General features: G+C 43.6%; 1 protein-coding gene across 11 annotated transcripts; it reads left to right on the top strand.

Moving 5' to 3' along the window:
- Positions 1-23,849: 23,849 nt before the first annotated feature.
- Positions 23,850-142,589, top strand: BCAS1 (brain enriched myelin associated protein 1). 11 transcript variants are annotated; one of them, XM_073607228.1, is made up of 21 exons: positions 23,850-23,985; positions 39,151-39,231; positions 47,971-48,049; positions 59,467-60,017; positions 71,365-71,511; positions 79,102-79,158; positions 85,340-85,492; positions 96,364-96,399; positions 112,239-112,310; positions 114,626-114,667; positions 116,823-116,975; positions 118,957-118,998; positions 121,035-121,226; positions 124,825-124,866; positions 126,692-126,856; positions 128,486-128,527; positions 129,608-129,649; positions 132,718-132,864; positions 133,356-133,415; positions 136,870-137,169; positions 138,495-142,589. In XM_073607228.1, exons 2-21 carry the CDS (start codon positions 39,160-39,162, stop codon positions 138,567-138,569), a joined length of 2,469 nt encoding a protein of 822 aa, XP_073463329.1. In that variant the 5' UTR covers positions 23,850-23,985; positions 39,151-39,159; the 3' UTR covers positions 138,570-142,589. The 11 variants fall into 11 exon arrangements, with proteins under 11 accessions (XP_073463329.1, XP_073463325.1, XP_073463333.1 ...); XM_073607224.1 differs by having other exon boundaries at positions 112,134-112,310; XM_073607232.1 differs by lacking the exon at positions 85,340-85,492.
- The last annotated feature ends 1,590 nt before the right edge of the window (positions 142,590-144,179 follow it).

Genomic DNA, 144,179 nt, shown 5'->3' with positions numbered 1-144,179 from the left:
GGTGTCTGTAGAGCAGTGGACGGTGTTAGTAGGGCAGTGGACGGTGTCAGTAGAGCAGTGGACGGTGTCAGTAGGGCAGTGGACGGTGTCAGTAGAGCAGTGCATGGTGTCAGTAGGGCAGTGGACGGTGTCAGTAGCGCAGTGGACGGTGTCAGTAGAGCAGTGGACGGTGTCAGTAGGGCAGTGGACGGTGTCAGTAGGGCAGTGGACGGTGTCAGTAGAGCAGTGGATGGTGTCAGTAGAGCAGTGGATGGTGTCAGTAGAGCAGTGGATGGTGTCAGTAGGGCAGTGGATGGTGTCGGTAGAGCAGTGGACGGTGTCGGTATAGCAGTGGACGGTGTCAGTAGGGCAGTGGACGGTGTCGGTAGAGCAGTGGATGGTGTCGGTAGAGCAGTGGACGGTGTCAGTAGAGCAGTGGACGGTGTCAGTAGAGCAGTGGACGGTGTCAGTAAGGCAGTGGACTGTGTCAGTAGAGCAGAGGACGGTGTCAGTAGGGCAGTGGACTGTGTCAGTAGAGCAGTGGACGGTGTCAGTAGAGCAGTGGACGGTGTCAGTAGGGCAGTAGACGGTGTCAGTAGAGCAGTGGACGGTGTCAGTAGGGCAGTGGACGGTGTCAGTAGAACAGTGGATGGTGTCAGTAGAGCAGTGGATGGTGTCTGTAGAACAGTGGACGGTGTCAGTAGAGCAGTGGACGGTGTCAGTAGGGCAGTGGATGGTGTCAGTAGGGCAGTTGGCGGTGTCAGTAGAGCAGAGGACGGTGTCAGTAGAACAGTGGATGGTGTCAGTAGGCCAGAGGACGGTGTCAGTAGAACAGTGGACGGTGTCAGTAGAGCAGTGGATGGTGTCTGTAGAGCAGTGGACGGTGTCAGTAGGGCAGTGGACGGTGTCAGTAGAGCAGTGCATGGTGTCAGTAGGGCAGTGGACGGTGTCAGTAGGGCAGTGGACGGTGTCAGTAGCGCAGTGGACGGTGTCAGTAGCGCAGTGGACGGTGTCAGTAGAGCAGTGGACGGTGTCAGTAGGGCAGTGGATGGTGTCAGTAGGGCAGTGGATGGTGTCAGTAGAGCAGTGGATGGTGTCAGTAGAGCAGTGGATGGTGTCAGTAGGGCAGTGGATGGTGTCGGTAGAGCAGTGGATGGTGTCAGTAGGGCAGAGGACGGTGTCAGTAGAACAGTGGACGGTGTCAGTAGGGCAGTGGACGGTGTCAGTAGAGCAGAGGACGGTGTCAGTAGAGCAGTGGACGGTGTCAGTAGGGCAGTGGACGGTGTCAGTAGGGCAGTGGACGGTGTCAGTAGAGCAGAGGACGGTGTCAGTAGGGCAGTGGACGGTGTCAGTAGAGCAGTGGACGGTGTCAGTAGAGCAGTGGACGGTGTCAGTAGAGCAGTGGACGGTGTCTGTAGGGCAGTGGACGGTGTCAGTAGGGCAGTGGACGGTGTCAATAGGGCAGTGGACGGTGTCAGTAGAGCAGTGGACGGTGTCAGTAGAGCAGTGGACGGTGTCAGTAGAGCAGTGGACGGTGTCAGTAGGGCAGTGGATGGTGTCAGTAGGACAGAGGACGGTGTCAGTAGGGCAGAGGACGGTGTCAGTAGGGCAGTGGACGGTGTCAGTAGAGCAGTGGATGGTGTCAGTAGGGCAGTGGATGGTGTCAGTAGGGCAGAGGATGGTGTCAGTAGGGCAGAGGATGGTGTCAGTAGGGCAGTGGACGGTGTCAGTAGAGAAGTTGATGGTGTCAGTAGGGCAGTGGATGGTGTCAGTAGAGCAGAGGACGGTGTCAGTAGGGCAGAGGACGGTGTCAGTAGGGCAGAGGACGGTGTCAGTAGAGCAGTGGACGGTGTCAGTAGGGCAGTGGATGGTGTCAGTAGGGCAGTGGATGGTGTCAGTAGAGCAGAGGACGGTGTCAGTAGGGCAGAGGACGGTGTCAGTAGGGCAGAGGACGGTGTCAGTAGAGCAGTGGACGGTGTCAGTAGGGCAGTGGATGGTGTCAGTAGAGCAGTGGACGGTGTCAGTAGAGCAGTGGATGGTGTCAGTAGAGCAGTGGATGGTGTCAGTAGGGCAGTGGACGGTGTCAGTAGAGCAGTGGACGGTGTCAGTAAGGCAGTGGACAGTGTCAGTAGGGCAGAAGTTGGTCTCACTAGGGCATTGGACGGTGTCAGTAGGGCAGTGGATGGTGTATGTATTTTTTTTCTTTATTATTTTATTTTTTACATTTTTTATACCATTTCATTATTTTATTATTTTATTGCAGTTTGGTTTTTTTAGCAGGCCTTTGGTGAAATATGGGGTGGTCTAGACCTCTGATGTCTCACTTTTGAGACACAGTCCTCAATCCCCATCTCTGCAGCCTCAGCTGCACAGAACAAATGGATCAGGAAGAGCCCTGCACAGTCTCCTTTGCTCCCACGGGGTTTGGGCCCCAGAAGGAATCGATTCCCTGTATTTTCCTTCTGTGGGGCTTCAATTACATTTCCCGTTAGATTACACTACAAGCCAAGGAAGCTGTGGGGATCCTCTGTGGAGGCCACTTGCCCAGGAACCAGATCAATTTCACCATCAGTACCTTAAGATAACAATACCAGCAGGATAACCCTACGGGTCCAGCGCTATCTTTCCACTTACCTTAATAAGTCATGCTATGGCAGAGGGTGCCAAGGGGAAATCCAGGAGGGGTGAATGGATCTAGCCAGTGGGGATATTGTCTAAAATTTGGACCGGGGGCCCTTACCCCTGTAGTTACACCACCGTTTGAGAGTTATCCCCATCAGGGATCTTGTACGGTGCACAGAGACATGTTTTGGTCATTTTGGACACATTATTATAGACGTTGTATTATTGCGTTGTTGTTGCCAAGGAGAGCCATACACAGTATATAAAGGATCCCATGCCCTGACCCTATTCGCTAGCATTTTCCTCTCTGTTCTTATTCTCTTAGTCTTGTATGTGACCCCATTGGGGAGATTTTCCCTCACTTCCCGTCTTTGTGACACCCGAACAAATAAAAGGATGGTGCTGTTGTAACCATGAAAGAAAGGCATAGATAGAAATAAAAACACTGGCAGAGGTTCTAATCCTTCCCCACACCACTGTGTCCTCCTCAGGGACGGGTCCTACCAATGACACCCACTACGGGGCCCAATGATACCAATAATGGGGCACAATTCCTACCAATGACACCAACTACAGGGCCCAGTGATACCAATAATGGGGCACAATTCCTACCAATTACACCAACTACGGGGCACAATCATACCAATGATGGGGCACAATTCCTACCAATGATTCCAGCTATGGGGCCCAATGATACCAATAATGGGGCACAATTCCTACCAATGATTCCAGCTATGGGGCCCAATGATACCAATAATGGGGCACAATTCCTACCAATGACACCAACTACCGGGCCCAATGATACCAATAATGGGGCACAATTCCTACCAATAACACCAGCTATGGGGCCCAATGATACCAATCATTGGGCCCAGTTCCTACTATTGACACCAACTACGGGGCCCAATGATACCAATAATGGGGCACAATTCCTACCAATGACACCAGCTACAGAGCCAATTGATACCAATAATTGGGCACAATTCCTACCAATGACACCAACTACGGGGCCCAATGATACCAATAATTGGGCACAATTCCTACCAATGACACCAGCTATGGGGCCCAATGATACCAATAATGGGGGACAATTCTTACCAATGACACCAACTACGGGGCCCAATGATACCAATGATGGGGCACAATTCCTACCAATGACACCAGCTATGGGGCCCAATGATACCAATAATGGGGGACAATTCTTACCAATGACACCAGCTACGGGGCCCAATGATACCAATAATGGGGCACAATTCCTAGCAATGACACCAGCTACGGGGCCCAATGATACCAATAATGGGGCACAATTCCTAGCAATAACACCAACTACGGGGCCCAATGATACCAATAATGGGGCACAATTCCTGGCAATAACACCAACTATGGGGCCCAATGATACCAATAATGGGGCACAATTCCTAGCAATGACACCAACTACGGGGCCCAATGATACCAATGATGGGGCACAATTCCTACCAATGACACCAGCTATGGGGCCCAATGATACCAATAATGGGGGACAATTCTTACCAATGACACCAACTACGAGGCCCAATGATACCAATGATGGGGCACAATTCCTACCAATGACACCAGCTATGGGGCCCAATTATACCAATAATGGGGGACAATTCTTACCAATGACACCAACTACGAGGCCCAATGATACCAATGATGGGGCACAATTCCTACCAATGACACCAGCTATGGGGCCCAATGATACCAATGATGGGGCACAATTCCTACCAATGACACCAGCTATGGGGCCCAATGATACCAATAATGGGGGACAATTCTTACCAATGACACCAGCTACGGGGCCCAATGATACCAATAATGGGGCACAATTCCTAGCAATGACACCAGCTACGGGGCCCAATGATACCAATAATGGGGCACAATTCCTAGCAATAACACCAACTACGGGGCCCAATGATACCAATAATGGGGCACAATTCCTGGCAATAACACCAGCTACGGGGCCCAATGATACCAATAATGGGGCACAATTCCTAGCAATAACACCAACTACGGGGCCCAATGATACCAATAATGGGGCACAATTCCTGGCAATAACACCAACTATTGGGCTCAATGATACCAATAATGGGGCACAATTCCTAGCAATGACACCAACTACGGGGCCCAATGATACCAATGATGGGGCACAATTCCTACCAATGACACCAACTAGAGGGCCCAATGATACCAATGATGGGGCACAATTCCTAGCAATAACACCAACTACGGGGCCCAATGATACCAATGATGGGGCATTGTTTACTCCACCTGATGCTGGGACATTTTCTATTCCCGATGGCCATACTCTGGCCCCCCTAAAGTCTAAAGGACAGTAAACTGGCCCTTTGTATAGAAAGTTTGGAGACCCCTGGCTTAGTGCATTAGGGTACCATTCAAAATGAATAGCAATGCATGTAAAATGCACCTCTGTGTTGTAATAATGCTTAATAGAATCCTCTAAGATTCATCCTCCGCAGTGATGTCCATCATTTACAATATTTATTTTTTTGCTGTTTGTCTTTTGCATCCGTTGTGTTTAAACATCTGCTTTGCTCTGGCGAAGTCGAGCGATAACGAGCACGTCACATGACGGTTTATGGAGCGTGAAAAGCAGAAGCTGCCATAACCTGACCGCTAATTACAGCCGAGCCAGATCACCTGAAACAATATTTATGATCTGGAGGTAAGGACGGCATTGTAAAACCTGATTTTACAACCTTTATTTATAAACACGAGGCAGGACCGACGACAAGCAATGTCACCGCCGCGGTGGAAGTGTGTGCTGTGCATTGTGTAGGATCATTAATTATGGAACAAAGAAAAACATGGCTGAGCAGATATAATTAGAAAATTATTAGAGGCCCGACCATCCTGAGCACAGAATGGAAAACACCCTCAAAGTATCCGAGGATTTCCAGAACGAAAAAGTAAATCTGAAACAAAAATGCTACTTTTAGTGAAAACACAGAAAATCAGATATTTGTCTTTTTAGTGGTGTGGCCACCATTCTCCGTTAGCTGCCATTTTAGACTAAAGGACTGTTATTGGGTCAGTCCATGCTAAGGAAATACCAGTGTTTGGTGGGTGGTCCAGAGGTAAACAATTCAACAAGTATTGTACGTCATAGGAGGTGCAATAGCTTGATGATCAGTGAGCAGGAAAACCCAACATTCCAAGGTAGGGGGATCACCCAACATTCCAAAGGAGAGGAGATCCCTCAACACTCCAAAAAAACATCCAACACTGTCTGCAAGATGGGCGGTAACCCCCAGTACTCCAAGGTGTGTGGAAATCCCAAGCACTCAAAGGTGGGCATTATAAAGCAACACTCACCACTTCAAGGTGGGCAGCAACACTCCATGCTCCAAGTTGGACAGGAACACCCTATCCTCCAAAATGGGCAGGAACATCCAACACATCAGGGTGGGCCGCAGCAGCCAACACAAGCAGGTTCAACATGGGCAGGTCCACCCAGTACTCCAAGGTAGGCAGGAACACCTAACATTCCAAAGTGGGGGGGGGGGCACTCAGCACTCCAAAAAAAGTGGGAACACCCAACATTTTAAGGTGGGGGGGCCACTCCACACTTCAAAGTGGGCAGGAACACCCAATACCCCAAGGTGTGTGGCAACACCCAACACTTCAAGGTGGGGCGCAACACCTGACACTTCAAGGTAGGTGGCAACACCCAACACTTTAATGTGGGCAGCATCACCAAACTCTTTATGGGGGGGGGGGCTCAACATTCCAAGGGGAGCAGCAGCGTCTAGTACTTCAAAGTGGGCAGCAACTCCCAACACTTCACAGTGTGTAGGGGGTACTCAGCATTTAAAAATGGGCAAGAACACCCAACACCCTATACTCCAAAGTGGACAGGAACATCCAACATGGGTGGCAGCACTCATGTTGCACCTACAAGGTGGGCAGAAACACCTAACACTTTAAGATGGACAGGAACACCCAACACTCAAAAGGTGGGCAAGAACACAAAACATTTTAAGGTGGGAGGAACACTTAGCACTCCAAGGTGGGCGGGTAACACCCAACATTGTAAGGTGAGTGGGAATGCTCAAGACTAAAAGGTGGGCCGAAACACCCAATATTCCACGATGGGCAGCAACATCCAACACTACAAGGTGCGTGGCAATCCACAGCATTCCAAGGTAGGGGGCAACACCCAACACTTTAAGGTAGGCGGCAACACTCAACACTTCAAGGTGAGGAGCAACACCCAACACTTGAAAGTGGGTAGTGGTCAACATTCCAAGGTGGGCAGCAATACCTAACGCTTCAAATTTGCAGCAACTCCCAACACTTCACGGTGTGTGAGGGAGGTGGGGGGGGGGGGTACTCAACTCCCAAAGTGGGCAATGACACCCAACACTCTATGTGTTGGAATGTGCAATACTAAAAGGTGGGCAGGAATGCCCAGCACTTCAAGGTGGGTGACAACACTCAGCACTCCAAGGTGGGTGGGAACACCCAATACTCTGAAGCCAACAGATGACTCCATACTTTACAATATCACTTTTGAGTGGACTGGCCCTTTAAGATATAACAGCAGCATTGAATATGAAATTAAGAGAGTATCTCCACATCTACTTTGCATACTTTGCATCTCAATCCAGCCTATTTAGTATTTATATACACTTTATTGTGAAAAGTATTGGGACACCTGCCTTTACACACACATGAACTTTAATGACATCCCAGTCTTAGTCCGTAGGGTTCAATATTGAGTTGGCCCACCCTTTGCAGCTATAACAGCTTCAACTCTTCTGGGAAGGCTGTCCACAAGGTTTAGGAGTGTGTCTATGGGAATGTTTGACCATTCTTCTTGAAGAGCATTTGTGAGGTCAGGCTCTGACGAGAACGCCTGGGTCGCAGTCTCCTCTCTAATTCATCCCAAAGGTGTTCTATCGGGTTGAGTTCAGTCAAGTTCTTCCACCTCAAACTCGCTCAACCATTTCTTTATGGATCTTGCTTTGTGCACTGGTGAGCAGTCATGTTGGAACAGGAAGGGGCCGTCCCCAAACTGTTCCCATAAAGATGCGAGCATGAAATTGTCCAAAATGTCTTGGTATTGCTGACACCTTAAGAGTTCCCTTCACTGGAACTAAGGGACCAAGCCCAACCCCTGAAAGACAACCCCCACACCATAATCCCCCCTCAAATGATTTGGACCAAGACACAAAGCAAGGTCCATAAAGACATGGATGAGCGAGTTTGGGGTGGAGGAACTTGACTGGCCTGCACAGAGTCCTGACCTCAACCCCATAGAACAGTGGTTCTCAACACCTGTCCTCAGGACCCACTAACAGGCCAGCTTTTAAGTATTGCCTTGGGGAGATGCAGACTAGAATACTGCAATTACTAAGCAGCAAATAATATCACCCGTGATGTATTTCAGTTATCTTGCAAACCTGGCCTGTTAGTGGACAGGGGTTGAGAACCACTTCGATAGAACACCTTTGGGATGAATTAGAGCGGAGACTGCGAGCCAGGCCTTCTCGTCCAACATCAGTGCCCGACCTCACAAATGCTCTTCTGGAAGAATGGTCAAACATTCCCATAGACACACTCCTAAACCTTGTGGACGGCCTTCCCAGAAGAGATGAAGCTGTTATAGCTGCAAAGGGTGGGCCAACTCAATATTGAACCCTACGGACTAAGACTGGGATGCCATTAAAGTTCATGTGCGTGTAAAGGCAGGCGTCCCGATACTTTTGAGAATATAGTGTATGTGATTATAATAAAAGAAGGGGGGGGGGCCTCCCACTCAGCTCTCATTTTGAAAGATTGCAACATGTGCATGAGCTAGTTTAGCTCTACAGGTAATGTCTGCAAAAAATCCTGGCAATGAACGTAACTGACCTTCAGTGGATTATTTTTGCACCTCCCAAAATCTTTATTCATTCAAATTATTTTTTTGGTGGGTTATTTTTGAAACAGATTGGGCATTACATTGTGTCCACCACCAGAGGGCGACACGTCCTCACCGTCCTGAAATCTCGATCTGCCTGCAGAGAAGAGATAGACGGTGGAAGAAGGGAGCACAGGCTGCACACTGGAATTATTATCTCTGCGCTGGACAGGAATTTTATGTGCAACACAAAATGTTATGGCGTCTGGGAGCTCTGTGTTGTTAGGTTTAGTGGTCGCCGAACGAACGCCGTCGTAAAACGGCTCGCAAAGCACGATGACCGCCGAAGATAACGCACTAGTCCAAATCATAACCACAATCCCAACAAACTCCGGAATCATTATTTTTACCTTCTTTACGTGGGAATTCGGACGAGTTTCGTCCAGTTATAAATCTGCTCTGATTATTCCTATAATTTATTAAAAACTTTCTCTGCTCCTGCATGAGGCATACAATTAGGGGAGTGGCCAAAGACACATCCGTTTTAAGGGTGCCTGCATATAATGGAAAGTGTCCCCAAGGCGAAACATGTTTTGGTTCTGAATGAAGCGGGGAAGTGTTAGAACTTCTCAGGTTTTTGGGGTTTTTTTTCTGCCATCTATGTCCCCGAATGGGAGATTTCCCCTCACTTCCTGTTTTGGTGACAACTGCCAGATTTTGATCTTCCCTCTTTTTTAGTGCTCAGATGTCAGAATGGCAGGAGGTGAAGGGAAATTTCCCTTTGCAAATAAATTTCCATGGATTGCACTAACCAGCTGTTTTTCCAGCTGAGCAGCCAATGATGCTGCTGCTACCGGTAGTGAGTGGAGCTGTGTGGCCTTCTTCTGTTTGTCGTTGGGTTTCCAAGGCTGGATTGTGCCCAAGCGACCCAGCCAGCACTGAAACTCACCGGCTTGTGACACCAGAGCTGGTAAAACAGCCAATCAATTGAGCCCTTGAATAAGAAACTCCTGCCAAACAGCAGCACGAGGAGGAGCATTTACAGTGCATCTGGAAAATTCACAGTGCTTCACTTTTTCCACAGTCTTATTCCAAAATGGATTAAATTCATTATTTTCCTCAAAATTCTACAAACATTACCCCATAATGACAACGTGAAAGAAGTTTGAAACCTTTGCAAATTTATTAACAATAAAAAACGAAAAATATCCCATGTACAAGTATCACAGGCTCCTCCCATGTACATAAGTATCACAGGCTCCTCCCATGTACATAAGTATCACAGGCTCCTCCCATGTACATAAGTATCACAGGCTCCTCCCATGTACATAAGTATCACAGGCTCCTCCCATGTACATAAGTATCACAGGCTCCACCCATGTACATAAGTATCACAGGCTCCTCCCATGTACATAAGTATCACAGACTCCTCCCAAGTACATAAATATCACAGACTCCTCCCATGTACATAAGTATCACAGACTCCTCCCATGTACATAAGTATCACAGACTCCTCCCATGTACATAAGTATCACAGACTCCTCCCAAGTACATAAATATCACAGACTCCTCCCATGTACATAAGTATCACAGGCTCCTCCCATGTACATAAGTATCACAGGCTCCACCCATGTACAAAAGTATCACAGGCTCCTCCCATGTACATAAGTATCACAGGCTCCTCCCATGTACATAAGTATCACAGGCTCCTCCCATGTACATGAGTATCACAGGCTCCTCCCATGTACATAAGTATCACAGACTCCTCCCATGTACATAAGTATCACAGCCTTTGCCATGACACTCAGAATTGAGCTCAGGTGCATCCTGTTTCCACTGATCATCCTTGACATGTTCTACAGCTTGATTGGAGTCCACCTGTGGTAAATTCAGTTGATTGGACATGATTTGGAAAGGCACACACCTGTCTATAGAAGGTCCCACAGGTAACAGTACATGTCAGAGCACAAACCAAGCCATGAAGTCCAAGGAATTGTCTGTAGACCTCCGAGACAGGATTGTATGGAAGCACAGATCTGGTGAAGGGTACAGAAACATTTCTGCAACATTGAAGGTCCCAATGAGCACAGTGATCTCCATCATCCGTAAATGGAAGAAGTTTGGAACCACCAGGACTCTTTCTAGAGCGGGCCGCCCGGCCAAACTAAGCGATCGGAGGAGAAGGACCTTAGTCAAGGAGGTGACCAAGAACCCGATGGTCACTCTGACAGAGATCCAGCGTTTCTCTGTGGAGAGAAGAGAACCTTCCAGAAGAACAACCATCTCTGCAGCACTCCACCAACCAGGCCTGTATGGTAGAGTGGCCAGACGGAAGCCACTCCTCAGTAAAAGGCACGTGACAGCCCACCTGGAGTTTACCAAAAGGCACCTGAAGGACTCTGACCATGAGAAACAAAATTCTCTGGTCTGATGAAACAAAGATTGAACTCTTTGGCCTGAATGACAAGCGTCATGTCTGGAGGAAACCAGGCACCGCACACACCATACCCAATACCATCCCTACAGTGAAGCATGGTGGTGGCAGCATCATGCTGTGGGGATGTTTTTCAGCGGCAGGAACTGGGAGACTAGTCAGGATCGAGGGAAAGATGAATGCAGCAATGTACAGAGACATCCTTGATGAAAACCTGCTCCAGAGCGCTCTGAACCTCAGACTGGGGAGAAGGTTTATCTTCCAACAGGACAAGGATCCTAAGCACACAGCCAAGATAACAAAGGAGTGGCTACGGGACGACTCTGAGAATGTCCTTGAGTGGCCCAGTCAGAGCCCAGACTTGAACCCGATTGATTCCAGGGCAGGCACATCCAGGTGAATGATACTGCAGAGGGGTGCTGCGCCCCAAAACGGACACCGCCTCCAGAGCTGGGTGAGAGGCTTAGCTGTGCTAGGAAACAGCTGTAATGACAAGTCGGATGGTTTATGGATGGTGACTCACAAATGAGATTTGAACTCAAGTTCCTAGATGTGGTGGCTGCATTAGTTTTCTTTTTTTTCAGGCTCAGACAGTTTCTGCAAGTACAGAAAAATCCTGCCAGAAATCCAGTATACCTATAACTTTTAGGGATGAGCTCAAAGTTCGATTTGAACCTATGTTCATACCAAAATTCGGCTGTTTGGGTCTTTGGGTGTTTGTCTGATTGGCTTATATATATGGCTGGGAATCCTGGGCCATGTGAACAAAGAGGTGGGGATAATGCTGATATCCCTGACCAAATATGGCCATGACCACATTTGGTCAATCAAATCAGCCAGGAGACCCCGCCCCAATTGTTTACATTTAGCGACGGTGCCCAGGAGAGTGAGTGGAGGGAAATTGACAGGATTGGACTGCGACAGCTGGATTTTTGTCTCTTTTGGTGGGTCAACCATTGTGATTGGCGTGGATCTGCATTGTTGGATGGGTGATTGACAATGGATTTGCATCATGTTATTTATTTTGTATGGGGGGGGCAGTATCTGGGTGCCCCCTTATTGTTAAAGGGGCCTTCCAAATTCTGAGAAGCCCCCCAGCTGCAGAGTGCAGACCCCCACAGCCACCAGGCCAGGGTTGTGGGGCAGAGGCTGTTGTCCTCATCAACATGGGGAGAAGGTGCTTTGCCAGGATTAAGGGCTGATAAGTATTTTTAGAGGGAACTCCACACTTTATTTATACGGAGGACGCCTATTGGCATCTATACCTGATCATCATGTAGGATAGGGGTTTGGAATATTTGAGGGTAATCCTTGGCCGTTTGTTTACACACATAGGTAAAGCAGCTGGGAGCTGTCATTTCTTTACAAACATAAGTAAAAGCAGCTGGGAGCTGTCATTGGTTTACAAACATAAGTAAAGCAGTTGGGAGCTGTCATTGGTTTACAAACATAAGTAAAGCAGTTGGGAGCTGTCATTGGTTTACAAACATAACTAAAGCAGGGAGAAAATGTCATTTGTTTACAAATATAAGTAAAGCAGCAGGGAGCTGTCATTTGTTTACAAACATAAGTAACGCAGCTAAGAGCTGTCATTTGTTTACAAACATAAGTAAAGCAGCTGGGAGTTGTCATTTGCTTACAAACATAAATGAAGCAGCTGGGAGCCGTAATTTGTTTGCAAACATAAGTAAAGCAGCTGGGAGCTGTCATTTGCTTAGAAATATAAGTAAAGCAGCTGGGAGCCGTAATTTGTTTGCAAACATAAGTAAAGCAGCTGGGAGCTGTCATTTGTTTACAAACATAAGTAAAGCATCTTGGAGTTGAATTTGCTTACAAACATAAATAAAGCAGCTGGGAGCTGTCATTTGTTTACAAACATAAGTAAAGCAGCTGGGAGCTTTCATTTCTTTACAAACATAAGTAAAGCAGCTGGGAGTTGTCATTTGCTTACAAACATAAAAAAAAGCAGCTGGGAGCTGTCATTTGTTTACAAACATAAGTAAAGCAGCTGGGAGCTGTCATTTGCTGGCAGTTTAAACTCCTTTTTTTTCATTGCTTTGGTACATGTCCCCCAGAGCAAAATCAGGTTGTCTCCTATTCCAAAACTGCAGAAAAAATTATATTTGTGTGCATAGAAGCATATGTAAATGAAATGTTTCATTTAAAAAAAAAAGATCCTTTGTCCCAAGGTTTATGTGTGTCTGTGAGGCTGTCAGTTGTGGAATAGTAATTAGGAATATTTTGTGGGTACAAAGACTGTTATATGTGAGCAGTGTTTAAAGCAACTAGGCAGAGATTGTGTTTAATAAACCTCCTTTAAGCCCCTGACAGGGGTAGGAAAAATCTGGCCATGCATACTGTTTAATACACAGTGCCCCAGGTCTTTCATAATCCTAGTCATGCTCACTTGTTGTTTTAAGTTTTTAAGTGTAAAGTCAGGCAGTATGAGTATTGTTAATGTTTACATATTGTTTATACTTTTTAAGTATCGATTGTCTTAGTTTATAATAAGAGTGTCAGCCAGATTTCAGGATGTCAGTAAAAAAATGTGATCAGTAAATGTTCCATGTTTTGTCAGGAAAAAAAATGAAATGTCACCAAATACGTATCTTTTCTCTGTGTCACCCCAAATGTATCTCTTCTTGGTGTCACACAAATGTATCTCTTCTTGGTGTCACACAAATGTATCTCTTCTCGGGGTCACCACAAAAGTAATTCTTCTTGGTGTCACCATAATTGTATCTCTTCTTGGTGTCAGCACAACTGTACCTCTTCTTGGTGTCACCACAAACAGGGCCGGACTGGCCTACCGGGATAGCGGGAAATTTCCCGGTAGGCCGCCTGCCCTGGGGCCGCTTAGAGCTGTGACTGCAACCGCCCAGCCATCGGCAGCCGACCGGCCATTTTTAGTGCTGCCCATAAATGCTCGTTACGGGCAGCGGCGTCCGTAAAAAATATGGCTGCGGGCCGACACGTCAACTGCACGTGCGCTGTTCCGAAACTAGCCTAGCTCGGGAAAGCCCTGCACGCTCTGACATTTTTGGGCAAGAGGGCGCATGCGCAGTGACTTAATGGCACCGGGCGGCACTCGTCTCGGTCTCGGTGGTGGCGCGCGCCTCTCCACATCACAGCCGGGACAGCCGCAGCCTCTGATTACCTCCTGTTACTCTCCTGTACCATGTCTGCACAGCCTATGACCACCTTCTGTACCATGTCCGCACAGCCTCCGACGTCTATTGTACCATGTCTGCACAGCCTCTAACATCTCCTCCTGTACCATATCCGCACAGCCTATGACCACCTCCTGTACCATGTCCGCACAGCCTATGACCACCTCCTGTACCATGTTCGCACAGCCTATGACCATCTCCTGTACCATGTCCGCACAGCCTATGACCACCTCCTGTACCATGTCCGCACAGCCTATGACCACCTCCTGTACCATGTCCGCACAGCCTATGACCACCTCCTGTACCATGTCCGCACAGCCTATGACCACCTCCTGTACCATGTTCGCACAGCCTATGGCCACCTCCTGTACCATGTCCGCACAGCCTATGACCACTTCCTGTACCATGTCTGCACAGCCTCTGACGTCTCCTGTACCATGTCCACACAGCCTATGACCACCTCCTGTACTATGTCCGCACAGCCTCTGACGTCTCCTGTACCATGTCCGCACAGCCTCTGACGTCTCCTGTACCATGTCCGCACAGCCTCTAACATCTCCTCCTGTACCACGTCCGCACAGCCTATGACCACCTCCTGTACCATGTCCACACAGCCTATGACCACCTCCTGTACCATGTTCACACAACCTATGACCACCTCCTGTTCCGTGTCCACACAGCCTATGACCATCTCCTGTACCATGTCCACACAACCTATGACCACCTCCTGTTCCGTGTCCACATAGCCTATGACCACCTGCTGTACCATTTCCGCACAACCTATGACCACCTCCTGTACCATGTCTGCACAGCCTATGACCACTTCCTGTACCATGTCCACACAACCTATGACCACCTCCTGTTCCGTGTCCACACAGCCTATGACCATCTCCTGTACCATGTCCACACAACCTATGACCACCTCCTGTTCCGTGTCCACATAGCCTATAACCACCTGCTGTACCATGTCCGCACAACCTATGACCACCTCCTGTACCATGTCCGCACAGCCTATGACCACCTCCTGTACCGTGTTCGCACAGCCTATGACCACCTCCTGTACCACGTCCACACAACCTATGACCAACTCCTGTGCCATGTTTGCACAGCCTATGACCACCTCCTGTACCATGTCCACACAGCCTATGACTACTTCCTGTACCATGTCTGCACAGCCTCTGACGTCTCCTGTACCATGTCCACACAGCCTATGACCACCTCCTGTACCATGTCCACACAGCCTCTGACGTCTCCTGTACCATGTCCACACAGCCTATGACCACCTCCTGTACCATGTCCACACAGCCTATGACCACCTCCTGTGCCATGTTCACACAGCCTATGACCACCTCCTGTACCATGTCCGTACAGCCTATGACCACCTCCTGTACCATGTCCACACAACCTATGACCACCTCCTGTGCCATGTCCACACAACCTATGACCACCTCCTGTTCCGTGTCCACACAGCCTATGACCACCTCCTGTACCATGTCCGTAGAGCCTCTGTGACGTTATGCTGTTGGGCTGGTATAATAATGCTATGGGGATATTATGAAATTATTTCCAGGCCTGGTTTTTATTTCCAGTCCAGGCCTGACCACAAATGTATCTATTCTGAGTGTCACACAAATGTATCTCTTCTTGTTGTCACACAAATGTATCTCTTGTGGTTTCACACAAATGTATCTCTTGTGGTGTCACACAAATCTACTTCTTGGTGTCACATAAATGTATCTCTTGTGGCATCACACAAATGTAACTTTTCTTGGTGTCACATACTGTAAATGTATCTCTTCTCAGTGTCACCACAAATGTTTCTGTTCTCGGTGACACATAAATCTATATCTTCTTGGTGTGACCACAAATATACCCTTTCTTGGTGTCACACAAATAAATCTCTTGTGAGGTCACACAAATGTACCTCTTCTTGGTGTCACACAAATGTTTCTCTTCTTGGTGTCACACAAATTTATCTCTTCTCGGTGTCACCACAAGTGCACCTCTTTTTGGTGTCACACAAATGTATCTCTTATGGTGTCACCATAAATGTACCTCTTCTTTGTGTCACACAAATCTATCTCTTCTTGGGGTCATCACAAATGTGTCTCATCTTGGCATCACCATAATTGTATCTCTTCTCTGTGTCACCATAAATGTATCTCTGTGTCGATAAGCTGCGTACATTTCCTGCATGAACCGTCTCTTGTCCGCGGATAGCGACACAAAGGTTCACTGATGCTACAAATGTTTTTTCCTCCCACCAATTAGCCAAGGAGACAATACGCCATCCTGTTCTCGCTGACCTTCGCTGGGACCTTGAACCTCCTCCAAAACTGAGCCTGTTTGTTTATATGGAGTCTCTCCATATCGAGGGGAGGGCGTTATTCATGTAACATTCTGTTTTCCAAACTCAGGCGGCTCACTTTGCATTCGACCCCATCTACGAACACAGCGCGTTTGTGATCTCACTGCGTCCCCATTGTTGTTGGCCGCTGTTACAGCCACGTCTGTGGGTTTACATGTCAAGATGGTGCAAATTGTGGTGCTGAGCAAGGCAAAGTGTAAAAACCCCAAACAGAATATATAAAACATACACTATATTACCAAAAGTATTGGGACGCCTGCCTTTACACACACTTGAACTTTAATGGCATCCCAGTCTTAGTCCGTAGGGTTCAATATTGAGTTGGCCCACCCTTTTGCAGCTCTAATTCATCCCAAAGGTGTTCCCACACCTAGTCCCCCCTACACCAAATGATTTGGACCAGTGCACAAAGCAAGGTCCATGAAGACATGGATGAGCGAGTTTGGGGTGGAGGAACTTAACTGGCCTGCACCTCAACCCGATAGAACACCTTTGGGATGAATTAGAGTGGAGATGGCGAGCTAGGCCTTCTCGTCCAACATCAGTGCCTGACCTAAAAAATGCGCTTCTGGAAGAATGGTCAAACATTCCCATAGACACACTCCTAAACCTTGTGGACGGCCTTCCCAGAAGAGTTGAAGCTGTTATGGCTGCAAAGGGTGGGCTAACTCAATATTGAACCCTAAGGACTAAGACTGGGATGTCATTAAAGTTCATGTGCGTGTAAAGGCAGGTGTCCCAATACTGTCGACAATATTGTGTATTAAAGGAGTTGTCTATTCAAAACTTTTATTGGATTGAGTTGGGAAGGTTGAAAATGATTGATCCTGTCCCGATGACAACTACTTTCCCCAGGTGTCACATGGACAGGAAGTGAAGGAAAATCTCCCTAATGGGGTCACAGACAGAAAAAAACTCTACCTTATCCAAAACCCCCCCAAAAAAAGTTTTGGTTACATGGACCCATTATTTGGCATGCTGTGGGAAACTGCCATCACCTGGTAAACACATTCCCCTGTGCGGAGATGACAGGACAAATGAATGGAAAGTGCTCTGAGATGGCAAACACACTGGTGACACAGAGGCTATCCCGGTCTGCAATCGCCATGTGACAGCCCTTAGGACCACCTCCTCCTGGTTTAAAATGTGACAAAGTGTTCCCCATGCAAACCAACAAGATTCCATCTACTGGTTTCCAGGCTGAGCTTGATTTAATACACAAAAAACCCATACAGGGATAAAAAGGTTAAAAAGTTAGGCACAGGCGTCTCAGGACTTCTATCCTTGATATCTTTTCCTTTAAGTGAAACTCTATCCAAAACATGTTTTTACTTTTGGTTGGAATGATGTAGTCCACACCCCACCAGGGTAATCTTACTCCCACCTCGTCCCCTGCCAGGATTCTGCTGTAATCTGAACTCTCTGCTCTATATATTCCTATAGAGTAGCCAATAGGGGGCCGCTGACACCATAACGCTGGCACCGCGATACTGGATCACTGCGCCACCTAGTGGCTGCTTCATATTAATATGCAGAAAAGGCTCCACATGGAGATGAAGAGATGGGGGGAAGTGGACAGGACTAAATGGGCGGGGGGGGGGGGGTTATACCTTCACTTCACCTAAAACTAAACAAAGTTAGGCATAGGCGTCTCAGGACTTCTATTCTTGATATCTTTTCTTGTAAAGTGAAACTCTATCCAAAACGTGTTTTCACTTTTGGTTGGGGTGTGAAATGATGTAGTTCCCACCCCACCAGGGAAATCCTACTCCCAATTCGCCCCCTGATGCCAGGATTCTGCTGTAATATGAATTCTCTGCTCTATATATTCCTATAGAGTGGCCAAAAGAGGGGCGCTGACACCATACGCTGGCACCACGATACTGGATCGCTGCTCCACCTACTGGCTACTCCATAGGAATATGTAGAAAGGGCTCTGCAGAGGGGGGAGAGATGGGGGAGGGGACATCGACATGACTTTTGGGGGGGAGTTAAACCTTCACTCCACCCAAAACTAAACAAAGTTAGGCACAGGCATCTCAGGACTTCTATCCTTGATATCTTTTCCTTTACGTGAAACTCTATCCAAAACGAGTTTTCACTTTTGGTTAGGGTATGGGAATGACTTAGCCTACATATTGCTGTCTGCCATCCCGCAAGTAAAATCTTACTCCTAACCCACCCCCTGATGCCAGGATTCTGCTGTAATCTGAACGCTCTGCTCTATATATTCCTATAGAGTGGCCACTAGGGGGTCGCTGTCACCAAAATACTGGCACCACATTACTGGATTACTGCTCCAGCAAGTGGCTGCTCCATAGGAATATGTAGAAAAGGCTCCACATAGAGGTGGAGAGATAGGGGCACATGGACAAAACTCAATGGGGGGTCTCAGAATGAAACAAAGTTGGGATTAAAGTGGAACTGTACACATTTACTAGTTTTGGTTAATAAATGTAAGCAGTAATCACACCCATTTAGATTCTAACATGATGTCTAATGCCCTTTTACACTGTTGCGTTTTAATGCATGGATTGCAATGCACTAATATGCACATTTTTGTGTGTTGGGTAGGGTTGCCACCTCATCCCTTTAAGCCCAAACACATATGAATTACACGGTTTCTGAGGCAAATTTAATGCAGGTAAGGCACCAAGTGAGTTTAATTACAACCTTAATAGACCACAGAACCCGTGTAACTCATATGTGTTCGGTTTTAGAAGGATGAGGTGGCAACCCTAGTGTTGGGAGGTCCACAGAAGTCAAGGACAATGCCTCTAACATGCGTTTTCATGTGTTTAGTTGAGTAGGCAACAGGTATTAACAACCCTTGGCCAATATCTGTTAACTCTGTCCACTCCTAAATTCCGAAACACATTAAAAATGTGCGTCGATGTGCCTCAGTAATGCATGTGAGCGCACAAAGAAAAAGCATATTGAGGCATGTTAGTTTGACAGTAACAAACAGCACTGAGGTTTGGACTGATTGTGCCCCCCCCAATCCGTTCCAGGAGCTGCAATGGACACCTGAGCCAATGGCCACCATCTTGGCGCACATTGGCGTTTCGTGTTAAAATTGGCGTGTGTTCACAGGTAAACATGGCAACCTGTTGACATCATATTGTCTTGTTTTGTATATTCAATTACTGTGGGGTAGCAGTCAACCTGACCGATTGTGGGAGGTGTATCTGTGCCGGAGGTTTGGTTGCGGTTTTAGTGCCCGGAGACGTGGTTCTGCCATACTTGGCTCTCCTAATTGGTTGATGGATGGCAGTGAGCGGTGAAATTTCCCTTTACTCTGTAAAACAGGTGCAATCGAATCAACCCAAACAAGGAAAGATAATATTACTTTGCTGGCGCCAATCCATGACATCATATATGGTTCCACGTTGGTGCCAGGGAAATGGAAAACTATCGAATACTTACCATCATTTTCCTTTCCTGGCGCCAATCCATGACATCATACATGTGGTAGTTTGCTGCCATGTTGACGCTAAGGAAAATGGAAAATTGTTTTAAATACTTATGTAATTTTCCTTTCCTGGCGCAAATCCATGGCAGCATACATGTGGCAGTTTGCTGCCATGTTGACGCCATGAAAATGGTATCAAATGCTTAGCGTAATTTTACTTTTTTGGTGCCAATCCATGAGATCATACATGTGGTACTATGCTGCCATGTTGGCGTAAGGTAAAATGGAAAATTGTATCAAATATTTACCAAAATTTTCCTTTCCTGGTGCCAATCCATGTCAACATACTACCACGTGTATGCTGCCATGTTGGCGCCAGGAAAGCAACTATGAGTGCCTCTTTCCAGAGGTACTTACAGCAGCCTATTACAGGAAGCGTAAATTGACCCCGCGCCAGCAAGACTATGTTTATAAGAACGTTTACTGGTCACCAATTAAAAAACATTCTGCATCCAAATAAAAATTCAGGCCGTGTGATTGGTCAACCTGTTCTTCAGTGCCTATTCCAGTGTGATCCTCATCTAGTGGCGGCAGTGTTGCTTGTGCGCCAGTCCTAATAATTTTCTTCCTTTTGTAGTTCAGGAATGGGCAGCCATGCTTGCGTTTATCAAAATGTCAGTAGCTGGGGAGATTATGACTCACCCTAATGCCCCGTACACACAATCGGATTTTCCGACAACAAATGTTGGATGTGAGCTTGTTGGCCGAAAGTCCGACCGAGTGTATGCTCCATCGGACATTTGTTGGCGGACTTTCCGCCAACAAATGTTGGCTAGCAGGTTCTCAAATTTTCCGCCAACAAAACTTTGTTGTTGGAATTTGCGATCGTGCGTACACAAAAGTTCACACATGCTCGGAATCAAGCAGAAGGAGCCGCACTGGCTATTGAACTTCCTTTTTATCGTCTCGTCGTACGTCTTGTACGTCACCGCGTTCCCACGTTCGTAATTGTTGGCCAACATTTGTGTGACCGTGTGTATGCAAGACAAGTTGGAGCCAACATCCTTCAAACAAAAATCCACGTTTTTGTTGTCGGAAAGTCCGATCGTGTGTACAGGGCATTAGACCGTGATCCCCAAGGGTAGCCATTGAGAATATACATTCATCTGCCACCCAATACTGTACCCTGAGTCTACAAATGTTAACAACATGACCCCCCGCACAATGGGTTGATCATGGCACACGCCTGCGAGTTTTCAACTGATGGTCCTGTGTCTATGGGGGATGCTCTGCGAGTGTCCCCAGTGCAAACCCTAAATAAAAATCTGATTCATGCCAATAAAATTTCCCCCTAAAAGAAGCTCAGGGGTGGATATTGCCTGCGGGGGATCGGATGGGGCCTACAGATAGACAATGAACCCTGATTGGGGGAATGCTGCCTGATTTCTGTAGGTGTCTCTAAAAGTGTTATTCATCTCCACCAGAAACCTTATGGGGTAAGAGAGATCTTTTCCCACCATGCATTCACCCTACAAACCGATCTCCCAGAAGCCTCCTCCAAAATAAAGCACAATCTTCTATCTGAGTACTTGCGACAGTAGATAGGTAGGGCTGGACCTCTAGGGTTGTCCTATTAGTACTGCTATCCAATAGTATTGCAGTGGTGTTTGTACAGGTTACCTCCACACACCAGAGGATTCCCACAACTTCCTTAGTTTGTAGTGTAAACCAATGGGATAGAGGAGCCACCCCACAAGTTATTCATTCAAATACAATGTTATTCCAATGTAAGGTCAGATAGAAGATCAAAAGAGAAATCCAAAACGTTTCATGGCCCATCGTTGCCTCCTTCATCAGGGCTTATAGAGAGAGACAATGTATATCAGGGCTATGCAACTTTGGCACTCCAACTATGGGGAAACTACAAATCACATCATGCCTCTTCCTCTGGGGGTCATGCCTGTGGCTGTCAGTCTTGCAAAGCCTCATGGGACTTGTAGTTCCACAACAACTGGAGTGCCAGAGTGGCCTACCCCTGATGTATAGGGACTAAGCTGAGAGTGCACAGTGGCTTTTTTTGACTAATGGAGTGTCAGGCACAGTTGGTTAGGTAGCCAAACCAGCTGCTGACAAGCTCTGTGCCTAACACTCCACTGATGAAGGGGGTGAGTTTGGGTCCCCAAAACGTGTTGGCTTCCCTATTTGCTCTAAATGTATATTGTATCTGAATCTGGGTGTCCTCCTCAGTCACAGTATTTCTCAGATGTTGCAGTTTAGACCCCGATGTGATCATTTTCTAGCCTGAGTGCTCACACTTCACTGATGAAGGAATGGTGTTGGGCCCCAAAACACGTTGGCTTCCCTATTTGATCTAACCTTACATTGGAATAAAATTGGATCTGGTTCTCAGTGTTATCAGTTACAACATTTCTCTGCTGTTGCAGTGTCTACCTCGGTGGGATCATTTCCCAGTCTGAGTGCTGACACTGCACTGATGAAGGGGTGGTGTTGGGCCCCCAAACGTGTTGGTTTCCTCATATAATCTTCTGTCTGACCTAACATTGGAATAAAATTGCATCTGGATCTAGGTGTCATCAGTTCGAGTATTTCTCTGCAGTTGGAGTTTAGACCTCGACATGATTATTTCCCAGCCTGGGTGCTGAAGATCCACTGATGAAGGAGTAATGTTGGAACCCGAAATGTGTTGACTTTCCCATTTGGTCTTCTATCTGACCTGACATTGAAATAAAATTGTATCTAGATCTAGGTGTGATTGGTCACAGTATTCCTCTGCTGTTGCAGTTTAGACCCCCAATGTGATTATTTTCTAGTGCTGAGTGATGACACTCCACTGATGAAGGGGTGAGGTTGGGTCCCCAAAACATGTTGGCTTCCCCATTTCATCTTCTGTCTGATCTTACATCGGTATAAAATTGAATCTGGATCTGCATGTCATCAGTCACAGTATTTCTCTGCTGTCTCAGTTCAGGCCTTGACTTGATCATTTCCAAGCCTGGGTGCTGACACTACACTGATGAAGGGTGTTGTTGGGCTCTGAAACATGTTGACTTCCTCATTTGATCTTCTATCTGTCCTTACATTGGAAAAAATTGTATCTGGATCTTGGTGTGATCGGTCACAGTATTTCTCTGCTGTTCCATTTGAGACCCCCGACCTGATCATTTCCCAGTGCTGAGTGCCGACACTCCACTGATGAAGGGGTGAGGTTGGGTCCCCAAAACATGTTGACTTCCCCAATTCATCTTCTGTCTGATCTTACATCAGAATAAAATTGTATCTGGATCTGTGTGTCATCAGTCACAGTATTTCTCTGCTGTTGCAGTTCAGACCCCGACGTGATCATTTCCTAGCCTGATGAAGGGTGTTGTTGGACCCTGAAATGTGTTGGCTTTCTCATTTGATCTCCTATCTGACCTTACATTGGAAAAAAATTCTATACAATGTCTGACACAGAACATTCTATGCTACAGCCTCTCACCTTGTGACTTGCTACAAAGTTACAATGTCTAAATTCTGGGGGAGAGGAGACTGAGGAAATGCTTCCTCCTGCCTGCAGCAGACTGATCACACCATCTCAGCTTAGGTAGAGGCACTGGACTGGAGCTTATTAATAATAAAAAGTGAAGCTTTTCTTAAAACGGTACTGTACATTGTGACAGGTCAGGAATGTATTCATGGACTGATGAACTTTAAAAGTACTTGTTACTTTATGGCTGAATATCAGATTCATTTTAATGCAGCTTCTCTCCCAGTCCACCTGCCACTCTCCAGTTGCTGCAGCACCTTACAATACAGTGCTCCCTCATCCCTCATCCATTCTGGGACTTGTAGTTCCACCACAGCAGGAGAGTGACATGAAATACGACATGAAGAACGGCAAAAGGATATAATGTCAGGTGTGTACAGGATGGGCTTGTACTGTGTTTATAAGTGTGAGTGAGCATGCCGAGCCTGTAACAAAACAAATACATTGTCACCGAGTGCTCCACCCCGATTGTGCGACAGGCACTCCACCTGCAACGTGACTGCAGGTAGAGGTGATACAGCCAGTCCAGGACTGAACATCTGCAGAAAGGAGCCTAAGGAGTATAGAGGGTAAGTACATGGCTCTGTGCCTGTCCCTCTATCCCTCCACCACTATTCATCTTCCCTCCACCGCTATCCCTCTATCCCTCCACCACTATTCATCTCCCCTCCACCACTGTCCCTCTATCCCTCCACCACTATTCATCTTCCCTCCACCGCTATCCCTCTATCCCTCCACCACTATTCATCTCCCCTCCACCACTGTCCCTCTATCCCTCCACCACTATTCATCTTCCCTCCACCGCTATCCCTCTATCCCTCCACCACTATTCATCTCCCCTCCACCACTGTCCCTCTATCCCTCCACCACTATTCATCTTCCCTCCACCGCTATCCCTCTATCCCTCCACCACTATTCATCTTCCCTCCACCGCTATCCCTCTATCCCTCCAACACTATTCATCTCCCCTCCACCACTGTCCCTCTATCCCTCCACCACTATTCATCTTTCCTCCACCGCTATCCCTCTATCCCTCCAACACTATTCATCTCCCCTCCACCACTGTCCCTCTATCCCTCCACCACTATTCATCTTCCCTCCACCGCTATCCCTCTATCCCTCCAACACTATTCATCTCCCCTCCACCACTGTCCCTCTATCCCTCCACCACTATTCATCTTCCCTCCACCGCTATCCCTCTATCCCTCCAACACTATTCATCTCCCCTCCACCACTGTCCCTCTATCCCTCCACCACTATTCATCTTCCCTCCACCACTGTCCCCCTCTCCCTCCACCACTATTCATCTCCCCTCCACCACTGTCCCTCTATCCCTCTCTTCCTTCTCCCTCTCCTCCTTCTCCCTATCCCTCTCCTTCTTTCTCCCTATCCCTCTCTTCCTTCTCCCTGTCCCTCTCCTTCTTCTCCCTGTCCCTCTCCTTCTCCCTATCCCTCTCCTCCTTCTCCCTATTCCTCTCCTCCTCCTCCTCCCTATCCCACTCCTCCTTCTCCCTATCCCTCTCATCCTTCTCCCTGTCCCACTTCTCCTTCTTATTATCCCTCTCTTTCTTCTCCCTATCCCTCTCCTCCTTCTCCCTGTCCCTCTCCTCCTTCTCCCTATCCCTCTCCCCCTTCTCCCTATCCCTCTCCCCCTTCTCCCTATCCCTCTCCTCCTTCTTCCTATCCCTCTCCTCCTCCTCCCTATCCCTCTCCCCCATCTCCCTATCCCTCTCCTCCTTCTCCCTGTCCCTCTCCTCCTTCTCCCTGTCCCTCTCCTCCTTCTTCATGTCCCTCTCCTCCTCCTCCCTATCCCTCTCCTCCTCCTCCCTGTCCCTCTGCTCCTTCTCCCTGTCCCTCTCCTCCTTCTCCCTGTCCCTCTCCTCCTCCTCCCTATCCCTCTCCTCCTTCTCCCTGTCCCTCTCATCCTCCTCCCTATCCATCTCTTCCTTCTCCCTATCCCTCTCCTCCTCCTCCCTGTCCCTCTCCTCCTCCTCCCTATCCCTCTCCTCCTTCTCTTTATCCCTCTCCTTCTCCGTATCCCTCTCCTCCTCCTCCCTATCCCTCTCCTCCTTCTCCTTATCCCTCTCCTCCTTCCTATCCCTCCCCTCCTTCTCCCTGTCCCTCTCTTCCTTCTCCCTATCCCTCTCTTCCTTCTCCCTATCCCTCTCTTCCTTCTCCCTATCCCTCTCCTCCTCCTCCCTGTCCCTCTTCTCCTTCTCACTATCCCTCTCCTCCTCCTCCCTATTCCTTTCCTTCTACCTATCCCTCTCCTCCTCCTCCTCCTCCTCCCTGTCCCTCTCTTCCTCCTCCCTATCCCTCTCCTTCTCCCTATCCCTCTCCCCCTTCTTCCTATCCCTCTCCCCCTTCTTCCTATCCCTCTCCTCCTCCTCCCTGTACCTCCCCTTCTTCTCTCTAGCCCTCTCCTCCTTTCCTCTGTCACTATACACTGTCTTTTTTTCCTCCTCTACTATTTATCTTCCCTCCCTCACTGTCCCTCTGTCGATGTCCCTTCCTCCACTGCTGTCCCTGCCCTGTCCTTTTTCTCTCCACCATTGTCCCTCTGTTATTCTTATGGCCACTATTGTCTCCCTTTTTCTGCCCCTCTTCCATCCTCCACGGTCCCTAACCTTCCCCCTTCCATCTCTGCCCCTCTATCCCTGTCCTTCTTCTCTCTGCCGCTGTCCCTTTATCCCTGTCCTTGTTCCCTCTGTCACTGTCCCTCCATTCCTGACCGTCTTCCCTTTGCCACTGTCCCTCTATCCCTGTCCTTCTTCCTGATGTTACCAAGTTCACTTTTCTGAGGGGAGGAGAGTTCTTATCATGGGCTAATGGCCAGTCCACCATGAACTGATATTTCAGTGGTTCCCGGAGAGACATCCTGACACTCCTCAGTCTCTCAGGGACTCTATTATTGAGATCTCTGCGGTAAATCCTCAGAAGATGGACAGGAAACCCTCCTTCCAGGTCCTGCACAATATATACAGATGATGTATATTACTATATGGTTGTCCCATCTGTTACTACTCAGCCATTAAGTTTTCATCGCTGCGAGCAAACATTGTGGTAATGGGCGGAGCTTCACCCTGCGGAGAGGACATAGAGGGTCATCGCCGTCTCACGGGTTTCCACCCCATAGACACTATTAGATTGTCTGCAGATTTTTGTCTTCAGATTTACCAAAACCATGTAGTGCGAGGCCCTGACTGATTGCATACAAATTTAAATTCTTAATCTTTGACCTCATATTATATGGTTTTGGTAAATTTGAAGGCACAAATCTGCAGAAAATCTAATAGTGTGTATGGGGTTTTAGAATGAGGATGACACCCAACAAGGTTTAACAACAGGTCATCGGTGATAGGTCCCATTCCCTTTAAGGATGGTTTTTGGCAGACATGGACCCTCTCCTACCAAAAGCCGAGGGAAGATGGAGGAGAGGACATTTCTACGTAATTTATCTCACAAAAGGGCGTAACCCCCTCACATTCTTTCATGTGACAACACTGAAGAAATGACACTTGTCTACAATGTAAAGTAGTGAGTGTACAGCTTGTATAACAGTGTAAATTTGCTGTCCCCTCAAAATAACTCAACACACAGCCATTAATGTCTAAACCGCTGGCAACAAAAGTCAGTACACCCCTAAGTGAAAATGTCCAAATTGGGCCCAAAGTGCCAATATTTTGTGTGGCCACCATTATTTTCCAGCACTGCCTTAAACCTCTTGGGCATGGAGGTCACCAGAGCTTCACAGGTCACCACTGGAGTCCTTTTCTACTCCTCCATGACCACATCACGGAGCTGGTGAATGTTAGAGACCTTGCGCTCCTCCACCTTCCGTTTGAGGATGTCCCACAGATGATCAATAGGGTTTAGGTCTGGAGACAGGCTTGGCCAGTCCATCAACTTTACCCTCAGCTTCTTTAGCAAGGCAGTGGTCGTCTTGGAGGTGTGTTTGGGGTCGTTATCATGTTGGAATACTGCCCTGCGGCCCAGTCTCTGAAGGGAGGGGATCATGCTCTGCTTCAGTATGTCACAGTACATGTTGGCATTCATGGTTCCCTCAATGATCTGTAGCCCCCCAGTACCGGCAGCACTCATGCAGCCCCAGACCATGACACTCCCACCACCATGCTTGACTGTAGGCAAGACACACTTGTCTTTGTCCTCCTCACCTGGTTGTCGCCACACACGCTTGTCACCATCTGAACCAAATAAGTTTATCTTGGTCTCATCAGACCACAGGACATGGTTCCAGTAATCCATGTCCTTAGTCTGCTTGTCTTCCGCAAACTGTTTGCAGACTTTCTTGTGCATCATCTTTAGAAGAGGCTTTCTTCTGGGACGACAGCCATGCAGACCAATTTGATGCAGTGTGCGGCGTATGGTCTGAGCACTGACAGGCTCCCAAAGACAACCTCTGGATATGACGCTGATCACGTGACCTCAACTTCTTTGGTGGACCATGGCGAGGCCTGTTCTGAGTGGAACCTGTCCTGTTATACCGCTGTATGGTCTTGGCCACCGTGCTGCAGCTCAGTTTCAGGGTCTTGGCAATCTTCTTATAGCCTAGGTCATGGAGGTTTATGTAGAGCAAAAATTCTTTTTATCAGATCCTCAGAGAGTTCTTTGCCATGAAGTGCCATGTTGAACTTCCAGTGACCAGTATGAGAGAGTGAGAGCGATAACACCAAATTTAACACACCTGCTCCCCATTCACACCTGAGACCTTGTAACACTAACGAGTCACATGATACCGGGGAGGGAAAATGGCTAATTGGGTCCCAATTTGGACATTTTCACTTAGGGGTGTACTGACTTTTGTTGCCAGTGGTTAAGCTATTTATGGCTGTGTGTTGAGTTATTTTGAGGGGGACAGGAAATTTACACTGTTATACAAGCTGTACACTCACTACTTTACATTGTAGCAAAGTGACATTTCTTCAGTGTTGTCACATGAGAAGATAGAATAAAATATTTACAAAAATGTGTCACTGACTGAGGGGTGTACTCACTTTTGTGAGATACTGTATGTTACAGTTAAGGGTGGAGGCCCCTTGCAGCCTGAGTCACACCCATCTAAGGCGTCTAGGAATCTGGTTGTCTACCAGGTGTATCGGCTGATGTTGTTTTCAGACAGATGCCTGATCATTTGCTAGATGCAGTTGACATAGAGGGCGTATGTTTGTCCTGAGCCAGTCACTGCTCAGCACTGCAGTACATGGAGACCAGATAACATCTGCTATTGCCATCAAGAGTCAGTTCCTTCACCCGAACAGACTTTGACGTTGGCACCCAGAATCTTGAAGGTGTTCGGGAATTTCACAAAAGATGGAAGGACCTTCACCAAACAGCAGCCCTCTAACATCCTCCCTCAACTGCCACTTTGCATCAGTTGGGGGATGTAGAGGTGCAAAGCAATGGTTATTAACTGCCTAAGTCCTGGGTCTCCAAACTGCGGCCCTTTGCTTGCCTTTATCCTGCCCTTGGAGCACTATTCCGTCCACTGACACCAACAACGGGGCATAATTCCTGTTGCTGACACCAAAAATGGGTCACTCTTCCTCTCATTGACACCATCAAAAGGGCACAGTTCCTTCCATTGACACCAAGAATGGGGCACAATTCCTTCCATTGACTCCAACAATGGTGCACTATTCCTCTCATTGACACCAACAATGGGGCACAATTCCTTCCATTGACACCAACAATGGGGAACAAATCCTTCCATTGACACCAATGATAGGGCACAATTCCTTCCATTGACACCAACAATGGGGAACAAATCCTTCCATTGACACCAATGATAGGGCACAATTCCTTCCATTGACACCAACAATGGGGCGCAATTTCTTCCATTGACACCAACGATGGGACAAGAGTCAGTTCCTTCACCTGAACAAACTTTGACGTTGGCACCCAGAATCTTGAAGGTGTTTGGTAATTTCACAAAGATGGAAGGACCTTCAACAAAGAGCAGCCCTCTAACATTCTCCATCAACTGCCACTTTTCAGCAGTTGGAGGATGTAGAGGTGCAAAGCAATGGTTATTAACTGCCTAAGATACCGGGTCTCCAAACTGTGGCCCTTTGCTTGCCTTTATCCTGCCCTTGGAGCACTATTCCATCCACTGACACCAACAACAGGGCATAGTTCCTGTTGCTGACACAAAAAATGGGTCACTCTTCCTCTCATTGACATCATCAAAAGGGCACAGTTCCTTCCATTGACACCAGCAATGGGGCACAATTCCTTCCATTCACACCAACGATGGGACAAGAGTCAGTTCCTTCACCCGAACAGACTTTGACGTTGGCACCCAGAATCCTGAAGGTGTTCGGAAATTTCACAAAGATGGTAGGACCTTCACCAAACAGCAGCCCTTTAACATTCTCCATCAACTGCCATTTTGCAGTGGTCTAAGATACTGGGGTCTCCAAACTGCGGCCCTTTGTTGCCTTTATCTGGCCCTTGGGGCACTATTCCATCCACTGGCACCAACAAGGGGGCATAATTCCTGTCGCTGATACCAACAATGGGACACTATTCCTTCCATTAACACCATCAAAAGGGCACAGTTTCTTCTATTGACACCAACAATGGGGCACAATTCCTTCCATTGACACCAATGGGACACTAGTCCTCCCACTGCATGCCGGGACATTTTCTAATCCCATTGGCCCTAGTTCAGCCCCCTTAAAGTCTGAAAGACAGTAAACTGGTCCTTTGTTTAGAAAGTTTGGATATCCCTGGTCCTAAGTCATGAGTGCCCAACCTGTGGCCCATTAGCTGTTGCTGAACTACGAGCCCCATCACTCCTTTGCGTTTGGAAATCAGGCTTGTAACTGTAGGCCTTGCAATGCCTCATGGGACTTGCAACAGCTGGAGGTTGAGCACCCGTGGCCTAAATAATCGATCAGATGCCGTTTCATTGACTATTACCCTAAACATTTTTGAAACATGTCTGACTTTTGATGCTTCCGGTTACCCGCCCAACTTTTTTACACATATGATAACCAAAGGCATCCAATCAGAATGCATTTTGTATCTGAGTGAATTCTGATTGGTTGATCTGGGTTAATGCACATAGAAACTCTTGTAGGTCACTAATGCAGAAAGTGCTGAAGCCGGTAGATAGGATTTTTGGAAGGACAGGATGCAGGGATCACTATGTGGTCACATGACATTACACAGTGTGCAGCCAAAGCTCATCCTCCGGCTTTTATATACAGTGCATCCGGAAAGTATTCACAGCGCTTCACTTTTTCCACATTTTGTTATGTTACAGCCAAAATGGATTAAATTCATTATTTTCCTCCAAATCCTACAAACAATCCCCCATAATGACAGCGTGAAAGACGTTTGTTTGAAATCTTTGCAAATTTATAAAAAATATAAAACGTAACAAATCCCATGTACTTAAGTATCAAAGGCTCCTCCCATGTACATAAGTATCACAGGCTCCTCCCATGTACATAAGTATCACAGGCTCCTCCCATGTACATAAGTATCACAGACTCCTCCCATGTACATAAGTATCACAGACTCCTCCCATGTACATAAGTATCACAGACTCCTCCCATGTACATAAGTATCACAGACTCCTCCCATGTACATAAGTATCACAGGCTCCTCCCATGTACATAAGTATCACAGGCTCCTCCCATGTACACAAGTATCACAGACTCCTCCCATGTACATAAGTATCACAGACTCCTCCCATGTACAGAAGTATCACAGGCTCCTCCCATGTACATAAGTATCACAGGCTCCTCCCATGTACATAAGTATCACAGACTCCTCCCATGTACATAAGTATCACAGACTCCTCCCACGTACATAAGTATCACAGACTCCTCCCATGTACATAAGTATCACAGACTCCTCCCATGTACATAAGTATCACAGGCTTTGCTCAGTACTTTGGTGAAGCTCCTTTGGCACCAATTACAGCCTCAAGTCTTTTTGAGTATGATGCTACAAGCTTGGCACACCGATTTTTGGGCAGTTTCTCCCATTCTTCTTTGCAGGACCTCTCAAGCTCCATCAGGTTGGATGGGGAGTGTCGGTGCACAGCCATTTTCAGATCTCTCCAGAAATGTTCAATCGGGTTCAAGTCTGGGCTCTGGCTGGGCCACTAAAGGACATTCACAGAGTTGTCCCGTAGCCACTCCTTTGTTATCTTGGCTGTGTGCTTAGGGTCGTTGTCCTGTTGGAAGATGAACCTTCGCCCCAATCTGAGGTCGAGTGCTCTGGAGAAGATTTTCATCAAGGATGTCTCTGTACATTGCTGTATTCATCTTTCCCTCGATCCAGACTAGTCTCCCAGTTCCTGCCGCTGAAAAACATCCCCACAGCATGATGCTGCCACCATAATGCTTCACTGTAGGGATGGTTTTGGCCAGGTGATGAGCAGTACAAAACAAAAAGCTGCGCTGCTAGTACATGAACGTGATCATAGTGATTATAACCCACATAAAAAAAAAAAAAACAATCAACAAAATGAATTGGCACAAAAATAGCTGAGAAACTGGAATCTCACAAACAACAAATAAATTAGCACTCAAGAATGATTGAGAAACTGGAATCTCACAAATAAAACTGATATAGTAGGAGATGATAATTGAGTATTCAATATCCCGAAAAATTATAATAGGTCCATATAATCAGAAAAAAAGAGAGTCCTTATGAGTATAGAAATTTTGCTGGTAAAGGGAGAAAAGAACACCTTTCTTCAAATAATGTGAGGCATGCAAAGATGGTCTCCCTAGGGAGAGTGATGTTACAGGGAGATCCTCCACCTCAGATCAATCAGCCCCTTACCGAATCTATAGATCTCCTGTCACAGAGATCATGCACGCAGGTGGCTGTATCCCCCAGCCACTGGGTCTCTGCTGGGATGTAATTCACAGGTCACCGCTCCAGGGGATCAACTTAATAAGATACCGCTCCAAATCCACAGATAAACATGAAAGGAAAATACTCCATAGCGTAATACGGTTAAAATGTATTTATTAAAAAAATTTTAAAATTGCACTTACATTGTGTACAGAAAAAAGATCGTGATAAAATCAATATGCGCCGGCCGGCTCTCAGCTGCTACCCGTCTAATTCCGGGATCAGCGTGGTGTGGTGGTGACGTCACTTTTTTTCTGATTATATGGACCTATTATAATTTTTCGGGATATTGAATACTCAATTATCATCTCCTACTATATCAGTTTTATTTGTGAGATTCCAGTTTCTCAATCATTCTTGAGTGCTAATTTATTTGTTGTTTGTGAGATTCCAGTTTCTCAGCTATTTTTGTGCCAATTCATTTTGTTGATTGTTTTTTTTTTTTTTTAATGTGGGTTATAATCACTATGATCACGTTCATGTACTAGCAGCGCAGCTTTTTGTTTTGTATAGTTATTGAGGTGGGGGATGTCTCACATTTCTGGCTGCAGCAGCACTTTAGGTTTTTAGTTTTTCACTTAAAACATTCTTGATTTTTTCTAAATCAAGGGATAGCGCAGTATTTTTCTTTTTGATTTTAGGTGATGAGCAGTGCCTGGTTTCCTCCAGACATGACGCTTGCCATTCAGGCCAAAGAGTTCAATCTTTGTTTCATCAGACCAGAGAATTTTGTTTCACATGGTCTGAGAGTCCTTCAGGTGCCTTTTGGCAAACTCCAGGCGGGCTGTCATGTGCCTATTACTAAGGATTGTCTTTCCTCTGGCGACTCTACCATACAGGCCTGATTAGTGAAGTACTGCAGAGATGGTTGTTCTGCTGGAAGGTTCTCCTCTCTCCACAGAGAAAAGCTGGGTCTCTGTCAGAGTGACTATCGGGTTCTTGGTCACCTCCTTGACTATTGGGTTCTTCTTAGTCACTTCCTTGACTATCGGGTTCTTGGTCACCTCCTTGACCATCGGTTCTTAGTCTCCTCCTTGACTATCGGGTTCTTGGTCACCTCCTTGACCATCGGGTTCTTGGTCACCTCCTTGACCATCGGGTTCTTGGTCACCTCCTTGACAATCGGGTTCTTGGTCACCTCCTTGACTATTGGGTTCTTCTTAGTCACCTCCTTGACTATCGGGTTCTTGGTCACCTCCTTGACCATCGGGTTCTTGGTCACCTCCTTGACCATCGGGTTCTTGGTCACCTCCTTGACTTCTCACCCGATCGCTCAGTTTAGCCAGGTGGCCCGCTCTAGGAAGAGTCCTGGTGGTTCCAAACTTCTTCCATTTACGGATGATGGAGGCTTCAATGCTGCAGAAATGTTTCTGTACCCTTCCCCAGATCTGTGCCTCCATACAATCCTGTCTTGGAGGTCTACAGGCAATTCCATGGACTTCATGGCTTGGTTTGTGCTCTGACATGCACTGATACCTGTGGGACCTTCTATAGACAGGTGTGTACCTTTCTAAATCATGTCCAATCAGCTGAGTTTACCACAGGTGGACTCCAATCAAGTTGTAGAAACATCTCAAGGATGATCAGTGGAAACAGGGATGTACCTGAGCTCAATTGTGAGTGTCATGGCAAAGGATGTGAATACTTATGTACATGGGAGGAGCCTGTGATACTTATGTACATGGGAGGAGCCTGTGATACTTTTGTATGTGGGATTATTTTATTTTTATTTTTTTTCATAAATTTGCAAAGATTTCAGACTTCTATATAACATGTCCTGCCATCTTTGTGCCATAACAAAGCAGAGGTGGGGGAGGGGAATTCCTGCTTCGGAGGATCCTTCCAGTCATATGAAATGTTATTCTTCCCGAAACAATGGAGCCCCAGAGGTGTGTCCGAGATGAAGAAAAGGTTCTCTAATGAAAGGTTGGGGCTTCTCTCATTTCCTGCGATCCTCAAATCCAACCTCCCCTTCAGTCTTGAACAGTTGTAGCGGCTCCTCTTCTGGACTGAAACGGCTTCCTCTGATTTCACCGCACACTGCGAGCTTCTCACAATGTTCATCAGAAGCTGCAGCAAGTCAGATAGAGAGACCTCCTCATTTCCTGTCTGGAGGACACATTACTTGGTGGGTCTATTTCGGGCCGCATCAGAATTATGGTTTCCCTCAAAGGGCAGGTTGTATCTGTTACGTGAGATGTCAAGAGCCCCCCCCCCCCCCACTATCAGAAGACAAGAGTCCCCCATCATCCCTTACACCACAGTGTGCCCCCCTTAACTCGTGCTGCTGCTGGGAAGAAGCTGGGGGCAGAGCTGGGAAACAGTGCAGTTTCTGGAGGAGGACCAGTGGAGGACTGAAGTCAGCTGCCAGAGTCTGCTGAGACCAGGGGAGGCAGAGATGAGGGGATGCTGCAGTTGCATGGAGAAGCGCAGAATCTGGAGGAGGAGTTATGTCCTCCTCTCTGCTGCTGACTGCTGGGCAAAGAGCTGGGAAGCAGAGAGTGCAGAGTCTGGAAGAGGACCAGAGTAGAGCTGGAGTCAGCTACCAGAGTCTGCTGAGACCAGGTGGGGGTGGAGACGAGGGGGTGCTGCAGTCGCATGGCGAAGCACAGGATCTGGTGGAGGAGTTCTGTCCTCCTCTCTGCTGCCGACTGCTTGGCACAGAGCTGGCAAGCAGAAAATGCAGAGTCTGGAGGAGGACCAGAGGAGGACTGGAGTGTGCTGAATGCTGAGACCAGGTGGGGGGCAGAGACGAGCCTCTCTCCACAGTTGCATGGAGAAGCGCAGGATCTGGGGGAGGAGTTCTGTCCTCCCCTCTGCTGCCGACTGCTGAGACCAGGTGGGGCAGAGACGAGGGTGCAGGAGAGGTGCGAGGGCCACATGAAATGGCCCGGTGGTTGCAATTTGGCCTGTGGGTCTTGTGTTTGTATATCTGATAACAGGTGCAATGTAGAGCAAACCTGTGCTAAGAGAGACAGCCAGGCAGCTAGCATTTTCTAATGGAGAAGTCAGCAGCTGCACCCCAGTATTTCCATCAATGGGGGTCCTTTAACCCTTCTGTGACTGGGAAGGTTTTGTGTTTTGGAAAAGGCCGTATAATGCGTCTTTTCATACAGACGGCCGGAAATTGCTGCGGCTGGTTTGTGTAAAAGTGAAAGTGACACCGCTCTCCCCTCAGGCTCCATCTCTGCCAAAGAATAACCTTTGATTTTCCCACATTCACATAGAATCAATGTACATGCAGCTGCACCGGACAAATAACTCTTCCAAAATATTTTATTAATACAGCCTTATGTGACTGCCAAAAGTATTAGAGCGACCTAAACCCCTTCTACAGCCCCCCGAGGCCCCAATCACACCGAGCGAACGATTATCTGCTCGAAGATCAAAAACGCTGGAGGAGAAAAAAATCTTTTATTCTCTATGGAGACGGATCTCATCTCCACTACATGTCACCTGAAGATCAAACAAGTTCTGCAGCTTTTTTTGTCGCTCGAATCAGGCAGATATGGGCAATTTTGGCGCGCCTGTATTCCCATAGAAACGAATGGAAATGCGCCATTCTGCTCAAATGAAAGAAAAGTAAAAAAATAAAATAGTAATAATATATGAGGGAATAAATGTAAAATAAATACACAAATAACTAAAAACCATCAAAAATAAGTAAAATAAATGAATAATATGTAATAATACATTAATAAATAATAATTACCTTCAACCCTTAAAAAATATGAAATACATTCTTCTTCTTCTTCTTCTTCTTATTATTATTATTATTATTATTAATAATAATAAAAATAAAATAACAACATCCAAACTCGAACAAAAAAATACATTATTATTATTATTATTATTATTAATAATAATAATAATAATAATAATAATAATAATAATACTATATTTGTGGGGGGGGGTTAGGGTGTTTAGTTATTTATTATTATTTTATTTTTTAAGGGTAAGTAAAGTGTTAATCATTTATTTATTGTTACTGAGTATTTACTGAATTTATTTATTTTTTATTTATGTTTTTTTTTTTTTTTGTATGTATTTAGTTTACATTTATTAAGGGGGGGTACTAATGCGCAACACAACCGGGTAATAAAATCTAAACCTAATGCAAGTAGCTACCAACATAAATTAAATTAAATTACTCACCCTATATGGGTGTACTTTACATAAATTATAACCTAAATATGTAAACGAATTCTTTGCATTTATAACCAAACTAAAATGTCCATATTCATGTGCAAAGTGCAATGTGCAATGGTTGCCAAGATCTCTGCACTATATATATATCCGTGACTCTCCGTGACCCCTTCACCACTTTAGCGCCAAGAATACCACCACCTGGATTGGCCACTCACCAGATGCCGGTTAAACTCTGCCTTTGGTTCATTTATATGGGATAACCACTCCTCATGCTCTGTAAAAATGATGACCCCCAATGCGTTATATATAGCCCGTATCCTCCTCATAAGAAACAGGCAGCGATCAGGTAGCGCAATAGGTAAAAACTTTTTTTATTAGTACTCAATTTAAAAAGAAAGTATTGCACTCACACTTCCAGGTGCCCATAAGCCGGCACCAAGCTATTCCAGCAGTTGGTAATGGGTGCAGGGATGGCGCCGTGTGGATCCCGCGCCGGCATGCGGTGCAAGCCTCGCTTACAGCCGGCTTGCGCTTGAGCCCTCGCTTTCGCCCAGCAAGGAAGTGACGTGTAGGCGTGAGGAAAATCTCCCAGCAGCCTCTACGCGTTTCGCATCATAGTATGCGTCATCAGGAAGCCTAGCTTGATGCCGGCTTATGGGCACCTGGAAATGTGAGTGTAATACTTTCTTTTTAGATTGAGTACTAATAAAAAAAAGTTTTTACCTATTGAGCTATGATCGCTGCCTGTTTCTCATGAGGAGGATATGGGCTATATATAACGCATTGGGGGGTCAGCATTTTTACGGAGCATGAGGAGTGGTTATCCCATATAAATGAACCAAAGGCAGAGTTTAACCGGCATCTGGTGAGTGGCCAATCCAGGTGGTGGTATTCTTGGCACCAAAGTGGTGAAGGGGTCACGAAGAGTCACGGATATATATACTGCAGAGATCTTCACAACCATTGCACATTGCACTTTGCACATGAATATGGACATTTTAGTTTGGTTATAAATGTTATGCAAAAAAATTTGTTTACATATTTAGCTTATAATTTATGTAAAGATGACGACTGACTGGTCAGTCAACATTATCAGGAGCAATTAGTAAGACTAAGTGAATATCCCACTAACGTGAGTGGAACATAAATAAATGAACAAAACTTCCAACCAATAAGGTGATATCCAGTGTTCAATGACGTTCAATACCTAAAATACTTCAAAGTCTAATCCAATCACATGGGTAAATCCCAGATGACTTGATGTGCATATAAAGTGCATAAATTGTGTAAAAAAAAACAATCAATATATGACATGGATCATCATAAAAAATCCAAATGGACATATATAAACAAATATATTGTGCAAAAAAATCAATAGTGACAAAAGGACAGATATTGAATAATAAGTATCTATTGGTGCTTAAGAACAAAAGTCCGTGTAAAGTGCAGCAGTGGCCTGAACGTCTTTAGAAAACGCGTCCAAACGTGCGACAAAACATTCATTAAAGCGCAAGTTCCGATATGTTTCCACCTTCCAAAGTGCCACACACTATTTGCCCCACCCTCTCACCTCATATACCGCTAAATTGGGCCTCTTTGATGTTTTTTCCCACTGTGCGATCGATCTCCTCACGAAACATTCCCAGTAGTATCACAATCAAGGGTTAACAGTACTCATTGGCATGGAAAAGAAGAAGGGGGGGGGGGGGGCTTCCATAGTGTAGATTTATTAAACACACGTTGTAACTTACAGGTAAACAGCATAGTATTTACATAGACTTCCGGTCCCGGCCGCAACTGGAAGTGACGACACCCGACTCTCTCTCCCTGGCGCGTTGCGTCACTGTTCGCGTGACTTTTTTCATGAAAATGTATTTGTGTATATTTAGTTTACATTTATTTATTCATTTATTATTATTCGTATAATAATAACAAAAAAATAAATAAAATAATAGTAAATATCCCTAACCCTGAACTCCTAACCCTAATCTAAACTGAACTCGAACCCCCTTACCCTAACGAAAAAACATTATAATAAATAATAATAAAAGAAGAAGTAAAAGCTTAATGGAAAAGCTAAAAAAAGCTGAAATACCTAAGCAACAAATGATGCAACAGATAATAGTTTTCTCTAATGGCTAATAAAAAAAATGCCAAAGCCCAAAGAAACGTTGCATACAAATCCCCCCCCCCCCAAAAAAAACCGCCAATAAAGTGCGCAAAGACGCTACGCTCAGGTGTGAATGCAGCCTAAATGAAGGGGTGTGGTTATTATGGGTAAGTATGTGTGGGTTGGACCGTTTATTTTCTGTGCATTCATGCTCCATGTTTCTGGGGGGCGTGGCAGGGGGTGTGTCCCTTTTCTACATGCTGTGTGCTTAAGGGGGAGTCCCTCTGTCATCTCAGAAAGTTGGGGGGGGGGGGTATGTTCAGGTGTTTTATGGAATGTAATTTATGATCATATTGAAATCTGCACTCCTTTATAGTGAAACTCCACCCAAAACTTAGTTTTTAGTTTTGGAGGAAGTGAAGGCACTGGTGAGCCCCTCTACTGTCCGTGTCCCCATTGGGGAGATTTCCTCTCACTTCCTGTCTCATGTCTCAGTGATGTTTTATGTCGTCTCACATTAATGTTGGATCTCCAGTCTTTTATATTATAATAATGGATCTGATGATCTCTCACACAGACACTCACTATGGGAAATGAACTCAGCACCTCCGAAGTGGAGGAGGACCAGGAGGAGAGCACTGCTGACATCGAACCCCAGGTGAGACACAGACACCCGGACACAGGATACTATTTATATCATTATTGTTATTATTGTTATTATTTATTATTACAACAACAGCAAAAATAAAACCAATATTAAAAATAATAATACTTCACTGCCTTGAAAAAGTATTCATACCCCTTGAAATTTTCCACATTTTGTCATGTTACAACCAAAAACGTAAATGTACTTTATTTGGATTTTATGTGATAGACCAACACAAAGTGGTACATAATTGTTGATTGGAAGGAAAATGAGAAATGGTTTTCAGATTTTTTTTACAAATAAATCTGTGAAAAGTGTGGGGGGGCATTTGAATTCAGCCCCCTATACTCCGAAACCCCTAACTAAAATCTAGTGGAACCAATTGCCTTCAGAAATCACCTAATTGTTAAATAGAGTCCACCTGTGTGTCATTTAATCTCAGTATAAATACAGCTGTTCTGTGAAGCCCTCAGAGGTTTGTTAGAGAACCTTAGTGAACAAACAGCATCATGAAGGCCAAGAAACACACCAGATCAGGTCAGGGATAAAGTTGTGGAGAAATATAAAGATGGGTTAGGTTATAAAAAAAATCTCCCAAGCTTTGAGCATCTCATGGAGCTCTGTTCAATCCATCATCCGAAAATGGAAAGAGTATGGGACAACTGCAAATCTACCAAGACATGGCCGTCCACCTAAATTGACCGGCCGGGCAAGGAGAGCATTCATCAGAGAAGAGCCAAGAGGTCCATGGTAACTCTGGAGGAGCTGCAGAGATCCACAGCTCAGGTGGGAGAATCTGTCCACAGGACAACTATTAGTCGTGTTCTCCACAAATCTGCCCTTTATGGAAGAGTGACAAGAAGAAAGACATTGGTGAAAGAAAGTCATAAGAAGTCCTGTTTGTAGTTTGTGAGAAGCCATGTGGAGGACACAGCAAACATGTGGAAGAAGGTGATCTGGTCAGATGAGACCAAAATTTTACTTTTTGGCCTAAAAGTAAAACGCTATGTGTGGAGGAAAACTAACACTGCACATCACCCTGAACACACCATCCCCACCGTGAAACATGGTGGTGGCAGCATCATGTGGTGGGGATGCTTTTCTTCAGCAGGGACAGGGAAGCTGGTCAGAGTTGATGGGAAGATGGATGGAGCCAAATACAGGACAATCTTAGAAGAAAACCTGTTAGAGTCTGCAAAAGACTTGAGACTGGGGCGGAGGTTCACCTTCCAGCAGGACAACGACCCGAAACATGCAGCCAGAGCTACAATGGAATGGTTTACATCAAAACATATTCATGTGTTAGAATGGCCCAGTCACAGTCCAGACCGAAATCCCATTGAGAATCTGTGGCAAGACTTGAAAATTGCTGTTCACAGACGCTCTCCATCCAATCTGACAGAGCTTGAGAGATTTTGCAAAGAAGAATGGGCAAAAATTTTCCTCTCTAGATGTGCAAAGCAGGTAGAGACATCCCAAAAAGACTTCCTGTTGTAATTGCAGAGAAAGGGAGTTCTGCAAAGTACAAATGCCCCTCCCCCACACTTTTCACATATTTATTTGTAAAACATTTTGAAAATCATTTATCATTTTCCTTCCACTTCACAATTATGTGCCACTTTGTGTTGGTCTATCACATAAAATCCCAATAAAATACATTTACGTTTTTGGATGACAAAATGTGGAAAATGTCAAGGGGTACAGATACTTTTTCAAAGAATATTATTACAGAAAGAATAGTATGATGATGATTATTATCATCATCAACACCGTCACCAAAAATAAAAGCAAAGTTTAAAATGAAAATAGTAATAATTACACCATTTCATTATCATTATTATTATTACAAAAAGAAGAGCAATATTAAAGATTATGATGATTATTTTTGTTGTGATTATTTTTACATTTTTTATACCGTAACAATTATTATCATTGTTGTTGTTACACTAATATTAATGTTATTATTACAACAAAAATAAAATCAATCTGTAAAACAATAACACTAATAATTACAGTATTTCACAATTCTTATTTGTAACAAGCCCCTTGCTCGCTCGGTTCCACTCTCCCGACACTCCTCTGCGGCTATAGAATCAGATTGCAGATCGCAACATCTGATGGTTCGGTCATCCAATGCTCCGGGATTCGAACTACAGCTGATGTGCCGATCGAATCCAGTTGTGTAGCTCAGAATAAACACCAGGCAGGCTGTATGTAAGTTCAAACAGGAATCTCTTTTATTGAAAGGAATACAGGCTCTTTTATACAGTAAAAGTGGAGATGTATACCTCCTGCTCATATTACTCTGAACATACACCTGTGACCAGAAACCTAATTAACACGGGCTAATTAACTAATCCCTTTAGACAGCCTAGATGACTCAGTCATGTCCTTTAGGCCAGACTGGCCATCTTGTAGCTCAGAAAACACAATCAACATTATCACAAATCAACACAGAACTCTTCTTCACACAGTAGCAGAGTTAATTAACACAAACAACAATGGGGATCTAATGACTCTTAGATCCCATACTAGACTTAGAGCCCTTTCACACTGGGGCGGTTTGCCAAAAAGCGCAAACCGACCCAAAACTGCCGCTACTGTTTGTTCAGTGTGAAAGCCCGAGGGCTTTCACACTGAAGCGGTGCGAAAATCTCCAGATTTTCCACTGCCGATTCTCTGGCATTCTGCTGGACAGGCACATTCCTCCATCCAAGATCATCCAATGCAGAAACAGGTTCATCAAGGTCAGTCAGCACTTGCTCCATCCGCCATAAGACCTCCGTCTCCATAGCTGCGGGGGCAGGTTGGCAAAGCACACTGTTACTCTGCCACATTGTCAACTCTTCAGCCAGGATTTCAGCGTTGTCAACTGGTATTTCCTGATAGTCCCAGGCAAAGGGAGCACCACCCTGCTGCTGAGCAGAGTCTAGAAGCTGTCTGTAGGCGATCTCCAGCTCCCATTCCTGAATGGCCAGAAACTCCAAATCTTCCTGTGCCCAGTGCACTTCCGAGACATTCAGTCTCCGCTCTCTGTGCTCCATTATTTCCTCCAAACGCCACTCCCGATCACTCCCAAAGTCTGGGTCCCTGGACAGCCTCCAGTACAACAATCCCAGGCCATCGTAGTCAAAGCCTTCCGTGGGGCTGTCATCCACTGTCCACGGGCACACTTGGGCTACATACCACTGGAGGGCTCTGTAGCTCTTGTCCAACCGCATTTCTGCCCGGATCAGCCTGCTTAACTCAGCTGTCCACTCCTGGTTCGGCTGTTCCCCCAATAACAGCATTTGCACTTCATACTGCGACCAGTACCTTACATGGATGGAGGGGAGGACTTTTCCTTGGTTTCGCTGCTCACGAGCTAGTGCTTCCTTCCAGAGTTCGCAGCGGATAGAATCATACTATCCCAGCAGGACCTGCTCTGATACTGGTCCTCTGTGCTGTATCTGCATCTCTCGCAACCTCCTTCTGAATTCCTCTTCCATGGTGGCTGGTATCTGTACCTCTCCTCTCCTGCTATCTGGACCTTGGATCCAGGTGATGGTTTGGATGTGTTCACGGCAAGGAAGCACGATCCCACCGGTCCCTCCTGGCTCTCAAGTAAGTCTTTCAGTGTGGCTTTCCTGCAGGCTGGTTTAGAGTGTCCCAGTAACTGGAGAGCAAATCCCACAGCTGCCAACCAATGTAACGAGCCCCTTGCTCGCTCGATTCCACTCTCCCGACACTCCTCTGCTGCTATAGAATTAGATTGCAGATTGCAACATCTGATGGTTCGGTCATCCAATGCTCCGGGATTCGAACTACATCTATGTGCCCATCGAATCCAGTTGTGATAGCTCAGAACAAACACCAGGCAGGCTGTATGTAAGTTCAAACAGGAATCTCTTTTATTGAAAGCAATACAGGCTCTTTTATACAGTAAAAGAGGAGGTGCATACCTCCTGCTCATATTACTCTGAACATAAACCTGTGACCAGAAACCTAATTAACATGGGCTAATTAACTAATCCCTTTAGACAGCCTAGATGACTCAGTCATGTCCTTTAGGCCAGACTGGCCATCTTGTAGCTCAGAAAACACAATCAACATTATCACAAATCAACACAGAACTCTTCTTCACACAGTAGCAGAGTTAATTAACACAAACAACAATGGGGATCTAATGACTCTTAGATCCCATACTAGACTTAGAGCCCTTTCACACTGGGGCGGTTTGCCAAAAAGCGCAAACCGACCCAAAACTGCCACTACTGTTTGTTCAGTGTGAAAGCCCGAGGGCTTTCACACTGAAGCGGTGCGCTGGCAGGAGAAGAAAAAAACTCCTGCAAGCCGCACCTTTGGAGCGGTGAAGGAGCGGTGTATTCACCGCTCCGAAACCGCTCCTGCCCATTGAAATCAATGGGGCAGCGCGGCTATACCGTGGCAATACCGCGGCTATAGCCGCGCTATGCGAGCGGTTTTAACCCTTTTTCGGCCGCCAGCGGGGGTTAAAACCGCACTGCTTGCGGCCGAATACCGCCGCAAAAACGACGGTAAAGCAGCTCTAAAAATAGCGCTGTTTTACCACCGTCGCCCCGACAGCCCCAGTGTGAAAGGGGCCTTATTTACAATAAACACATTCTAGCAGGCAACAGACAGACAGGTGGCTGGAATTGACATCAGCATCTCCTAACAGTATTTGCCCCAGCATTATGAATCAGCCACTATTTCTAATATGGCAAATCCAGGGTCCCCAGAGTCTGTGTGTCCTGGGGGACCAGGACCCGAATCCACAGTAATACCACCTCAAGGGTCCCCAGGCATACACCTCACAAAGAGCACTGTTCCCCCAAATGCCAGGGCCCATAATCGGTCGGCAAGAGGCTTGCATTCAGTCCCCTCCAAAAGCCTCTATCCCGGGTGAGTCTGTCACATTTCTCCCCCATCAAAGGTTGACTAACAAGGTCCCAGACCTCCACCTGGTCTGGACATGCGTTAGTCAGGCAGAGTGAACTCGCAAAGTCTGTCCACATGATCTCCTTTCTTGTCTGCAAGGAATAGTTGACCTCAGTAGGTGTGGGGCAGAGGTCATTGACTCTCTGGCTGTCAGCGCTTCAGCTGGGTGGTGTTTACCATTCCATGGCTTGGCCTGTTGCTGGACAGAGGGGCCCACTCTCCCAATTCCCTGAAGCTGAGAAGAAACTGTAGGTGCGAGGCAGAGGCCAGCAGCGCTCTGCCCTGTTGCCAGCGATTCAGCTGGGAGTAGCAGCTCCAATACACCAGCTTGTCGCCGGAGAGAGGGGCCGACTGCCCCGGCTCCCTGGATCTCCACAGTTGTTGCCGGTGCTGGGCAGAGGTTGGTAGCACTCTGCCCTGTTGCCAGCACTTCTGCTGGGGACTTCACACCCTCTGCTCTGGCTAACCGTTGGGGCAGGAGGCTGGATTCCTCCACTCCCAAACTGTGCAGCTGCCATTGGGGAGGTGAGCCGGCTGCTTCCTGTTCCATTCCCTCATCTGGCTGCTGGGATGACATGTCTGTGGTACTGTCTCCCAGGTGCACAGATCTTTGCTGGGGAGGAAAGACCGCTTCCTCCACCCTGGCCAACTGTTGAGGAGGGACGAAGAACACCTCTCCCTTCTCCCCCTGTATCTGCTGCTGGGAAGTGATTGCCACCTTCTCACCCTGAGCCTCCGAAACTGCTACAGGTGTGGGGAAGAGGTCTTGGCCCCTCTGTCTGGTGACCAGCACTTCAGCTGGGGAAGTTCCTTGTAACTCCACAGATACTGCTGTTGGTGCTGGGCAGAACACAGTGAACTTTGGCCCTAATAACAGCTCTTCTTCTGCTGGAGGCTCACCGGGTTGTTCTTCCTCAGCAGAAAAGTCTATCAAATCCCCTGTCTCTGCAACTGGTGTCTGGGGATAAAGGTTCACCATCTCCTCTCTGTGAAACCCAGAATATGCTATCAGTGCTGGGCAGAGGTTAGCAGAGCTCTGCCCTGTTGTCAGCACTTCAGCTTTGGGGATAGCAATCTCCAGATTTTCCACTGCCGATTCTCTGGCATTCTGCTGGACAGGCACATTCCTCCATCCAAGATCATCCAATGCAGAAACAGGTTCATCAAGGTCAGTCAGCACTTGCTCCATCCGCCATAAGACCTCCGTCTCCATAGCTGCGGGGGCAGGTTGGCAAAGCACACTGTTACTCTGCCACATTGTCAACTCTTCAGCCAGGATTTCAGCGTTGTCAACTGGTATTTCCTGATAGTCCCAGGCAAAGGGAGCACCACCCTGCTGCTGAGCAGAGTCTAGAAGCTGTCTGTAGGCGATCTCCAGCTCCCATTCCTGAATGGCCAGAAACTCCAAATCTTCCTGTGCCCAGTGCACTTCCGAGACATTCAGTCTCCGCTCTCTGTGCTCCATTATTTCCTCCAAACGCCACTCCCGATCACTCCCAAAGTCTGGGTCCCTGGACAGCCTCCAGTACAACAATCCCAGGCCATCGTAGTCAAAGCCTTCCGTGGGGCTGTCATCCGCTGTCCACGTGCACACATACCACTGGAGGGCTCTGTAGCTCTCGTCCAACCGCATTTCTGCCCGGATCAGCCTGCTTAACTCAGCTGTCCACTCCTGGTTTGGCTGTTCCCCCAATAACAGCATTTGCACTTCATACTGCGACCAGTACCTTACATGGATGGAGGGGAGAACTTTTCCCTGGTTTCGCTGCTCACGAGCTAGTGCTTCCTTCCAGAGTTCGCAGCAGATAGAATCATACTATCCCAGCAGGACCTGCTCTGATACTGGTCCTCTGTGCTGTATCTGCATCTCTCGCAACCTCCTTCTGAATTCCTCTTCCATGGTGGCTGGTATCTGTACCTCTCCTCTCCTGCTATCTGGACCTTGGATCCAGGTGATGGTTTGGATGTGTTCATGGCAAGGAAGCACGATCCCACCGGTCCCTCCTGGCTCTCAAGTAAGTCTTTCAGTGTGGCTTTCCTGCAGGCTGGTTTAGAGTGTCCCAGTAACTGGAGAGCAAATCCCACAGCTGCCAACCAATGTAACGAGCCCCTTGCTCGCTCGATTCCACTCTCCCGACACTCCTCTGCTGCTATAGAATTAGATTGCAGATTGCAACATCTGATGGTTCGGTCATCCAATGCTCCGGGATTCGAACTACATCTATGTGCCCATCGAATCCAGTTGTGATAGCTCAGAACAAACACCAGGCAGGCTGTATGTAAGTTCAAACAGGAATCTCTTTTATTGAAAGGAATACAGGCTCTTTTATACAGTAAAAGAGGAGGTGCATACCTCCTGCTCATATTACTCTGAACATAAACCTGTGACCAGAAACCTAATTAACATGGGCTAATTAACTAATCCCTTTAGACAGCCTAGATGACTCAGTCATGTCCTTTAGGCCAGACTGGCCGTCTTGTAGCTCAGAAAACACAATCAACATTATCACAAATCAACACAGAACTCTTCTTCACAAAATAGCAGAGTTAATTAACACAAACAACAATGGGGATCTAATGACACTTAGATCCCATACTAGACTTATTTACAATAAACACATTCTAGCAGGAAACAGACAGACAGCTGGCTGGAATTGACATCAGCATCTCCTAACAGTATTTGCCCCAGCATTATGAATCAGCCACTATTTCTAATATGGTAAATCCAAGGTCCCCAGAGTCTGTGTGTCCTGGGGGACCAGGACCCGAATCCACAGTACTACCACCTCAAGGGTCCCCAGGCATTCACCTCACAAAGAGCACCGTTCCCCCAAATGCCAGGGCCCATAATCGGTCGGCAAGGGGCTTGCATTCAGTCCCCTCCAAAAGCCTCTGTCCCGGGTGAGTCTGTCACATTATTATTACAGAGAGAATAGCAATATTAAAAAAAATGCTGATGACTAATCTATTATTGCTATTGTTGTGTTTTTAAATTGTTATGTATTTTATTATTATTATTATTATTACATTTATTACAAAAATTAACCTAAAAACACGAAAAATAATACCAGTAATAATGACACTATTTATATTATTATTATTAGTAGTATTACTATTACTGTTCTATTATCACTATCATTCTAACTAAAGACTAAAAGAACAGAAAAGCAGACGTTGTACATTTTCTATAAGTTGTGATGTGACTTTTATTGTCACACTTTGTACCCGTCAGTCGGGTTCCCGGTGACATTATCCCCGGGGGGGTGCAGTGCATGCTGGGAGGGGACATCCTATTGTTAGATGTGTCATCATATCAAACCTATATTTCATTCTCAGCCTGCGGGCAGCATGTGTGTTATAGAATTTATGGAATGTACAGAGAGCTTGCAGAAGAGCTTACAATCTAATTTCCGCATCAGTGTTGCACACTTGTCTGATCTGATGCCAGTGTTTGGGTGGGAGGAGGAGACCAATACTATCTCCATACAGGGACCCTGCTGGGATTAAAGTCCAGATCCCCATTGCTGCAACAGAAGCGCCCCGATCCCTGTGCTGAGTGTCTACACTATGATGTCATCAGATTCTAACAGGAGGCACACAGAGGTCACCCCCCACATCACTCCACATCCCCCCTTCTCCCTACATCCCCTGCACTTCCTTCACTCTACTCCCCCTGCACCCAAATTCCCTTACATCCCCTGCACCCCCATGGTGGCTTTGCATGGCTTGGTGAAACTCTCATCTACTATATGACAGCTTTTATAACCTGGGGCCCCCCGCCCGGCACTGACCCTCTGTATCTTTTTGTTGCAGGTCGGGATAGAAGTTCAGAACGGACCCGTCACCCTACAGAGCTCGCCCGTCATCAACGCCACTCCACCCAACACCCGGGGTGAGTCCACCACCAGACCCCCTTCTCCTGTCATAGGAAGGATTTCTACCCAATGTGTACATTGTCATCACCGGGATACAGAGGGTACAACCCCTCCTAGGGCAGATTTACCATTTCTGATGACTTCTATGTGTCCTCCATCCTCCTTCTCCTGCACCATACTGACCCTACATCCTCTGCCCTCCTTCACCCTACATCCTCTGCCCTCCTTCACCCTACATCCTCTGTACCCCCCTTCACCCTACATCCTCTGCCCTCCTTCACCCTACATCCTCTGTACCCCCTTCACCCTACATCCTCTGCACCTCCTTCACCCTACATCCTCTGCCCTCCTTCACCCTACATCCTCTGCCCTCCTTCACCCTACATCCTCTGTAACCCCTTCACCCTACATCCTCTGCCATCCTTCACCCTACATCCTCTGTACCCCCTTCACCCTACATCCTCTGCACCTCCTTCACCCTACATCCTCTGCCCTCCTTCACCCTACATCCTCTGCCCTCCTTCACCCTACATCCTCTGTACCCCTTTCACCCTACATCCTCTGCACCTCCTTCACCCTACATCCTCTGCCCTCCTTCACCCTAAACCCCTCCTTAACCCTACATCCTCTGCCCCTCCTTCACCCTACATCCTCTGCCCCTCCTTCACCCTACACTCTCTGTATCCACCTTCTCCTTACATTCTCTGTATCCCCTTCCCTCTTCCCCTACATCTTCTGTAACCCTATCTCCCCACAACCCCTACACCCCCTTAGTTCTACAACCCCTGCACCTCTTTCCTGCTTCACCCCCTTCTTCCTACATCCTCCCTCTCTCAATTTCCTCACTCAACATCCTCTGTTCCCCCTTCTTTCAGCAACACATTCACCCAATCTCCCTGTACCCCCGTACCCCCTTCTACATCCCCTGCAAACCTTCTCCATATATCCCCTGTTCCCCTTTCCTCCTACTACCCCTGCACCCTCTTGATTCTACATCCCCTGCCCCCTCTTCTCCTACATGCCCATTACTCATTCCCCTCTGCATCTCCTGCACCCCCTCCCCCCCACAACACCTGTACTCCCTGCACCCCCTTCATCTGCTGCACTCTCTTTCTCTTATATGCCCTGCACCCCCTTCATTTTTTCACCTACATCCCCTGCACTCCATTTACTCTCTATGCCTTGCACTTCATTTCCTCTGCACCCTCTTCTCCCTACATCCCCTGCACACTCTCAGTACATCCTCTGTTCCTCTTTCCTCCTACAACCCCTGCACTACTGCTCCCTGCAACCTCTGCACCCACTTCATTTTACATCCCTTGCCCCCCCCCCCCCCCTCCCCATTACTTCCTTTGCACCCTCTTCCCATTACTTTCCTCTGCATCCCCTGCACCTCTTCCTTCTTCAATAGCTGTACTCCCTACACCCCCTTCACCTGCTGCCTTCCCTTTCTCTAATATGCCCTGCACCCCCTTCACTTTTTTCACCTGCATTAACCATATAATGTATGTCTTGCACCCCCTTCCCTTACAGCCTCAGCGCTCCCTTTCCCCAACACCCCCTGCACCCCCTGTAGTTTGTACTCCCCTTTAGTTCTCTGTTTTTTATATATATATATATATATATATATATATATATATATATATATATATATATATATATATATATAGTTGTGCTCATAAGTTTACATACCCCTGGCAGAATTGATGATTTCTTGGCCATTTTTCAGAGAATATAAACACAAAAACTTTTCTTCCACCTATGGTTAGTGTTTGGCTGAAGCCATTTATTATCAGTCAACTGTGTTTACTCTTTTTAAGTCATAATGACAACACAAACTACCCAAATGACGCTGATCAAAAGTTTACATACCCTGGTGATTTTGGACTGATAACATGCACACAAGTTGACACAAAGGGGTTTGAATGGCTATTAAAGGTAACCATCCTCACCTGTGATCTGTTTGCTTGTAATCAGTGTGTGTGCATAAAAGGTCAATGAGTTTCTGGACTCCTGACAGACCCTTGCATCTTTCATCCAGTGCTGCACTGACGTTTCTGGATTCTGAGTCATGGGGAAAGCAAAAGAATTGTCAAAAGGATCTGCGGGAAAAGGTAGTTGAACTGTATAAAACAGGAAATATAAAAAGATATCCAAGGAATTGAGAATGCCAATCAGCTGTGTTCAAACTCTAATCAAGAAGTGGAAAATGAGGGGTTCTGTTGAAACCAAACCACGGTCAGGTAGACCAACTAAAATTTCAGCCACAACTGCCAGGAAAATTGTTCGGGATGCAAAGAAAAACCTACAAATAACTTCAGGTGAAATACAGGACTCTCTGAAAACACAAATGCCACAAAGTATCCCGCTTACAATACGCCAAACAGCACCGAGACAAACCTCAAACCTTCTGCCACAAAGTCATTTGGAGTGATGAGACCAAAATTGAGCCTTTTGGCCACAACCACAAACACTACATTTGGAGAGGAGTCAACAAGGCCTATGATGAAAGGTCCACCATTCCTACTGTGAAACACGGAGGTGGATCGCTGATGTTTTGGGGATGTGTGAGCTACAAAGGCACAGGAAATTTTAGTCAAAATTGATGGCAAGATGAATGCAGTATGTTATCAAAAATACTGGAGGAACATTTGCATTCATCAGCCAGGAAGGTGCCCATGGGACGTACTTGGACATTCCAACATGACAATGATCCAAAACACAAAGCCAAGTCGACCTGTCATTGGCTACAGCAGAATAAAGTGAAGGTTCTGGAGTGGCCATCTCAGTCTCCTGACCTCAATATCATTGAGGCACTCTGGGTAGATCTCAAACGTGCCGTTCATGCAAGACAGCCCAAGAATTTACAGGAACTGGAGGCTTTTTGCCAAGAAGAATGGGCATCTTTACCATCTGGGAAGATAAAGAGCCTCATCCACAAATACCACAAAAGACTTCAAGCTGTCATTGATGTTAAAGGGGGCAATACACGGTATTAACAACGGGGGTATGTAAACTTTTGATCAGGGTCATTTAGGTAGTTTCTGTTGCGATTATGATTTAAAAAGAGTAAACACTTTCTTGTTAAAAAAAAAAGAGTAAACACAGTCGATTGATTATAAATGGCTTCAGCCAAACACTAACCATTGGTGAAAGAAAAGTTTTTGTGTTATCATTCATATTCTCTGAAAAATGGCCAAGAAATCATACATTCTGCCAGGGTATGCAAACTTATGAGCACAACTGTATATATATCCACAGAGATGTCTGGAAGGAGGAAACAAATAGCTCTCTGTACGTTCTGGGACTTGGTGCTGCCCCAGGCGCTGGCTCACAGGACCCTTTATGGTAAACCCAGCCCGGTCTTCCTCCCCCTGCAGGGCGATTGTCAGATGACAGCCCGTCACCTCAGCTGTTCTTCCTCCACATGTGGAATGTAGGGCAGGAAGGTGAGGCTGTCTGTATGTCAACATTCCTGTATAGACAGAGGGCGTGGGCGGGTGACCAGACTCACTACCGCTGGAACTTTCACCTTCATTCCAATGTCACCTGTCACCAACCGCAGCCAGGAAAACGTGTCACCCAAATCCAGTCCTAAATCTTTACTTCCAACTAAAGTCTTCTTATAAAGAAGATTCTGCAAAAGTCTCACCATAGCGCACCCACATGGCTCAAAAAAATATATATATTTTTTGCCTTCTAAGAAGATATTTCTGATGCCAGTGGACACAATTGTGCATCCCTCCCCCGAACAGCGATTTTTATACAGCAATTTCCATCTTTATTATTGGCGGAGCTTAATTTGGAAAAGTTATTTTCTTTCTATCTGTAGATCAATCTATAATATGACATAGTGCATTCTGCTTTTCAGCCAGCAGGTGGCGCTGCAGGCTCCTTTTCACATTTTCTTAGATGAATCTGAGAAAAAAAAGACATATTAATAATTTGCATTCTGCTTTTCAGCCAGCAGGTGGAGCTGCAGGCTCCTTTTCACATGTTTGTGGATAAATCTGAAACAAAAATGACCCATTAATAGTGTGCATTCTGCTTTTTAGCCAGCAGGTGGAACTGTATGTTCCGTTTCACATGTTTGTAGAAAAATCTGAAAAAAAAAAGACATATTAATAATTTGCATTCTGCTTTTCAGCCAGCAGGTGGAGCTGCAGGCTCCTTTTCATTTTCTTCGATAAGTCCGAAACATTTCCATAGATAAATCTGAAAAAAAAAACAACATATTAATAGTGTGCATTCTGCTTTTTAGCCAGCAGATGGAGCTTCAGGCTCCTTTTCACATTCTCTTAGATGAATCTGGAAAAAAAAAGACATATTAATAATTTGCATTCTGCTTTTCAGCCAGCAGGTGGAGCTGCAGGCTCCTTTTCACATGTTTGTAGATAATTCTGAAACAAAAATGACCTATTAATAGTTTGCATTCTGCTTTTTAGCCAGTAGGTGGAGCTGTAGGTTCCTTTTCACATTTCCATAAATAAATCTGAAAAAAAAGACATATTAATAATTTGCATTCTGCTTTTCAGCCAGCAGGTGGAGCTGCAGGCTCCTTTTCATTTTCTTTGATAAATCTGAAACATTTCCATAGATAAATCTGAAAAAAAGACTTATTAATAGTGTGCATTCTGCTTTTTAGCCAGCAGGTGGTGCTAGAGGCACCTTTTCACATTTTCTTACATGAATCTGAGAAAAAAAAGACATATTAATAATTAGCATTTTGCTTTTTAGCCAGCAGGTGTAGCTGCAGATTCCCTTTCACATGTTTGTAGATAAATCTGAAACAAAAATGACCTCTTAATAGTGTGCATTCAGCGTTTCAGCCAGCAGGTGGAGCTGTATGTTCCTTTTTCACATGTTTGTAGATAAATCTGAAAAAAATGACATATTAATAGTTTGCATTTTGATTTTAATATGGTTGGGGCTTAAATTGGGAAAGTTATTTTCTTTCTTTCTTTAGATCAATCTTAAATATGACATACTGCATTCTGCTTTAAAGCCAGCAGGTGGAGCTGCAGGTTTCTTTTTCACATGTTTGTAGATAAATCTGAAACGAAAATGACCTATTAATAGTTTGCATTCTGCTTTTTAGCCAGCAGGTGGAGCTGCGGGCTCCTTTTCACATTTTCTTAAATTGTATTTTTTTTTTCAGATTTATCAAAGAAAATGTGAAAAGGAGTCTGCAGCTCCACCTGCTGGCTAAAAAGCAAAATGCAAACTATTAATATGTCTTTTTTTTCCCTGATTTTTCTACAAATATGAGAAAAGGAACATACAGCTCCACCTACTGGCTGAAAAGCAGAATGCACACTATTACAATTTTTTTTTCAGATTTATCGAAAAAAATGAAAAGGAGCCTGCAGCTCCACCTGCTGGCTGAAAAGCAGAATGCAAATTATTAACATGTCTTTTTTTTAAGATTTATCTATGGAAATGTGAAAAGGAACCTACAGCTCCACCTACTGGCTAAATTTGCAGAATGCACACTATTAAAATGTATTTTTATTTAAGATTTATCTAAGAAAAATGTGAAAAGGAGCCTGCAGCTCCTCCTGCTGGCTGAAAAGCAGAATGCAAACTATTAATAGGTAATTTTTGTTTCAGATTTATCTACAAACATGTGAAAAGGAACCTGCAGCTCCACCTGCTGGCTGAAAAGCAGAATGCACACTATTAAATTGTATTTTTTTTAAAGATGTATCTAATAGTGTGCATTCTGCTTTTCAGCCTGCAGTTGGCTCTGCAGGTTCCTTTTCACATGTTTGTAGATAAATCTGAAACAAAAATTACCTATTAATAGTTTGCATTCTGCTTTTCAGCCAGCAGGAGGAGCTGCAGGCTCCTTTTCACATTTTTCTTAGATAAATCTTAAAACAAAAAATACATTTTAATAGTGTGTATTCTGCTTTTTAGCCAGTAGGTGGAGCTGTAGGTTCCTTTTCACATTTCCATAGATAAATCTGAAAAAAAAGACATATTAATAATTTGCATTCTGCTTTTCAGCCAGCAGGTGGAACTGTATGTTCCTTTTCACATGATTGTAGAAAAATCTGAAAAAAAGACATAATAGTTTGCATTTTGCTTTTCAGCCAGCAGGTGGAACTGTATGTTCTTTTTCACATAATCTTAGATAAATCAGGGAAAAAAAAGACATATTAACAGTGTGCATTCTGCTTTTTAGCCAGAAGGTGGAGCTGCAAGCTCCTTTTCACATTGTCTTGGATAAATATGAAAAAAGGACATGTTACCAGTTTGTATTCTGCTTTCCAGCCAGCAGGTAGAGCTGCAGGCTCCTTTTTTACATTTTCTAAGATAAATCAGAAAAAAAGACATATTAATAGTGTGCATTCTGCCTTTCAGCCAGCAGGTGGGGCTACAGGATCCCTTTCATGTTCTTTTAGACCAGTGGTCTCAAAACTATGGCCTGGGGACCAGATGCAGCCCCTTCCACGGACACCAGAGACGGAGCATTGTTTTTTCCCAGTCATCACCCCCCCTCCCCCCCCCAAAAAATCTGAAGAACAGTAAACTGGCCCTTTGTTTAGATCTGAAATATGATATGATAATAGTTCCTGCTTTTCAGCCAGCAGGTGGAGCTGCAAGCTCCTTTTCAGATTTTCTGGTTCCCTTTGCTCCTCCTTAGTTTATAGAGCTCAGTAGCTCAAGTGTAAGTTTGCATACATAAGTAAAGTGAGCAGTGACTCATCTCTTACTGGAGCTTCGGACAAATGGGCTCAAGAAATCCCAGTGTGAACAAGTTAAATGAGCGTCAGTCGTCTCAAGAGTTAATACGGTAGTAACATAAGTAACAATAGAGAAATAAAAAGGAAGCCGAGGTGTTTTGGGAGCCAACAAACCCCCCCTCCCCCCATCATAAAGATTTATACAATGTGGCAAAAAGTATCTAATTGCACCTAAAGCAAAGTTCTTGCATAGAGAAACAATGACTCACAAAGGGTGATGCCTGCATCTCAAGTTACTATGCTTGTATTAACAGCGATTATGGCCGGTAACAATGGCTAGGCCATGCATTAAAAGTTTATTTGTTTGTAGAAAGTCCTGTTAGTCCATCTAACACTCCCCTCCCCCAAGACTGACAATGCTACTGTCCAAAGGTGCCTCCTGTGCTCCTTCATCCAGAGTGGGGGGGAGGGGGCGCTCTAATACACGAGGTGTGTTACTGGCCATATCACCAAGTGAAAACAGAGGGAAAAAAAAGACTAAAAAAAAAGAAAACTAACGCAGCCCGCCTCTAGCCTTAGGATTAGGATCCTTAGGATTCTCTGGAAAACCACGTTCATCCAGCGGTGGACTGTTCCTGACGTCTTTACATCCAGAGCCAGTCTTTGGGCGTGATGACGTCAGGAACATACCATCACACAAGACCGCTGGACCGCGCGGGGGGGGCAAGAGCTGAAGGGACCGGCCTTGCGCTGGGAGGATCGGAGGTTTAGCTGAGTATATCTCGGCGCTGAGAACCCCCACACCAGGGGTCTCCAAACTGCGGCCCGGGGGCCAGATGCAGCCCTTTGCTTGCTTTTATCCGACCCTTGGGCACTATTCCTCTCACAGAGATCAATGATGGGACACTATTCTTCCCACTGACACCAATGATGGGGCACTATTCCTCCCACTGACACCAATGATGGGACACTATTCATCCCACTGACACCAATGATAGGACACTATTCTTCCCACTGACACCAATGATAGGACACTATTCCTCCCACAGAGATCAATGATGGGACACTATTCCTCCCACTGACACCAATGATGGGACACTATTCATCCCACTGACACCAATGATGGGACACTATTCATCCCACTGACACCAATGATGGGGCCCTATTCCTCCCACTGACACCAATGATGGGGCCCTATTCCTCCCACTGATACCAGTGATGGGGCACTATTCCTCCCTCTGACACCAATGATGGGGCACTATTCCTCCCACTAATACCAATGATGGGACACTATTCCTCCCTCTGACACCAATGATGGGGCACTATTCCTCCCTCTGATACCAATGATGGGGCACTGTTACTGACACCGGGACATTTTCTACTCCTATTGGTGTCTAAAGAATAATAAACGGGCCCTTTGTTTGGAGACCCCTGCCCTAGACAAAAATGAGCTGTTAACCCATGGAGTGCAGGCACAGTCCCACTGCATCGGAACAGAAAAACTGTCCCGAAGTTCTGCTTTAAGTTTCTCTAGAAAATGACATGAGAAATATTAGCCCTCAATGAGAACTACCCAGCAGCCTCCTTGTTTTATCACACAGAATTGTGTTTGGTCAGTGGGTGTAGAGCCCAAATCCACCTCAATGACTCACCAAACTGCGATTAAATCACCGCCATTGTTAGTGTGTCTATGGTTTGGATGCTAGCCACGAGCGCTGGATATGCCACTGGGGGGGAATATGATTTAAAAAAAGAATAGTTTAAAAAATGTGTGCCTGCAAAACATCCTGGGTGTTTTATTTCGAACCTACCGCCCAATTTTCGGGAAAACGGGACACCTTAGAGCACAAAATATTTCCACATCCCCTTGCCACTCCCACTCACTTGGCCCCCATTCACATCTAAGCAATTTGTTGCACCTTTCCCGAAGAGCGACAACACTCAACATAAAGATTTCCATTATATTTAATGGTGCTTGTTTAAAGCTGAGCAAAACCTGAAGCAGAATTGCACCCATTTGGCTCCAAAGATTTTAATTGAAGTGACTGAAAATGTGTAACATTACAAAGACCTCTTCCACCTCAGTAAGAATCATTGCAAAGTCCTCTATGACTCCAGTGATGGCCATTACAAGGACCTCTATGACCTCAGTGATGGCCATTACAAGAACCTCCTTGACCCTAGTGATGGTCATTACAAAGACCTCTTCCACCAGAGTAAGAACCATTGCAAAAACCTCTATGTCTCCAGTGATGGCCATTAGAAGAAAATCTATGACCCCAGCGATGGCCATTACAAGAACCTCCTTGACCTTAGTGATGGTCATTACAAAAACCTCTTCCACCCCAGTAAGAATCCTTGCAAAAACCTCTATGACTCCAGTGATGGCCATTACAAGACCATCTATGACCCCAGTGATGGCCATTACAAGGACCTCTATGACCTCAGCGATGACCATTACAAGAACCTCTACGACCTCAGTGATGGCCCTTACAAGAACCTCTACGACCTCAGTGATGGCCATTACAAGAACCTCTATGGCCACAGTGATAGCCATTAGAAGAACTGCTACATCCCCAGTGATGGCCATTACAAGAACCTCTACAACCCCAGAAATGGCCATTACAAGCACCTCTACAACTCTAGTGATGGCCATTACAAGAAATTTTATGACCCCAGTAATGGTCATTACAAAAACCTCTATGACCCCAGTGAAGGCCATTACAAGAATCTCTATGACTTCTATGACCCAAATAATGGTCATTACAAGAACATCTAATACCCAAGTGATGGCCATTATAAGGACCTCTACAACCTCCGGATAGCCATTACAAGAACCTGTATGACCCCAGAGATGACCATTACAAGAACCTGTACAACCCTAAAGATGGCCATTAAAAGAACCTTTACAACCCCAGGGATGGCCATTACAAGAACCTTTATGACTCTACTGATGGCCATTACAAGAACCTCCATGACCCCAGTGATGGCCATTACAAGACCCTCTACGACCCCAGTGGCGGCCATTACAGGAACCTCTACGACTCCCGTGATGTCCATTGCAAGAACCTCTACAATCTCTGTAATGGTGCATTCCAACAACCTCTACGACCCCAGTGATGGGCCAGTACATGATCCATGGCAAGTGGCAGAGGGTTTGGGAAGGAATTGGCATAGCAGACATGGCTCAACAGCTCCTTTAGGACAAGACACCACAACACAACACAGAAAAAACAGGAAGCAGATACAAGGACAATATCATGAGATATGATGTGACAGATTATATTGTTTTCCATTGGCCAAAAAAAAAATGGTGGAAGCTCGAATACACATACATTTTTTTGAAAAAAATAACCAAAAATGCACAAAAGGTGCTCCAAAATCACCTGAAAATGCTTGCGCTCAAGTACGAATAAAGTTTTATTCCTTGTTGTTGCCTTTGTAGTATTGCGGAGTGGTGACATAACTTTTCCCTGAGTCATAGATCATCATAACCCGAGAGGTAACATTGCAGATTTGCCCCTGAAGCTTTGTCTGTACTGGATGAAAGGAGTTAACTCAACACGGGTGTGTTTCTGGACGGGGTCCAGTTCCTGTTGTAGCGCAGTTATCAAAGAATTCCTCCCGTCTTCTCTACACAAAACACAAATGACAAATTAATACCTAATCCGCAACCCCGTGTTACCGTCCCCTGAAGAGAGAGAGAAGTGACAGACCCTTAAAGGAAGGCCTCAGTCATTATGAAAACCTAAAGTATGTCTAAACCCTAACTGGATGACATCTAGGTTTGCTTTGTACAATGGCACTTCATAAAATACATTTTGTCATCCCTTTCTTATATCTCAGTGCTTCTGATCTCCCCCAGCCTCTTTCTAGCCACTTCCTTTCTACATGTACTCCCTCCAGCATCCACGGATAGCAACAATGGTGGACCATGTCTGCGCAATGTGTTGGCAAGTCGTCAGGGGCTTGAGTGACAATGTACGAGGAGCTGTCCCACCGAGACAGGATAGGTGAAGACGGCGGGCCAGCAGGGGGGGGGGGGGGGGGGGCACACTGGCAGCATTTGATATGGCACAGTGGTTGCATTTGATGGGGCACAGTGGGAGCAAATATGATGGCACAATGGCGGCAATTGATGGGAAGAATGTCCTTTTTATTGGTGGTTAATGGGGAGAATGTTACTTATATTGGTGAGGTGGGACAAATGTCCTTTACATTGATGGTCGATGGGAATAATGTCCCTTACATTGGTGGTCAGAATGTCCTTTACATTGGTGATCAGTGGGAAGAATATCCCTTAAATTGGTGGTCAGTGGAAAAAAAAATGTTCCTTACATTGGTAGTCAATGGGAAGAATGTCCTTTACGTTGGTGGTCAGTGGAAAAAATGTCCCTTAATATGGTGGTGGTCATTGGGAAGAATGTTCCTTACATTGGTGGTCACTAGAAAGAATGTAACTTACATTGGTGGTCAGTGGAATGAATGTCTCCTTGCTTATATCTAAACAAAATCATTGAGGTTCACTGGTCACTTATCTGTGAGACAGAAATGACTTCCTCTTCAAGAAACCACAGAGTTCCACAGAGCCCTGGTTGAGAAAGGCTGGGCTATACACTCCATGATGGACCTGTTGAGTATGACAATGAACGTTTTTTCCTCTCTTTGTACCTTTCTAGATATTATGAGTTTTTTTTTTATTATTTACAAGTTATTTAGTAAATGGAATGTTCTTGTTTCTGCAGAGAACTCCAAAGCAACCACTCAGCAGGAAAATATCATTGCATCTTCCCAGAAAACCATCATCATAAGTCCAATCGCCAATGGCACCGCTGCCAAGCCACCGGCTCCACCAGCCAAGTCCAAGTTTCGTCTGACCATTTCACGTCCTGCCCCGGGCCTCACTGCTTTTCAACCCAACGGCCCAGAAAATGGTGATGTGAAGTCAGAGGTTGGAGTGGAACCAGTGTTGATCCAAACCCAAAACAACGCTCCTATCACTGCAGAGACCAATGTGACAAAGGAGAACATGGGTGATGGTCCAAATCGGGTCCCTCCCACTGTGGTGGCGACAGATGATGCATCTCTATCAGAAACGAATACTGTTGAGGTTGAAAGCACACCTTCGAAGCCCAAAGAAATCAGCATCTTCCAGAGACTGTTCAAAACAGAGAAGAAGGTGCAATTTGAGGAGCCTGCTCAGGCTGAAGTTCCAGAAAACCAAGAAATGGTGATTACAGTGAACCAAAATGGTGGATTGCAGAGTGTCCCACCCAGTGCCAGTCTTCAAATTCAGGTAAGTGACCTTTTCTGTAGCACTTCCTCGTGTTTTCTAGTGAATTGATGGGCTGCATTCTCAGTGATGTCACCGCTCTCTAGGGATTGGATAGGCTGCATTCTCCGTGATGTCACTGATCTCTAGTGATTGGATAGGCTGCATTCTCAGTGATGTCACCGCTCTCTAGGGATTGGATAGGCTGCATTCTCAGTGATGTCACCGCTCTCTAGTGAATGGATAGGCTGCATTCTCAGTGATGTCACCGCTCTCTAGTGAATGGATAGGCTGCATTCTCAGTGATGTCTCCGGTCTCTAGTGATTGGATAGGCTGCATTCTCCGTGATGTCACTGATCTCTAGTGATTGGATAGGCTGCATTCTCAGTGATGTCACCGGTCTCTAGTGAATGGATAGGCTGCATTCTCAGTGATGTCACCGGTCTCTAGTGATTGGATAGGCTGCATTCTCAGTGATGTCACCGGTCTCTAGTGAATGGATAGGCTGCATTCTCAGTGATGTCATCGCTCTCTAGTGATTGGATAGGCTGCATTCTCAGTGATGTCACCGCTCTCTAGTGATTGGATAGGCTGCATTCTCAGTGATGTCACCGCTCTCTAGTGAATGAATAGGCTGCATTCTCAGTGATGTCACCGCTCTCTAGTGAATGGATAGGCTGCATTCTCAGTGATGTCACCACTCTCTAGTGAATGGATAGGCTGCATTCTCAGTGATGTCACCGCTCTCTAGTGAATGGATAGGCTAGTTATCCTCTTGTACTGGTTTGGTGTAAAGATAGAGTGTTTTTTAATAGGATTAACCAGATTCTTTTATTTTAGTGATATACTATATCTCTAGAATCCGGGGGCCAGCTGTCTTCCCTGTGAGAAATCATTACACTAGAATACAATCACATAGATCGGCTGTTGACAGAGGGTTTTGTTTTAATCCTGCGCTCCCCTCTGAGGCTCAGTGGATTTTCCAGTAGAACGAGTCAGTCACACATCCGGCACAACACTCCGCACACTGTGAGCAAACACGAGCCGCGGCCAAGACGGACACAGGAACTTAATGGTGACATTTAGGAAGTGTTGATGTGTGTGGGGAAAACATAAGAGGCTCCTCAGATGGAAGAGACGGAGTGCTCCTTTATTACATAATGACTTTGTCCGGGATTCTGTGTGAGGGAATTACTCAGATAAGAATTTACTATAAATATATATATATCATTCTAAGCTTCCTTTACTCTAATAAAGAAAAAAAATACTATGTATATAAGTATTTATGTAAAAATTGTATTTATATGTGTGTGTGTATACATGTATGTATGTTCGTATATATATATATATACATATATATATATATATATATATATATATATATATACACACATATATACACACACATATAAATACAATTTTTACATAAATACTTACATATATAGTATTTTTTTGTATTTATGTAAAAAAAAAAATATATATATATATTTATGTATAAAAATATATATATATATATATATATATATATATATATATATAGGTTTTTTTTCTCTTTAGTAGAGTAGAAAGCCTAGATAGAACCTCAGATTATCAGATTTTTATTTCTGTCCATGTTCCACACTTCCTGTCTGGTGCAACCATTATCAGCAGGACAGGAAGTGAAGGGAAATCTCTCCAATTGAACCATGGATAGCAGCAAAAACCCGACAGTACTGCAGTGGGATTATCTGCAACAACAGTTGGTTTAGTTTTATTACACTATATTACCAAAAGTATTGGGACGCCTGCCTTTACAGGCACATGAACTTTAATGGCATCCCAGTCTTATGCCCCGTACACACGGTCGGACATTGATCGAACATTCCGACAACAAAATCCTAGGATTTTTTCCGACGGATGTTGGCTCAAACTTGTCTTGTATACACACGGTCACACAAAGTTGTCGGAAAATCTGATCGTTCTAAACGCGGTGACGTAAAACACGTACGTCGGGACTATAAACGGGGCAGTGGCCAATAGCTTTCATCTCTTTATTTATTCTGAGCATGCGTGGCACTTTGTCTGTCGGATTTGTGTACACACGATCGGAATTTCCGACAACGGATTTTGTTGTCGGAAAATTTTATATCCTGCTCTCCAACTTTGTGTGTCGGAAAATCCGATGGAAAATGTCCAATGGCGCCCACACACGGTCGGAATTTCCGACAACACGCTCCGATCGGACATTTTCCATCGGAAAATCCGACCGTGTGTACGGGGCATTAGTCCGTAGGGTTCAATATTGGGTTGGCCCCGCCCTTTGCAGCTATAACAGCTTCAACTCTTCTGGGAAGGCTGTCCACAAGGTTTAGGAGGGTGTCTATGGGATTGTTTGACCATTCTTCCAGAAGAGCATTTATGAGGTCACAACAAACATTCCCATAGACACACTCCTAAACCTTGTGGACGGCCTTCCCAGAAGAGTTGAAGCTGTTATAGCTGCAAAGGGTGGGCCAACTCAATATTGAACCCTACGGACTAAGACTGGGATGTCATTAAAGTTCATGTGTGTGTAAAGGCAGGTGTCCCAATACTTTTGGCAATATAGTGTACACAGGGCTTTTTTTCTTGGAGAATAGGTGCAGGAACTCCCCCCGTCTGAGCCACCCCTTGTCCCTGACCCCTACCCATCTCTGACCACCGTCCCTTAATTCCACCCCCTATCCACCTACCAGTACTGCACCTTTTAGAGAATCCAGAACTAAGTATCATTTTGTGGTGTTAAATCATTTGTATGGAACATGTTAATGATAAAAAGAAAAGCAGTAAAATAGATCCCCTGCAGCCAGGAACAATAGAATCCCAGCAATAGACTCCCCCACACAACAATGGACTCCACCCCAACAAAATATCACACCCAAGCAACATTAGACCTCCTCCCCATCAGCATCAATGGATCCTCCAGCAGCCAGTAAAAATAGACCTCTCCCTCAACAGTAGATCCCTTCCAGCAACATAAGACCCCCCCCCCCAGCAACAATAGATTCCCCATCAGCAACAATAGACCCTCACAAAAAATCAGATCCCCACCAGTGACAATAAAACCCCCAGCAGCCAATATCAATAGACCCTCCAGCACACCCCACACCCCATACTATTACATACATTCAGTGCTGGAGGTGCCGGAACTGCGTTCCCCAGCGTTCCCGCTGAAAAAAAAGCCCTGAGTGTGCATGAGATTGAGAAGTTGCAGGTTTGGTGGCTATCCAAGTTTTTGTTTTTCTCAGAATACGTAGTGCAGTAGAAACGTCACAAAACAGATAACGCTTTGAAATGTACAACCCTACGGACGAAGACTGGGAGTCCGTTAAAGTTCACATGCGTGTAAAGGCGGGTGTCCCAATACTTTTGGTAATACAGTGTATGTCCTGCTTTCTTTTCTCCAAATGCACCACAACGCAGGACAAAATGTACAAAAATAAAACTAAAAAAAAGTAAAAAGGTCTACTATATAAACAATAAAAAAAAAAGTCCTTGGGTGTGTGTAAAGGCGGGTGTCCCAATACTTTTGGTAATACAGTGTATGTAGATTAAATGTGAATATTGTAATGACAGCTGGCTTAATTATTTTATCTTTTATTTGGAATGAAGATGTTTTTATCTTGATGTTTTTGGTCCGGGGTTCTTCTTTAAGTGTCTGTCTGTCCGCAGTACATGGTCTGAGCTGTGTTTCCTGTCCATAGTAGATCCTCCATAGGTGCGGATTGGGACCTCTCCAATCTTGGACTGGATGAGGATAAGGGCCCCCCCCGGATTGGGACTTAATGAGGATAAGGCCCCCCCCCCTCTCCTGTATGATCGGGGATCACGTGACCTCGGCGTGTCCTCGCAACACACATATAGGACGGCGATTGTTATCTCCCATAACACAGTCCACCTCCCAGCTATGGAGCCCCGTCCGCAAAAACAAAGGGCCACAGTGATCCCAGATCCGCATTAATGACCCCGGTTTTTTTTTTTACAATCCCTCCCACTATACATTGGGCCGGACTCATTAACATGCAGAAATGTCACGTATGTACATGGCGTGTGTCGCCTATTGTGCCGCACATTCCTCACTTCCCTCTGTGCTGAAATGTTGGATATTCTGCAATGCAATCCCAGATTCGGGATTCATTCGGGGGGGGGGGGGGGGGGGCGACAATCGGAATTCACCTCTCGACAAACGCGGGCAAGGTGTAAAACTAAAATCTGATTGGCGGGCGTTGCCTCGCCGCGCTTTGTATGTGTCTGATTGGACGGATTTGGTCGTTATTCAGACTGAGCTAAAAAAAATGTATCGAAATCGGAATAGAAATAATCAGCTCGATTATCGGGCGCACACGCGTGCTACAATCGCACCCGACATGTTCCCGACCTCCAACTCCAACATTACAAAAATAAAAAGCAGATCCTACCCTGTTTCCCCCGAAAATAAGCCCTAGCGTGATTGTCAGTGATGCCCGCAATATAAGCCCCACCCCCCAAATAAGCCTTACCCTGTTTCCCCGAAAATAAGCCCTACCCTGAAAATAAGACCTACAAGGACTTTAACTAGGGCTTATTTGGGGGGTGGGGCTTATATTGCGGCCATCACCGACAATCACGCTAGGTCTTATTTTCGGGGGAAACAGGGTAAGCAATCACAACATTTTAGGGTGACCATACACGGTACAATCTGGTTGTACGATCTTCCTTTTGGATCTACCATCAGCTACCCTGTTTCCCCGAAAATAAGACCTAGCGTGATTGTCATTGATGGCTGCAATATAAGCCCTATCCCCCCAAATAAGCCCTAGTTAAAGTCCTTGTAGGTCTTATTTTTAGGGTAGGGCTAATTTGGGGGGGGGTAGGGCTTATATTGCAGCCATCACTGACAATCACGCTAGGTCTTATTTTGGGGGAAACAGGGTATGTAGTGCAAGGACCAGCCTGAATGAATACGAATGGAATAAAGCAGCACAAGGAAGGGTCGGGTTCAATAAAAAAAATAAAACGGCCGATATTCAGCCTGTCTGTGGGTGTGTGTCAGCCAACTGGAAAACCAGCAGCCAACCGGCTCCCAATCGGCCCTCTCAGCCAATGGTGGAGAGCGCTGATCGGGATGTTATGGTGGGGAGGGGTGTGGCCCCCCCCCCCCCCCCCCATCAGAACTCAACAGCTCAGCAGGGGGGAGGGGGGGGGCGCTGTACTAACATCAAACTGTTAGTACATCGGCTAAGAAACTTTTTTTTCTAAATTTTTGGGTTTTTTTGTTTGTTTAGCAAAAAATAACAAAACCCACTGTGGTGATTAAATGCCACCAAAAGAAAGCTTTGTCTAAAAAAAAAAAAAAAAAAAAAAAAAAAAAAAGATAAAAGTGTTATATGTGTACAGCGTTTGCATGACGGCGTAATTGTCATTTAAAGTGTGACAGAGCTGAAAGCTGAAAATTGTCCTGGGCAGGAAGAGGGTGACAGCCGCCCCCCCCCCCCCCCTCCCCCGAGTATTGAAGTGGAATATTGTATTATTTTTGACTTTTTTTTTATTAATTTCATGAATATAAATGAATATGAGTTCATTCTCGGTTTTGGTGCCCATTATCGGCACCTTCCTTTTTCTGTTGGCAAAACGCTGATAACCCCATGTTCAGCCGATAATATTTGGCGGCCGATATCTCGGTGCATCCCTACTAGCGAGGTGTGTTGGGGGGGGGGGGGGGGGGGGACATGAATCAATAAATTCCGAATGACCTCAGAAGTCTCTGATTTCCATGACTCAAGGCGCAAATCGAATGGTTTGAACGTCTCAGCTCTGTTACCGATATTGCAGCAGGAGAAGTGAGACTACCTCACACACAGTTGTCATAGTCCTGGGGAGAGCGGAGATCTGGGTACTCCGAGGGGAGAGAGATAGATGATAAATCAGATGTGAGATGTGATTGTAGAACTGGACATGATGGACCGATGAAGAGCAAGCCAGAGAGATATTAAAAGCCGACGATCGCACTGTCCTGCTCCTCCCGGAAGGTGGAGTGGTGCTTTAAGTGGTTTTTATTTTTATGTGACAATATATTGGCCCCTCCCATCGGCACCGCCATGTACAGGTGAGGGGGCCACGTAAAAGAATTGAGTGATGATGTGTGAGCGCTGTAATCCAAATGCACACAATCCCCCGTCATCAGTGAAGGCTCACCGAGGATCAGTGCAGCTCTTCTTGTTTGTACAGTTTATGGCGATAATGGCGGTTTATGGTCACTTCTCATGAATCCAACATCTGGCAGATTCCTCCTGTGTATGGGACATAAAACACGGGAAACCTTCCTACCCAACACACGTCACATGACTCAGAACATACATGTATGGAGTGTCTGTTCTGTGACCACAATCTCCAACCTTTACAGGTCCATTCCCTGTGTTTTCATGACACATCTCTTCTCCAGAAATACTCTGCTGGAGGACTCTGCTCCTTCCTCTATAACTCTCCTCTCCTGAAATACTCTGCTCTGCTGGAGGACTCTGCTCCTTCCTCTATAACTCTCCTCTCCTGAAATACTCTGCACTGCTGGAGGACTCTGCTCCTTCCTCTATAACTCTCCTCTCCTGAAATACTCTGCACTGCTGGAGGACTCTGCTCCTTCCTCTATAACTCTCCTCTCCTGAAATACTCTGCTCTGCTGGGGGACTCTGCTCCTTCCTCTATAACTCTCCTCTCCTGAAATACTCTGCACTGCTGGATGACTCTGCTCCTTCCTCTATAACTCTCCTCTCCTGAAATACTCTGCACTGCTGGAGGACTCTGCTCCTTCCTCTATAACTCTCCTCTCCTGAAATACTCTGCTCTGCTGGGGGACTCCTCTCCTTCCTCTATAACTCTCCTCTCCTGAAATACTCTGCTGGAGGACTCTGCTCCTTCCTCTATAACTCTCCTCTCCTGAAATACTCTGCTGGAGGACTCTGCTCCTTCCTCTATAACTCTCCTCTCCTGAAATACTCTGCACTGCTGGAAGACTCTGCTCCTTCCTCTATAACTCTCCTCTCCTGAAATACTCTGCTCTGCTGGAGGACTCTGCTCCTTCCTCTATAACTCTCCTCTCCTGAAATACTCTGCTCTGCTGGAGGACTCTGCTCCTTCCTCTATAACTCTCCTCTCCTGAAATACTCTGCTCTGCTGGGGGACTCCTCTCCTTCCTCTATAACTCTCCTCTCCTGAAATACTCTGCTCTGCTGGAGGACTCTTCTCCTTTCTCTATAACTCTCCTCTCCTGATATACTCTGCACTGCTGGAGGACTCTGCTCCTTCCTCTATAACTCTCCTCTCCTGAAATACTCTGCTGGAGGACTCTGCTCCTTCCTCTATAACTCTCCTCTCCTGAAATACTCTGCACTGCTGGAGGACTCTGCTCCTTCCTCTATAACTCTCCTCTCCTGAAATACTCTGCTGAAGGACTCTGCTCCTTCCTCTATAACTCTCCTCTCCTGAAATACTCTGCACTGCTGGAGGACTCTGCTCCTTCCTCTATAACTCTCCTCTCCTGAAATACTCTGCTCTGCTGGAGGACTCTTCTCCTTCCTCTATAACTCTCCTCTCCTGAAATACTCTGCACTGTTGGAGGACTCTGCTCCTTCCTCTATAACTCTCCTCTCCTGAAATACTCTGCACTGCTGGAGGACTCTGCTCCTTCCTCTATAACTCTCCTCTCCTGAAATACTCTGCACTGCTGGAGGACTCTGCTCCTTCCTCTATAACTCTCCTCTCCTGAAATACTCTGCTGGAGGACTCTGCTCCTTCCTCTATAACTCTCCTCTCCTGAAATACTCTGCTCTGCTGGAGGACTCTGCTCCTTCCTCTATAACTCTCCTCTCCTGAAATACTCTGCACTACTGGAGGACTCTGCTCCTTCCTCTATAACCCTCCTCTCCTGAAATACTCTGCTGGAGGACTCTGCTCCTTCCTCTATAACTCTCCTCTCCTGAAATACTCTGCACTGCTGGAGGACTCTGCTCCTTCCTCTATAACTCTCCTCTCCTGAAATACTCTGCACTGCTGGAGGACTCTGCTCCTTCCTCTATAACTCTCCTCTCCTGAAATACTCTGCACTGCTGGAGGACTCTGCTCCTTCCTCTATAACTCTCCTCTCCTGAAATACTCTGCTGGAGGACTCTGCTCCTTCCTCTATAACTCTCCTCTCCTGAAATACTCTGCTCTGCTGGAGGACTCTGCTCCTCCCTCTATAACTCTCCTCTCCTGAAATACTCTGCTCTGCTGGAGGACTCTTCTCCTTCCTCTATAACTCTCCTCTCCTGAAATACTCTGCTCTGCTGGAGGACTCTGCTCCTTCCTCTATAACTCTCCTCTCCTGAAATACTCTGCACTACTGGAGGACTCTGCTCCTTCCTCTATAACCCTCCTTTCCTGAAATACTCTGCTGGAGGACTCTGCTCCTTCCTCTATAACTCTCCTCTCCTGAAATACTCTGCACTGCTGGAGGACTCTGCTCCTTCCTCTATAACTCTCCTCTCCTGAAATACTCTGCTGGAGGACTCTGCTCCTTCCTCTATAACTCTCCTCTCCTGAAATACTCTGCACTGCTGGAGGACTCTGCTCCTTCCTCTATAACTCTCCTCTCCTGAAATACTCTGCTGAAGGACTCTGCTCCTTCCTCTATAACTCTCCTCTCCTGAAATACTCTGCACTGCTGGAGGACTCTGCTCCTTCCTCTATAACTCTCCTCTCCTGAAATACTCTGCTCTGCTGGAGGACTCTTCTCCTTCCTCTATAACTCTCCTCTCCTGAAATACTCTGCACTGTTGGAGGACTCTGCTCCTTCCTCTATAACTCTCCTCTCCTGAAATACTCTGCACTGCTGGAGGACTCTGCTCCTTCCTCTATAACTCTCCTCTCCTGAAATACTCTGCACTGCTGGAGGACTCTGCTCCTTCCTCTATAACTCTCCTCTCCTGAAATACTCTGCTGGAGGACTCTGCTCCTTCCTCTATAACTCTCCTCTCCTGAAATACTCTGCTGGAGGACTCTGCTCCTTCCTCTATAACTCTCCTCTCCTGAAATACTCTGCACTGCTGGAGGACTCTGCTCCTTCCTCTATAACTCTCCTCTCCTGAAATACTCTGCACTGCTGGAGGACTCTGCTCCTTCCTCTATAACTCTCCTCTCCTGAAATACTCTGCACTGCTGGAGGACTCTGCTCCTTCCTCTATAACTCTCCTCTCCTGAAATACTCTGCTGGAGGACTCTGCTCCTTCCTCTATAACTCTCCTCTCCTGAAATACTCTGCTCTGCTGGAGGACTCTGCTCCTCCCTCTATAACTCTCCTCTCCTGAAATACTCTGCTCTGCTGGAGGACTCTTCTCCTTCCTCTATAACTCTCCTCTCCTGAAATACTCTGCTCTGCTGGAGGACTCTGCTCCTTCCTCTATAACTCTCCTCTCCTGAAATACTCTGCACTACTGGAGGACTCTGCTCCTTCCTCTATAACCCTCCTTTCCTGAAATACTCTGCTGGAGGACTCTGCTCCTTCCTCTATAACTCTCCTCTCCTGAAATACTCTGCACTGCTGGAGGACTCTGCTCCTTCCTCTATAACTCTCCTCTCCTGAAATACTCTGCTGGAGGACTCGGCTCCTTCCTCTATAACTCTCCTCTCCTGAAATACTCTGCTCTGCTGGAGGACTCTGCTCCTTCCTCTATAACTCTCATCTCCTGAAATACTCTGCACTGCTGGAGGACTCTGCTCCTTCCTCTATAACTCTCCTCTCCTGAAATACTCTGCTGGAGGACTCTGCTCCTTCCTCTATAACTCTCCTCTCCTGAAATACTCTGCACTGCTGGAGGACTCTGCTCCTTCCTCTATAACTCTCCTCTCCTGAAATACTCTGCACTGCTGGAGGACTCTGCTCCTTCCTCTATAACTCTCCTCTCCTGAAATACTCTGCACTGCTGGAGGACTCTGCTCCTTCCTCTATAACTCTCCTCTCCTGAAATACTCTGCTGGAGGACTCTGCTCCTTCCTCTATAACTCTCCTCTCCTGAAATACTCTGCTCTGCTGGAGGACTCTGCTCCTCCCTCTATAACTCTCCTCTCCTGAAATACTCTGCTCTGCTGGAGGACTCTTCTCCTTCCTCTATAACTCTCCTCTCCTGAAATACTCTGCACTGCTGGAGGACTCTGCTCCTTCCTCTATAACTCTCCTCTCCTGAAATACTCTGCTCTGCTGGAGGACTCTGCTCCTTCCTCTATAACTCTCCTCTCCTGAAATACTCTGCACTACTGGAGGACTCTGCTCCTTCCTCTATAACCCTCCTTTCCTGAAATACTCTGCTGGAGGACTCTGCTCCTTCCTCTATAACTCTCCTCTCCTGAAATACTCTGCACTGCTGGAGGACTCTGCTCCTTCCTCTATAACTCTCCTCTCCTGAAATACTCTGCTGGAGGACTCGGCTCCTTCCTCTATAACTCTCCTCTCCTGAAATACTCTGCTCTGCTGGAGGACTCTGCTCCTTCCTCTATAACTCTCATCTCCTGAAATACTCTGCACTGCTGGAGGACTCTGCTCCTTCCTCTATAACTCTCCTCTCCTGAAATACTCTGCTGGAGGACTCTGCTCCTTCCTCTATAACTCTCATCTCCTGAAATACTCTGCACTGCTGGAGGACTCTGCTCCTTCCTCTATAACTCTCATCTCCTGAAATACTCTGCTCTGCTGGAGGACTCTGCTCCTTCCTCTATAACTCTCATCTCCTGAAATACTCTGCACTGCTGGTGGACTCTGCTCCTTCATCTAACTCACTTCTGAACTTGCATCATGTGATATGGATTGTGTGTACTTTTTTTAGGCTGAGGTGACAATAAGGAACTACAACCCCCAGCAGTCAGAGCAGCCCGGGACTTGTAGGGACTTGTAGGGACTTGTAGTTCCCCAGCAGGTGCAGCCTGCTCTCTCCTGTGTGGCCGGCTCTGGTCCTCACTCTTGTCAGTAATGCGCAGACAAGGCTTTGGAGAAGAAAATGGCATTGAGTGCAGATAATCGTCCATTGATAGAGGCTGACCCAATAACATGGACACGTGTCCCATCTCACAACCGAGGGGAAGAAAAGGGGGTTTGTTTTTGGAGCTTTTCGCTCTGCGGCGGAGCACAAAATGTTACTCTTGAGCGCTTGCAAAGTGGCCATCTATTAGTGCAGGGACACAGAGAGTCCGGATAACAATGGGCTGTCAATGGGCAATTGTTCTGTTGGTGTGGGCTGGAGAATGACAAGAATTAGGATTGTGAGAGAGGAATGAGGCACAGAGGGAGCGCAGAGCTCGCACTGCAGACAGCTAAATAAACAGGATCTTTTTTCCTCTGTCCTTCAGAACGTAGACAAAGGCAATCAAGCAGCTGTGGACGGGCGAAGCTCGGAGCCTGCAGGCGTGCCAGTTGGCCCGGAGACCAGCACAGAAGCCACCCAAACTAGCCCACAGCCAGAGATCCATCCAGTCATGAGCTTCTTCAAAACATTGGTAAGTCCCCAAGACTTAAGTAATATTTTAACCAAAAACTTTTTCGAAGGATGCTTGGTGAAGAATTGTAGCCACTGCCTTGCTTTTAATCTAAGGGTGATTGTACCGTACATGGTTGTAGCTAGCCTACAAGGCTTGCAGTCAAAGGTTGCCTGTACCCTACTTGGTCTTTGCTAACCTACAGAACTTGTATTCCAAGGCTGACTGTACCCTCTTTGGTCTTAGCTAGCCTACAAAACTTGCAGTCAAAGACTATCCGTACCCTACCAGGTCTTAGCTAACCTACAAAATCTGCAGTCCAAGGCAGAGTGTACCCTACTTGGTCTTAGCTAGCCTACAAAACTTGCAAAGACTATCTGTACCCTCCTTGGTCTTAGCTAGCCTACAAAGCCTGCAGTCAAAGACTATCTGTACCCTACGTGATCTAAACTAGTCTATAAAACCTTCAGTCCAAGGCTGACTGTACCCTCCTTGGTCTTAGCTAGCCTACAAAGCCTGCAGTCAAAGACTATCTGTACCCTACGTGATCTAAACTAGTCTATAAAACCTTCAGTCCAAGGCTGACTGTACCCTCCTTGGTCTTAGATAGCCTACAAAGCCTGCAGTCAAAGACTATCTGTACCCTATGTGGTCTTAGCTAGCCTACAAAACTTGCAGCCAAAGACTATCTGTACCCTACCTGGTCTAAAATAATTTACAAAACCTTCAGTCCAAGGCTGACTGTACCCTCCTTGGTCTTATGTAGCCTACAAAACCTTCAGTCAGACTATCTGTACCCTACCAGGTCTTAGCTAGCCTACACAACCTGCAGTCCAAGGCTGACTTACCCTATGTGGTCTTAGCTAGCCTACAAAACCTGCAGTCAAAGCCTATCTGTACCCTATGTGGTCTTAGCTAGCCTACAAAACTTGCAGTCAAAGACTATCTATACCCTACATGGTCTAAAATAATCTACAAAACCTTCAGTCCAAAAGACTATCTGTACCCTATCAGGTCTTAGCTAGCCTACACAACCTCCAGTTCAAGGCTGACTGTACCCTAACCCTACTTGGACTTAGCTAGCCTGCAAAACTCGCAGTCAAAGACTAACTGTATCCACGTGGTCTTAGCTAGCCTACCTAATTTGCAGTTCAAGGCTGACTGTACCCTAGTTGGTCTTACCTAGCCTACAAAACTTGCCATCAGAGACGAATTGTATCTACTTGGTCTTAGCTAGCCTACAAAACCTGCAATCTAAGGGTAACTGTAATCTTCACGAATATAGCTAGTCTACAAAATTTGCAGCCAAGGGCTAACTGTTCTTTGCTTTGTCTTAGCTAGCCTTCAAAACTTCAAAGCTTGCAATCCAAGGCTTGCCCTACACAGTCAAATGGTGCTTGATCTGGGGCTAATTTTGCTAAACCTGATGATAGCTAGCTTTTAAAGTTTAAAATCTAATGTTAGCTAAATGTTCTTTGTTATGATGCTTACTGTACTTATTTAGAAAAGTCTTACTGTACCATACTAGGTCTTAGCTAGCCTAAAAGTTAACAATCTAAGGGTAGCTGTTGTCTACACGGTCATAGCTATCCCACAAAGCTCGCAGTCAAAGGCTAACTGTAGCATGCTTGGTCCTAGCTAACTAGTCATAGCTACTCTGTTTCCCCGAAAATAAGACCTAGCACGATTGTCGGTGATGGCTGCAATATAAGCCCCACCCCCCAAATAAGCCCTACTCTGTTTCCCCCGAAAATAAGCCCTACCCTGAAAATAAGACCTACAAGGACTTTAACTAGGGCTTATTTGGGGGGTAGGGCTTATATTGCAGCCATCACCGACAATCACGCTAGGTCTTATTTTCGGGGAAACAGGGTAGCCTCCAAAGTTTGCAATCTAACATTTGTTATGCTGTTTTGTGTACTTATTTATAAAAGGTCAAATCCTTCATAACAGGAAAAAAAAAAAGATTTTGCTTTTGTAAAAAAAAAATGTTTTTTTTCTCTGTTTTGCCAAATATTTCCATGATAATTTACATAATAAAATTTTGGCAAAATGTTTCCCTGATAATCTCATACTTGAAGGAAACATCGAGAAGGACCATAAAGGAGTCATTCTTGTACCAGATTATTGGGGAAAACTTTTGTCAAAATTTTATTATGTAAATTATCATGGAAATATTTAGCAAAACAGAGAAAAAAAAAAGTTTTGCACATCTATATATTTCCCTTTTTCAGGCGATCGATCTGGATGGAATATTTCCACCATTTTTCAAAATTTAGAATGATAGACAAAATGATTAGCCATATACACTTTATTACCAAAAGTATTGGGACGCCTGCCTTTCCACACACATGAACTTTAATGGCATCCCAGTCTTAGTCCGTAGGGTTCAATATTGAGTTGGCCCGACCTTTGCAGCTATAACAGCTTCAACTCTTCTGGGAAGGCCGTCCACAAGGTTTAGGAGTGTGTCTATGGGAATGTTTGACCATTCTTCCAGAAGAGTATTTGTGAGGTCAGGCACTGATGTTGGACGAGAAGGCCTGGCTCGCATTCTCCACTCTAATTCATCCAAAAGGTGTTCTATGGGGTTGAGGTCAGGACTCTGTGCAGGCCAGTCAAGTTCCTCCACCCCGAACTCGCTCATCCATGTCTTTTATGGACCAAGCTTTGTGCACTGGTCCAAACCATTTGGTGGAGAGGGGATTATGGTGTGGGGTTGTTTTTCCGGGGTTGGGCTTGGCCCCTTAGTTCCAGTGAAGGGAACTCTTAAGGCGTCAGCATACTAAGACATTTTGGACAATTTAATTCTCCCAACTTTGTGGGAACAGTTTGGGGATGGCCCCTTCCTGTTCCAATATGACTGTGCACCAGTGTACAAAGCAAGGTCCATAAAGACATGGATGAGCAAGTTTGGGGTGGAGGAACTTGACTGGCCTGCTCAGAGTCCTGACCTCAACCCGATAGAACACCTTTGGGATGAATTAGAGCAGAGACTATGAGCCAGGCCTTCTCGTCCAACATCAGTGCCTGACCTCACAAATGCTCTTCTGGAAGAATGGTCAAACATTCCCATAGACACACTCCTAAACCTTGTGGACAGCCTTCCCAGAAGAGTTGAAGCTGTTATAGCTGCAAAGGGCGGAGCCAACCCAATATTGAACCCTACGGACTAATGCTGGCCATACACTATACAGAAAATCGGCCGAACCCATTTTCGAAAAACGAACGTTCGACCGTGACCGCAAACGATCGTGCCATCATATAATGACCGATAATCTGTTCAGTGGACATGAATAAATAATTTTGTGTTCGTTTTTTTACATATACCTAGTGCAGGCAGTTCGGACGGGAAACACATTAACCTTGCAATTTATCGTACGTTCGGCAGAAATTTTCCAAACATGCCGTTCGTTTTTTTTCCACAAAAACGTCACAAACGATTATCGATTTGTACCCACTAACTTGCCGAAAAACGAACGAAGTGTCCATACGAACGATTTTTCGGCCGATTTTCTGTATAGTGTATGGCCAGCATAAGACTGGGATGTCATTAGAGTTCATGTGTGTGTAAAGGCAGGCGTCCCAATACTTTTGGTGATATGGTGTACATGAGATTGAGAAGTTGCAGGTTGGTGCCCTTTTCTAAATTTTTGTTTTTCTCAGAAGACGTAGTTCAGTAGAAATGTGACAGAACAGATAACGCATTGAAGTTTACAGCTCCTGAAGTTTCCTGCAGTTTGCTCATGCTGTGTTATTTGATTGCTCGGTAATTAATCGATTTGCTTGGTGACTTTCTTGGTCTATGTGGAACTTATTGATACAAAGCCGGAAAATACTGTTTGCACCATAAACATCATGAAAAAAAAGAATTTGTGTTAACAGGAGTTATCGGGCGTGTGATAAGGCCGAAAATAGTTCCTCGTAGGTTTACCATATGTGTTTGTTTATGGGTTGGAGAAACAATGCAACACCCATTGATGCTGGCACGCCGGTGGGTTGGTGTGTCTGTGCCAGCAATCACCAGCTGCTGGGCACATGCATTATGAAACAAGAACGTAATCAACATTTTTTTTTTTTGTGTGTTTTTCTTGTATGTTCTGTTTATATAGTTGTTTCCTGTTTTTGCTGTTTTTTTTTGTTTTTTTTATGTCACTATTATTGTTAATATCATTGAATTTCTAACAAAACAACAAAACAAAAGTTTAACCTTTTCCCGCCCAGTCCCTGCGGGTTTTATACCCGGGGGGAGGTGGATTTCCCCATCATGTGACCACTACCATTACCTGTGATTGGCTGTCATAACCAGAGACCTGAAAGCTGTGCTCAGTCCCTACGCTGGGAGCTAGCAGTGAGCGCGCTCTTTTGCACAGAACCTTGGTTGTCAATGGTCACCGTGTGGCAGGGCCGGGACAATGGGTGGGCAGGAGGGGCAGCTGCCCTTGGTGCAGGCGAGCAAGGGGGGGAAAAGAATAGACGCAAAGGTGGTACACCCATTCTATGGCATGTGTTAATAGTGAGGGAAAGGGGTGCAATTCTGGATCCTTGCCCTGGATGACCCAGTTCCAGTACTGCCCTGTGGGCATCCCAACCTTTCTACCAGTCCACATATGTGGTTTTTTTTTTATATTCAACAGAAATAGCCACCCCCCCACCCCCCAAACTACATCAGGACTACAAATACATATAATTTAAAAAATAGTCAATTATTGCATTGCCAAATTACAGTCCGAAATTTAGAACCCACTTTGGAACCCACCTTCATCCACATGTACCAACAGCCCTGAAGAAGCGGGGAGGCAATTCCCCTGAAACGCGTTGGCCCAACCTGTGTGTTTAGGCTTTTAATAAAAGATTGTATTCTTCCATCAGGAGTCGCATTATAAATGTGGGGAAGGAATTTTGGGCCTTCCTTAGGCTATTAAAGGGGAAAGTTGGTGAACACTTCTAGCTACAGCGGGGGGAAATAATGATTTGATCCCCTGCAGATTGTGTAAGTTTGCCCACTTACAAAGAAATGAAGGGTCTATAATTGTTATCATAGGTGTATTTTATATAAGAGAGACAGAATATCAACCAAAAATCCAGAAAAAACACATGATATACAAATGTTATAAATTGAGTTGCAGTTCAGGGAGTCAAATGAGTATTTGATCCCCAAGCAAAACATGACTTAGTAGTTGGTGGAGAAACCCTTGTTGGTGATCACAGAGGTCAGACATTTCTTGTAGGTGGTGACCAGGTTTGCACACATCTCAGGAGGGATTTTGGTCCACTCTTCTTTACAGATCTTCTCTAAATCCTTAAGCTTTCTTGGCTGTCGCTTGGCAACTCGAAGATTCAGCTCCCTCCATAAATTTTCTGTAGGATTAAAGTCTGGAGACTGGCAAGGCCACTCCTTGACTTTAATGCAGTGGTCATCAACCCTGTCCTCAGGGCCCACTAACAGGCCAGGTTTTATGTATTACCTTGGGGGAGATGTAGACTAGAATACTGCAATCACTGAGCAGCAAATGATATCACCTGAGATGTATTTCAGTTATCTTGCAAACCTGGCCTGTTAGTGGGTCCTGAGGACGGGGTTGATGACCACTGCCTTAATGTGTTTCCTCTTGAGCCACTTCTTTGTTGCCTTGGTGGTATGTTTTGGGTCATTGTCGTGCTGGAAGACCCATCTATGACCCATCTTCAGTGTTCTGGCTGAGGAAAGAAAGTTCTCATCCAAGATTTTTCAATACATGGCCCCGTCTATTGGCCCCTCAATGCGGCAAAGTCGGCCTGTACCTTTAATGGAGAAACAGCCCCAAAGCATCATGTTTCCACCTCCGTGCATGACTAGTGATGGTGTTCTTAGGGTCATAGTCTGCATTTTTTTTTCCTCCAAACATGGCAAGTCGAGTTAATGCCAAAGAGCTCAATCTTGGTCTCATATGACCACAGCACTTTCTCCCAATCCTTCTCTGAGTCATTTAGATGTTCATTGGCAAACGTCAGATGGGCCTGTACATGTGTCTTCTTGAGGAGGACCTTGCGGGTGCTGCAGGATTTCAATCCATGACGGTGTATTGTGTTACCGATGGTTTGTTTGGTGAATGTGGTCCCAACTGCCTTGGGCTCATTCACAAGCTCCTCCCGTGTAGTTCTGGGCTGATCCCCCACTTTTCTCATGATCATCCTTACCCCATGAGGCGAAATCTTGCATGGAGCTCCAGACCGAGGGCGATTGATGGTTATTTTGTATTTCCTCCATTTGTGAATAATGGCTCCAACAGTTGTCTCCTTCTCACCAAGATTCTTGCTGATGGTCTTGTAGCCCATTCCAGCATTGTGCGGGTTTACAATCTTGACCCTGACGTCCTTTGACAGCTCTTTGGTCTTGCCCATGATGATGAGGTTTTAATGGAAGAAAGAGATTCTGTGGACAGGTGTCTTTTATACACATAATGAGTTATGGTTAGGAGAACCTTCTTATATTGACGGGACTAATCTGTGTACCACATGAGAACCTACTGTAGCCATCTGTGGGAGCCAGAATTATTGTTGGTTGGTAGGGGATCAAATGCTTATTTCACTCACTGAACTCAAGGTTGGTCTTGATGTACTTGTGTCTTTTTTCAACCTCACCTACTATGTAACTGCAACTCAATTTATAACATTTGTATATCAGGTGTTTTTTCTGGATTTTTGGTTGATATTCTCTTTAAAATACACCTATGATAAAAAATTATAGACCCTTCATTTTTTCGTAAATGGGCAAACTTACAAAATCTGAAGGAGATCAAATAATTATGTTCCCCACTGTACTCCTCAAAAGCCGAAAGGATATTTTGAGCAGAATGGCTCAGTGCTCCTTATCCAATGAAGGTGGTTTGTTGTTGCACTGACCCGAATGGTCCATGAACTTTTGGGCTCTGGTAGACCACTGCTAAGCCATAGACGCCATTGCTGTTTCGGAGGTCATGACCCAGATACACTTTTATGGGCTCTTCGGCACGCAGCGTCTGTGTCACATTAGGTTTCATTTCTATTGTGTCCACAATTCTGCAACTGCACGGGGTCACGTCCAACATTTTGAAATTCTGCTCCTGTTGGTGGCTCTTGCTCCAGGAACTAAAGCCCAGTTCCCACAATGAAGTAATGTTGGAGAAAGAAGAGTCTGGATGGGATGCACACCAGGCTGAGATCCAAAACGCACAGTTCATGTGTGAAACGCATTAGCCGTTCCTCCCCTTGCTTGTACATGTTGTGCTCTTCGTGTCTTTCATGATTTTATACGAATAAAGGCGTTTTTGGATCTCAGGTTGGTGTGCCGCCATCCTGACTCTTCTAATTGTCACAGTTGTGACTGGGCGAGTACACTGCATGGAGAGGAGACCCATGCCACTGGAGCCGGCTCACCGGTGAGCATGCCCTAGAATGGGTGTACCACCCTGCATCTATTCTTTGCCCCCCTTGCTTCTCTGCACCCGGGGCAGCTGCCCCTCCGCCCCCCCCCCTTGTTTCAGCCCTGGTGTACCCTGTCACCCCCACCATTTGCCTAAAGTGTGCTTCTGTGCAGAACCATCAACGTTTCAACATTTTGGGTGGATTTATTTTTTTTTTGTTTTTCAGGTCAACAAGCCCGGCCCGAAAACTGAAGAGGAGGCCAAATCTGATGTGGAGGATAAAGTAGGTGGACGAGCTGGTTGTGCGGATTTTTGGTTGGCCACCATGGAGTTCTGTAGCTTGAGTAATGAGTATTGGAGGTGGCGGTGTCCTGTAGGTCATTGTTCTCCATCGTCTTTGGTTTTTCGAGGGTAACCGGTCCACCTAAAACAGCTACGGGATTGCAAATAGAGAAGAATACAGGAAAGGATGTAAAGGCGTCAGCCATATTGTCAGGGCTGTCTTTAATATTGATTGGACACTGGGCAAAAATAGAATAGAATAAAATAGAATATAACCTAATCTTCTGAAATTAGAATTTCGGAAAGATTACGAATTTGAATAGAATAGAATAGAAAAGAATAGAATAGAAAATAAAATAATAGAATAGGCTAGAAAGAATATAACAATATAACCGTTTTCCGAAATTCTAATTTCGAATAGAATAAATAATAATTAGAATAAATTATAATTCAAATAGAAAAGAATAGAATATACTAGAAAATAAAGGAATGCAACAGAATGGAAAATAAAAGAATAGAATAGAAAATAGTAAAACAGAACAGAATGCAAAATAAAAGAATAGAAATAAAGGGATAGAGTAAAACAGAATAAAATAGAGTAGAAAATAAAGGAATAGAATAGAAAAAAGTACAATAGTAAAGAATACAATAGAAAGAATATAACCGTCTTCTGAAATTCGAATTTCGATTAGAATAAAGTTGATTTTGAATGGAATCTGAAACATTTGAATCGATTTGAATTAAAATAAACAAAACAAATTCCGAAAATGAATTAAACTAAAGGAATTTATGTAAATAACGAATCAAAATGAAGCACATTTTTTCGTTCTGCGCATGCCTAACTGGTGCAGCTGAATTTGAAGAGATTACAAAAATAAGTGAAATGGTTCAAATCAATACATTGGAGCCGGGTCACATGATTGGAGCCGGGTCACATGATTGGAGCCAGGTAACATGACTGATGCCTGGGCCACAACCCATCTCTGCTGGTGGAATTGGTCATGTGACACCCCCTTCCGGAATAAGCTGCTCTGGGTGACATTTGTTTCCTATATTATTAAAGGTTTTAATAAAATGGGGATTTTTTAGTCTGTGGGGCGGCTCCAATAGCTGGCAGTGCCCGAGGTCGGATCTTCAATCTTTCCTACATCCGTCACGTGTAAATCCGGCTGGCCGAGTTGTGTTTGCTTTCCCATGATTGTGAGCGAGGCGAGGCGAGCCGAGGGACGGAGTGTGTGCGGGAGTGTCTGCAGACAGCCGAGTCTACAACATGGAAAATCTCCGGCTTTACCGAGACCGGCACTCACCCAGAGGTGGCCAGCCCTATAAAGAGCGATTCCCCTTTATTACCTGTGATACCCATACAATCCCCCCTTGTGTTATATGGTAATACTATGTTTTTATGTCACACGCTCTCTTTTCATCATACACTTTATTACAAAAAGTATTGGGACACTTGCCTTTACATGAACTTTATTGACATCCCAGTCTTAGTCCATAGGCTTCAATATTAAGTTGGCCCACCCTTTGCAGCTATAACAGCTTCACCTCTTCTGGGAAGGCCGTCCACAAGGTTTAGGAGGGTGTCTATGGGAATGTTTGACCATTCTTCCAGAAGAGCATTTGCGAGGTCAGGCACTGATGTTGGACGAGAAGGCCTGGCAGTCTCTAATTCATCCCAAAGGTGTTTTATCGGGATGAGGTCAGGACTCTGTGCAGGCCAGTCAAGTTCCTCCACCCCAAACTCGCTCATCCATGTCTTTATGGACCTTGCTTTGTACACTGGTGTGCAGTCATGTTGGAACAGGAAGGGGCTGTCCCCAAACTGTTCCCACAAAGTTGGGAGAATGAAATTGTCCAAAATGTCTTGGTATGCTGACGCCTTAAGAGTTCCCTTCACTGGAACTAAGGGGCCAAGCCCAACCCCTGAAAAACAACCCCCACACCATAATCCCCCCTCCACCAAATGATTTAGACCACTGCACAAAGCAAGGTCCATAAAGACATGGATGAGCGAGTTTGGGATGGAGGAACTTGACTGGCCTGCACAGAATCCTGACCTCAACCCGATAGAACACCTTTGGGATGAATTAGAGCGGAGACTGCGAGCCAGGCCTTCTCGTCCAACATCAGTGCCTGACCTCACAAATGCTCTTCTGGAAGAATGGTCAAACATTCCCATAGACACACTCCTAAACCTTGTGGACGGCCTTCCCAGAAGAGTTGAAGCTGTTATAGCTGCAAAGGGCGGAGCCAACTCAATATTGAACCCTACGGACTAAGACTGGGATGCAATTAAAGATCATGTTTGTGTAAAGGCAGGCGTCCCAATACTTTTGGTAATATAGATTATTTCCTCTTGTTAAAAAAGAAACAAATCCTCTCCAGGTCATTTATCAACATTGCAAAAATCTTAACAGACTTTATTACCTGCTTCGGTTCTGTAGATAACTTTTATTTGCTATTTTTTTTATTTGCTATATTTATTTATTTTTCTTATTTGTGATTTTCTTTTTATTTGCGATTTTTTTTTTTTTTTTGCGATGTTTAGGTTTTTTTTTTCCTTTTTTTTTTTTTTTGCAAAAGTGGAGTTACCCTCTAGGTTTGCTGGGCAGGCCAGCTTTGGATAGGTAATGTAGAGTGGGTATGATCTGATGGTGTATCCCCCTCTTCATCTTATATTGTACCGCTTGGCTCAGCTGATTGGTTAAGACGCAGGCGTGTCCCCGGCCACCCGCCGTCCTTCATGGATCAGCTGAGCTGGCAGCAGTACAGAGGAAAGTGGAGGATGAGAGCAAATCACCTGCGTTTCCTTTATTTGTATCCTGCTTATATTACGTGTTCCTGAACATCGGACTAGACATGTGCGCCGAGGAAAATGTCGTTTTAGTTTTCGGATGCATTTGTTAGGTAGACATTTTGTTTGTTTGTTTTCGTTGTGTCTGTTTTTGTTTTCGGGATTTGTTGCGTATCTTTGGGATTAGTTTTGTATATTCGTTATACCAGGTGGCTTCTAAAAGTTTCAAAAAGTTTTCATAAGACTTTATTCTATTTTGGGACAGATCTGAATTTATTGCGAATAATAACTGGGTGTCGAGGAGCGGGCTGCCGCCGCATCCTTACCAACCTTCACTCATCTGCTGTCAGCGGGATTCCCCGCCGACAGCAGAATGTAAACAAAACTATTTTTTTTTAACGGCCCCAATCCATAGCAGGCCCCAAGTTAAAATGTTTTTAAAAATGGTCCCTCCCCCCCTCAAAATCCATACCAGGCCCTCATCTGAGCATGAAGCCCGGACCCCTCCGGAACCATACCAGGCCACATGGGGGGGGGTGCTTCGGGGGAGTGGGAACAAGGGCGGTGATTGTGGGGGTCTGCGGGTGGGGGGCATATCGAAATATGAAACCCCCCTTTAATAAGGGGTCCCCCAGATCCGGTCCCCCCCCATGTGAATGAGTAGGGGGTACTCCTACTCATTCATCCAAAAAAAATCAAAAGTAAATAAAAACATAAACACGAGTCCTTTCTTAAAACACTCCCCCCTCAACAAAAAAAAAGCCCCCCAAAGTAGGTCCAACGTCTATAACGATGAACGCTGACCTGCGAGAAATCACCTGTATTCCCCAACATTGGACATGGTATCACCTGTATTCCCCAACATTGGACATGGTATCACCTGTATTCCCCAACACAGGACATTGTATCACCTGTATTCCCCAACACAGGACATTGTATCACCTGTATTCCTCAACACAGGACATTGTATCACCTGTATTCCCCAACACAGGACATTGTATCACCTGTATTCCCCAACACAGGGCATTGTATCACCTGTATTCCCCAACACAGGACATTGTATCACCTGTATTCCTCAACACAGGGCATTGTATCACCTGTATTCCCTAACATTGGATATTGTATCACCTGTATTGCCCAACATGGGACATTGTATCACCTGTATTCCCCAACATGGTACATTGTATCACCATCACCTGTATTCCCCAACACAGGACATTGTATCACCTGTATTCCCCAACATTGGACATTGTATCACCTGTATTCCCCAACATTGGACATTGTATCACCTGTATTCCCCAACATGGTACATTGTATCACCTGTATTCCCCAACATTGGACATTGTATCACCTGTATTCCCCAACATTGGACATTGTATCACCTGTATTCCCCAACATTGGACATTGTATCACCTGTATTCCCCAACACAGGACATTGTATCACCTGTATTCCCCAACACGGGACATTGTATCACCTGTATTCCCCAACACAGGACATTGTATCACCTGTATTCCCCAACACGGGACATTGTATCACCTGTATTCCCCAACATGGTACATTGTATCACCTGTATTCCCCAACATTGGACATGGTATCACCTGTATTCCCCAACATTGGACATGGTATCACCTGTATTCCCCAACACAGGACATGGTATCACCTGTATTCCCCAACACAGGACATTGTATCACCTGTATTCCTCAACACAGGACATTGTATCACCTGTATTCCCCAACACAGGGCATTGTATCACCTGTATTCCCCAACACAGGGCATTGTATCACCTGTATTCCTCAACACAGGGCATTGTATCACCTGTATTCCCTAACATTGGACATTGTATCACCTGTATTGCCCAACATGGGACATTGTATCACCTGTATTCCCCAACATGGTACATTGTATCACCATCACCTGTATTCCCCAACACAGGACATTGTATCACCTGTATTCCCCAACATTGGACATTGTATCACCTGTATTCCCCAACACAGGACATTGTATCACCTGTATTCCCCAACACAGGGCATTGTATCACCTGTATTCCCCAACACAGGACATTGTATCACCTGTATTCCTCAACACAGGGCATTGTATCACCTGTATTCCCTAACATTGGATATTGTATCACCTGTATTGCCCAACATGGGACATTGTATCACCTGTATTCCCCAACATGGTACATTGTATCACCATCACCTGTATTCCCCAACACAGGACATTGTATCACCTGTATTCCCCAACATTGGACATTGTATCACCTGTATTCCCCAACATTGGACATTGTATCACCTGTATTCCCCAACATGGTACATTGTATCACCTGTATTCCCCAACATTGGACATTGTATCACCTGTATTCCCCAACATTGGACATTGTATCACCTGTATTCCCCAACATTGGACATTGTATCACCTGTATTCCCCAACACAGGACATTGTATCACCTGTATTCCCCAACACGGGACATTGTATCACCTGTATTCCCCAACACAGGACATTGTATCACCTGTATTCCCCAACACGGGACATTGTATCACCTGTATTCCCCAACATGGTACATTGTATCACCTGTATTCCCCAACATTGGACATTGTATCACCTGTATTCCCCAACATTGGACATTGTATCACCTGTATTCCCCAACACGGGACATTGTATCACCTGTATTCCCCAACACGGGACATTGTATCACCTGTATTCCCCAACACGGGACATTTTATCACCTGTATTCCCCAACACGGGACATGGTATCACCTGTATTTCCCAACATAGGAGATTGTATCACCTCTATTCCCCAACATTGGACATTTTATCACCTGTATTCACCAACACAGGACATTGTATCACCTGTATTCCCCAACCTTGGACATGATATCACCTGTATTCCCCAACATTGGACATTGTATCACCCATTTGCTATGTCATGCAAACTGACACAGAATGCAAACGTTTCATAGACGGCTTGTAGATAACTAAACAGAGCTCACTTCTAGCGAGGTCACCAAGGCAGGAAAGTTTTCAGGGACATCTGTGCCCCACATGAGAAGGTTCCTCTCCCTACCTGTGTGGTCACTGGGGCTGGAAGCAATGGGAAGTCTCCCCAATGGGGACACAGACCAACAAGGGATCTAAGCCATTCCCGCTTTATCTAATGCTGTATAGTTTTGGCTTGAGTTCCATTGTAACCTGAATATGACGTATGATGAAGGCACTTCTAGGTCACCCCTGATGTACCCCACAGCTTTGTTCCCTTGTTGATTGGCTACATCTCCTGTTCATGGTATCCCTTTGATCAGGCTGCTTTATAACCCCCAGAAACTGATCAGACAAACAGGATTCACAGCAATCTTTTATATATTGTATTTTTCCCCATCTGAGCAGAAGAAAAAGGAAAATGGTGGACTGCGCAAATCGTCTTCAAAGAAGGAGAAAGGGAAGGCAGCCACTCTGCAGACTCCGGAGAAGGAGATGAGGGCTCAGAAGAAGGCCGAGAGCTCCAAGAGCAGCACACTGGGGAGATTGTTTAGGCCGAAGGTTTGTATCTGCGGAGTTCTTCCAGAGGACCTGACTGTCACCGCATGGAAACTTAGGCTGGTCAACCAACTTAGGTTGTAGTTGGTTGACCAACCTGAAGCTGCCATCGGTGATAGAGGGCATCTGTGTCCATCCGCCAAACCATCTAAGGTCATCCACCCATCCATCATTACATGCAACTAATATGCTAACAAGAGACCCCATGTATGTCAACCAACATGCAAACTAATCTGCATCCCTGTCGTAATATTTTATCCCTCTTTTGTGTATTTTTCTAATCGATTGAAACTCCAAAGTATATGGGGATAAGCCTTGAAACGGGTGACCTTACCCTCAGAAAATGCTCATTGCCTGAGAGCCATGCTGATCCTGAAATAAGATTTCTAAGATTTGACATGGATAAGGAAGCCAAATAGGTTGTTTTCTAAACCCGAGGACTGAACCGTAGGCAGGGCCGGGAAAAGAGGTGGGCAGGATGGGGTGACTACCCTGGGCACTGTGGTATCATGTGACCTGGGGGGGGGGGTGCCGCAAGGAGATTGGGGTTGGGAGATTTGTGTTTGGAGGGGGAATTTGGGGGACAACAGAGGTAAGAATTGGTTTAGGCTGTGAAATGGGGGGGTTGCTAGCATTGGTGAATTAGGGGGATTTGTGTTGGGAGGGGGGAATGGGGAGGAGGGTTTTTGCTAGTGGGGATGATTTAGGGGTATTTGTGCTAGGAGGGGAAAATTGGGGGGGGGGGGGGGGATTTGTGTTGGGAGGGGAGATGGGGAGGAGGGTTTGTGGTAGTGGCCACTGTGTTATCACGTGACCTGGGAGGGGGGTGCCGCCAGGAGATTGGGGGTGGGGGATTTGTGTTTGGAGGGGGAATTTGGGGGACAGCAGAAGTAAGAATTGGTTTAGGTGGTGAAATTGGGGGGGGGGGTGCTAGAATTGGTGATTTGGGGGCATTTGTGTTGGGAGGGGAAGAGGGTTTTTGCTAGTGGGGATGCTTTAGGGGTATTTGTGCTAGGAGGGGAAAATGGGGGGGGGGGGGGTTGCTAGGAGGGAGGGCTTTTGAGTGGGGGAGGGGTAGGATTTGTGCTCAGAGGGGAAATTTGAGGGGTAGAGAATTTGTGTTGGGAAGGGGGCTTTGGTTTCAGAGGTTGCTAGGAGTGGTTATTTGGAGGTGTTTGTGTTGGGAGGGGGGTGGGGAGGGTTTGTGCTAGTGGGGATGCTTTAGGGGTATTTGTGCTAGGAGTGGAACATCGGGGGGGGGGGGAGGATTTGTGCTAGGAGTGGGGCTTTGGATTGGGGGGGGGGGATTTGGGGAGAGAGAGAGGATTTTAACTGGGAGGGGGGATGGGGGGGCAAATATTTCTGCTTGGAGGGGGAATTTATACTTCGGGGGTAAGAATGCAGATTAGTGCTACATTTTTTTCTGGGAGGAGGGGATTTTTGCTGACACATAATTCTCATACATCTTGGGATTGGGTGGGCACAGTTTGGCATGTTTGCCCTGGGCTCTAAATTACCTTCTCCTGGCACTGACCGGGGGTATGACAGGGAAGAGTACAATCGACCTCAGATTTGTTCCTGGTCTTTCTACAACTCTCTTGTCTGGTTATCTTTTGTGTCCGGGGGCAGTATTTAGTGCTAGTGGCTTTATGCAGCTTTCTGCTATAAGGAAGAGCAGACCATTCTCATGGGTGGGGTGGTGGGTGGGGTGGAGGTGGGGTGGTGGGGGTTGTATCTGGGGGCTTCCTTATTAATAAAGTAGGCTTCCAGATTCCAGTAAGCCCTCTTTCCACAACTACCGGCCAGGGTTTAAGGAAAGAGGCCCTTGTCCTTATCAACATGACAAACTTGATCTTGCGGTGAAATATTGGCAAAATTCTCTGCTAATTCCGCAATGTCGAATAGCAATGTGAAATTACATTAAAGCAAATTCCATGTTAAAGCTGGAAGCATTCATTGCTAGCAACAAAGCCATGTTGTCATCGCTGTTCTTGGGGAGGCAATGTGATCACACGGCTTTGTTAATAAAGGTTTAGGGTCAAGGTAAGGTCTAGTGCAGCCTTTCTCAACTAGGGTTCCTCCTGAGGTTTCTTCTAGACGTTCCTTGAGCTGTGGCCGATGGTCTAATGATCTCCCACTTTGTCCAGTAAGCAATGTAGGGGTCCCGTCTATATTTTAAGATTGTTACTGAAATTATTTTGTTGTGGGGAGCCAGGGGGGGTGGTTAAAAAAAAAAGTTTTCAAAGTTTTCATTCTTCATTGAAAACTTTGAACAACTTATGGATCAGGCTAATGTACTCGGATGCTGACCATAGAGATTTCTGGTGGACCAGATGGTCCCCGGACATCTCTATGATCTTTCCCAGGTTGGGCGCGATGTTATGATGCCCCGCCCAGCCTCTGCATTAGAAAAAATGCCACCTCCTCGGCTGGGAAGCTGAGATCGTTTTGTTTTTTTGGGAGGGGATTTTAGGCTTCCCAGCCTAGAGGTGAGATGTGGGGACTTATAGACCTCAGATCTCACTGTAAAGAGGACCTGTCATGCTTATTCCTTTTACAAGAGATGTTTACATTCCTTGTAATTGGAAAAAAAAGTGATCAAATAATGTTAAAAAAAAGGGCCAAACTAGAAAACTAAAAGTAAAATTAACAATAAAAAACAAAATTTTTCTTTTATAAAAGTGATCAAAAAAAAAGCAAAAAAAAAAAGTGTCAAACTAGAAAAATAAAAGTAAAATTAACAATAAAAAAAATTTTTTAAATTTTTTTTATAAAAGTGATTAAAAAAAAGTAAAAAAAGTGTCAAACAAGAAAAATAAAAGTAATATTAACAATAATAAAGCAGAATGCATATGTAAGTCGCCCCCACTTATGTAAACGGTGTTTAAATCACACATGTGAGGTATCGCCAGGAACGTTAGAGCGAGAGAAATAATTCTAGCACTAGACCTCCTCTGTAACTCAAAACATTTAACCAGTAAAAAAAAAAAAAAAAAATTCAAGCGTTGCCTATGGGGATTTTTAAGTAACGAAGTTTGGCGCCATTCCACGAACGTGCACAATTTTGAAGCATGACATGTTAGATATCTATTTACTCGACGCAACATAATCTTTCACATTATGCAAAAAAATTGGGCTAACTTTACTGTTTTCTTGTTTTTTGTTTTTTTTTTAAAGTATGAAACTTTTTTTCCAAAAAAAAAAAGCGTTTGAAAAATTGGCCTGGTAGGCAAGTGGTTAAAGTGTTTGTAGACCCTTCCATTTACCTAGTGAAGTGACTGGCCTGAGAGGATACACAGAGATGATGAGTGGGGAAGGACACACGGACAGGTCTCCTCTATGGGCGGCCGGATTTAACAGACTGCCTGTCCATTTACACCCAACTGCTATCTGATCCGATCCGCTGGACCGAAGGGGGGACGAATCCCCGTCCGCCTTCTTTTTTTGGCCGGATCGGATCGGATTGGATGTAGGTGGATGTCAAGGAACACATGTCCGTTTTTTACACCCAGCGCTCCATAGTGAAGAATGGAGGCTCCAATCGGGTCTGCCGAAAAAATGGACAGGAGGACCTGATCGGAACATCCGTATGAAAAGGGGTCCGCCAGAAAAATTATTCAGAAGTGACCTACACTTTTCCTTTTCTTTTTTCTCTTTTTCTTTGTCCTTATCTTTGTCTTTCTTTTCATTTTTTCTCTCTTTCTTTGTCCTTATCTTTGTCTTTCTTTTCCTTTTTTTCTCTCTTTCTTTGTCCTTATCTTTGTCTTTCTTTTCATTTTTCCTCTCTTTCTTTGTCCTTATCTTTTTCTTTCTTTTCCTTTTTTTCTCTTTTTCTTTGTCCTTATCGTTGTCTTTCTTTTCATTTTTTCTCTCTTTCTTTGTCCTTATCTTTGTCTTTCTTTTCCTTTTTTTCTCTCTTTCTTTGTCCTTATCTTTTTCTTTCTTTTCCTTTTTTCTCTCTTTCTTTGTCTTTATCGTTTTCTTTCTTTTCCCTTTTTCTCTCTTTCTTTGTCCTTATCTTTTTCTTTCTTTTCCTTTTTTTCTCTATTTCTTTGTCCTTATCTTTCTCTTTCTTTTCCTTTTTCTATCTTTCTTTGTCCTTATCTTTCTCTTTCTTTTCCTTTTTTTCTCTCTTTCTTTGTCCTTATCTTTCTCTTTCTTTTCCTTTTCTCTCTTTCTTTGTCCTTATCTTTCTCTTTCTTTTCCTTTTTCTCTCTTTCTTTGTCCTTATCTTTGTCTTTCTTTTCCTTTTTTCTCTCTTTCTTTGTCCTTATCTTTGTCTTTCTTTTCCTTTTTTCTATCTTTCTTTGTCCTTATCTTTGTCTTTCTTTTCCTTTTTTCTCTCTTTCTTTGTCCTTATCTTTGTCTTTCTTTTCATTTTTTTCTCTCTTTCTTTGTCCTTATCTTTTTCTTTCTTTTCCTTTTTTTCTCTTTCTTTGTCCTTATCTTTGTCTTTCTTTTCATTTTTCCTCTCTTTCTTTGTCCTTATCTTTTTCTTTCTTTTCCTTTTTTTCTCTTTTTCTTTGTCCTTATCTTTGTCTTTCTTTTCCTTTTTTTTCTCTTTCTTTGTCCTTATCTTTTTCTTTCTTTTCCTTTTTTCTCCCTTTCTTTGTCCTTATCTTTGTCTTTCTTTTCCTTTTTTCTATCTTTCTTTGTCCTTATCTTTGTCTTTCTTTTCCTTTTTTCTCTCTTTCTTTGTCCTTATCTTTTTCTTTCTTTTCCTTTTTTTCTCTTTTTCTTTGTCCTTATCTTTGTCTTTCTTTTCATTTTTTCTCTCTTTCTTTGTCCTTATCTTTGTCTTTCTTTTCATTTTTTCTCTCTTTCTTTGTCCTTATCGTTGTCTTTCTTTTCATTTTTTCTCTCTTTCTTTGTCCTTATCTTTGTCTTTCTTTTCCTTTTTTTCTCTCTTTCTTTGTCCTTATCTTTTTCTTTCTTTTCCTTTTTTCTCTCTTTCTTTGTCTTCATCGTTTTCTTTCTTTTCCCTTTTTCTCTCCTTCTTTGTCCTTATCTTTTTCTTTCTTTTCCTTTTTTTCTCTCTTTCTTTGTCCTTATCTTTCTCTTTCTTTTCCTTTTTCTATCTTTCTTTGTCCTTATCTTTGTCTTTCTTTTCCTTTTTTTCTCTCTTTCTTTGTCCTTATCTTTCTCTTTCTTTTCCTTTTTCTCTCTTTCTTTGTCCTTATCTTTGTCTTTCTTTTCCTTTTTCTCTCTTTCTTTGTCCTTATCTTTGTCTTTCTTTTCTTTTTTTCTCTCTTTCTTTGTCCTTATCTTTGTCTTTCTTTTCCTTTTTTCTATCTTTCTTTGTCCTTATCTTTGTCTTTCTTTTCCTTTTTTCTCTCTTTCTTTGTCCTTATCTTTGTCTTTCTTTTCATTTTTTTCTTTCTTTCTTTGTCCTTATCTTTTTCTTTCTTTTCCTTTTTTCTCCCTTTCTTTGTCCTTATCTTTGTCTTTCTTTTCCTTTTTTTCTCTCTTTCTTTGTCCTTATCTTTTTCTTTCTTTTCCTTTTTTCTCTCTTTCTTTGTCCTTATATTTTTCTTTCTTTTCCTTTTTTCACTCTTTCTTTCTCCTTATCTTTGTCTTTCTTTTCCTTTTTTCTCTCTTTCTTTGTTCTTATCTTTGTCTTTCTTTTCCTTTTTTTTTTTTATTTTTTAGAAGTGACCTGTACTTATAGCAGAGAAATGACACTGAGTCCCGGGTTCACAAATATGCGATGCGGGAACCAGCGAGATTCCAGCGCGGGCTCCCGCATCGCATGTCTCTCGCCGCCGCGGTTCACACTGACCTCTGCGAACCGCTTCGGGTGTCAATGTAAAGTTTAATGACACCCCCCCCCAGATCGGTTTGCAGTGCGAACAGTAAAATGGTGCAAGAATCGGATTCATACCCATGCGATTTGATTCTGGTGCGGACCAAAAAAGAACAGGTCCCTATTCTCCCCCTCCCCCCCGAAAGGTGGCAAAGGTGGCACCAGGGGGGGGGGGGAAGCAAATAAGCAGAGGTTCCGCTTTTGGGCGGAACTCTGCTTTTAATGAATATGGACTATAACATATCTGTATTACCTGGTGACACCACAAGAGGGCGATAGTGGTCAGGATTCTCTGTATTCACAGCATTTTTCAGCCATGTGATTGTAATTGTTAAATCTCATTGTACTTTTTTTTTATAGAGCTCCTTATCCTTGTGTGTTAGCTTTGTGGGACTATTTAAGTTGGCTCAGGAGTATGGATCAGATGAATGCCATAAATCAGGGTTGGACCCAGTCTGGTATAATAGATGTCTGGGATGTTTTCTTTCACTTGGTCAAAGTTTTTTTAGTACAGCAAACACGCAGAGACGTGCAAATTCCCTTTTTTTTATAGAGAAAATCAGCAGTTATTGATTAGTTTGTTTTATCTGCCCTCTGCATCTCCTGTAGACTTCCATCTGCAAGATTCCTGAAAGTAGTTCCTTTCCTATTAAATTATATATTATTATAAAGCCCAATTTTTTTTTCTTTTTAGCTTTAGAATTAGAGTAGGAAAGGGTTAACACTCCCCCCCCTTTTTCTTTTTTTTTTTTTTTTTTTTTATAGCTGCCTGTTTCACGCCCAGTCCCCAGTATTTTTTTCTTTCATCTAAAAGCAGTTCTAATGGATAATTAGCCACTAGGTTGCTTTTACAGGTGGCGGGCATCCCCCCCCCCCTCCCACTGCCCACCGGCGTCTCTCCAGGCTCTCCTCGTTACCCGGAACTGCGGTGCCATCGAGGCGGAAGGTCCCCGGTCATCTCTATGGTCTAGAACAGTGGTCTCCAAACTGTGGCCCGGGGCCAGATGCGTCCATTTGCTTGCTCGCTTCCGGTTGGGGCAGATGTAAACATTGGCATTTTTTCTTTTCCGGGAAAACATGAGATTCATTTTTCTAATTTTTTTTTTTTTTTTTGATCTCATACTTTCCAGGGTAGAGGAGATATCTTTAGTCTATAAGATCCCCGATCTCTCCATAAAGAGGACCTGTCATGCCTTATTCCTATTACAATGGGATGTTTACATTTCTTGTTTTAGGAATAAAAGTTATTCCCCCCCAAAAAATAAAGCAACAGTGTAAAAGTAAAAAAAATAAAATAAAAATAATGTAATAAAATAGACAATAAAAAAAGCAAAAAAGCACCCCCGTCCCCCTGTGCTCATGCGCAGAAACAAACACATACGTAGCTCGTGCACGCATATGTAAACAGTGTTCAAACCACACATGCGAGAAGCAATAACTCTAGCGCTAGACCTCCTCTGTAATGCTAAACTGGTAACCTGTAAACATTTTTAAAGCGTCGCCTTTGGAGATTTTTAGTTTGTCGCCATTCCACAAGCGTGCGCGAGTTTAAAGTGTGACATGTTAGGTAGCTATTTACTCGACGTAACATCATCTTTTATATTGTACCAAAAAATGTGGTTAGTTATCGTTTAGGGTTGGGTTATGTATCGTTTGGTTTATATATTGTTTTTCTTTCTTTTTTTTTTTTGCATTAAAATTCATGAAATTGTATTTTTTTCCAAAAAAAAATTGCATTTGAAAACCCCATGTGAAATAAAAAATTGCAACAACCACCATTTTATTCTCTAGGGCTTCTGATTAAAAACAATATATATATATATATAATGTTTGGGGGTTCTAAGTAATTTTCTAAAAAAAAAAAATGCAGATTTTTTTTTGTGTGTCAGAATAGGGCCTGGTCTTCAAGTGTTTTTTAGCCCTGGTTCACACCGGTGCGGCTTTGAGCGATTTCAAAGCCGCAGATCTCAGATTTCATTGTGGCTTGCAACGTCATTTAATGGAAGTCAATGCAAGTCAATTGCAATAAAATAGCCAAAAAAAAAAGTAGTGCAGAAAACCTTTTTTTTTTAAAGATTTGCAGGGTTCCATTGCCGGAAGTGGGCTGCAACATGTCATGCGATTTTGAAACTGCCAAAACGCAATGACAAATTGCGCTGGTGTGAACCGGGGCTTAATGTTTAATTAGAGATTGGCACGGCAGAACACAGGCATTGTGTGTGTATAGATGTTCATTGTGGATTGTTTATCATGTTCTCTGTATTTTCCTTCAAATAAGGAGGTTTTCCTGTAGCAGTGATATCCTGAATGTAGTGAAATAGATGGGATCCGACCCTCCATGAGGATCACCATTGATTTGGTTCCTATCTCTCTGTAGCTGCGTTTCCTTTGAAGGGTAAAAAAGATTCTGTAGGTGTGGAAAAACCCGGAACATCCCACTAAAAATGTCCCTCCTCATCTCCTCTGAGTGTGTTTTAACATGAAAAAATTGTAACAAAGTTTCATTGTTTGTTTACATTGTACATGTTTACATATCATTGTTTGTTTACATTGTGCATGTTTTCATATCATTGTTTGTTTACATTGTGCATGTTTTCATATCATTGTTTGTTTACATTGCGCATGTTTTCATATCATTGTTTGTTTACATTGTACATATTTACATTGTGCATGTACATTGTACATGTTTACATATCCTTGTTTATTTACATTGTACATGTTTGCATTACATTGTTTGTTTACATTGTACATGTTTACATTGTACGGGTTTACATTAAATTGTTTACATTGTACATGTTTACATATCCTTGTTTACATTGTACATGTTTACATATCATTGTTTGTTTACATTGTACATGTTTACATATCCTTGCTTGTTTACATTGTACATGTTTACATATCCTTGCTTGTTTACATTGTACGTGTTTACATTACATTGTTTACATTGTACATGTTTACATATCAATGTTTGCACATTGTTTGTACATGTTTGCATTACATTGTTTGTTTACATTGTACATGTTTACATATCATTGTTTGTTTACATTGTACATGTTTACATATCATTGTTTGTTTACATTGTACATGTTTACATATCATTGTTTGTTTACATTGTACATGTTTACATATCATTGTTTTTTTTTTACTGTGTTAACATTTACTAAAAGCTGATACATTATTGCAGCCTGTGATCTAATCAGAAGAAATGTTGATTGGTTACTTCTCGATCCTTCTTATGGTGGCCATACACGCTTTGATTTTATCCGATCGATGTGTGATTTCTATTAAAATGATCGAATCCACAAACAATTTAATAGCCACAACTTCTCTTCCAATCGATTTTACGATCCTTCCACACAGGGTGGACTCCGGCTGCGATCCGCTTGCTCGGCAAGGAAACTGTCCACCAATCCCCCAAACCCCCCCCCCCCCCCACTTGAGCAGTTGAATGACAGGTCGGTGTCTGCTCCACCTATGTAGAGCGGACACGGACCCAGCCTGCTCTTCTCTATGGGCGGTCGAATATAAACAAGACCGCCTGTCACTATTACACCCGACTGTCCTCCGATCCGCTGCATGGAAGGGAATCAACATCCGTCTGTTTTTTGCAGATTGGATGTAGGTGGGTGTACGTGGACACATGTCCATTTTACACCCACCACTCCTAGAAGAGAATGGAGGTTTCCAATTGGATCGGCCTGAAAAACAGACAGGCGGCCCCGATCGGGACATTCCAGCCAGGGTGGAATATTATCGGTCATATTGCATCGATCAGCAGCACTGAGATGCTTTGCTAATGGATATGATTATATTTCAATTGATGCGATTAGGATTATGAGATCACATGCTGGCCACAGAGATGCAATTGGCCATTTATGATCGTAGTATTCCAGTGGCGGCTGGTGCTGTATATTTTGGGGGGCGTGGCAAACCAACACCAAAACCCCCCCCCCACGCGGGAGATGGACGGGAATGCAGTGACCCTCCCCACGGGAAACGGTCAGGAATGTTCCTAAGACTCCCTGGCCAATTGGGTCTCCTCTTTGGCCGGGGAGGAGAATCAGGAAGACAATAGTGAATATTAATTGGCTATTGTCACACAAGTGGGTGGGCTCAGGGCGGGGGGAGGGAGCGTAATCCAGATTTCCTGGATTTTCTCATTTCGAATATTCAAATTTACGAATATTCGGAAAAACTTGTTAAATGGGTTTTTCCTTAAGTCGGATATTTCAGAATTAACTAATTTGTCGAAATTCTTTAAAAAAACAAATTTAGAACGAAACGAATTGCACATGTCTAGTGGCTATTGCCGGCAATGGCACCGTCCGAATCGGTGCGGCGCCCCACCGATTTCCCAAAAGTAGTTTCTGTACTACTTTTGGCGACTTCGGGGTGCGATTTTGTATAAACGTCTGTGCATGAACACGCACAGATGTCTCTGAAATCGCCCTCCCCCCCACCCCCACCCCCACCCCCACCCTGAAGTTAGGACTGACATGCGGGGTATGAAATCGTGCGAGTTCAGCTGGACTCACACAATTTCAATACCGCTGTCAGTGTGAACCTAGGCTCAAACACAATAAAAATGCACTCACTAGATAAAAGTCACTCACTAGATAAAAATGCACTCACTAGATAAAAGTCACTCACCAGATAAAAGTCACTCACTAGATAAAAGTGGATCAAGGCTCTTTGAAGTTCACCAAACCCCACTCAAGTTGAACCTAGGGCAGTTCAGCTCCTCCCTAATCTTAACTGATTAAAATTTACTTCCCCATGTGTGACCTATTGATCAAATGAGTTGGCTATCGATCAATCTCTCCAGGGGGCGATTGACTGGAAAATAAATCGATTATTTTATTGAAGCGTGTATGGCCACCTTTAAAATTTGTGCCATCCGATCTGTCTGATGCAGTTCAGGAAGCCAGCCAATCGTGATGCAGGAACAGCAGACTGGACAGATCTGACTGCACGTGTGCCTGGAAATCACAGCACGATTGACTTGTCTGCATTTTTTAATTGCTCGTTGCCTAACGTTGTTGGTTTTTTTTTCATTTCCTTTTCCAACCAGTTGAAGAAAGATGAAGTCCAGACAGGTGGAGACAAAGTAAGTACGGATTGTTCGGAGATCAGCCCAAAGCTGGTCATACACCCGTAGAATTTCGTTTGAATGTTCGTATGGAAATTTTAGAAAGATCAGAGCATTTGATATCGCCATCAGTCAACCGATTTTCATTTGAAAGTCCTTTAAAATTTCATCCAGACCCGATACTTGAATTAAATCCCAGACGTATCAAAAAGGAGATGTGCATTACAATCTGTACAATGTTTCGAAAAGGAAAACCAAATTCATCATCATTAGAAATTAACAAATTTAACCTCTTGGTGCAGGGCTTATGGCCACGTGACCGCCGTGATTGGCTGTCACATGATTGGAATAGTCCTGATCACAAAGGGCGATCGGGGGAACTTTCTGTGAGCCACCGGTCACTGTGCCGGGAGCACGCAAGGCGCGCTTTCAGCACGGCACTGTCGCGCTATTGCACGCAAATATGTGGCCGATCGGCGCCAAAGCCCGGGCCACCAAGAGGCCACATATTTGCGTGCAATCGGCGCCAACAGGCTAAAAGAGATGTATGGGGGTTTTTTTTGGTTTTTTTTCAGAATCATGCTTACCTAGGTGGAGGCTGCATCGGTCCCCCCGCCTTCTCTAAGGCTCGATTCACACCTATGCATGTTGCTTTTGAGCGTTTTTGGAGGTTTTTTTTTTATGCTTGCCACGTTTTTGAGCAGCGTTTTTGCGGTGTTTTTGCTGCGTTTTTGCCGCGATTTGCGTTTTGCGTTTTTTTTTTTTTTTTTTACAGTTTTTTTTTTTACAGTTTTTTTTTTACAGTCTAAAAAAAAAATTAAAAAAAAATTAAAAAAAAAAAAAACAGCAAAAACGCATCAAAAACGCATCAAAAACGCTGCAAAAACGCTGCAAAAACGGTGCACTTGCGTTTTTGATGCTTGTCCATTGAATTCTATTACATGCAAAATGCTGCATTTTGCATGAAAAAAAGTCCCTGACCCTTTCCAAAAATGCAGAGAAACAAAAAGGCATTGATGTGAACATGTTCCATAGGAACCCGTGTTAAAAAATTCCCGTGCATTTCTGCAAAATGCAAAATGCATCAAAAAACGCGCTAGTGTGAATGGAGCCTAAGACTGAGAACCGAGCGATCAAACACCGCTGATCGCTCGGTTCTCAGAGCTCCCCGAGCAGAGAGCTGTTGACTGTCAGTCACCGCTCTCTGCTCTGTTCCCCCCTCACTTATTGGAGCGCTGGGATGTGGAGGGGCGGAAGCAGCCGGCTCAGGCTCTCAGTGGCTCGCTGGGTGCCGGTTTAGGCATGTGGGTGGATCCCGACTTTTACTGTCACGATCTTGCCCGAGCCTGGGCCGGCTCCGTGATGTCAGCCGACAGCGGGCTTCAGCTGAAAACGGGTCACAGGAGTGCAGAACCAACTGCGGATACAGGAGAGAAGTACAGTCAAATTAGCTCCCCCCCCCCCCCCCACGTACTTCTCCTTTGAAAAAAAATTGTTCCATCCTGATCTTCCGATTAATGATCAAAAAGGATCATTGATTTGACCCCACTGATCATTAGAAAATTGAACAAACGATCCTGAAACAAACTGGATTCTACCAGTGTATGGCCAGCTTAACAGTATCCATCTGTCTGCTGACATGTTAACATGTATGTAATCCCAAATACTAAAGTTGTGTAAATAGTTACCTTTATGCTTTGTAAATGTTGTGAAAGTTTTTATTTGATTTTGTTATATATATTTTTATAAATGCCTGCTGTATCTCCGTGTAAACACCAGATCCTGAATCTGCAGGACAGTGGTCACCCAGTGCTTGCATCCAGTCCACTGCACTCAATGGATACCCTCTTGCTGTAACTGTAACTTTATCGGTCACTTTAGCTGGATAGCTTGGCCTCTTACAGTTACACCATCATTGGTGTCAGTGGGAGGAATAGTGCCCCATCATTGGTGTCAGTGGGAGGAATAGTGCCCCATCATTGGTGTCAGTGGGAGGAATAGTGCCCCATCATTGGTATCTGTAGGAGGAATAGTGTCCCATCATTGGTATCAGTGGGAGGAATAGTGCCCCATCACTGATATCTGTGGGAGGAATAGTGTCCCATCATTGGTGTCAGTGGGATGAATAGTGCCCCATCATTGGTGTCAGTGGGAGGAATAGTGCCTCATCATTGGTGTCAGTGGGAGGAATAGTGCCCCATCATTGGTATCAGTGGGTGGAATAGTGCCCCATCATTGGTATCAATGGCCTGCACAGAGTCCTGACCTCAACCCAATAGAATACCTTTGGGATGAATTAGATTGGAGACTGCGAGCCAGGCCTTCTCGCCTGTTTCGGGTGGAGGAACTTGACTAGCCTTGACTTGGCCCCTCAGTTCCAGTGAAGGGAACTCTTAAGGTGTCAAGCATACCAAGACATTTTGGACAATTTAATGCCCCCAACTTTGTGGCAACAGTTTGGGGATGGCCCCTTCCTGTTCCAACATGATTGCGCCCCAGTGTACAAAGCAAGGTCCATAAAGACATAGAGGAGCGAGTTTGGGGTGGAGGAATGTGACTGGCCTGCACAGAGTCCTGACCTCAACCAGATAGAACACCTTTGGGATGAATTAGACCTAAGACTGCGAGCCAGGCCTTCTCGTCCAACATCAGTGCCTAACCTCACAAGAAGAATGGTCAAGCATTCCCATAGACACACCCCTAATCCTTGTGGACGGCCTTCCCAGAAGAGTTGAAGCTGTTATATCTGCAAAGGGCGGGGCCAACCCAATATTGAACCCTACGGACTAAGACTGGGATGCCATTAAAGTTCATGTGTGTGTGTAAAAGCAGGCGTCCCAATACTTTTGACAATATTGTGTATCTAAATGCCTCTGACTGAATTGACATTACTGCAATGCTCCAGCCAACCTCGGCTTAGTTCATTTTTAGACTAGTCAGTTTATGGCGGTAGCATGACCCAAATACGATCATAGTTAGGGAAGACAGAGGAGCAGACCAATAGCTCCTGGGTTGTGTTTTGATGAGAGAGAGCCCATGGCCTTGTGAGATCACCTCTCTTTTTTCCACTTATCTGCACAACTTGGCTCTTCTCTGTGTATAACATTCTCTTCTCCATCAGGGAAGACAAGTGCCGATTTCAATGAACACATCCAAAGATGTTTATATGCAGTAAATAGCCATATTGTGATAAGGCACACTAGATCGTCCTCTAAAAAATATACACTTTATTCACAAATGTCTTTCCACCCAACTAGAGATGCCAACTTAAATTAGGCAAATTGCTCTTCAACCCATCCACAGATTCAACCTGCACATGGGAACTGATTTGGCAGAATTTAGCTGAATAACCATGAGGTGCTTTTATGGTTTTGTTCATTTAATTTTTTTTTTTTTTTTTTTTTTATTGTGTAAAGTCTGCCTACTTCTGAAATAGAAGAACGAGCACATTCATTTTGGAGCTGGGTGTTTGGTTCAGAGGGTAAGAGCTCTTGACTGGTGGGCTGGAGACCTGAGTTCAAATCCACGTGGAGGACTTTGATGTCTCAGTCTCTGTATATCTCAACTGCCAATAAGTGGTGCAATACAGTTCAAAAGTGTGGTAGTGTTTAAAAAAAACACACAAAAAAAAAAATATTGTTTTAAACATCACCACAGAAGAGCATTGATTCACAATTGTAGCTGGAAGGTTGGTTTCATGGTTTTGCCCTCTGAGATTTTAGCGCTCTTGTGGTTTTGTCCTCTGGGTCTCCAGTGCTCTCATGGTTTCACACTCTGAGACTTCAGCACTCTAATGGCATTGTCCTCTGGGTCTTCAGCGCTCTCATGGTTTCATCCTCTGCATCTTTAGCACTCACATGGTTTCAGCCTCTTGTGGTTTTGCACTCTGGGTCTTCAGCACTCTCGTGGTTTCATTCTTTGGGTCTTCAGCACTCTTGTGGTATTGCCATCTGGGTCTTCAGCGCTCTCAAGGTTTCGCCCTCTGGGTCTTCAGCACTCTCAAGGTTTCGCCCTCTGGGTCTTCAGCACTCTCATGGTTTCACCTTCTGGGTATTCAGCGCTCTCATGGTTTCGCCCTCTGGGTATTCAGCGCTCTCATGGTTTCACCCTCAGAATTTTCAGCACTCTCATGGTTTTGCATTCTGGGTCTTCAGCGCTCTCATGGTTTCTTCCATCAGCTCTCTCATGGTTTCGCACTCATGACCTTCATGGTTTTATGGCTTTGCAGCACATTTAGAAATTAGCCCTTGTAATCTACTGTGCCTTGATGGATTTGAACCCAGGCCCCATGGTGTCCAAGTCGGTGACCCCATTCCTTGAGGCATTTGCCTTTGGTCAAGGACTAGTGTGTTAGTTCTCCTATTTCAAGAGTAAAGAGCCATAAAGTTGTAAAAAGCTCGATTTAGGATCCAAACTTGCATCTCTACACCTTGCATTAAAGCACCAGTTGATCACTTAGCGCATGAGCTAGCTGACCCTGTGAGATTATAGCTGGTAAAACAAAGATTTTGTAAGTGAAATTTAATCAGGGGCACCCACAAATTCAAAAGGTAGGGTGAGTTTTGAACCTTTGGATTCAACCTTGTGCAATTAGGCTAACCGGTTGTTAGACTCCCAGGCCAGCCCTTTGAGACTCCCAGAGCTGCAAATCAAGATCAAGGTCAAGGTAAGTGAAAGATAATCAAAGACATACAAATTAAAAATACAGTGGGACTTGAACATGTAAACGAACACTTTCAGGAGTAACTGGCTAGCTGTTAAGCCCCTACGCTAACCAGACCTTGGAACTGTATGCTAGTAAATCAAGACTTAGTCAGCAAAATGTGATCAGGACACCCAAAAATTCAAAAAGGTTCACCTGAGATTCAAACCTACAACTCTTTTAGCTCAGGAGTAGAAGATAGGTGGCTGTTAAGGCCCTAAAGCCATGTGAAACCACAGTTACTAAGGGAATAATTTAAGACTTAGTAAGTGAAACATGATCAGGGAACTGCTTAAATAAATTTAAAAAATTCAGGATTAGAACCTGCAACACCATAATCTGAGAGATGAAGGCAACTGGCTGTTAAACTACTGAGCCAACCAGACATCTGGTGTGTCCAGCAGTAAATCAAGGCTTATTAAGCAAAACATGACCGGGGCACCCACAAATACAAAAGAGCAACCAGAGATTTGAACTTGTGACGCTAAGAACTCAGGTATCACTAATAGATATCTATCGCTGCTACTAAGCCCTTGAGCAAGCCAGACCACAGAGCTTACCACTAGTAGATCAAGACTTAGTAAGTGAAACAATCTGAAACACTGACAAATTCAAAAAGAAAGTAACAGTTTCAAACTTATAACTCTAAGAACATCGGAACAAAATCCAGGAGACGCTGAACCACTAAGCTAACCAGAGCTTTGACCTTGCAAACCAGGAAAGAAAACCAGGTTTAGTAAGTAAAAAAGTGATCAGGGAAAGAAATCCAAGACTTGAACCTGCAGCTCTAAGAACCTCTTACAGAGTTGATTATCTGTTAAGCCCCTCAACCAACCAGAACTTTATGTCCCAACACTGTAAATTAAGACTTAGTAAAAGAAACATGATTGGGACACTCACAAATTCAAAAAGAACAACTGAGATTTGAACCTAACACCTCTAGGATTAGCTACAATGAAGAAGGGTGGATGCTAAATCCCTAAGCTAGCCAGTCCCTTGGGAGCAGCAGCACTAAATTAAGACCTAAAAAGTCAAACATAATCAACACCAACAACATGTAAACTATCACTTTCAGGAGTAACTGGCTAGCTGTTAAGCCCCTGAGCTAACCAGAACTTGGAACTGTGTACTAGTAAATCAAGACTTAGTCAGCAAAATGTGGTCAGGACACCCAAAAATTAAAAAAAAGTTCACCTGAGATTCAAACCTACAACTCTATTAGCTCTGGAGTAAAGATTAGAAGGCTGTTAAGGCCCTAAAGCCACGTTAAACCATGTACACTGAAGGAATAATTCAAGACTTAGTAAGTGAAACACGATCAGGGAACTGCCAAAATAAATAAAAAAATTCAGGATTTGAACCTGCAACACCATAAACTGGAGATGAAGGTGACTGGCTGTTAAACCACTGAGCCAACCAGACATCTGGTATCTTCAGCAGTAAATCAAGGCTTAGTAAGCAAAACATGACCAGGGCACCCACAAATACAGAAGAGCAGCCAGAGATTTGAACTTGTGACTCTAAGACCCAAGAACCCAGGTATGCGATAATAAATATCTATTGCTACTACTCAGCCCTTGAGCAAGCCAGACCGCTGAGCTTGCCAATAGTAGATCAAGACTTAGTAAGTGAAACATAATCTGAAACACTGACAAATTCAAAAAGAAAACAAACTAATAACTCTAAGATCATCGGAACAAAATCCAGGAGATGCAGAACCACTAAGCTAACCAGAGCTTTGAGCTTGCAAAACAGGAAAATCAAGGTTTAGCAAGTAAAAAAGTGATCAGGGAAAAAATCCAGGATTTGAACTTCCAACTCTAGGAAACTCTTATAGAGTTGAGTATGGGTTAAATCCCTCAAACGACCAGAACTTTGCTTCTGACCACTGTAAATCAAGACTTAGTAAGAGAAACATGATTGGGACACTCACAAATTCAAAAAGAAGAGCCGAGATTTGAACCTACCACCTCTAGGACTGCTGCAATGAAGAAGAATGGATCCTAAACCCCCAAGCTATCCAGTCCCTTGGGCATCTCCACCCCTAAAAAGTCAAACATAATCAACTCCAACAAATTACAGAATAAAATCGGAACCTATAATTCTAAGATTATTGGGATGTTGATAGGTACATGTTAAACCCCTAAACTATCGTGAACTTTGAAATGACAGGTTAGTAAATCAAGACTTTGTAAGTGAAACACTATCAGGGAAATGCACAAACTAAACAAAAATTAAAAATCAAGATAGAAACACAGAAGTCAGACATCTCTACTAAATAGCTAACTTTACTACTAAGCCATTGAGGCAGCCAGAACATTGAGCTTGCTGATAGTAAAACAAGACTTAGTAAGTGAAACATTATCTGAAACACCCACAAAGTCAAAAGGAAAATCATAGTTTTAAACCTAAAGCTCTAAGATCATTGGGATGAACTTTAGTAGATGCTAAACCACTGAGCTAAACAGAGCCTTGAGCTTGCAACCCAGTAAATCAAGACTTGGTGTGAAACGTGATCAGGGAAAAAATTCAAGATTTGAACCTGCAACTCTAAAAAACCTTTTGGAGAGTTGATCATCTGTTAAGCACCTTAGCCAACCAGAACTTTGCTTCTCAGGTCCGTAAAGACTTAGTAGTCTAAGACTTAGTCTTACTAGTAGTAATAAGACACTCACAAATTCAAAAAGAATAGCAGAGCTTTGAACCTATAACTCTAGGATTGCTACAATGAAGATGGGTGGATGCCAAACCCTTAAGCTATCCAGCCCCTTGGCAGGTGTAGCATTAAATCAACACCTAAAAAGTGAAATATAATCATTAACGCCAACAAATTCAAAAAGAATATCTGAGATTGGAACCTAAAATTCTAAGATCGTTGGAATGAAGATGGGTATATGCTAAACCCCTAAACTATCCAGAACCTTGAGACAGCAAGTCAGTAAATCAAGACTTAGTAACTGAATTGTGATCAGGGAGGTGCACAAATGAAAGAATTCCAACCTTCAACTCTTAAGTTGCCAACAGGGATAACTAGCTGTTAAGTCTCTGAGCCAACCAAAACTCTGATAACCCAAGGCAGTAAATGAAGACTTAGTAAGTGAAAAATAATTGGGACACTCACAAATTCAAAAGTGTGATCTGGAGATTTGAACCTATATTGCTAAAATTGCTAGCACACGGTGGGGTGAATGCTAAACCTCTAAGCTATCCAGAAATCAGAAAGCAGCACCAGTAAATCCAGACTTAGTAAGTGAAATATGATCAGGGAAATGCAGAAATTTAAATTATCCCAAAATTCAAACCTTCAGCTCTACAATATTCCAGAGGGATGACTAGCTGCTATGCCCCTGAGCCAACCAGAGCTCAGATACTCCAGGCAGTAAATCAAGACTTGGTAAGGAAAACATGACTGGGACACTCACAAATTCTAAAATAAAACCTGAGATTCAAACTTATAACTTTAAGGAGACTGAGATGAAGATCGGTGGATGGTAAACCCTTAAGCTATTTGGCCCTTGGAGCTGTACAGCGGTAAATCAAGACTTAGTAAGTGAAACCTAAGTGGGAGACTCACAAATTCAAAAGTGAGATCTTGAGATTTGAACCTATGAAGCTAAGATTACTAGCACACAACTTTTATAGCATTGATTATCTGTTAAGTCCCTTAACCAACCAGAACTTTGCTTCCCAGCACCGTAAATCAAGACTTAGTAGGAGAAACATGGTTGGGACGCTCACAAATTCAAAAAGAAGAGCTGAGATTTGAACCTATAACTCTAGGATTGCTGCAATGAAGGTGGGTGGATGCTAAACCCCTAAGCCAGGGGTAGGCAACCTTTGCACTCCAGCTGTGGTGAAACCACAAAGCCCATCATGGCTCAGCTTCTAGGAGTCATGCCTGTCATTGTCAGGGTCTTACAATCGCTCATGGGATTTGTAAGTTTCAAAACAGCTGGAGGGCCGAGGTTGCCGCAACAAATGGCATGGAACAAATTATTAATAAATAATAATATTTAAAATGTTTTATTATTATTATTGTTATTTATTATTATAAGATCGTTACGTTCCATTCTTTTAGATGCGGCATTTGTTATTTCAGATAATTCGTAACTTCGGGAAAAATTCGTACTCGTTACGTTCACTAACAGCCAAATTTAAAAAGAAAATTCCAATACCTGTAATTTAATAGTTATTATTAGTTAGTTATTTCAGATTTTCGAGTTTTTGAATTTTCGGATTTTCATTCTTTTGAATTTTCGGATTTTCAAATTTCCGAATTTTAAAATTTCCGAAAATCCGAATTTTCTAATTTCCTCATTTCGAATTTTCACATTTTTCCGAATTTCCGAATTCCAAATTTCCGAAATATGGAAATTTTGGAAATTCGGAAATTTCGTAAATTGAAAAATTTGGAAATTCGGAAATTTCGGAATTAACGAATTTGTCAAAATTCGTTTAAAAAAACGAATCTGGAACTAAACGAATTGCACGTCTAAAACCAAGACTTAGCAAGGGAAACATGATCAGAGCCACCCAGAAATTCAAAATAGTTATCTGAGATTGAAACCTGCATCTATAAGACCGCTAGGTTGAAGATGGCTGGCTGATAATCCCCTAACACAGGTTCACTTTAGGATCGAATGTGTGACTGGGGAGAATACTGCATTGCGGCATTATGGCCACTAGATGGCGTTGACTTGTCATAGGCAATAAGTATGCTCCTCAGCTCCATCTAGTGGCCATGGTGTGGTATTTCCACAGTCACATATTCAAATTGGAGGGAATATAGCTGGAGAACATTCTATTTTGCCCCATTTGCACAGAACAAATTTAGATACAACTTTGAGGGATGAACAGCTTCGCAGGTTTTTAGGATTTTGTATGGGAACAACCACTCCTCCAGACGGATATCCACCCATCAAAGTGTTTAAATATTTGAAAGCACCCGTCTTGGTGTGCTGTGTGTATTTCTTCCAGATCTGTGCAGTAATCCAGTGTGAGACTTTCCTTTCCTGTAATAAAGACCGCTCACTGCTGCTCCCTCTCCTTGTGCAGGGTGATTAGTCTTGTATCTGCCCCCTCCTGTAGTTTTCTGTAGGCACCCTGTAGTGGGTGGAGCCTCCTGGGCCCCTCCCACAGCTCCACTCTACGCACAGACTATGTACAGCACAGCGATGATGTCACGGCTACTTTTTACAACATAGTATTTGGGTTTTCAAAGACGCAAAGTGGATTTATATTCCTTGTGGCTACTTTAAAATATTGACCACTAGATGGTGCTGAGGAGCATACGTCTTAACTATTATAAGTCAGCGCCATCTAGTGGCCATATTGTGGTATTTTCCCCAAAGTTGTATCTAAATTTGCTCTGTGCAAATGGGGCAAAATCAAATGTTCTCCAGCTATATTCTCTCCAGTTTGAATATGGCGATGCTGCCACATACAGTGTCTTGCAAAAGTATTCACCCCCCCCCCCCTTGGCATTTTCCGTGTTTTGTTGCTTCACAACCTGGAATTAACATGGATTGTTTGAGGATTTACATCATTTAATTTACAGAACATGTCCACAACTTTGAAGATGTTTTTTTTTATTGTGAAGCGTTGGGTTTGCGCCAGACATAGCGTTTTCTTTGATGGCCAAAAAGTTCAACTTTAGTCTCATCAGACCAGAGCACCTTCCTCCATACATTTTGGGAGTCTCCCACATGCCTTTTTCCCAAACTAAAAACTTGCCATTTTGTTTTTTTGTGAAAGTAATGTCTTTCTTCTGGCCACTCTGCCATAAAGCCCAACTCTATGGAGCGTACGGCTTATTGTGGTCCTATGTACAGATACTCCAGTCTCTGCTGTGGAACTCTGCAGCTCCTCCAGGGTTACCTTAGGTCTCTGTGCTGCCTCTCTAATGCCCTCCTTGCCCGGTCCGTGAGTTTTGGTGTGCGGCCGTCTCTTGGCAGGTTTGCTGTTGTGCCATGTTCTTTCCATTTGGTTATGATAGATTTGATGGTGCTCCTAGGGATCATCAAAGATTTGGATATTTTTTTATAACCTAACCCTGACTTGTACTTCTCAACAACATTGTCCCTTACTTGTTTGGAGAGTTCCTTGGTCTTCATGGCAGTGTTTGGTTAGTGGTGCCTCTTGCTTAGGTGTTGCAGCCTCTGGGGCCTTTCAAAAAAGATGTCTCTATGTAATGACAGGTCATCTGACACTTAGATTGCACACAGGTGGACATCATTTCACTAATTATGTGACTTCTGAAGGTAATTGGTTGCACCAGCGTTTTTTTTGGGCCTCATAACAAAAGGGGGTGAATACATACGCACATGACAATCATCAGTTTTTTATTTCTGAAAAATAGTTTTATGTATTTATTTTTCTAATTTTACTTCACCAACTTAGACTATTGTGTTCTGATCCATCACATATAATTCAGATTAAAAAAAACATTGAACTAAAGGCTGTAATGTAACAAAATAGGTGAATAGCCAAGAGAGGTGAATACTTTTGCAAGGCACTGTAAATGTGCGAGGCTGGTAGGAAGGGGTTAATGAACACAGCGCTTCGTTTACTTGTGTCCTTCATATCTTCCTGGGGTTCAGCTTTATTACAGAGCAATTCAAATCTCAAAAAACTTTATTTCACACAAGAGTGAGAAGCGTCCCCCAGACATGAATCTCTAATACATCCCTCCGTCCTCCATCTCTCCCTCCACCCTCCAGGGAATCCCACTCAAAGCCCGATTGTTCTAGAAGGTTCTGAAGATAAATTGTTGCAATAAATCTTTTAATGTATCAGTTATGAACAAGAGAAGGACGATGATGAAAAGAACGATTATACTTCTTGTAAGGACGCGGGTTACATAAGTGACATTTGTGCCAGGCGCCCCGTCCACCATTCACCACCTTCCAATAATCACCCATTGTCCCAGGAGAGCGGATAATACCCGGGGAGATATCCGTCCAATCATAACACACGGGGACCAGACATGGGCACAACCAAAACATTTGCTTCGTTTTGTTTCGATTCGTTATTTACATACATTTGTTTCATTCATTTTCAGAATTTGTTTCATTTTTTCAAACTCAATTCAACCAAATTCAAAAATGGAAAATAGTTGTATTCTTTCTATTCCATTCTATTCTATTGTCTTTTTACTTTTCTATTCTTTTCTGTTCTGTTCCAATTCAAATTTATTCTATTCGAAATTTGAATTTTGGAAGATGGTTACATTCTTTTTATTCTATTCTATTGTTTTTTCTATTCTATTTTTTTATTTCTTTTCGATTCTATTCAAAATTTAAATTCTGGAAGATGGTTATATTTTGCTACATTCTCTTCTATTTCATTTTATTTCTTTATTTTCTGTTCTATTTTATTCTGTTTTATGCTATTCTTTTCTATTCTATTCTTTTATTTTCTATTCTTTTCTGTTCTGTTCAACTTTATCCTTCTCAAAATTAGAATTTTGGAAGATGGTTATATTGTTATATTCTTTCTATTCCATTCTATTCTATTGTTTTTTTTTTCATTTCTAATCTTTTCTATTCTTTTCTGTTCTGTTCGAATTCGAATTTATTCTATTCAAAATTCGAATTTCAAAAGATGGTTACATTCTTTTTATTCGTATTCTATTATTTCATTTTCTATTCTATTTAAATTTATTCTATTCAAAATTTCGAATTCTGGAAGATGGTTACATTCTTTTTATTCAATTCTATTGTTTTTTTTCTATTCTATTTTTTCTATTACATGTTCAATTCTATACTTTTCTATTCTATTCAAAATTCGAATTCTGGAAGATGGTTATATTTTGTTTCATTCTCTTCTATTTTTATTCTATTTCTTTATTTTCTATTCTATTTTATTCTGCTTTACGCTATCCTTTTCTATTCTATTCTTTTCTGTTCTGTTCAACTTTATCCTTCTCAAAATTAGAATTTTGGAAGATGGTTATATTGTTATATTCTTTCTATTCTGTGTTTTTTCTATAATTTTCTATTATTTCATTTTTTATTCTATTCAATTTTGAATTTATTCTATTCGAAATTCGAATTCTGGAAGATGGTTATATTCTTTTTATTCTACTCTATTGTTTTTTCTATTCCATTTTTTCTATTTCATGTTCTATTCTTTTGTATTGTATTCAAAATTTGAATTCTGGAAGATGGTTATATTCTGTTTTATTCTATTCTATTTTTATTCTATTCCATTTCTTTATTTTCTATTCTATTTTATTCTGTTATTTTATTTTCTATTCTATTTTGTTCTGTTTCACGCTATTCTTTTCTATTCAATTATTTTCTATTCTTTTCTGTTCAACTTTACTCTATTCAAAATTGTATATTGTTATATATTTTTTCTATTCTATTCTATTGTTTTCTATTATATTGAAATTCAAATGTATTCTATTTGAAATTCGAATTCTGGAAGATGGTTATATTCTTTTTATTTTATTTTATTCTATCGTTTTTTTCTATTCTATACTTTTCTATTCTATTCAAATTCACTCTATTTGAAATTTGAATACTAGAAGATGGTAATATTCTGTTTTATTCTATTTTTATTCTATTCTATTGCTTTATTTTCTATTCTATTTTATTCTGTTCTTTTATTTTCTATTCTATTGTATTATTTTCTATTCTATTCCTTTATTCGATTAGAAAACTATCCAAATTTCATCTGAATTTTTAGTTTCATTATTTCGGATCAGTTTAAATTTGTTACTATTGTAATTCGGATACATCCAAATTCCCAAATAACAAAAAATTTGTCGGAATTTCGATTCAGAACGAAATGAGCCGCAACTGTCTGACAGGAACTAATATCCTAAATCTGACCTCCAGCCTCCCCTTCAGTCTCGCACAGTTGTACCGCCTCCTCTCCTGGACTGAAATGGCTTCTTCTGATTTTGCTGCACACTGTGAGCTTCTCACCATGTGCATTAGAAGCTGCAGCAAGTCAGACAAAAAGTCCCGCCTCATTTTCTGGCTGGAGGATGTCCAGCATCATCTAACTCTTTTCTCTCTCGCTCGCCCCTTTCATTCATTGGGTTGCAGTTCTTTCAGTCATGTAGGCTCAGCATCACACGTGGGTGCTACCCAGGGTGGTCTGCATGCAATTACAGCCTGCCCAGCGATGCCCACATCCACCCATCATGGCATTTTAATCTTTGCAGAACTCCTCCCAAGAGCTAAACCACGGCTTGCATCAGGACTGAGGGATCTTGAGACACTGAAGCAAAGAAGTGTGAGGGTTTCAGGAATCTTTGTACAGCACCCTGCTGGCCCCTCCCACCAGCCATGATCTGCCTGCATTGTACAGGGAAGCACAGAGACCCCAGTGATGATGTCATTGGGCCTATAATAAGACGTGTGATAAAAATTGAATGGATTTAAAAAAAAAAAAATTGCATTGGCATGTGCGAAAGCAGGAACCAAGAAAGGCAAAAAAAATAAGCAAATTAAACATTATTGAATATCTCATAATATGACAAGATAAAAAAGGAAAACAATATATAATATATTGAATATTGAATATATAAAATATAATATAAAAAATAATATATAAAAAAAATATATATATATATATTTTTTTTTTTATATATTATTTTTTATATTATATTTTATATATTTTTTATCTTACCATTTTATGAAAAAAAAAAATTAATGAATTAAAAAATAAATAAATATATATATATATATATATATATATATATATATATATATATATATATATATATATATATATATATATATATATATTTATATGTATTTATTCTTTCATTTATTTATTTATTTATTTTTCCTTTTTTTATCTTGTCATCTTATGAGATATTCAATAAAGTTTAATCTGCTTATATTTTGCCTTTCTTGGTTCCTCCTTTCCCCCCTTATTGATATGCTACTGAAATAAAAAAAAAGATTTATATAATTTATATATACCATTTATATATAATTATTATTTTTTTGTTAGCATGTTGATGAGGGGGAAGGGAGGAACCACACAAGGCAAAGTATAATCAGATTAAACTTTAGTAAATACCTCATAAAGCATAAAGCAGCAAATTTATATATATATATATATATATATATATATATATATATATATTTTTTTTTTTTTTTTTTGTGGTTTTTTTTTGTTTTTGTTTTATGAGGTATTTACTAAAGTTTAATCTTCTTATACTTTGCCTTGTGTGGTTCCTCCCTTCCCCCTCATCAACATGCTAACAAAAAACAATGCCAAAAAATAAATATATATATATATTTATATATACACATATTTTTTTGTGATTTGGTTCCTCCTATCCCCCCTTATCGATAAACTAATGAAATAAAAAAAAATTTAAAAAAATATATATATAATTTTATTTTTTTCAAATTTTTTCAATTGAATTTGTTGTTTTATGAGATATTCAATTACGTTTAATCTTCTTATAGTATATATATATATATATATATATATATATATATATATATATACACTTCTCTTAATTTTATTTGATCTGAAAAAGACCCCCTGTTCCCAGGGGAAGTTCTTTCCAAATACACAGCTGGCTTCCTGGTTATTTATCCCACTGGAGGACACCAGTGTAAACTCATGCAATGGAAAAGATTCTGTCTCAAGTTTTTTCCTGATCAATTTGTGAAAGTTATTAAAGGACTTTTCTTCAATTACAATACGAGTCCTTTTAGGAAAAATTTTAAATTCTGTGACATCCTCCATTTGAGGATGAAGAAGGCTCACCAAGAATTCCCCCCTCTATCTGATCAGGGGACAGGAAGTCACCTGTGTGTAGGAAAATGTCTCCCCCCCCCCCCCCCCCCCGGAACCAGAAGTTTATTGTAATTGTTTTCAGACTGTTTCCATATATTTATCATCACATGACATTTCCTCTTTTATATAATCCATATTCCAGTTTTGATGTACTGACACTTTTAATCAGACTTTATTTTTACTTTTATTAAAAAGAAAGAATACTAAAAAAGAATATTTTCAGACATAGAATCCTGCTAACCTCTAACCCCGTACTAACCACTAATCTTCCTTGTAGGTTGTAGTAGATGAGCCTGTTGTGTCTGTGTCAGCCAACGCGGAGCAGTCGGCTCCAGAACAGATAATCCCGCAGGATGCTAAACCTTCCAATGTCCCACCGCAGATCACCGCCGCGGCCGATGACGGCAAAGGAGCCAAAGAATCCCCCGCACGACCCCGGCTGTTCTGGAGAAAGGTCAGTAAGCTTCAAAATGTTATATTCCCAATGCATTGCTGTATATGAACCAGGGGCCACTAGGGTGGGGTATCAAATGGAGAAGCCGGGACCCAAAATTACACTGAAAAAACTAAAAAATTATTATAATAATATATATTTTTTAAAATAATTATTAAATCATTTTAATAATTAATGGTATATTAATGAAACACTATTTTATATTACATTTAATTAATTAATGTTACATTACTTAAACACTATTTTATATTTTTTATATGTAAACATATACTGTATACGAAAATCAAAATTTGATACACTGATATATTTTATTTATTTTTATTTTTTGAACACAATATATAGCTTATATTATTAGTATATCTAAAACACAATTATTAAAAAAATGTGGGGGAGGGAATGGTTAGAATGTTTCCAAATTACATTATTATTATACAAATTCAGCAAATTTAGATCTTACATGATTAGTATATCTAAAATACGATTATTTAAAAAAAAAAAAAAAATTTGGAGATGGAATGGTTTGAATGAATTAGTTATAATTATCTAAATATATTTATGAGTGATCATTTTTTTTATAGTTATAATGAATTAATTATAACTATGAAATTGGTTCGAATTAATCAAGAATGGTTTGTGATTATTTTCTTTGCTGTTGTCTTTTTTTGGGGGTTCTTTTGGGAGATTGAACTAATTATTTTTTATGAATGATTGTTTTTTTTTTATAGTTATTAATAGTTAATATAATATTAAATATGTATAATTATAATACTAGTATTATAATTATGAATTCATTATAATTATAATAATTGGTTCAAATTAATTAGAAATGGTTATTGACTATTTTCTTTGCTATTGTCTTTTTATTGGGGGTTCATTGGGGAGATTGCACATCACTTTCTGTCCGAGAGACACAACAGGAAATTAGAAGAAATTTCACCAAATTACATTGTTATACAAATGCAGCAAATATAGCTTATATGATTAATATATCAAAAATACGATTATTTTTTTTTTAATTTTTGGAGATGGAATGGTTCGAATGAATTAGTTATAAAGAACTAATTATATTTAAGAATGATTATTATTTTTTTTTATAGTTATAATGAATTAATTATGACTATGAACTATATTTTTTATAATAATGAATTTTTAATACTTAATATAATATTTCTTATGTATAATTATAATATTTTTATTATAGTTATGAATTAATTATAATTATAATGATTGGTTAGAATGATTTAAGAATGGTTAGTGACTATTTTCTTTGCTGTTGCCTTTTTTTGGAGGTTCGTTGGGGAGATTGCACATCACTTTCTGTCCAAGAGACGCAACAGAAAATTAGAAAGACATTTCGCCAAATGACATTATTATTATACAAATTCAGCAAATATAGCTCATATGATTAGTATATCTAAAACACAATTATTATTTTTTTTTTATTTTGGAGATGGAATTGTTCGAATGAATTAGTTATAATGAACTAATTATATTTATGAATGATCTTTTTTTATAGTTATAATGAATTAATTATAACTATGAACTATATTTTTTATAATTATTTATTATTAATAGTTAATATAATATTAAATATTTATAATTATAATAGTAGTATTATATTTATGAATTAATTATAATAATTGGTTCGAATGAATTAAGAATAGATACTATTTTCTTTGCTGTCTTTTTTTATGGAGGTTCGTTGGGAAAATTGCACATCACTTTCTGTCCAAGAGACGCAACAGAAAATTAGAAAGACATTTCGCCAAATGACATTATTATTATACAAATTCAGCAAATATAGCTCATATGATTAGTATATCTAAAACACAATTATTATTTTTTTTAATTTTGGAGATGGAATGGTTCGAATGAATTAGTTATACTGAACGAATTATATTTATGAATGATCTTTTTTTTTATAGTTATAATGAATTAATTATAACTATGAACTATAATTTTCATAATTAATTATTATTGATAGTTAATATAATATGAATCACGTACAATTATAATAATACTATTACTACTATAACCATGAATTGTTTATAATGATAATTGGTTAGAATGAATTAGGAATAGTTAGTGACTATTTTCTTTGCTATTGCCTATTTTTGGGGGGCTCTTTGGGGAGATAGAACAGGAAATTAGAAGAAAAATTTGTAAAAAAAAAAAAATTAAAAAAAAAATCTTACCTTACCTTTTCTATCCAAAAAAGAAAGAAAAAAGATGTATTTAGAATAGGATTTCTAAATGTCAGTTTTACATGTAAACATTTTTTTACACCTAATCTTTGAATTTTCCTTTATCTTCAGTCTTTTAAAGGAGACCCCCCACCCATTAAAATCCAAGAGAATGTAAGTTTACATAGATAGCATGTTTTTAGTAAGTGATAATCATCAGTTAGTGATTTACAACATATTTTTTTTTATGGACACAATTCATGGACATTTAAATTTAAACTATATTTATTTTTAAAAAAGTATAGGAAGTTTAAATTTTGAGCTTTATATATATATATATATATATATATATATATATATATATATATATATATATATATATATATATAAATAAAAGTATGGGGCATTAAAAGACCAACATATTACAACCTCAAAATTTAAACTTCCTATACGTTATTTTTAAATAAATATAGTTTAAAAATGTCCATATATTGTGTTCATAAAATAAAATCTATATAAAAATAAAAAAATAAAAAATAAAAAGGTCTGAAAATCAGTCAGGAAAGGCTGAAAAAATAATTCAAATTAAAATATTTTTATGACTAATTTAATTTAATATTTTAATGTACACAGTTATTAATGTCACATAATTTTCCATTGTACAATAATTCATTTTTTTTTCGTTGTAAATATTACACTTTATTTTTGTGCATCTGATATTGTAGATAGAACACATTTTGTTCTTCCTTTTTGCCTATGGTCAAATCTTTTTTTTGTTTTAATTAAATATTATATAATTGTATAATTGACAATTTTATAGAAATCATACACGACAGACAACATTTTTTAAGTAAGATTGTAAAAATGTGATTTTATTTTTAAAGGAGTCCTGTAATGAGAGAACAGAGGTTGTCAGAACATGAAAGTGTTGGTTGCCTGGCTTCAATATTTTTAGAGTCACTGGCCTGGTCACGGTTGCGGGGGGGGGTAAAAATTTAAAAGAAACAATATAATACTTACCTGTACCACCATCCGTGCTTCTGAACTTGGCTGGCCTAAGAATCTTAAGCATCTGGCATCTTTCAGGTATGTTGGATCTTTGGTCCCCCGCTGCACATTGTGGTTCCACCCACAAGCTATAATAACTTAAGGGCTGGTGGGTGAAACCACAGCCCACGGAGGGGGGCCAGGCATCAGACTATCCTGGAAATGTGTGGGAAGTTGAAGATTCTTTGGATGGTGTAGCTCCTTAGGAGAGTGATGGTCAGTGGTAGACATCTGCAATTCGTTTCGGTCCAAATACAAATTTGGACAAATTTTTGGTTATTTGGAGATTCGGATGTAAGAATTGCCTGGCAATAGAAACATGTTAAAAAAAAAGGGCAAAATCCATACCAGACCCTTATCTGAGCATGCATCTCAGTGAGTGCCCCTCCTGAACCATACCAGGCCACATGCCCTCAACATGGTGGGGTGGGTGCTTTGGGGCAGGGGGGGCTCTGAGCCCCCCACCCCAAAGCACCTTGTGCCAAGATCCCTGGGCTGTGGTTGTTGTGGTTTTCGGGTGAAATCTGGAAGCCCCCTTTAACAAGGGGGCCCCCAGATCCTGCCCCCCCCTATGTGAATGGGTATTGGGTCCATCATACCCCTACCCATTCACCAAAAAAGTGTCAAAAAGTAAAAACCACAAGAAACTGTTTTTGACAAGAGCTTTATAAAAAATAAAATATATAGTGCCCCTCGATGTAAATCCATTGTCAATCACGACGCCCGCCGAACCTGAAAAATAGAAAAAAAAATGGAAACGCTCTCGACCTCCTGGGAGGCCTCCCGCCCGCTCTGCGCTTTGACCTTTCTTATATAGGCAAGGGGCGGGGCCACCCAGCTACATCACCCGGTGGCACCGGCCCCCTTCTGATGTCACGTGATGTCAGGAGGGGGTGGTCCCACCAGGTGATGTTGCTGGGTGGCCCCGCCCTTTGCCTATATAAGGGGAAGCCCGCTGACAAATAATGACTTGTGGTTGTTAAGGACGCGGGCGGGTCGGCTTCCCAGCCCGCTGCTTAACAACCAGGTATTTCTTCACACAGAATTCGTTTTTTGACCGATCCAAATTCTAACCGTTCTGAAAAGTTGGAATTCGTTAGAAAATGAATAAATGACATAAATTTTAACAAAAATGAAACTAAACGAATTCCATAAATTAGTAAAAAAGTAGATTTTTGCACGTAGGGGCGAAGTGTCGGAATTGGCCCGGATACAAAGTGGTTAAATGAAAGAAATGATTTGAATGGCAAATTCTTGTACTAACGACTAATCTGTGTTGTAGGGTATGGAGGAAATGACAACCATATCGGTAAACGTGGCCCCAGAGCCGGCATTAACCCTTGATACTAATCCACCGGAGGTTGCTGTCCAGCCACAGGAAGAGGAGAAGGCAGTAAAGGAGGCGCCTCCGCGTCCTCTACCTTTCTGGAGAAAGGTTTGGCCAATCTTAATATGTGGTCTCTGCTTTTCATCTCACCTATCCTGATCCTACAGATAAAATGATTAGAGCTTCGCTACATAAACATCTATTCTTTTTCATTCTTTTTTCTTATGATTATGGAGAGTCAATTATATTTTCTATTACCTTACTACCAGGCCGCTGTAAATGTAGCACATCCTCCTAAGGAGCCTCTGGTGAACTTAGTTCCTTTCCTCCAGCTAAAGCACACACGCATTTTCTCCACTCTTCCACTGGCTCGAGCAGTCTAAGGGTGTCTTATTTGGGGTTTTATTGTAACTGAATTTGGGTGGGGTGAAGGGAGCATGGGATACCCCAAAACTGGTGAACTGAATGCCTATGGACTCTCCTCCATCTTGCTGAGCTGCGCAAGAATGTCCCACACAATCTCTGTTGCTGATGGTGACTAGGACTTCTCCCAGAAGACTAAAAGCTGCACACAGTCATAAACTTTCCAGCACGGGGTAATTTACTCAAAATGCCACAGGATCATCAGTTGCCTCCTTCTGAAATCCGCCAGGCAACTCTACAGTGAGGGAGACCCAAACGCACACCACCATAGGACAGCTGGATACTTTCCCCCTCAACTTCCTCCTGGACCTCTCCAGTGAATTTCTCCAGACCCAAATGAACTCGACTTGGCAAATAGTCCCACCCAGCTAAGACTACAGCTGGGACCTCGATGTCTTCTAGGTGACACTTCCAAAAATCCTGCCCAGGGGGTTTGCTCCAGCAGGACTGCACCCAGGAATTTTGCTGCTCCTGTCTCAGGCCTCAGACCATTTATGGACTCTCCAACCACCTACTGGGTATACCTCCCCAGGGATTGGCCGGAGTCCCGTAAATATTCAGCCTATTTACTGGCTGAACCTTCTAGAAGACTGGGGGAAGTAATCATTGTGATAGACTCACCCGGGACAGAGGCTTTTGGAGGGGACTGAATGCTAGCTTCTTGCCTACCGACTATGGGCCCTGGCATTTGAGGGAGCTACAAGCATTTAGGAAGATTTTCTGTTCCATTTTAAGTAATCCAAACCACATTCTCAGTGTCCATTAAATAGCTGTCCATCATTTTCTCAGTCACCCTGTGCCCCTAATAGACATAGGGTCACTTAGACATAGGAGGTGCATGGGGAGCTGAAACAAGGGTTTCCCAACCTCTCCAAGGGATTCTGGGTTTCATGGGTTCCCCCGCCCAAAGTGACTCCCGTCACAATCATAGCCTGTAAGACACTGAACAGACCTGACTAATCAACCCCTTGCTCCACTGATTACAGAAGAGGTAACTAAATTTACCTAACAACCTACAGTACTCTAGGAGGGTCCTACATAAAAAAGTAATGGGTAGGTGCACCTTTACGTAGGGCACAACAGAAAACATGCTTGGGCCGCTAGTTCTTCCGCTGCATGCCTGTGATTGAGCAGTCATTAGACAACGTTGACAGGTGGGCTTTGCTGCAGTTCACAAATCGATCTTCCAACCTGTGATGGACTGGCAATTCACAGTAAAACTGATTGTAGGTTTCCTGGAGTAATATGCATGGTGGGAAATGGAATCAAGGTCTTGAGCTATCATAAATCAGGCAAATCGCTCTTCACCTGGGCAATATTAGATGAACTTCTCCATCAGTAAATTGGCAGATTTTGCACATCTCAACTGCTAATAATATACTATGTTAATGTGTTTTCCATATTTTCAATCAACGTTATATCTCTAGATTATGGGAAGAAAGGAGGGGGGGGGGGGCTTTATTTTGCTTCAGTATGGCCACCTTCCTATCTGCTGGTGTGGGAAACGAGCTCTCCTTTACTCCTCTTATATCGACGGGACGATCTTGGCTTTTCTCTTCCCTCTTTGACTAATGACTTCCAAGTCTTCTTCACCAAATCTGTCAACCTCTTTCATAACGAATCTCCCATAATACCTCTTAAAATAATATATGTTATTTTTATTCAGTCTTTCAAGGCAGAACCCCCGCCTCCTAAGGTCCAGGAAAATGTAAGTTTATTTAATGGAATTTACGTAACTATTTACTTCTGGTTCTTCATCATTTTTGGCCATGGAGCAAAATGTTCTCAAATTATTCTTCATGGGCCCTTTTACATTGTACATTGTACAGTTTACATTGTACACTGGAAGGGTGGCCGCCATGTCTGACCTCATAGCTAGGCATACAAAGTATATAGGGACATAGAACAAAGAACTACAGGCAGGGCCGGGACAAGGGGTGGGCGGGAGGGACAGCTGCCCTGGGCACTGTGGAATCATGCAAGGTACCATGTGGAGATTGGGGGGGGGGTGAGATTTGCGTTGAAAGGGGAAATTTGGGGGGGGGGGCGGGGTGGCAAAGGGTAAAAATTGTTCTAGGAGGGTAAATTTGCAGAGGTGTGCTAGGAATGGTGAATTGAGGGGATTTATGATGGGAGGGGGGATTTAGGGGGTTTGTGTTAGAAAAAGTGATATGGTGGGGGGGGGGATCTGTGATAGGAGGAAGGGAAATAGGAGGCTATTCGAGGGGGGGTTATGCTAGAAAAGGTGACATGGTAGAGTGGGGGGGGGGGGGGAAGATCTGTGATAGGAGGGGAGGGAAATAGGAGGGTATTCGTTCGGGGGGGTGGGGTTGGGCTAGAAAAGGTGACATGGTGGTGGATCTGTGATAGGAGGGGAGGGAAATAGGAGGGTATTCGGGGGGGTTGTGCTAGAAAAGGTGATATGGTGGGGGGGGGGATCTGTGATAGGAGGGAAGGGAAATAGGAGGGTATTTGGCGGGGGGGGTTGTACTAGAAAAGGTGAGGGATCTGTGATAGGAGGGGAGGGAAATAGGAGGGTATTCAGGGGTGGGGGGTTGTGCTAGAAAAGATGATATGGTAGAGGGGGGGAAAGATTTGGGATGTGAGGGAAATAGGAGGGTATTCGGGGGGGGTAGTTGTGCTAGAAAAGGTGATACAGTAGAGGGAGGGGGGAAGATCTGTTATAGGAGAGGATTCAGGGGGGTTTGCGCTAGAAAAGGTGGTATGGTAGAGGGGGGGAAAAGAATTTTGGTAGGAGGGAATATTTTTTGGTGGAGGGGGTTGTGCTAGTAGGGATGATGGGGGGAGGTATTTGAGCACAACTCTCCCCCCCCCCCAAATTTCATCTCCTATCACAAATATCCGCCAATCATCCCTACTAGCACAAACGTCCCCCCCACCAAAAAAATTCCCCTCCTATCACAATTCCCCCCCCCCTATCATTTCTAACACAAATCCCACTGAATCCCCTACTATTTCCTACCCCTCCTATCACAGATCTTTTCCCCCCTCTACCATATCACTTTTTCTAGCACAAATCCTCTTCCTCCTAAATTTCCCCTCTGAGCATAATTCCTAAACTCCAAATTTCCTCTCCTACCTCAGAGGGGAAATTTAGGATGCAGAGGGTTTGTACTGGGAGGAGGAAATTTTTTTCGGAAGGGGGGGGGATTTGTACAGGGGGCAGTTGGGGAAAGATAGGATTTGAACTGGGGGGGCAAAGATTTGAGCTGGGAGGGGAATTTCAGCAGGGGGGCAGATTTGTACCGGGAGGAAGGGGAATTTACGCTTAGGAGGTAAGCATGCACGTAATGCTTATACATCTTGGGGGGGGGCACAATTTGACATTTTGGCCTTTGTCCCTGCACAGACTATGGGTACATACACTGCCCCCTGTGGGTAGGGCACTGGAAAAACTAACTGGAGTGAAAATTCTTCTTGTAGCATTTAAACTCAATGATTATTAAAGATTTTTTGTAGTAAAAAAGTTAAATCTTCGCAATGCTCTAATACACAGGAAAAAAAACATGTTTAATTGGTATACAATTAGAGAGCCATACACAGCCGATGTATTATAAATATTATTTGCAAAGCAGAATATTTTGTCTTCTAGTCTTATAAACTCAGAAACCTTGAGAGAAAACATCGCTCTTTTTATATATACTAACCCGAAATAACAAATCTTGTGATATTATTACCCGTTTGTCCTGTGAGATGTGAATACACCACTAATCTTTGTCGTAGATTGCAGTAGAGCTGCCTGCAGTGTCTGTAGGCATAGAACAGCCAGCCCCCGAGCAGCCAGCCCCCAAGCAGCTGGCCCCCGAGCAGCCAGCGGTACCAGAGACTATATCAGCAGAGGCCGACAAACCGTCCGTGGACAGTGAGAAGCCGCTGAAAGAAGCCACACCGCGGTCTGTGCCTTTCTGGAGGAAGGTTGGAAAACATACCAATGAATATAATTCTTCAGTCAAATCGATCTTTTTTTAAGTTTTCCGTTTCCCCAAAAAATTTTTTCACAATCACTTTCTGTCATGATTTAAAATGCTCTCCTTAAAGCATGGGGGGCTTAACCTGCGGCCCTTCAAATGTTGCGAAACTACAAGTCCCAAGGCTGACAGTTACAAGCATGATCCCAAAAAGGTGTCAGAAACCATGAAAGACCAAGACAGAAGTACAGTTAAATCACACTTGTTTAATAATAAAAGTAAATAGAACAAACGTAGTCAAAACATAGCCAGAGTTCAGGAACTGGAACGGATAGTCAGACAAGCCAAAACGTCAGGGAGCTGGAGAAGAGCGCAGTAAAACAGCAAGCAAGATCTGGAGCCAGAAGAGATGTCAGCCAAGCAAGTCTTTTAACAGGAATGCAGGAGAGCGTCTCTGTGATGTTGACCAAGGCGAAGGCAGAGATCCTCTGGGTTGGACGGCCTAAGTAGGCAGGACTGACGAGCAGGATATCATCAACAGCTGAGTGACTGTGGAGAGATAGGAGCTGGCAATTAGCCGACAGCTGAGCGGCCAGCTCAGAGAAGGAAGGGCTGAGAAAAAGTTAGAGGCGTGATGGGACTTGTAGATATGCAACAGCTGGAGGACTCATCCGTGTCTTTATGGACCTCGCTTTGTGCACTGGGACCATCCCCAAACTGTTCCCACAAAGTTGGGAGCATGAAATTGTCCAAAATGTCTTGGTATGCCGACGCCTTAAGAGTTACCTTCACTGGAACTAAGGGGCCAAGCCCAACCCCTGAAAAACAACCCCCACACCATAACCCCCCCTCCACCAAATGATTTGGACCAGTGCACAAAGCAAGGTCCATAAAGACATGGATGAGCGAGTTTGAGGTGGAGAAACTTGACTGGCCTGACCTCAACCAGGTATGATGATTGAAATTGCATTGTTTGCAATGGAAAGTTGCCCAGATTGTTTGGAAGTCGGATGATGTTGGAGACATCAATTCATTCAAATGTCACTCTAAAACAAAAAAAAAGGCAGTAATCAGATTGCCATTGTACTTACAGTGCATTGAAAAGTATTCATACCCCTTAAAATTTCCCACATTTTGTCATGTTACAACAAAAACATAAATGTATTTTATTGGTATTTTATGTGATAGACCAACACAAAGTGGCACATAATTATGAAGTGGAAGGAAAATGATAAATGGTTTTCAAAATTAAAAAAAAAAAAAAATAATATGTGAAAAGTGTGGTGTACATTTGTATTCAGCCCCCTTTACTCTGGTACCCCCTGATAACTAAAATCTAGTGGAACCAATTGCCTTCAGAAGTCACCCAATTAGTAAATAAAAACACCTGTGTGTAATTTAATCTCAGTATAAATACAGCTGTTCTGTGAAGCCCTCAGAGGTTTGTTAGAGAACCTTAGTGAACCTTGGTGAACAAACAGCATCCTGAAGGCCAAGGAACACACCAGGCAGGTCAGGGATAAAGTTGTGGAGAAGTTTAAAGCAGGGTTAGGTTATAAAAAATATCCCAAGCTTTGAACATCTCACGGAGCTCTGTTCAATCCATCATCCGAAAATGGAAAGAGTATGGCACAACTGCAAACCTACCAAGACATGGCCGTCCACCTAAACTGTCCGGCCGGGCAAGGAGAGCATCCATTAGAGAAGAGCCAAGAGGCCCATGGCAACTCTGGAGGAGCTGCAGAGATCCACAGCTCAGGTGGGAGAATCTGTCCACAGGACAAACTATTAGTCGTGCTCTCCACAAATCTGGCCTTTATAGTAGAGTGACAAGAAGAAAGACATTGGTGAAAGAAAGCCATAAGAAGTCCTGTTTGCAGTTTGTGAGAAGCCATGTTTAGGACACAGCAAACATGTGGAAGAAGGTGCTCTGATCAGATGAGACCAAAATGTAATCTTAGAAGAAAACCTGTTAGAGTCTGCAAAAGACCTGAGACTAGGGCGGAGGTTCACCTTCCAGCAGGACAACAACCCTAAACATACAGTCAGAGCTACAATGGAATGGTTTAGATAAATGTGTTGCAACTCCAGTCCCCAAGTACCCCCAACAGGTCATGTTTTCAGGCTTTCCATTATTTTGCACATGTGATTTGATCAGTTCCACTGCCTAATAATTGCATACAAGCCGGCGTGTGGATGAAGGCTGCCCTTTATGTACACTAGGTCACAGGTTTTCATTGTGCATCGTTGCAACCTTCTAGCTGCTGCCGTCCTAACGACCAATGGCATCATCAGTTGATAAGGAGGATGTCAGTTGCCTGCATAGCATCCTTCTTTGACCCTCGCCTGCCCCTCTCCATCAGTGGTGGGGTCACATTAGCTGAGTGAAGGAGAAGCATTGGAATACTAGTCAGTACAGTTTATACCCCTAACGGGTGTCCTACTTGGACTTGTGGATGATGTTGTTAGAATAGTTTTTACATTTTAGAATGGGGTGACTCGAGACGATCCATAATTTTTAAAGGGTGCATCGAGATTGTCCATAATTTTTAAAGGGTGCATCGAGATTGTCCATAATTTTTAAAGGGTGCTTCGAGATTGTCCATAATTTTTAAAGGGTGCATCAAGATTGTCCATAATTTTTAAAGGGTGCATTGAGATTGTCCATTGTCTATAGTTTTTAAAGGGTGCCTTGAGATTGTCCATCATTTTTAAAGGGTGCATCGAGATTGTCCATAATTTTTAAAGGGTGCATCGAGATTGTCCATAATTTTTAAAGGGTGCAACGAGATTGTCCATCATTTTTAAAGGGTGCCTCGAGATTGTCCATCATTTTTAAAGGGTGCATCGAGATTGTACATATTTTTTTTAAAGGGTGCATCGATATTGTCCATCATTTTTAAAGGGTGCCTTGAGATTGTCCATCATTTTTAAAGGGTGCCTCGGGATTGTCCATCATTTTTAAAGGGTGCCTCGAGATTGTCCATCATTTTTAAAGGGTGCCTCGAGCTTGTCCATCATTTTTAAAGGGTGCATCGAGATTGTCCATCATTTTTAAAGGGTGCATCGAGATTGTCCATCATTTTTAAAGGGTGCATCGAGATTGTCCATCATTTTTAAAGGGTGCCTCGAGATTGTCCATCATTTTTAAAGGGTGCATCGAGATTGTCCATCATTTTTAAAGGGCGCATCGAGATTGTCCATCATTTTTAAAGGGTGCCTCGAGATTGTCCATCATTTTTAAAGTGTACCTTGGCTGAAAATAGGTTGAGAAACACTGGTCTGTCACATAGAATCCCAATAAAATACATTTACGTTTTTGGCTGTAACATGACAAAATACGGAAAATTTCAATGGATATGAATACTTTTTCAAGGCACTGTATATTGAGTATCTTGCCTGGAGTTCTCCTTTAAGGTCCTCTTGCTCTGACCTGGTTCCTCTCTCCCCCTAAAAAAAATGGTTATTAGGTGACGGCACCGAAAGGCTTTTTATCTCCAAAAAATTCAAAATCATAACCTGATCCTGTTACATAACTCTTAATTTTTAAATTATTGAACGTCTCGTACTCAAAGCAGACAACTAAATCTTATTTCTCTCTTCAGTCGTTTAAAGGGGAGCCCCAACCTGTAAAGGCCCAGGAGAGTGTAAGTTACTTTCCTCCGTAACAGTTTTCAATGACTTTGATTAAAGAAGACCTTAATTCTTCAAAATAGATGTTCCAGTATATAAAAAAAATATGGTTAAATATGTAAAAAATATCCATACCTGGAATTTGTACGTGGGAGCACAATCCACCACCTCCAAAGATGATGATTTTTATATGTATGCATTTCCTGTCTATATACGAATATAATTATAGAATGAAGTTAAATATAAATTAAATCAGTGGTCTCCAAACTGCAGCCCTGAGGGCGGACACTCTTTCTCCCACTCACTCCAAGGATCAGGCAATATCCTGCCCGCCTAAACCAAAGATGGGGCACTATTCCTCCCACTGATATCAATGATGGGGTACTGTTTCTCCCACTGACACCAATAATGGAGCATTATTCCTCCCACTGATACCAATGATGGGTACCTTTCCTTCCACTGACACCAATGATGGGGGCACTATTCCTCCCATTGACACCAATGATGGGGGCACTATTCCTCCCACTGATACCAATGATGGGGCACCTTTCCTCCCACTGACACCAAATGATGGGGGCACCATTCCTCCCACTGACACCAATGATGGGGCACTATTCCTCCCACTGACACCAATGATGTGGGCACTATTCCTCCCACTGACACCAATGATGGGGCACTATTCCTCCCACTGACACCAATAATGGGACACTATTCCTCCCACTGATACCAATGATGGGACACTATTCCTCCCACTGACACCAATGATGGGGCACTATTCCTCCCACTAAGACCAATGATGTAGGCACTATTCCTCCCACTGAGACCAATGATGGGGCCCTATTCCTCCCACTGACACCAATAATGGTGCAATATTCCTCCCACTGACACCAATGATGGGACACTATTCCTCCCACTGACACCAGTGATGGGGCACTATTCCTCCCACTGATACCAATGACGGGGCATTATTCCTCCTACTTACACCAATGATGCAACACTATTTCTCCTAGCAAAACCAACAATGGGGCACTATTCCTCCCACCGACACCAACAATGGGGCACTATTCCTCCCACTGACACCAATGAAGGGGGCACTTTTTCTCCCACTTATACAAATGATGGGGTCCTACTCCTCCTATTGACAACAACGATGGGACACTGTTCCTCCCACTGTCATCAATGATGGGGCACTATTCCTTCCACTGACACTAATGAGGTGGCACTGTTCTTCCCACTGACACCAATGATGGGGCACTATTCCTTCCACTGACACCAATGATGTGGACTGTTCTTTCCACTGACACCAATGATAGGGTACTATTCCTTCCTCTGACAGCAATGATGGGGCACTAGTCCTCTCATTGACACTAAAGATAAGGCACTACTGGATAGGACACCACTGGATGCCAGGACATCTTCTACTCACACTGGCCACAGTCCGGCCCCTCTAAAGTCTGAAGGACAGTAAATTGGCCCTTTGTTTAGAAAGTTTGGAGACCCCTGAATTAAATGATATAATTAAGTATATAAGTGAGTATGTTCTCACTTGAAGATCAGAAGAAGACAACATTTCAGAGAGAGACAATAGTTGCCCACCAAAGGACCTCAACTGCCCTCAGCCTACTGGAACCCACAGAACTTAGTCATGACTGTCAATTTTGGGCAAAGTTGGCTGGATACGGCGACTACCATTCATCTTATATGTGTAGGTGTCTTTTCATTTTGATTGCCACAAGAATACAAAAACCAATACATCCTAAAATAGAGACTCCTAAATGTTTTTGAATGTCACATATCTGTGTCCCTTTAACAGTCACTAACATTCGGTCTCTGTCGTAGGTTGCGGTAGAGCAGCCTGTTGTGTCCGTGTCGCTTAACACCGAAAAATCTGTCCCGGCGCAGATAGTGGCTCCGGATGTACAAGCCGATGTTGTTATAGTGCCGCCGGAGAATGAGAAGCCAGTGAAAGAAGTCACTTCACGGAATGTTCCCTTCTGGAGGAAGGTTGGCCCTTCTGTCTCTCCTGTATTCTCCTTATCTATTATTGGTCACACAATTACTGGACTTCAATCTTTCAGCTCCGACTGTCCTTCCTTTACTGTCACGCCACTTCCTGGTCTATTTTGTAACGTCTTGGCGACCACGTAATGCATATATATGCGGTTCAGCAAAGGTGAGCTTTAATGCGCAGCCGATGCACAAATGTCTACGGCTCGCTGAGGTTGCGTGCTGGGAGTGTGGCCACAGCACACCGAAATGTCTACGGCTCGCTGAGGTTGCGTGCTGGGAGCGTGGCCACAGCACACCGAACGAGCTGTCGCCGACAGCTCTCGGTTATGTATTTTGATCAGAAGCCAACAGGACGGACTACCAATCAGGTGACTGCATGTCGCGCGTTGTCTCTCAGGTATTAAAGCCCACTTAAAGAGCAGCTGGAAGATGATGTGAAGGGGTTAAAAACATTTTGAATAATGTGCACCATTACCGACTTGCATAAACCGCACCAAACCTGGGAGCCAGGTCCTTAAATAGGCTCTGTCTGACCCAAAATGGCTGACAGAGTCACATGGAAGGGCAGCATCCAACTGGATAGCTTTCCCAGTGACCCAGGAAACCATAGAGTTACTCCATTCCTCTTGACTTCCTCTCCAGATGCAAAGTCGCTGTGGTTGATCGCCACCTACAGTGGAGAAAGTAGACTGCAACTACCTACAAGCTGAAGTCATTTTCATTTTCCAAGCTTGTTTTTCTTATATTTTGACTTGCCAGCAATATACTTTCTATCCTAGAGTGACAACATTCACTGTATCTATGGAGGGAATCATGGTTGTCATGCAAGTACAGGACTATATATATATATACGGTATCTCACAAAAGTCAGTACATCCCTCACATTTTTGTAAATATTTTCTTCTATCTTTTCATGTGAAAAAGGCCACCGTGCTGCAGCTCAGTTTCAGGGTCTTGGCAATCTTCTTATAGCCTAGGCCATCTTTATGTAGAGCAACAATTCTTTTTTTCAGATCCTCAGAGAGTTCTTTGCCATGAGGTGCCATGTTGAGCTTCCAGTGACCAGTATGAGAGAGTGAGAGCGATAACACCAAATTTAACACACCTGCTCCCCATTCACAACTGAGACCTTGTAACACTAACGAGTCACATGACATTGGGGGGGGGGGGGGAGGGTACTCACTTTTGTTGCCAGTGGTTTAGACATTAATGGCTGTGTGTTGAGTTATTTTGAGGGGACAGCACATTTACACTGTTATACAAGCTGTACACTCACTACTTTATATTGTAGACAAGTGTCATTTCTTCAGTGTTATCACATGAAATGATAGAAGAAAATATTTACAAAAATGTGAGGGGTGTACTCACTTTTTTGAGATACTGTACACCCTCCTCTCTCACCCCCCTATTACATTATATAGTTTCAGAACATAGATTGAAAGGAAGATCACATTGAAAAAGAAAACGAATGCAGTCATCACATCTAAAGCAAGATCTGCAATATATGACATTTTGGATACGCTGTAATCCGTCTCTTCCTTTATCCATTTCCTGCGCTTTCAAAACCTTTCTCCTCCATTGTCATTGATGATGCTAACCAACTAACACTCATTCTCTCTCTAGTCTTTTAAAGCGGACCCCCAACCTCCTAAGGCCCCGGAAAATGTAAGTAGGCATACTAAAATACTTCAATATGGGTGATAAAAAGGAAGGATAAAAAAATGAATTATATACTATATCTACTTATCACAAATTACTGAGTAAGGCCAGGTTCACATATGTCCGGCTGCGGTTTGCCATCCGGGATACGGTGCGTTTATGTTCATCAGTTCAGGTGCGATTCAGATGCGCATTTTTGCCTGAATTGGCACCTGAACCCGACCCCGAAAAAACGCACAGGATCCTTTTTGAAACTGCACCGCAGCCGCAGTTTAAAATGCATCCAATTTGCAATATTTGTGAACCCAGCTTTAATGTCAATACAGTTGTCCTATCCACCTTGTCTAATGCACTTATAGGCTGCTTGAAACCCAACATTATTTTGGGCATATCGGGCAGTGTTAGGGCTTCTGTCAATTCTTTATTGGTGTCCCCACTGGGCTTTCACCACACATTTCCTTTAGGACAGGAAGAGAAATAAATATGTTGTCTTCGGTTAGGATTATAAAATTGGGATAGTGACTTGGTTGCATAATTTGCAAAGTCAAAAGTTTGCTAGGCTTACTGTGGACGAGTAAGGGTGTACCAAGATGGCCGCGAAGCAACATCACTTCAGTTGCATTATCAGATGGGTAGCAGCTTCCTGACAGAACACCTGGCTGCTCACGAGCCTGTCCGCCCGCCGGCATGATTGCTCACTCACTGGCCTGCTCGCCAGACTGCCCGTATATATATAATGCCATATTTTGGAGCACTAAGAATGCAAAAATTACTTCTCTTTAAGGAGCACCTGTCATATTAATACTATACCAGAATTTAGTGCGGATTTGCTTTTGGGGGTTCACTGGCTGCATGCTTGATCCAGGTCCATGACTTGGCATGTGGTGTAGGCAGGATGTAGATGCTCAGCGGCTCCATCCAAGATGGTATTCAGAAAATAGGATCAGATATTCCAAGCAGCAATGTGCCCCTGGAAAATATTTTCAAGTGGTAACAGTTGCATATTTGCAAACCTTGCCCTTTCAGATTTTGAGTAACACCGACTCATAATTTATATAACTAACACTATTGCTTTATTCCCATCAGTCCCCACCAGAGGAACCAGTGACCATCCAACTAACCGAGACTGTAAGTGACTCTATTAACCTTGGCTGAACCCTACATAGCAGCTATTGTGTTTCTGATTTTATAAGGATGGGCCGAACACCCCCCACCAACACATGCAAGCAGGCAAAAGATTTGTGTGAACCCCATTAAAGTCTATGGGACATGAACATGAAAAATCAAAAGTACTCATTTTAAAGGCTTATATGCAATAAAAAGTGCATGGGGACCCAGGTACTGCCCCATGGGGACATGTATCAATGCAAAAAAAGTTTTTATGACTACAGTTTTTTCAGGAGCAGTGATTTTAATAATGCTTAAAGTGAAACAAAAAAATTAAATATTCCTTTAAATATCGTGCCGGGGGTCCCCTTAGTCTTCATGTAAAGTGGCGCATCTGTGTGCCGCAGCAAATGACATTTCTAAAGGGAAAAATGTCATTTAAAATCGCTTGCGGCTGTAATGTATTGCCGGCTCCGGAATCAGGGGGAAAAAAAAACGGCGTGAGCCCCCCCCCCCCCCAGTCCATACCAGGCTCTTCGGGTCTGGTAGGGATTTTAAGGGGAACTCCACGCCAAAATTGGCATGGGGTCCCCCCCAAAGTCCATACCAGACCCTTATCCGAGCATGCAGCCTTGAGGACAGGATGGGGGAGGGGGTGAGCGAGCGCCCCCCCCTGAACCATACCAAGCCACATGCTTCAACATAGGGAGGGTGCTTTGGTGTCCCCCCAAAGCACCTTGTCCCCATGTTGATGGGGACAAGGGCCTCGTCCTCACAACCTTGGCCCGCTGGTTGTGGGGGTCTGCATGTGGGGGTGCTTATCAGAATCTGGAAGCCCCCATTAATAATGGGGCCCCCAGATCCCCCCCCGTGAATGGGTATGGGGTACCATACGAACACCCGATGTTTGAGTCGAACTTGTGTTCGACTCGAACATCAGGACCATCCCTACTGATTTAGCATATATGTAGGTCGATAATCCACCTGTTACAATCAAGATATGGATTATAATATATATATATATATATATATATATATATATATATATATATATATATAGTGGATAGAGTGGAGAGAGTAGGTACCGCACTCTTTGGCAGAGCAATTCCTGGGTGTATCATAGAAGAAAAGTCACATCCTGTCAGAAACCATGAATCAGACTGAGACAGAAGTACAGTTAAATCTCAAACAGAGTAAACATAGTCAAAACATAGCCAGAGTTCAGGAAGCCAGGAGTTCGGATAGTCAGACAAGCCAAAACGTCAGGGAGCCAGAGATGAGCATAGTAGAACAGCAAGCAGGATCTGGAACCAGAAGAAATGTCAGCCAAGCAAGTCTTTAACAGGAACACAGGAGAGCGTCTCTAGAGATGTGACCAAGGCGAAGGCAGAGATCATCTGGGCTGGACGGCTTAAGTAGGCAGGACTGACGAGCAGGATCATCAACAGGTGAGTTACTGTGGAGAGAAAGGAGCTGGCAATTAGCCGACAGCTAAGAGGCCAGCTCAGAGAAGGAAGGGCTGAGCCCAGCTCTGACACATCCAAAGATAAAGCCATAAGCACTCGTCAGGACTTAACAAAAGGTTGGCTACATTGTTATTACTTCAATCCAAAAAGAGGTTTTGCTAAAGGATCTTGACCCGATGCTAGCTGTGACCAACCAACCAACAAATTTACATCCATGTGGAGTCTTGCTTTTCCCATAGCGCTCAACTGTCCTTGATTTCGAGGGACTGCGGCTGGTTTGGAACAAAGTCCCATTGTCCCTCTTTCCTCCTCATTTGTCCCTCATTTGTCCCTCATTTTGGTCTGATCTATATAGTTGTATATAAAATCCACTATTTATCTTTCAAAAAGTGTTTCCCAGTGCTAAACCTTTCATCCAATTTCTAAATTGCGACATTTGCCAATTTCAAGAACCAGTATAAAGGAAGAGTAGTGGTAAAAGAAAGCACTTATGGGTTTAACTAATCATTTTTTTTTTAAATTCCCCTTTAAGGGGGCTTGTCCTATGTCTATATAGTTTTGCTAATAGGTGTCCTTTGTTCCCATCTCGAAAGGTTGGGAGGTATGCTTTCCTGAGAGCTTGCTGAAAAGTTCTCCAGCACACAGCAAATGTTACTAGCACTCTCCAGCAGAGCTCAGATCTCCACCTAGACATGTGCAATTTTTGGTTATTCAGAGATTCGGATCTATCAAAATAGTAACGAATTTTGTTGAAATTTATTTCGTTTTTTTTCGTTTTCCAACAAATTCCAAATTTTCGAACCAATTTGAATTCGAAATGGTCGAAAAATTGTCGACCAATTCCAACTGTGTGTGAAGAATAGCTGGTTGCCAAGGAGCAGGCTGGGAAGTCGACCGCCGCGTCCTTAACAACCAATGACTTATCAGCTGTCAGCAGGCTTCCCATTCTGAAATGTAAACAAAAGAGTGCCGGCAGTAAAAAAGGCAGAAGAAAAACAGTGTGGGGTCCCCCCTAATCCATACCAGGTCCTTTCGGGTCGGGTACGGATTATAGGGGGAACCCCACACCAAAAAAAAAGGCACGGGTTCCCTTCAAATTCCATACCACACCCTTATCCAAGCATGCAGCTCGGCAGGTAAGGAAAGAATTCCCATAAAAGGTCTACTTTACTTCTAGTCCATATATTGTACACTGTTTTTCTCTTAGGTCCTAATGAAGGGAGCATTTTCTGACCCCTGAAATGCATTGGAAATATTTTCGATTGTCTCCAACTTAAATAAACTTGTATCTGGAACTTTCAGCAGTGATGTGATGCTTCAAGTCACATTTTTCTTAAATGACACTGCAAAGGCAAGGAGACTGTGGAGATCCTTTGGGATGTAGAAGGCATCTGCCCAGGAACCAGCTCAACTACATGAACATCATTATGATAGTATAGGATTACCAAATAGGATGACCTCAGTGGTCCAGTACTATTTTTCCACTTTCCTTAATGGACCTCTGTTGGCTGGAATAACTAATTTTTTTATTCAAGGACTACTTCTTCAGGAAGACAGCACTAAGGATTGCCCTAAGTTTTGAAATGTAAACAATGACTGAAAATTACCTTGCTTGTCCTTTAGTCTTCTGCAGAGCCAGATTCCCAGTCAGCCAAAGCAGACAGCGGGGCCAAGGCCAGCCCAGTCACAGAGGGCAAATCTCAGCAGGGAAAAAAGCCAGACGAGGGCAAAAACTCCAAACCCAAAATCATGATGTTCTTCAAACAGCTGGTAAGACACTTTCTGGTCCAATATCTCTATGCACATTTATTTTTAGTCATTTTGGATAGAGGAGGGGACAGGTTGGAACCTCTGGCAGATCTTATTGTATGTCCATTGAGTAGAGTGCCCTTCACTTCCTGTCTGGGTGACCACCTATAATCAGACATCAGTAAACATCTGACAGAGATTCTAACCCTTCCATAATTCTAGCAAGTCTTGAGATCACATCAGCTTGTCCATTGTTAGCAGATAAGAACTGCAGCACAACTGATTGGCCATACATGAACCGTACAAGGCTGATGCCAAGTCAAAATCAGGTACTTACGCTGGTTGTATTTCAATGAGCAGAGCTCACTGATTGGTCAATTCAACAAGAACTGATGTTTCTTTCTGTAAAACCATTAAGACCATAATGTTTAGTAACCTGCATTTGACCTATTTCTCTAACCTTCCTTTACTCCTGTAAAATTAACAGCTGAAACACTTGTCTGTTATTGTAGTCAGTGATGGGTGACCCCAATAATGGCACGTCAGAGGAGGTTGACGGCAAACTCTCACCTGTAAGTTGACAGAGACTCTGGTGTGATTCAGTTTGGTGGTGGGAACCTCACTCTCTTTTCTATAAACACATGTACAATAAGAATAAAACTTTACTACAATGTTTGAATGTAAATCCAATAAAAATTCATAGCCAGCACAGGAAGGACCAGGTCAACGAATGCGTTTCAAGACAGACTCTTACCCATAGTCAGGCAAGGTAAGCCAAGACCCAGTTCCCTCCCTACATTAGGCTAGGTAAGCCATAACCAGACTCCTTCAGTGCTTTAAGCTAGGTAAGCCAACAACCAGCTTTCACTGCTTCAAGCTGGGTAAGTCAACACCTAACTCCTTTAATGCTTCAAGCTAGGTAAGCCAACATCCAACTCTTTCACGTTTTAATCTAGGTAAGCCAACACCCAACTCCATTATTGCTTCAAGCTAGCTAAGCCAACACCCAACTCCTTCACCGCTTGAAGCTAGGTAAGCCAACACCCAACTCCTATAATACTTGAAGCTAGGTAATCCATAACCAGACTCCTTCAGTGCTTTAAGCAAGGTAAGCCAACACACGGCTTCTTCACCACTTCAAGCTAGGTAAGCCATCCTCAGCTCATTTACTTCCTTAGGCTAGGTAAGCCAATGCCCGTATCCATCACCACTTCAGGCTTGGTAAGTCAACATCTTGCTCCTTCACCATTTCAAACTAGGTAAGCCAGTCCCAGACTCCTTTCCCTGCTTTAGTCTAGGTAAGCCAATACCCGGGTTCCTTCACCGCTTGAAGCTAGGTAAGCCAACACCCTCTTCCTTTATTGCTTCAAACTAGGTAAGCCAACATCCAACTCCTTCACCGTGTGAAGCTAGGTAAGCCAACACCCAACTCCTTCTCTGTTTGAAGATAGGTAAGCCAATACCCAACTCCTTTATTACTTCAAACTAGGCAAGCCAACACTCAAATTCTTGAGCTAGGTAAGCCATAACCAGACTCCTTCACCGCTTGAAGCTAGGTAAGCCAACACCCTATTCCTTTATTGCTTCAAGCTAGGTAAGCCAACATCCAACTCCTTCACCGCGTGAAGATAGGTAAGCCAGCACCCAACTCCTTCTCTGTTTGAAGATAGGTAAGCCAATACCCAACCCCTTTATTACTTCAAGCTAGGTAAGCCAACACTCCACTTCTTGAGCTGGGTAAGCCATAACCAGACTCCTTCACTGCTTTAAGCTAGGTAAGCCAACACCCGGCTCCTTTACTACTTCAAGCTAGGTAAGCCATCCTCAGATCGTTTACTGCCTTAGGCTAGCTAAGCCAACGTCCGTCCTCTTCACCACTTCAGGCTAGGTAAGTCAACATCTTGCTCCTTCATCATTTCAAGCTAGGTAAGCCAGTGCCAGACTCTTTCACTGCTTTAAGCTAGGTAAGCCAACACCTGACTTCTTCACCACTTCAAGCCAGGTAAGACAGCATCAGACTCCTTTACCCCTTTAAGCTAGATAAGCCAACACTAGCTCCCTCACCATTTCAAGCTAGGTAAGCCAGTGCCAGACTCCTTCACCGCCTCAAACTAGGTAAGCCAATGCCCATCTCCTTCACCGCTTCAGGCTAGGTAAGCCAATGTCTAGGTTCCTCACTGTTCTTTTTTTATTCAAGTTTGGATATAACTACAAACCCAAAGATGGAAAAGTCCTTTCTGTGCTGCTTACATAATACTAAGTTCTAAGTACTAGATTTATTGCTATGTATTACTGACTATGCTTCAGCTGTTCTTTGATTGGTACCTCTGCCAAAGTGACCGTTACTTCCTGTAATGTTACTGGGATGGAAGGACAGAGTATCTAAAGACAAAACCTATTTTTTAATTTTTAGATAGAGTGAGGAAACAGATTTTTTACTGCTGTCTGTGCCTCTGCTGGGTTGATTTAGCCTCCCTGGGTCCTGGTAAGCCACCAAAATTGATGGGAGATCAACATTTTTACAAATGTCACAGAAACAAAGAGCAAATGTTCCATTGGGGACACTTCTTTTTGTATCTCAGGAACATAAAGGGAAATCTCCCAAATGAGATAGATTTAACCTTTTTCTACTTTATGAAAAAAAAGTTTTAGCTTTAGGTATACTTTAAGAATCTTTATTGGGTCTGGACACAAAATGAAGAGATCTAATTGCCACCTTTAAAAAAGAGACCTCCATAATCCGGAGCACCTTTTGGCACCCTGAGGAAACTGTTTGTGCTTTTGGTCCAGGAATAAATGGAGTAATTGCCCTCAGGAGTGGGAAAAAAACAGCGCCCATATCATAGCAAGCACTTGAAAACGCACCCTTAAAACTGATGTAGAACTATGGATGTATTTAGAATGAAATAATATATTTGAAATATAAGCATCTGATCAAGAGATCAAACTTGTAAAGTCCAAAAAAACTCAAACAAAGGTGGAAAATGGGCTGCAGAAACCTTATTCTGAAAGACAAACACATGAGGATGTATAAGAACTGTGGGCCATACCGGGACAGGGTCATCCAGTGCCCAGGGCAAGGATCAAGAATTGCGCCCCCCTCCCCCACTTTTAATACATACTGTAGAATGGTTGTGCCACCCTGCATCCCTTCTTTGCCCCCTTGCTTCACTGTGCCTAGGGCAGCAGCCCCTCCTCCTCATACCTAGTTCCAACCCTGACCTTGTCGTTTTTCTTTAATATTTAAAGTGCATATAATAGCAAAGTTTTGTATTATTATTTTTTTTATTAGAGTTTGATTGATTCCTGTGTCCCCTGGATCAACCTTATTCGTCCTGGTGATCAATGTCACCAGGACACAACGTGAGGGAAAACCCAAAGCTTAAAAATTTTGCCAAAGAGTAAATCATCCAATAGGGACACCGTTCCTAGTAACAACTGTCTAAGATTGCAATTCTCTTAAATTCGGGAGGAGACTTTTTTTATCATTTCCTGTTGCATCTCCAGGACAGGAAGTGAAGGGAACTATCCCCCAGCAGGAAATGATTCTGGATGGCTGCACTTCCAAAAATCCTTTTATTGAAGCTTCATATGACAAGTTGTTGACAGATGGAGCAGGGGACAAAAAGGTACCTGCGTATCGGGCAATGTAATGACTAAGCACTAACATTTGCGAGATACGTGTCTACCTTTTTGTCTCCTGCTCCATCTGTCAACCACTTGTCATATGAAGCTTCGATAAAAGGATTTTTGGAAGTGCAGCCGTCCGGAATAATTTCCTTTGCTTACACAGCATGCGAGCTGGGCTAGCGCCTGACTAGTGTGTGTGGGGATTAACCAGAGACTCACTCACCTGGAGCGGCTTTTCTTGTATCCCCCAGCAGGACTCAGACAGCGAAGGTTAACCTTATATGGGTTTAACCTACTCTATATAAGACTAAACATTGTGGCTACGCATACGCTTTAATGACATCATATCTCTGAAGCACCATATTCCCAGCTTACATTTCTGCTGGGTCTTTGCAGACTCTGGACATCACCGATGGCGTGGAGGTGGGGAAGTCCGAGAAGACTGTGGTCACGGCCGTGGTGGAACCTCCGCCTGCACCACCACTGCAGAAGACCAAGGAAAACGCAAAAGAGAAGAAGGCCTCTTCAGAAAAGCTGACCAAGCAAGAGAGCAGAGAGAGCACGGAGGCCGCAGCCTCATCGCAGGCACAAGTGATAGAGGCAGCGCCAGTGCTGAATGGAGCCGAATCTTCTAAAGAGGGCCAGATGAAGAGAGTAGAGAAGAGGCAATCTCTGGGTAGTTTCTTCAAAGCTATTGTAAGTACCATTCGGGGTCAACTCTAGTAGAAATGTGCCTCACTGGGGACAAGATGGCGCTTCATATAGTCCTGTTTGATATCGTCTGATGGTGTAAGGGTGTATGGCACGTTGGTATTTTTATCCATTTTTTTGGGATGAAAACAGATGAATTACAAAGGAAGGCTTTAGAATTATCAGGCTTTATTGTTCTCCATGCCCCTGTTTGGTGGGGGGGGGGATTTGTCATTACTTCCTGTTTATTTGACAAGGAAGCAAGAGGAAATCCTTCCAACAAATACACAGACAGCAATAAAAACCCATGGTCTAAAAAAGGGGTATCAAACTTAATTTAATCTCCAATAAAGTTTCCTGTGGATAAGACTAGCGGCGTGCAACCCTCCTTTTCTACTGACATAGTATTGCAAGATTGTGGAGAGGGAGACATAGCTCTTTTAAGAGGATGATGGGATTTTGGAGGGAGATAATGTGTCTATTCAAAAGGTGAGCAACACCGACAACGGTTAATATAAAGAAATATAAATTTATTGAGGAAGACAGATAAAAGACAATACAGCCAAAATACATATTGTGACCTTAAATTACAACTTGGTGTATGAAATCAATTTACGTAGGTATGCAGGAGCAGCCAACATGTTTCGCTTATCGCTTCATCAGGGCACTACATGCATTACTGATTTCATCTAGATTACATAGAATATAAAAACATACCATTTTTTTTATTCTATTGTTTTCTATTATGTTTTGTTCTATTCTATTATTTTCCATTATATTCTTCTAGTTCCTATTCTTTTTGATATTCAAAAGACGGCTATATTCTTTCTATTTTATTCTATTCGAAATTCAAATTTTGAAAGACGGCTATATTCTTTTAGTTCTATTCTTTTCTAATCTATTAGTTTTTAATCCTTTACTTACTGTTCTACTCTTTTATTTTCCATTCTATGCGTTTATTTTCTATTCTTTTTGAAATTGGAATTTTGTAAGGCAGCTATATTCTAATACACACAGTCTTTGAAGGAAATCAGCAATAGTCAGCACTAGGTTTACATTTCATTTTTCAAATTTGAATAATTTTTTATTTCGAATTTGTTTAAAATTGGTTACTATTGTAATTCAGAAATTCGGATACATCCGAATCGCCGAATAATGAAAACTTCGGCCAAACTTCAATTCGGAACAAAAACGATCCGCAAATGTCTAGAAAGCATACAGCTCAGTAGAGGGGAAAAGCAGTCCTATGCCATATATATGTGACCTTACCTTCATATACGTCCCCCTAGCCTGCACCCGGTCCTCACCTCTTCTTCTCCATTTGTTCCCAGGGCCCCAAGCGGCTATGCGATGCGGAGGTCCAGACAGATCCGGTCTCCATCCTGCCGGCAGAGAAGGCCAAGTAAGGGCCGCACGACACCAAGACGACACGATTTCTCTTGTGGGCGGATCCCGCTTTTGTATATTTCAGGTGTAATTTGTACAAAGTTAGTTACATACAATACAGAACACATTTTTCTCAACACCGGCCAGATCACAATAATATGAGACAATTAACTTTTAAGTAGCGTGAGATATTACTATAGCAGGAGCGAATGTAAGACGGTCCACGGCCTACACTGAAAGCACCAAATACCATTGCTATACTATGACACTTCTATCATGTAAAAGAAAGAAATTTAAAGAGAACCTGTCACACTTTTTTTTAGGCACAGTCAGTGACAATGTTGCAGAACATTATGGGACAACATAGAAATCACTTTCACTTTTTTAAATGTCTGTGCAGATCTGGCGGCATAAAAATATTCTCCAGCTCTACAGTACGCAGCTGCATGGAGTCTGCACACCGATCTGTTCTCGGACTCTACGGGAAATTTTTCAAATAAAAAAGGTACAAATGCCTTTCAGATGTGTGCATGGAGCCGATGAGTAAAAATGACATACTGACCAGAGCTTGCTATAATATGGGAAATGCAAAGGGAAGGTAGAAATAAAAACCAATGGTGGAAAATACGAGGGGGGTCTTTTAAATGTCTCTTGAAGGTCGCTAATGTCTAATGACTTCGGTACAAATAGTCGTATTTGATCTGGCCATGGCAGTGCAAAGTGCAGTTTGTTATATCGCTCAGGTCCACAAGGTGAAATACTTGCGGGCATTTCTTTTTTCAATCGTATCCTGTAAATCAGGGGGTCACAAACTGGCGGCCCTCCAGCTGTTGCGGAACTCCAAGTCCCATCATGCCTCTGTCTATGGGAGTCATTGCTTGTAACTACCAGTCTTTCAATGCCGCATGGGAATTGTAGTTCTGCAACAGGTGGAGGGCCGCCAGTTTGAAACCCCTGCTGTAAATGCTAGTCTGAAATAAAAGCATGTTGCGTTCATAAAAAAACGCGCATCATTTGTAATAAAAACATCTTTGCCATTCTGAAGCTTCCCTTCAACCACTTTGCATGTTATTTTATATATACTGTGATTTTGTACTTGGCAAATATGCTGCAGAAATCTCCCTCCACTGAGTCTGGCTGCGGCCATTTTAACTGTGGGCAGCTGGAGCTGCTGCCTGTTCACTTCCTGGATTTACACAGACACACACCTCCAGCTCTGCAGCTCTCATTGGCCCTCTTATGACTCATTCCCCATCCCTTCCTGGCAAACTCTCATGAGAGTGAGAGTTGGGAATGATGTCATAAGCCTAGGCTAATGACCAGACAAGAAACAGGAAGTGGGCTGTATAAGATATAAGAAAGAAAATGCATAACTCCTGCAACTGGCATCAGCAATGGGGCACTATTCCTCCCATTGCCACCAACAATGGGGCACTATTCCTCCCACTGCCACCAACAATGGGGCACTATTCCTCCCACTGACACCAACAATGGGGCACTATTCCTCCTACTGACACCAACAATGGGGCACTATTCCTCCCACTGACACCAACAATGGGGCACTATTCATCCCACTGACACCAACAATGGGGCACTATTCCTTCCCCAATACCAAAGACTCATCATGGTTTACTCCCACTGACATCAGGACCATTTCTACTCCCAATGGCCACAGTCTGAAGGAAAATAAACTGGTCCTTTGTTTAGAAACCCCTGCTGTAGAAGTTGAGCTTTGTCAATAAGGCTACCAATAATTATTTTTCAGGATTTATATCGAGCCAACAGTTTGCGCAGCACTGTACAACATAAAGGGGGTCAGTACAATTACAATACAGAAGGAATAGAAGGGCCCTGCTCATGGGAGCTTTCAATCTAAAAGGGAGGGGGAGGGGCCACCAAAGGTAAAAGCTGCAGGGGATGATCTGTTTTTAGGTGGAGGTGGGGTAGGCTCCACTGAATAAATGAAAAAAACTATCTGGTGTCCGAGAGTCCCCAGCACCACATCCCTATGAGCATACTCAAATTGTATTTAGAGAACAAAGACGGGGTTTTAAAAGTGCCAACACAAGTAAATATATAAAAATTATAATTATATTATAAACATTTTAAAATAGTAGAAGTTTCATATAAACCCATCAAGGAATATCCATGCGGCTTTTCACAATGAAGATGCAGCAATTTCATCTCTACGTGTTTCGCCAAACTATGGCTTCTTCAGGAGGCTTTACACATACTGCATACAAAATCACTGCGTTATAGCACAATAGTTCTGTTAAACCCACGCTATAAAGCAAAGCACCATTAGGATGATATTTAATGGAGATATTAGTGAGCCACGGGGAGAATTACATTGCCTGCCACTAAATGTGGAAAAATGGGAACCCACAAGGATAGACAACATGGGATCAATTAAAACCCACATCTCTCCATTTGTAAAGCAGTATGGAATCAGACCAAAACAGTGGACTAACAAACGGGGCAGAAGGTCCTCATAATAACACTGAGCATGTCAATGTAACAAGGTAGGACTCCAGATCTCTCCTAAGGCAAGGCCATGCTTTATCTAAAGCGTGGGTTTAACAGAACAATTGTACTATAAACGCAGTGGTTTTGTATGCAGTATTTGTAAAGTCTCCTGAAGAAGCTATTAGTTTGGCGAAACATGTAGAGATGAAGTTACTGCATCTTCATTGTAAAAAGCCGTATGGATATTCCTTGGTTTTATATGAAAACTTCTAATATTTTATAATGTTTATAATAAAATTGGAATTTTTTTTATATTTCCTTGTATTCCCTTTTAAAATCCCGTCTTTGTTACCTGTTAAATTAGTTTTCAAAGGATAGCCTAAAGGCAGACAAGGTAGGAGCTAACTGGACATAGCGTCAGTGGTGGCTGATGTTAAACATTTTTTTGGGGGGGCGGCATCCCCAGGTCCGCACTCACCCCTCCACGGCCGCGGTGCTGCTGCTTCTCCTCGCAGCCAACCAGATCCGCCTCCTGCCCTGATTGGCCGGGAGGAGAAGCCAGAAGACAGTAGCGAATATTGATTCGCTAGTGTTAGAAGTGGGTGGGTCCTGCGCCCCGAGCCCAACCTTTTTCAAGCCAAGTCGAGGCTCAGGCTCTAATCTTGTGGCTTGAAAAAAAACCCCAAAAAAACACTCAGAAAACTATGAGTCCGATGCCCCCGGGCCCCTTATGGTTTGGCCCCTCCTGCATATTGTGCTGGTGCAGGGAATTCCAGAGGATGGGAGGTGTTCTGGAGAAGTCCTGAAGGCAGGCATGAGGGGACAGGAAAAGGGAGCTAGAGGCAAGATGTCTTGGGAGGAGCGGATTGGATGATTTGGGCGATATCTCGAGATATCAAATAACCAATATAGTTGTTCTGGAGGTAGACTTTCAGAAAAGTCGATACTTGCATATAAATTCAATGGCCTATATCTCTAGATATACTGATATTCCGATATTTTACTTTCACTAACCTTCACCCCCCCCCCCCCCCAGAAGGTTTGAATTGCCCGTACTTGGGACAGTTCCACTTAAAGAACAATGCAGCAATCTGGGAGATGGAACCAAAATCTATTATTTCAAAGCAAAAATAAAAGTAATCTAGGAAGGTGCAGCATGTTAGGAATGAACCAGAATGTTATAACGTTTAGATGATGCTATATTAGCAGAAGCTTACATATAATATAAATGTGATTGACTGAAATTGCAGAATGTGGCCAGCAGAGGGCGACACTACCCATGGTTAAATCACTGTACAATAAAAGGGAAAAAAATCTTTTTTTTTGGTGCGTAGCATTCCACGTTTAATGTAAACTGCTATTTGATGACTTAACACTAAAACCGTATATCATTTCATAATCAACCGGCTTCTGACACCATTATATATTTAGTTTGTTATGTCTAAGTTGTTCTAACATGGCGTTTTATTTTCATGTACTGGAAACGATATCCGAACTTTCAGCAATATGAAATAAAAAAAAAAAGTTTCATTTGGTGTAAAGAGATTATTAAATAAAAGTTGTTGTATTCCAAACGTGTTGTCACCGCTTCCTTCATCATGTTCAGGTTACAGGTATGAGTTTTGGTCTAGACCAGGAGGGTCTCCAAAATGTTCATTATGAGGGCCACAAATACAAATATTCTTACACCAGGGGCCCCCATCGGAGCCCCCCACCTTACATCAGAGACCATAGGCAGCCTCTGGTGACCCTAATCCTCAAACAGTGCACATTGAGGATGCACCACTGACCCTTGCTGGGGTCCGGATGTGGCCCCCAAAGGTCGTAGTTTGGAGACCCCTTGCTCCAGATCGTAGTTTGGAGACCCCTTGCTCCAGATCGTAGTTTGGAGACCCCCTTGTTCCAGATCGTAGTTTGGAGACCCCCTTGCTCCAGATCGTAGTTTGGAGACCCCTTGCTCCAGATCGTAGTTTGGAGACCCCTTGCTCCAGATCGTAGTTTGGAGATCCCTTGCTCCAGATGGTAGTTTGGAGACCCCTTGCTCCAGATGGTAGTTTGGAGACCCCTTGCTCCAGATCGTAGTTTGGAGACCCCTTGCTCCAGATCGTAGTTTGGAGATCCCTTGCTCCAGATTGTAGTTTGGAGATCCCTTGCTCCAGATTGTAGTTTGGAGACCCCTTGCTCCAGATTGTAGTTTGGAGATCCCTTGCTCCAGATTGTAGTTTGGAGACCCCTTGCTCCAGATTGTAGTTTGGAGACCCCTTGCTCCAGATGGTAGTTTGGAGACCCCTTGCTCCAGATCGTAGTTTGGAGATCCCTTGCTCCAGATTGTAGTTTGGAGACCCCTTGCTCCAGATTGTAGTTTGGAGATCCCTTGCTCCAGATTGTAGTTTGGAGATCCCTTGCTCCAGATTGTAGTTTGGAGACCCCTTGCTCCAGATGGTAGTTTGGAGACCCCTTGCTCCAGATCGTAGTTTGGAGACCCCTTGCTCCAGATCGTAGTTTGGAGATCCCTTGCTCCAGATTGTAGTTTGGAGATCCCTTGCTCCAGATTGTAGTTTGGAGACCCCTTGCTCCAGATGGTAGTTTGGAGACCCCTTGCTCCAGATCGTAGTTTGGAGATCCCTTGCTCCAGATCGTAGTTTGGAGACCCCCTTGCTCCAGATCGTAGTTTGGAGACCCCTTGCTCCAGATCGTAGTTTGAAGACCCCTTGCTCCAGATCGTAGTTTGGAGACCCCTTGCTCCAGATCTTAGTTTGGAGACCCCTTGCTCGAGACCGTAGTTTGGAGATCCCTTGCTCCAGATCAGCGAATGAGTACCCAATCTGATAAAACAATGGTATCCATTAGAAGTCTATTTAACCACCTGCACTCTCGTTCATATGATGTTGTCCCAGTCTTACAGGGGGCATACAATGGGGCAATCACAGGCGGGTTGTGTCCCTTTGGACATGGCACGACCCTGATCTCGATAAAGAGCCGATGACACGACTCTTTACCCATGTGATCTGCTGTGTCCAATCAGATAAACATGAAAGTGCCATCAATTGGCTCTCCTCGCCTCAAACTGATTGAGGGTGAGCAGAGCCAATCAGCAGAATTTCCTCACAGGGGAGACCTGTACAGATAATCAGGGTGTTTCGTCAGATATGGCGACCCATCAC

This window comes from Aquarana catesbeiana, linkage group LG12, assembly GCF_042186555.1.
Source record: "Aquarana catesbeiana isolate 2022-GZ linkage group LG12, ASM4218655v1, whole genome shotgun sequence".
Classification (NCBI taxonomy): Eukaryota; Metazoa; Chordata; class Amphibia; order Anura; family Ranidae; genus Aquarana; species Aquarana catesbeiana.
Note: the sequence above shows the minus strand (reverse complement) of the source record. Positions and strands in the feature narration are given on the sequence as shown.

Bases quoted from the DNA above. Each gene is read 5' to 3' on its own strand.
- BCAS1 (XM_073607224.1), top strand. From the start codon at position 39,160: ATGGGAAATGAACTCAGCACCTCCGAAGTGGAGGAGGACCAGGAGGAG. The intron at 114,668-116,822 runs GTAAGTTTACAT...TCTGTGTTGTAG, and splicing joins CCATTAAAATCCAAGAGAAT to GGTATGGAGGAAATGACAAC. The intron at 116,976-118,956 runs GTTTGGCCAATC...ATTTTTATTCAG, and splicing joins CTCTACCTTTCTGGAGAAAG to TCTTTCAAGGCAGAACCCCC.